This window comes from Dendropsophus ebraccatus, chromosome 4 (assembly GCF_027789765.1).
Source record: "Dendropsophus ebraccatus isolate aDenEbr1 chromosome 4, aDenEbr1.pat, whole genome shotgun sequence".
Taxonomy (NCBI): Eukaryota; Metazoa; Chordata; class Amphibia; order Anura; family Hylidae; genus Dendropsophus; species Dendropsophus ebraccatus.
Window position 1 is genome coordinate 159,489,181 of NC_091457.1, and position 141,557 is coordinate 159,630,737.

Here is a 141,557-nt window from a genome sequence, read left to right on the forward strand (position 1 = left end):
GAGGAGTCATTCGGTGGCGTGGCAGGAGTGGCTGAGTTTCTGTGGGCAGTGGGGGGTGGATGGTGTGCGTGGTGAGCTCGTTCCCTTGTTATTGTGTTTTATTGGTGATTTGTTTGGGGACGGGGTGTCGGGTGCGGGGATGGTGCGAAAATTGTCAGGGTTGGCATATTGGTTTAAGTTGCTTGGGGTGCGTGATTGGACTAAGGAGTTTGTAGTCCGGCAGGCGGTGAGGGGGTATCGACGGTCGCGGGTGGCTAGGGACGGGAGACGGCCGGTGTCCTTCGAGGTTTTGGGACGATTGGTGGGGGATCTGGTGGTGTTTGTTTTGATGTTTACGAACGCCTTTTATTTAGGGTGGCCTTTTCGCTTGCGTTCTTTGGGGCGTTCAGGATCGGGGAGTTGGTCAGCTCGTCTTGTGTGGCCCTGGGTGGGATGCAGCTGGCGGATGTGGTGCTGGGGCAGGGATATGTGTCCTGTTGGTTGCGGCGCTCCAAGACGGACCAGGCGGGCAGGGGGAGGAGGGTGCTGTTGTACGCGGTTCCCGGTTCGGTGGTGTGCCCGGTGGAGAGCGTTCGGTTGTTCAGTGCGGTTCGACCTAGGGGTGCGGGGGGTTCCTTCTTGATTCATAGGGATGGGAGAGCGCTCTCGCGCTTTCAGTTTGTGGCTGTGTTCCGGAAGTGCTTGGCGAGACTGGGCCTTCCGGCACGGGAGTTCGCTTCCCACTCCTTTCGGATTGGGGCGGCGACAGAGGCGGTTCGCTGGGGGTTGGGAGAATCTGTTGTGCGCCAGATTGGTCGGTGGGAGTCCGCTAGGTTTCGGTCCTATGTCAGGTTAGATTTGCTTTGAACGTGTTGTTTTCCTGGGATGTTGTTTTTCATGCTGTTGTTGTTTTGTGTTTTGTTTTAGGCCCGGCATGCTTGGTGTGGATTCTCGGCCATTCGTTTGTTCGGAGGGGGGCGTGCCGTGCTGACATCCGGGCGGAGGGAAGGCAACTGGGTTTCCCGCGGGCAGAGGTTCAGGTTCACTGGATGGGAATAGGTGGCATGCTGTGGAGTGGAGTTCTGCCAGAAGTCCACTACTATTCCAGGTTGGATAGGCCCCCTGATATTCTGGCCCTTCACGTCGGGGGCAACGACCTCGGCGTCAGATCTTCTAGGGATCTGATAAGAGATATTGAGTGCGATCTGTTGCGTCTTTGGTCGTTGTTCCCCGGCGTGATTGTGGTATGGTCCGAGATAGTGGCAAGATTTGTGTGGAAGCATGCGCGCTCTATTGACAAGCTGAATCGGGCACGTGGGCGGGTTAACCGCGAGGTGTCTCGCTTTGTGGCTCGCAATGGGGGCATTGTGGTCCGTCACCGGGAGTTGGAAATCCCTACTAGAGGTTTTAGGGACAGTGATGGGGTGCACCTTAATGGGGTGGGGATGGATCTGTGGTCTTGTGACATTCAGGATGGGTTGGAGAAGGCCGTTGAGGTGTGGCGGGACTCGCGAGTTCAAGGGGTCGAGCTCGCTCGTGGTGGCGGAGGGGTGGTCGTGGATGGCACTGTGTGAGGAGGTGTTGGAGGTGAGATCTTGAAGGTGGCAATCCCCTCTCCTTTAGGTTGCAGGGAGATGGGGCATGGTTGGTGGTGCTTACCGCTTAGGCGGAGGAATATTTGTCTCTGGGAAGCAGTATTGGGGCATATTTGCCAGCCCTGAGTCGGCGTGGTGCGACAGGGGGACCAATATTTCAAATACTGCTGCTGGGCCATCCATGACCTCCCTGATGGGTATGTTATTAGGTTGGGTGGGAGTTATCGGGGTTTAAGTAGTTGGTATTATGTTTGACATGTTATTTATTGTTCAATAAAAGGCTGCTGTGGCCATTATTCCAACGTTAGCAGGTGTCATGTCTTCTTTCAAGGTAAAAGGGAGGTGTTATGGGGGGAGGGGGTAAGTTAAGATAATGGTGGGGATGTGTATTGAGGCTATCATTTTATGTAACCCCCGTAATTTGCCCTGCCCCTAGTCAAGGGAGGGTGTAAGCGGGCGCAGTATAGCTGCAGCCCGGACATGAAGGGGTGGGCAATAGGGGGTTAACAGGGCTTAGGTGAGGTGAGCATGAGGGCAACGCGTGGTCAGGCTGTGGGGAAAGGGGATGGAGCAGGGGGAGTGGGGATGCGGGCAGAGGCCAATAGGGGGGCAGGGGATAGCGTCGGGGAGGGGAGCACAAATGAGGTATAAAGGCAGGGGGAGGGGTTTTCTTACTTACCAGCTCCTCTGTCCCGGACCTGAAGCGCCCGCCCGCCCGCCCTGTTGCTTGGTAGGTGGGTGGTTGGCTGATATTGTTGCATTATTGTCGCGGCAGCTGCGGAGGGGTGGTCGTGGATGGCACTGTGTGAGGAGGTGTTGGAGGTGAGATCTTGAAGGTGGCAATCCCCTCTCCTTTAGGTTGCAGGGAGATGGGGCATGGTTGGTGGTGCTTACCGCTTAGGCGGAGGAATATTTGTCTCTGGGAAGCAGTATTGGGGCGACAGGGGGACCAATATTTCAAATACTGCTGCTGGGCCATCCATGACCTCCCTGATGGGTATGTTATTAGGTTGGGTGGGAGTTATCGGGGTTTAAGTAGTTGGTATTATGTTTGACATGTTATTTATTGTTCAATAAAAGGCTGCTGTGGCCATTATTCCAACGTTAGCAGGTGTCATGTCTTCTTTCAAGGTAAAAGGGAGGTGTTATGGGGGGGAGGGGGTAAGTTAAGATAATGGTGGGGATGTGTATTGAGGCTATCATTTTATGTAACCCCCGTAATTTGCCCTGCCCCTAGTCAAGTCCTCTCTATCTCCTCCCTGCACTCATCTCTATGATCATAGGGAGACCTGTGTGGTCATACAGATACAGCTGCACAGTCCCCTTTATGCCCTCCCATCATCCATGTCTATAATCATAGAACTGTGTGGCCATATAGTTTATCTCTTTGTTCAGTGGGTGAAGTAAATAAGCAGTTACAGCCTGGGCACCAGTAGAGCCTTGAGACGCACATGAACCCCGGGGTAACCCCAGACCTCCTGGTATGAACTGTGTTCTGCACTGTCGCTCTTTCCCTTCACCAGACAGAAGACGCTGCAGCCGAGAGGGAGCAAGAATTGTATTAACTTCATACTAATGGAGCTATATTATTTTGCGTTTACACGCAGCGATAATTCGCCCAATCGAACTATTGACGATTTCGAAGTAACGATGTGTTTTTTATAACGATCAGCGTTTAGACGGAACGATATATTGTTTGGAAAAGTTATATGAAAAATCCTTGTATTGTTTAAATGTAAGTGCTACTCTTTCTGTGTGTATGTAGGCAACAAACGACCAATGAAAATTTGTTCGTATGTTGTTGATCATCGTTAATTGTAAATCTTTCGGTGTATGTACACATTGTTCGTTATTACGATCATTAGTATACTAAAAAGAATGAACAATCGTAATGACGATCGTAACGAACGACTTATCGTTCTGTACATGGTGGTCAATGATTTCAGGTCGTTCCCAAAAACGCTTGTTTGCAAATGTTTATCGGAGAAAACGAAAAATCGTCTAATAGACTTGGTTGGATATTGCCATACACCTTTATTTTGGGGGATTTCCATTATTCTTCCAATATTCCAGGTAAGTCATCTGGAATGGGAATATGGAAAACAAACATTTGCATCTTTGGAGTCTGTGCACATTGTTAAGCTATGTTCACACCCAGTATTTTGCAACCAAATTTCAACAGTGTGGGAACATAGCCTTTCTGTGTTTTTAATCCACTCCTGGTTTTGGTTGCAAAATACTGAGCAAAAATGCTGAGTGTGAACATAGCCTTAGGGTGGTATTACACGGGCCGATGGGGGCCCGATAATACCTGTAAACGAGCAGTGATCTGCTAGATCGTCGCTCGTTTACTGGACCTATTACACGGCCTGATAATCGTTAAACAAGGGCTGCAGGGACATTGTTACCGATGTCCTTGCAGCCCTTGCTTAACTATATACAATACCTAGCCACGTTCCAGGGCTGCTGCTGCGGTTTTCTTCTCCACAGGTCCCGTGCGCTCTAACTTCAAAATGGCCTGTCAGCTGACAGGCCGCTCAGCCAATCACAGGCCGGGACCGCCGCAGCCTGTGATTGGTCGGTCGGCCTGTCAGCCGACAGGCCACTCTGAAGCTATAGCGCGCAGGACCCGAGGAGAAGAAGACCGCAGCAGCAGCCCCGGAACGTTGCTAGGTAATGTATATCGTCGGTCACCGGCCGCGCACCGCTATTACACGTATCGATGCGCGGTCGGCGCCGGACAAAAATAGGTCCAAACCTATATCAGCCGAATCGCATCATCGTTCCGCGTAATAGTACCCTTAGGGTAGCTTCACACAAACCGTATTGCGATGGAGCGGTAATCAGCCGAATCGCATTATTGTTCCGCGTAATAGTACCCTTAGGGTAGCTTCACACGTACCGTATTGCGATGGTGCAGATTTGATACTGTGTTCATTCATTTACTCAAATCTGTTGCAGATCCGCAGCAGAAAATCCACTGCGATACAGTGTGTGTGAACCTACCCTTAGGCTATGTTCATACAATGTAAGAGACCGGCCGTTCCGTGACCCGGCCGTGTCACGGAACCGCCGGTCTCATAAAAGATCATCCTGGCCGGTACTGCAGTTTGGCCGGATGATCTTTAGCGCCGCTTAGTTCTGATGCGGGCGCATCCGTGCACACCAGAATCAGAACTCCCCACAGCACACTATGGAGTGAGCGGCCGGAGCCTCTTGCTGCATAGTGTGCACTGACATGGTTTTCTGCAGCCGCTATTCACTGAATAGCGGCCGCAGAAAACTGACGTGCCAGTTTCTCGCGGTGCCTTGAGAGATCCCGGCCGGGGTGTATACCCTGTGTATACACTCCGGCCGGGATTCCATAAGTAACAATGTTACGTATATTTTCCTATTAATCACGGCCGTTGTTGAAGTCGGCAACAACGGTCATAGTTTTAAGAAAATATACATAGTGTGAACATAGCCTTAATGCGTGTGTGCACATATATGAATGTCTCCGATGTACACAGCCATCCAAAGATCTAAGGGTCCCATTAGATGAAGTAATTTTTAACGATTAATGTCTAACGGTAAACGCTAAATCGCTCACTATATTACACAGAACAATAGTCGTTAGCAGAAGAAAGAATGATGTGGAATTACACTGAACGATTAACAACGATTTTAGAGCCGCATCTAAATTAACGATCAACGGCACGTGAATAGTTTTTCAATCGTTGCCCGAAATTACACGGGGCGATTATCGTTTAAATTTGAAGAATGTGACAATTTTTTGGCACAATAATTGTCCCGTGTAATAGGGCCCTAAGTCTATGGGGTCTCATGGACACGGGGAGGGAGATTTATCAAACATGGTGGAAAGTGACACTGGCTCAGTTGCCCCTAGCAACCAATCAGATTCCACCTTTTATTTCTCACAGACTCTGGAAAATGAAAGGTGGAATCTGATTGGTTGCTAGGGGTAACTGGGCCAAGTTCCATTTTACACCATGTTTGATAAATCTCCCCCCTGAGGGTATAGGTTATTGGAATAGCAGAGGAGACTGTGCCATCCATAGTAGGTATAGTAATATATAGCAGCAGCCGGACGGAGCGCTGCTCTTGTGTCTTCTGCTCTTGAGTCTTGTGCTGTAGGAATCCGATCCGGCCTCCTCCTCCTCCTGTCGCTCCCAGCTCTGGCTGAGTCCATAAGCTGTGCGCAGGTCACTCCTCTAGTTAAGTCTGTCATCAGGTGCTAATTTATGCGCTGGCTGATCCGTTCTCCCCTTATCTGAACATTTGGAACAGGTGTCACCTGGACCCCAGCCACCTCCTCTCCTCGTGATGTGACCTCCATTCATACACTCCGCAGTTCGCTCGGTTCATACCTGAAAAAAGAAGTTTAACTCTTTGCAGGGCGACATCTGCTCCGCCGCAGGTTGTGATCCGCGTACGAGGAACATCTCTGACTGTGAAGATATTGGACGCCGCGGTGTGAACGGCTGATACGCTCTGACAACCAAATGTTCACAACCTGTCCGCACCATTTCCTTATAATTATTCTCAACTAAATTAAACCAAATGTATGTGTGTAGGTATCCCCGAGGAGCGTGGAGGGTCCGGAGCTCCCAAGCAGGGGTACAGCTAGAGGAGGACAGAAGGCAATATGCCATAGGTGCTAGAGGAGGACAGTTCCTGACATGGACAGAGGTGGCAGCAGAGAGCACTGTGTCAGACTGGAAAGAATACACCACTTCCTGCAGGACATTCAGCAGCTGATAAGTACTGGGAGACTGGAAATTTTTAAATAGATGTAAATTGCAAATCTGTATAACTTTCTGCCATCAGTTTAATTAAGAACTAGCTGGGTTAGCTGTCTATTGACTTGGTAACCCGACCCCTAGGAGACATCATCTGCATCATCTCCATGCACCTGTGCTGCTTCCATAGACTTACATGTGTCCCTGAGCCTAGGCTTCTGTAATATGAAAAGTTATAGTTCTCTCTCAGCTTGCTGTCAGCGAATTCAACATATGTATCTGTCTTTGTGTCATAGCTCTATATATTGTTAGTGTTATAGATGTTCTTCTGGATGGAACTATAATGGTTTCATTCACAGTCGGCAAGCAGAAATCTAAGTCTACACTACACCCCCACCCTCAGTAAACAGATGCCCATTATGCAGCACATAGCTACACCATGCGTGCGTCAGCTCTGCTACATCATCAGTCAATATTGAAGACAAATTAGGGTGATGTGATGCAAAATCAGTGAAAAAAACAGTTCTGTGGTTACTGTGCAATATAATGACAGCAGTGGGCAGGAAAGAAAGCTAAGGGGGCGAGTACACAAACGGACCAATCAGGGAAATGCATGATGGGAAATATATTTTCCTGGCTGGTGCCATCTTGGATGTAGATCGGCTTTTAGAAAAACTTGTAGCTACGGAATGGCAGCAGCTAGTAAGACAGGAGATTGCTCAAAATACTCAGGGGACTTGATGAGTAAGACCAGCTAGCATTTCATTTTTTAACTCTTAGGTGGATAATCTCTTTAAGAGGCCACTTAATATGGTGAATATGGTCCCTCTTCTAGGTCCTTCCCTGGAGGGATATCCAGCTAGTCCTGTGTTTTGAGCCTTGTAACATAGGCTCCGCTGAACTTTTTGCATATTGATGTTTCCCAGGGGGCAACGCACCTAGGATTTCACTGTATTGAGCATTTTAACCAGCAGCCGACAGTGTCTTCCTTGGCTGATCTCCCTGAGATCAGTGATCCGTTTGCCATATTGGTTACCTATCCCTACGGCTTCTCTATCAAATGAATGCAGCAGCTATGTGCCTATGCGTCCCATTGATCCATCTCGTTCCCCTTTCTTAAGACTGTGGGGTTCTCTGAGAAGTTGGAGATCAGATAGTAATCATGGGGCAACCTCTATAATGGCCAGAATACCTCTAATGTGTATGGCCAGCTTTAGGGTTTTCCCGTCAACGTCCATGGTGTGACCACAACGACCAACTTTTTGAAGCTTCGACATAAATGAATCGGAAGACAGTAAACCACACGGCTCATCTTCCTTCATCTATTCCAGTAATAACAATAAAACATAACACAACTAATGGACAAAAACAAAGTCACAGACGTCTTCCCGGCCGACGATAAAGAGAGAAACAAAATAGTCTAAACCTGACATAAGTTAATGCACTCGAGTGCGATATTAAATAGTTCCCAATGGCGATATTGCTGAGCCTTACAATCAGGCTCATGGATAATACAACTAATACATCGAATTTATCGTCAGTCAAGATCCTTCAAGAGAACGGCAGAATGTGCTTGAGTGTCCACGTTCCTGACGCACTATGTGCTTCTTCATAGGAGAGAGGAGTCAATAGGTAAAACCGGACGTTATCCTGGTGTATGTGGAGTCATTCATCATCCATCATCTTCTTGAAGGACCTCTCCCTCTTTCTGAAGGTCCTTCCATTGGGATCCATACTAGGGTTTCATTTAGTTCTACCTCAGCAGCAGAAAGTTCTCAATATTGTCCATGAGGTTCTGGTGACCAATATGACCAATGACCAAGTGGTTTTACTCTAAGTCTAAGAACCACAGTATTGTTATAGATCATAGAAGATGAGCCAGTCGACATTGTTTCTAAGAAATAATCCATGACCAGAATTTCAGTAGCATCACCAACAGCCAAAATATCTAGGTTGGTCATGTTGATAACCGGCATCATTTCCAGTTCTGCATTGCATCTTCATTGCTGCCGGTTACGTTGCCTTCAGGAAGTGAAGTAGGAACTTTGCATAGAGTAAAGACGATCAATGGGGTTCCCCACTCGAGTCTGCAGTGACCCTACTTCAGGCGCTGCTAGAAGACATTCGCCCAAGTTCAGGGAAGCATCGTCGCTGTCCATGTCGTGGAACATGGTCTCTCCACCTGGAAGACACAAGTCAAATAATGTCTCATATTTACTCCGATGATCCAGAATATCAAAATCCAGCATGGCTGACGTCTCTACCCCATCTGCCATCTTAAATATGAAATCTCCCACACACACATTGGCTGGCCAATCCCATTGAAATCAGGGAATTTCAATGGGATTATATGTACTTTCAGCTTAAAGTGACTCTTTTATTCACATTCCAAACTGTTGTCCCTGTTAGGGTCCTATTAGAGAAAATGATTTTTAACGATTAACAGTAACCAATCGCAAATAAGATTGTTTATCGTTAACCTGAAATCGTTTACCATATTACACAGAACGATAGTCGTAAGCTGTGATTGTTACAATGATCATTACTATGGTCGTTTACTCCATCTGATCCCAGCAAAAGAAGGAACGATTTGGAATTATAGCGCACGATTAGTGAACAAATGCGGAATTACAGTGAACAATTAGCGAACGATTAACAATGATTAAAGGGCCCTATAATGCTGCGTTTACACGTAACGATTATCGTGCGAATTTGCGCAATAACGGTCGAATTCGAACGATAATCGTACGTGTAAACGCAGCGAACGATCGAACGACGCACGATAAATCGTACATTTTGATCTTTCATCAGGTCATCAAATCGTCGTTCATCGTACGCAAAAAAATCGCAAATCGTTCCGTGTGAACAGTCGTTCGCCGATTTAACCAATGTGTGAGATAGGCTTAAACGATCGCAGTGTGAATATTCGTACGATATATCGTACCATCTAAACGCTGATCGTTATAAAAAAAAAAAACGTAAATCCGACATCACTAATCGTGCGATCGGGCCAATAATCGCTACGTGTAAACGCAGCATTACACTGGACAATTAGCGTGCGGAAAACCGTTATATCGCTTGAATTTGAACGATAATCGTCCTGTGTAATTGCAGGCAACGATCGAAAAAATCGTTCATGAGTCGTTGATTGTTGATTCGTCCGCTAATCGTTCGCTGTAATTCCGCATTTGTTCACTAATCGTTCAGTGTAATTCCAAATCCTTCCTTCTTTTGCTGGGATCAGGTGGAGTAAACGTTTATTGTAACGATCATTGTAACGATTGTAACTAACGATTTGTTCTGTCTAATATGGGGAACGATTTCAGGTTAACGATAAACAATCTTGTTTGCAATTATTTATCGTTAATTGGTAAAAATTGTTTCATCTAATAAGATTCTTAGGTCATACAGACACATGGTACTTTTCATATATCCATCTGAGCTTCCATAATGTAAAAAAAGGCTTTTATTTTCCTGTGCCAAGTATCTAAGAGACATTCCCAAGTTCCTAAAGTGCTGAGAGCTGTAACATCTCCTCGCTCCCCCTCTTATCCCTGCTCGATTAATGGTCAGCTGGAAGCCGAGCCCTGTTTCTATGTCTTACATCTGTGCACAGCATAGGAACAAGATTTGGAAGCAGGGATCAGCAGCCATCTTACTGTCTTTCAAGCAAGGAAAGGGATAGAAGTGAAAAGTTATTGTTTTGTTTTGTTTTTGCTTTTTTTACTGCATTGTAGTCAGTACTTTGGTATAAAAAAAAAAATCCATATAGGTCTTTATTTAAAATTTTGCTCATTTTCTCTTCCACAGCCTACATGTTCTCGCATATACTGCAGGAGGCTGTGTCTCAAGGCCCTATTACACCAAAAAATGTCTGACAGATTATCTTACTGATTTTTTTAGCCAAAGCCAAGAATGGATTTGAAAAAGAGGAGAAATCTCAGTCTTATCTTTACGACCTGTTCTCTGTTTATAGTCCGTTCCTGATTAAGGGTATATTCACACAAACGGTCTCGCAGCCAGATTCTCGCTGCGAGACCGGCAGGTCCTGGCAGTTCCCACAAACTAAATACTCGCTGCGGTCTGAACGACCGCAGCGAGTATGTAATTCTGCCGCCCTTAACCCCTTCTGCTCCCGCCCGGCTCCCCCGCTGTAAGCATACATTACCTGTCCTCGCTGCACGGGCCCGGCGTCCTGATTGGCTCCGGCCAATCAGTGGCTGCGGCTGGGCAACACACTTATTGGCCGGGCGGAAGAGCAGCAATGAAGTCACTGTGCTGCGGACCCGCTAATTATATGTGCGCTGAGCCAATCAGCCAATCAGCTGAGCGCACATATAATTCTAAATGTTTCTTCTAATAATGCTTTTGTGATAACATAATTAGAAGAAACATTTGATGTTTTCATTAAAGTAAAGTGATGATTAGTACAGAAAGCTCTATTGCCGGGAATATGAATTAACGGCTTATGGAGCTTCCTGTACTAATTAATATTTAATTAATAAAACACATTTTCGATTAAATAAATTCAGTTTCGTTGTTCAATAATTTAATTCTAACGAATCCATCATTGTGCAATTAAATATACTGTCAAAAAATAAATATATATATAAATATACATTTATTTATATATCTATTTATTTTAACAGTATATTTAATTGCAAAATGATGGATTTGTTTAAATTTAATTATTGAACAACGAAAGGGACTTTATTACAACGAAAATGTGTTTTATTATTTTAATAGATTAACCATGAGAGACATCGGCATTAGTGCAGAGGATCGCAAACCCCGGTAATAGCGATTCATGTAAACTGTGTTCCCTGCTTTCCCAGATGCATCCAGAGGTGTTTCCATCACTTTCTTAAGATTTTATTTGTTATTTTTAGTTGAACCAGATTTCAAAGTAAATGACCGTATGTTTTGAGCCGCATGTCTATTTTTTCCCACGGCCGTAGTTTCATCCGCACATTTACAGCCGCATAAAAAATACAGCCGCACAGTTACATAGTGTGAACCTAGCCTCAGGGTGCATTCACAACTACCGTATGGCAGCAGAAAATCCGCTGCGGATCCGCAGCAGATTTAACTAAATGAATGAACACAGCATTAAATACGCACTGTCAAATCAGCTGCGGATCCGCAGCGGATTTTCTGCTGCCATACGGTAGGTGTGAAGGCACCCTAAAGCTGAAAAAATCTGTCAGATAATCTGTCAGACATCTTTTGGTGTAATAGGGTCCTAAATCAGAGTAAAATCCATAAGAGAAGTTACTTTCCATCCCAGTCTCCAACCCTTATCTCTGCTTTCCTGAATGATCTTAGAAGATCAGCTCAAAAGCTCAAAAGTAACTTCTCTGTTGGATTTCACTCTGAATGAGACTCAGTATATGCGAGATTGTGCAGGCTGCAAAAGAGAAACTGAACACAATAATATTTATAAGAAAATAACTCCAATAGTGTTATAAAAAAAAAAAATAATAATAATATTTATTTAAGGTTATTCCAAGTACAATGCAATATTAAAAATATCTATTCAAAGGTGTCCATAGTTTTGTATAAAGAGCGTCTAATGTCATCTACAGATACAGTATGTTCACACGCTGTATAAGACCAACTGTTCCGTGACCCGGCCGGGTCATGGAAAGGCCGGTCTCAGTAAACTGCAGTACCGGCCGGGATGATTTTTCCTGAGACCGGCCGTTCTGGATAATCTTTAACGCCGCTGAGCCGCACACTCCATTGTGTGAACTGACAGAGTTCTAACTAACATGTCAGCTTCTTGCGGCGCCGCTAGGGATCTCAACCAGAGTGTATACCATGTGTATATTCTCTGGCCGGGATTCCCTCAGCCTGCATCACTACGTAAATACCGCAGAAATCATGGCCGTTGTAGCAATGGCCGTGATTTTTGCACAACTTACGTAGTGTGAACATAGCCTGTGTGTCTATTGTATGTTACTAGTTCTAAGGGACTGAGATTCATGAGATAAAGTGGTTATCACGCTGAGACGTTTTCCTGGATTTCCGGATCTTAATCCCATTGCAGATTGTATAGATGACACCTAATCTCCCAGCTAATCTTTAGATAAAACATAGAGGTTATCTATGATATAAGAGACAGCTAAAGACACAGAATATTACCGTAAGGATGCATGTGGTCTCCCGGCATCTGCGGGGGGGTGAGCCCTTGCTGGAAGGGGTCTGAACTGTACATGTTTTGCTCTATGGAGAGTAGATGTTGCTGGGGGAGCGATGTGAAGACGTTCATGATTCCTTCAATGCTGGAGTTACTGGAGCTGTGCGTCTGGGCTGCGGAACAGTCAGTAAAAACAAGGATTTAGTAACAAAACAAACACTATCATACACTAGCACGGATCAGAATGACTGCATTGTGGAGAGTATATATGTATACTGATAGGACTTTATTTTCAGAAATCAAGATCTTATGTTTTAAAGGGTTAGTTCACAGAAAAATTCTTTTAAATTAACTTACAGTGCCAGAGAATTGTAATTTACTTCTATTTAAAAATCAAAAGTCTTTCAGTACTTATCAGCTGCTGTATGTCCTGCAGGAAGTGGTGTATTCTTTCCAGTCTGACACAGTGCTCTCTGCTGCCACCTCTGTCCATGTCAGGAACTGTCCAGAGCAGGAGAGGTTTTCTATAGGGATTTGCTGCTGCTCTGGACAGTTCCTGACATGGACAGGGGTGGCAGCAGAGAGCACTGTGTCACACTGGAAAGAATACACCACTTCTTGCAGGACATACAGCAGCTGATAAGTACTGGAAGACTGGAGATTTGTTCATTAGAAGTAAATTACAAGTCTCTGGTACTTTTTGGCAGCCAGAGAAATCCCCACAACTGCGCTGCTGGAGGGACTAAGGGCCCTATTACACAGGACGATTATTGTGCAAATTATCTTTATAAAGGTCGAATTTATACGCTAATCGTTTAGTGTAAATGCAGCAACGATCAAGCGACCAATGAGAAATCCTTCATTGCACGTTTCTCGCTGTAATTCCGCATTCGTTCACTAATCGTTCTGTGTAATTCCATGTCGTTCATTTGCTGGGATCAGATGGAGTAAACGATCGTAGCAACGATCATAACTAACAACTTGTGTTCCATGTAATATGGGGAACGATTTCAGGTCAACGTAAACAATCTCGGTTGCGATCGTTTATAGTTAATCATTTAAAATCACTTCATCTAATTGGACAATCAGCATCAAACAAACGATGTACAATTCCTTGTTGGTCGTTTGATCGTTGCCTGCATTTACATAAAAGGATTATCGCTTAAATTGAAACGATAACGATAATTCACACGAAATCATCCCATGTTATATACAGATTTACCTCCCAAATCGTACACTTCATATTGCTTTGTCTATAGAATCTTACGGCTCTTGGAATGCGGTAACACGAATCAAAAGTTACTTTTAAAACAAGTAAACGGTAAAAATATTAGAATTTTTAAATTAGAAGTAACCTAAAAAGGTGCCATCAAAACATACAACTTGTCCCGCAAAAAACAATCTCCCAAAAGTCATGATTCTTAGGATGCAACAATGGAAATCAGGACTGAGATACCAATTGTGTATAGGAAAGGAAGGAGACTCCGACCAGTAATGGAAGGAATAATGATGAGGCCGGCAGCCCCTTCCTGTAAGAGCTCGCACTCCCCGGGCACGGTCCTACCTGCTGGTACACGGGACGGGTTCTGCTGATCTTGCTGCTGTTGCTGTTGTTGTTGTCTTCTTGCCAACTTCTTCATCTGTTTAAAGCAAAGTACAGGAATAAGACAGGAGAGCGTAGGTGAGTGGTCTGTGTAGGATTCTGGTAATTCTATTAGCGCACTCTCTTTATAAATCAGCTCCGGGAATGGCATGAGGAGCCCTTACATAGCTTCCTGCGAGGAGCCAGGTTACTGAATGGCATCTGGCATTAGGCCTATTATAGTCTATGGCGGTAACTGCTGATCATAGGGGGGTCCAGCAGTCAGATCTCCACTGATCCAGCATTTACCTACTGTCCAGTGGAAAGGTGATACATGGCAACGTGCAATCATTTATACAATAACTGGAGTTGAGCGGATCTGTCAAATTGTTCAGATTCAGCAACGTTCTCCAGACCTGAATGTTCGGCATTTGATTCCCAGCAGCTGCAGAAGTTGGATGCAACCCAAGGGAATCCTGGAAAACATAGATACAGCCATAGGCAATGTTCACGCGCCGTATCTTTTCGTAAAAGTATGGCCGTTGTTGCAATCAGTAACAATGGCCGTAATTTTTACAAAAAGATAAGTGTCCTGTTTCTTTATGGGATCCCGGCCGGAGTGTATACACATAGCATACGCTCCGGCCGGGATCCCTTGCGGCGCCGCAAACAACTGACATGTCAGTTTTCTGCGGCCGCTATTCAGTGAATAGCGGCCGCAGAAACCCTGTCAGTGCACATTGTGGAGCGAGCAGCACCAGCCACACACTCCATAGTGTGCAGGGGGGAGTTCTGATGCGGGCGTGCACGGATGCACCCACATCAGAACTGCGGCGTGAAAGATCTTTTCAGAGACCGGCCGCTCCTTGACCCGGCCAGGTCACGGAATGGCCAGTCTCTTATGCCATGTGAACATGGCCATAGGCCGTATTCATGTTTTCCTGGCAGCCCTAGGACAGCATGCAATGATTGAGTTCGGAGAACGTTGCTGAACCTGAACCCTTTGAATGAGAGGTGAGTCCAGATTTCTTACCTTTGCTCTTTGATTCTGGAACCAGACTTGCACCACACGGACACTGAGGCCGGTTTCTGCAGCAAGGGTCTCCCTCACCTACACAATGGAAACATTCATGAGTCAGCATAGAGACTATTATATACTAATGCAGACATTGTACGGAGAGTTTTCTCATCTTATAAGGTATTGGCATATTGGTGACATGCGCCATCACTTTCTGATCATTGGGGGAGGGTCTGACTTCTCGAGTCGACCAAGATCCATGTCAGGTCACTTGTTTCTCACTTTGGGGCTCCCAGCCACCTTATATTTAATTTTTATTCCTTAACTGTTGTTAGGAACATTGCTACACTACAACATCTCCCTATCAATGAGATCTATCGGGCACATTTGGTTTTCCTACAAATTGTATCTTAGGGGAGCTCTGATTCTTATTGATGAGACTTATTTTCAGGAAATGCTTAATGGGGGGGGGCAAAAAAAAGTATACAAATTAACTGTCCTCTAAAAAATATTAAATATCTCTTACCAGCCAAATCAGTCTCTTTCAAAAGCATCAATTGTGAAATTCTTTTAAAATGTTTCAGACTATTTGCCCAACTTTTCCCCTTTGCACAGTGTCAGTAAGTATTGGAGTAATAATATGACTGTACGGTATATTATACAAGTCACATCTGATAGATCCAGTAAGGCCAGCACCATCGTACCTTTCGGCATGGTTTGGAGGAGACCTCAAATGAAGCCTTGAAAGCTCTTCTCTGCTGGGTGGTCAGAATGGTCCTTGGTCTTTTCGGCCGCTTCTGATCTTTTCCATCCTCATTTCCTTTCCCATCATCAAATTTGCTCCCATCTTCATCATCATCGCTCTTACCTATAAGGCAAGAAATGAGAAATAGTAAGACCAGCTGTGTCTTACCTCACAATAGTAATATGTTCCGTCATCGATGGGAGGAGATATTGGTGCACTGCGACCGCTTCCAGTGCACCGGACCTGCTAATTGGCAAATGCAGAAAAACTGAGATATGTGGAGAACTGGGCGGCGGAACAATAAAAGACTGCTGGAATCAGCGCGGCAGTGCTTATCAGTAAGCATTAGTGTTAACACAGCACTTAAAGGGGAACTCTTAGCAGGTTAGACGAATCTAACCTGCTGATCTGTCCCTATTGCACAGGAAACACTAAGGAGGAAGGTATGTCTCTTACCTTCATCTTCTGCACCGTTCCGGTGCAGTTAGTAGTTGGCTCCATGGTCCATTAAGACCTTTAGGAGCGGGGGGGGGGGGGGGGGGGGCCAGGGGACTCACTATAAGGTAGATAGCACATAAGAAGCGATGGAAGTTCGGGGACGGCCGGGATGTAAGCGGCTGATGCAATATCTGTTTGATGCTCTAAAGGGTTAGCTAAGTCTAAGCCTCATGAGTAGATGTTTGTATGTAAAACCCGCCTGTCTGGAGGCTCTTAGCTGTCCATGAAAATGGGCAGAGGGGGGGTACCTGGATAGAGTGGGGTTGGAGACCAGAGGCTATGTTAACACTAGGTCTTGGACTTCAATGTGTGAGTGGGTAGGCTCGCCGATAGCCCGGGGTGCCCAAAACTGGGTGCGTCCGGTTATAAGGTGAGCAAGGTTGAAGGTGTAAAGAGGCTAATTAGGGTTGAAATAATGAGATGTTATAAGGTGAAATGGGGTCTGACTCGTCCCCCGGTGCCCCGCCCGGGTCTGTGGGGTGGTATGGATGGGGCTGCGTCGCTGCCTAAATGTGTGTTGGATAGTTAATTAGGATATACTAGAGGAGGTGGAGGAGGGCAGAGGTAAAAGAATTAAATCATAAGATAGGATTGGGTGGGCGCCCTGCGGGTTTAACTACACAGGATAGTAACATTATTAATTGTGAATGTAGTTAAGGGGTTGTGGGTTTCTAGAATAGTAGGCAATATTTGGTAGAGAAGGGAACTTTTCATCTGTTACCGTGTTTTTTTGTATATGATGTAGATTTGATTTAGTATATGGAATTATGTATGAAATAATAAAATCTTTAAAGTAAGAAGGGGAAAAAAAAAAAGACCTTTAGGAGCACTGACTGCCCCATCCGCTCATGGAAGGTCCATAGTCAATGGATCGGCACTATGGGGGCAGGCAGTGCTCCTAATGGATGCCCCAGTGCTCCTAACATTTCACCGTACCGTGGAGCAAAATACTCACTAGACCAGAACAGTGCAGAGGAGGAAGGTAAGAGACGTATCTTTCTCCTCTACGTCTCCTGTGCAATAGGGACATATCAGCAGGTTAGATTCGTCTAACCTGCTGATGGTTCCCCTTTAAATGCTGGAGTGCTGGTTACTTGAATTGAGCATTTTTCTATGCTGGAGTGCTCAACTCAGGTAACAAGCTCCAATGCGAGACTTCAGAATTTAACCACATGCCCCCTGCTGGCCAGAATGAAGGGTGCCCGGTTAACCTATAACATTTTTGCCATTCAAATTTTTGTATATATTGTCCCTTGAAGGGATAATTCAACAAAATATACCAAAAAAAATTGAACAAAAACGTAATAGGTTTCTACAAGACACATTAGAACTCCAGCGGTATGCCGGCAACTGCCGGCGAGTTTTCAGTTTCCCTGCAGCACCGCCACAGGATAAAGGAGGCATTACACAGTAACCATTCAGATCTGTAATGCAGGACATCGGTCCTCCAGAGCATCCACAGATGAGGATCCTGAACTAAGGACCCCCTTCTATTAGCTCACAGCCCCTTGGTAGGGTATGGGGGGGGGGTTCCGAAGATAGTCCAGTGAGTGATTGTACATAATCTTTACATTGTAGCTGTCTCTCTCTCCTCCACGTCATAGCGCCGCCTCCACTTTTGTTGTGTAATTTAATACGATTGTAAAACTTATCAGGAAAACTAATGAATATTTCACGTCCTAAACTCCCTTTAATGGAGCATCAATTATTAAGAGCGCTTTTTTTCTCTAGTTCCATTACGGCCAATTTGGAACGGAAATGAACGCTGAATTAAAAGAGGGAATTTATACGTCGGCGGGCCTGATATAGAGGGCGGCGGGAAGACGTAGGGATCCTGGTAATTAATAACACAGTAGCGGATGATAAATGTAAAGATCTAACCCCTCCCCCCCCCCCCCGCCGCCTCTGACTGATGACATCACTACTGTCATTCAGACATAGTGTACCACTCATATAAGCGCCAAGGACACGGGAAGTAAAGTTATTTACTTGTTTAGGCTGGGTTCACACCGCGTTTTTTGCAATATATTTTTTTTCATCTGTTTTATGCAAAAAAAAAAAAAAAATGAAAAACTGAAAAAAAATGATGCATTTGTGTACATCCGTTTTGGATGTCGTCATTGTTTTAAGTGTTAAACATTGGCAAAAAAGGTAGTGTGAACATGTATTAGCGCTCTGGAATCAAGGGCGCTTTATAAATAAATAATAATAATAATATTCCACTACAGCAGGGTTGAGGAACCTTCGGCCCTCCAGCTGTTGCAAAAGTACAACTCCCATCATGCCTGGGCTGCCAAAGAGCCAAAGCTTTAGCTAAAGTCCCTAAAGGTTCAGTACTCGAATGCTGTATCCAAGTATCCAAAGAAAATCAGGAGAGGTAACTGTTATTGAGGAGTTCACCAGGATTACAGGGCCGGGGATTCCCCTCATAATAAGGGTAATTCTCACTCCAAATGGGTGTTCCCTGAAGCAGAGACATAGAGAGAGGCAGGAGCAGCGGCTGTTTGAACTTGCTGCGCCCCACCCTTGCTTCTCTCCGCTGCAGGGAGAAGCTCCTCTAGTCTGCCCCAGCCCTGTGGACCCTTCTCCAGGCCACCAGCCGCTTCTCCTCACTCTCTGCCTCTGCTGCGGGGAAAACACTGTAAATAAGAGGGGAATCCCTTCTCCTTTACAGTAAGTAGTGCTGCAATATATGCACAGCTACTTACTGCTAGTCCAAAAGGCCCTATTCCACGGAGCGTTAATCAGCCGAATTGGCCCAATTCGGCCGATTATCACTCCGTGGAATAGAGACAACGATCAGCCGATGATCGTGTCATTGGCTGATCGTTTTTTTAGGTTTACACCTAAAATCATCAGGCACCCACCACGCATCGCTGCATGGAATAGCAATGTGCAGCAGGCGACTGACAATTTCACAAGCACCATGCTTTACCTAAGCATGTTGCAGGTCTTCTCCTGCGCTCCTTCTTCCTCCCGATTCCGTGTGCAGCAGCAGCTTCGATGCGGCCTGTCCTAGATGACAGACCGTTCAGCCAATCACTGGCCAGGACTGCCGCGGTCTGTCAGCTCAGACAGGCCACACCGAAGCTGTTGCTGCGTGCAGGACTGGGAGGAAGAAGGAGCGCAGGAGAAGACCTGCAACATGCTTAGGTAATGTATGGTGTTTAAACAAGAGCTGGAAGGACATCGGTAACGATGTCCCTGCAGCCCTCGCTAAATGATTATCGGGCCGTGGAATAGGCCCAGTAAACGAGCACCAATCTAGCAGATCGGCGCTCGTTTACATTATTGATCGGGCCCCCATTGGCCCATGGAATAGGACCCTTACACTCTGTAAAAAACAATTAAAGACATTTACATTGTCCCCTATGGGAGCAAACAGCTCAGTTCACAATCTGCTCGGTTCTGGAATAGCCTTCCAGAACTGATTAAGTTTGAGAACAGAGGTGTCACGGTTTATCACGACTATGAGGATAATGCTGACAGGCATACTATAAGGTCCAGTTGGAGGGCCTGAGTTTGACCCCCTTCCTGTTCCTAGAAGTTCAATGCATTTTAAAGAACTTTGAGTTGAGAAAAAGCGTGGAAGTAAATAATGCCGTTCCCATCCGAGGTGCCACAGATTGAGACAAAGCAGCTCCACTTTGCTATGGCGACAGACCGTCCATTATAACCAATAACAGTGTATTTATATCTATATATTAGTCCATATTACAAGGGCCAAGCCGAGCAGATAGGCTGAAAAAGAGCAAACATAAAGGACACAGGGGATCGGCCCCTAATATCGGCCGGCTTGTCACCACCTGCTACAAAAGATCCCGCTTGTGTGAAATAAAGAACGATGCAAATTCGAGAGTCTTCATTTTAATGAGTGAGATCTCCTCAATCCTAAATGTCCCAGGCGCTCGGAGGGCTCCTTAATGAAGCCTTAACCCTCTTCTCTTAGAGGGAGGAAACATATTGTGTTGGGTGACCTTTGCGTGAGTCGGTCTTGGAGGACTCCAGACAATGGGAAGGTCCATATTGTAGCGGAGGTGCTCCTCATTGTACCAGATGACGGCTAAAAGGGACGGGGCGGATAATAAAGCCGCACTCCTCGCTCTCGCTTTCTCGCCTATTGAATCACTCTTTCTTTTGGTGTGAGGGAATTAGATGGAGAGGCAGAGTTAGGGCACTTAATTGGAAATGTGGATGATGGGTTTTGAGTCGGTTCTGTTTACATAGGATTGAGTGGCTGAGTTGACAGAGGCTGTAATTGAAGTACGAGCTTTGGAGATTAGCTCCGGCATATGGGATCTGCAGCTCAGCTCTGCCCCTTTCTACATTTTCCAATAAAATTGGGTTTAACTTATGCTTTCCCTCTCTCACCCTCTTGTCTATTGAGAAAAAAAAAAGAAAACCCTTTGAAAGATAGACATTAGAAAGAAAAAGCAAAGCGGGGGGATATCCAACAAGAGGGACCAATCCTGGAGAATGAAGATGGCAACGGAGAGACGAGTCTGGGGCAACAATTCCCTCAGATCGGCGATGGGGAAATAATACTGCGTGAGCATAGATGGAACTGATATAAGTATCCGTGCACTGGTTCTATTCTATCCTTTGCAGGATGTATCCTATAACATGTGATCTGATGGACATGAGCTCCATCAGATCAAGCGGAGTAATTAAAGTGAACATATCCTATAGGTACATTCTAATAGAAAAACCTGGACTGGGGGACACCGTGCCACACCAGTCATGTGATCCCCTCATTCTCATGATCAATGAGGGTCCTAGAGGATGGACACTCACGGATCATACAGTGATGCCAAATCCGAGTAATAGACGATCACTGGGAATAGCCCTTTTGTGTTAGAAGATCCCCCCCCCCAATATTATATTACGTAAACCAAAGCCGTAAAGTAGTAAAATTATTTATTTATTTATAACATTTCTTTAGTAAAGTTATACAACTTTATTTTTTTTTTAAATTGGCTGTGTTGGGAACTGCAGGGCTGCTAAGTCATGGTTCTAGCACAGTTATCTATCACTAGTGGCAATGAGCCTCCCCTGATGTCTATATAATACATGTTACCATTAGGATAGACATTACACAGGGGAAGCTGTCTGTGTCACTAGTGCTGCAGCCTCCACAGTGAAAGGTGTGAAATATTGCAGTAATGGAGAGCAGGTTACAATGATTTCCCTCTTTTTGTTTGCCATGTGATACCTGAGTCCGAGGCGGCCGGGCTGACAAGGCTGAGCAGATCCCGCTCTCTCTCGTAGTCGCTCTTACAGAGGAGTTGTCCGTCTTTCAGCACAAACTCGTCCCCTTTCTGCAGTTGTCTCTCACATACGCAGCAGCAGAAGCAGCCCAGGTGGTAGACGCTCTTCTGCGCCCTCATGACAAACTCGCTGGGGGTGATGGTGTCCAGGCAGGAGCCACATTTTACTGCAAATAGTCTGGACGGGAAAAAGAGACAGGTTCACGTTGTTATTATTATTATTATTGAAGGAGAAAAAAAATTCCACAACATCATCAGGTGAGGTTAGATGGCTCCTATGCCATTATCCAGTGTGTTTTAGGGCATTTAGATTACAGGTTTATGTTGGGCCTTAGGGGACTGGGCCTTGGTGCAGCAGTAAAACAGCAGAAACTACTGACACCAAATGTAAAAGCAAGGCACCCTCTGTAATCGCACAAGGTCTGCCACAGCTTCCAACCCCTGCATTGCAAAAGGTGTATGCATACAGTAGTTAGGCTGCCTCTGTGTCCCTATAATTTATTAGGGCCCGCCTGTGCCACCATATAGTAGTTAGGTTCCTCTGTGCCACACACATAGCAGTTTGGTCCATCTGTGCCCCCATATCATAGTATGATCTCCCCTGTGGTCCCATATAATAGTTTGGTCCGTTTTTGTCTTCATATAGTATTATGCCCATCTGAGCCCCCAAATAGTAGTTAGGTCCCTCTGTGTCACACATATAGCAGTTTGGTCCATCTGTACCCCCCATGTCATAATAGGATTCCCCTTGTGTCCCCATATAGGAGTTTAGTCCCTCTGTCTCTTCATAAAGTATTATGCCCCATTGAGTCTCTATATATTAATTATCCCCCCCATGTCCACATTGTTGTTAGGTCGCTTTGTGCCACCATATAGTAGTTAGGTCGCTCTGTGCCACCATATAGTAGTTAGGTCGCTCTGTGCCACACATATAGTAGTTAGGTCCATCTGCGCCCCCATATCATAGTATGATTCCCCTGTGTTCCCATAAAGTAGTTTAGTCCCCCTTATGTCTTCATATAGTATTAGGCCTCTCTGTGTCCCCATACAGTAATTAGCCCCCATATGTCCACATAGTAGTTAGGCCTCCCTGTGCAGAGGTAGTATCTCACACAATCCACTGCTGTTTCCTCTTCCTTCTCCCTCTGCAACTGCTTGAGCGATGTCATTCGAGCATCAGAACTCAGGAAAAAAGAGTGCCCTCTTGTGAGGTAATGCTGCCTGTGGCCACAAAGGTGTTTTGGCAGGGCAGGGAGCCAATTGCTCTTTTCTCTCTGTCAACCAGAGGGCTGCAGTGATATGTATGCATTAGGCACTCACAGTTAAGAAGGCTTTGTGCAGTGCCAGGTGGCCAGGTAGGCACCTCCAAGACCCGGCAGCCCATGCACTGCACCAGTGGAAACATAACCCTGAATCCGTGCGCGCCCGCATCCAAATTCCCCGCTGCACATAATGGAACACGCCGCACACTCCATTGCGTGACAGGGTTTTCTGCGGCGGCTATTCACTGAATAGCGGGTGCAGAAAACTGACATGTCGGTCTCTTGCGGCCCCGCTAGGGATATCGGCCGGAGTATATATACAGTGTGTATACACTCCGAATGGGATTCCTTAGAAGGCAGCACTACGTAAGTTCCGTAGTAATGACGGCCGTTGTTACAACGGCTGTGATTATTACGAAACATACGCAGTGGGAACATGGCCTTATTGTGGATTTTTAATTCCCAGGTAAGGCTGGAATTTAGATGGTGACCCCCAATAAGGACAGAGATCTAAATCTGTGTACTCGTATGTTTGCCAATATCAATGGGGAAAATCTGCAAAAAAAGGCAGGCTGTTTTTGAAACTGAAATTTACATTCTGTAATGCCTGACCCTCATGCTTTAGCAAAACCACAACTGCCATCATGCTCAGGAACTGTAGTTTTGCAGCAGATGGAGAGTCGCAGGTTGAGAAACGCTGCTAAAATCTCTTCATACTAAAAACGTGTGTAGCGTCCTCTTTGCTGTTAGTGGACCCACAGAATTTCTTATACTGTACCCTGGTCTTAGCTACTGGAGATATATATATATATATATATATATATATATATATATATATATATATATATATATATATTGTATACTATATATATAAGTGACACTTGACACTCTGTGCTCCACATATATCCTACTCTAAACGATCATACAACTCTATACACTCAAAATGTGAATTTCAATTTTCTTTTTGTGAATTTGCACAAAAAGAAAAAAAAAACTAACAAATTGTCAAATTCTTGACTTCTAGTAAGAGAAGGTCTTGTTTCGCCTCCTATTCTCCATGGCGGCTGGGGGGGGTGTTGTTACTGACTGTGTACAGAGTTCATTAATAGCTCAGGACTGAGTTAATCTTCTTAAATCCAGCAATAACATCATGGCCGCAGATAACAAGGCCCGCCACGTCAAGCTGCACAACCACACACGTCCCACCAGTGACCCTCTACAGAGGCTGATCCTGTCCAGCTGTTTAACCAGCAGAAGGACAGCGAATTCTACATTAATTCTATCTTCAAACACTTCATCCCAAGGCCACATCATGCAACATGTACAACTACCCCCCCCGGACTGTGTGATGTGGTGATGGAGAAGGAACTGGGGGCCACTGGTGCAGGTCTTGCTGATAATATTCAGGAAAGTGACGAGAGCCGGAACCTCCTCGCTATGGGATGACCCCACCAGTGGATAAGCTGGGTACTCTCTGTACCATGTGCTGACGGTTAGGATACTTTATGGTTATATTAGCCTTATTATGTATAGAGATAAGGGGTACATCATTCCCTATGGGTCACATTTGGATTATTTTTATTGAATTGTCTGTATTGTTCCCTAAACCAATGTTTTTGTACATAGGGGGAGATTTATCCAACATGGTGTAAAGTGACACTGGCTCAGTTGCCCCTAGCAACCAATCAGATTCCCCCTCTCATTCCTCACAGACTCTTTGTAAAATGAAAGGAGGAATCTGATTGGTTGCTAGGGGCGACTGAGCCAGTGTCACTTTACACCATGTTGGATAAATCTCCCCCATAGTTTTCATTAAAAAAATTTCACCATTTGGCTCCTGCAGCTTCCATCTATTACAATACATAGAAAGCTGCTCAATGCCTTCAGTATCATTTCATACAGAGACCTTCTGTCTTGTCCTAAATGTTCCTCTAAGCTAATTTACACACACACACACACACACACACATATATATATATAATCAGAGGTCAGCTTAGATGTGTGTTCGGGGAAGACAGGATGGACACTTGATAGTAAGATGCTTGCCACCTACATGTACAGTATGTTGATAAATATCAGCTGCAGAATCCAAATGGTGCTAAATGATTAAAGGGGTGGTGCGGCGGTAAAAAATTATTCACAGAATAACACACATTACAAAGTTATACAACTTTGTAATGTATGTTATGTCTGTGAATGGCCCCCTTCCCCGTGTCCCACCACCCCCACCCGTGTACCCGGAAGTGTAGTGCATTATACATACCTGATCCGTGCCGACACGCATCCGCCATCTTGTGCCAAACGTCATCAGCTGCTCAGCCGCGATTGGCTGAACATAACTGTGCTCGGCCAATCGCTGCTCAGTGACTACACTTCCGGGTACACGGGTGGGGGTGGTGGGACACAGGGAAGGGGGCCATTCACAGACATAACATACATTACAAAGTTGTATAACTTTGTAATGTGTGTTATTCTGTGAATAATTTTTTACCGCCGCACTACCCCTTTAATAAAGAACAGTTAAAGGTTTTTTTCATCCCATAATGCCTGCAATTTAGTTAATTGAACAAAAAAAATTATCCAAAGGTGTCCATATCGCAAACGAGATAGTTTATTGTCAGCCTGAAATCGTTCAACATATTACACAGAGCGATAGTCGTTACTATGATCGTTAATGGTGCGTTTACACAAAATGATTATAATCCGAATTTTCACAATAACGATGGCAGTTGAGCGATAATCGGCTTGTGTAAACACAGCAAACGATCAAGCGACGAGCAAAAATTATTCCTGTTGATCTATTAACATGTTCTCAAATCGTCGTTAGACGTTCGCTAAAAATTCGCAGATCGCTTTGTGTAAACAGTCCTTCAAAGATTCTTCCTATTTGTGATTTAGGCTTAAGCGATGTTAAAAACAATTGCAATAACGATTTTTCTAACGATTTATCTCTTCATCTAAACGCTGATCATTATAAAAAACAAATCGTTGCTTCAAAATTGTTAAACGATCGATTGGGCGAATTATCCAATTGTCCAAATGTCACACTTTAAAAAACCCACGACATTTTTTGTGGATGTGTTTTGCATTGCGTTTGGATTTTTTTCCCCAGCTCTAAATATGCCTTTTTGTTGCTATAGGTTGTTCATTTTAGCTGAATTTTTTTTTACTTTTTTCAAGAGCTGCAAAATAAGAAAACACATTTATAACCTTTTTGGCTTTGGCTCCTAAAAATGTAAACATTAAAAACTCTGTGTTTTTTTTTTTTTTTCAAACTAATTTTTAACTTTCTTGACAAATACATTTGAAAACAATAAGAACATAATTTAAAAAATTCTCCACTGTACAGTAAATGATATCAGTATTTGTTATCTAGTCATAAGAAAGTTCTTTTATTTTCGTTTGGAGAATCACATCCCAACCGGACGTCACACGTAAATGAAGTCGTGACTAAAAATAATTAAATGTAAAAAAAAAATATTGAAAACCCAGTAAAACCACGTCCCAGTCCATTCATTGCAGTAAACACAAGGCTTCTACCTATAAACATAAGGTAAAATACAGAACATTATGTGTATACCTGACTAACCCATCACTCCTATAATGATACCTTCTCTCTGCTCAATACCATCTAGGCCACATAGACGCCATACTATCACCATAGTTATTATCACAGAAGATGATCAGGTTCTACTCATTAACCATAAAGACATAAAAAACCTGCAATTCAAACTCTTGAAACAGAGAATCCAGAGGATTTTACCAAACCTCCCAAGTGTCCCTCTTTTGCAGGGACAGTCCCTACTTTTGACCCATGTCCCTCTGTCCCTCTTTGCCCCTTACATGTCCCTCTTTTTGACCTAGGTATTAAATTTGCATTAGTAAACTTTTTATGACATGGAGAGAAAGGAGCGCTGCACCTCACACCTATGGCTGACACTAATGCCTCTTGGCTGCATTGGATAACCAACGCCAGGATGTTGGTATATAATTTGATCAAACCATATTGCCTCATGTACCACGTGCAGGTCCGCTGGTTCACATGAGTCCCTACACTAACTCAACACTGTTGGTCAGCGATCGCAAACCCCGCAAAGCAAGCGCAAGCAGGGAAGGGAGGCCATAGAATGGCCCTGCCACCCCAATGTCACAGGACCAAACCCCAAAGGGCCCCCCCAAACCCAGCAGGCACCACCGGCGGAGAAAGCTTCCACCAAGCAACACAAGTGTGAACATGGTCTTACTACTCACCACTGCACCGGAGGTAGAATGGGAGAAATAGGAGGTACTTCCCATGTGTGCACAGGTGCTTCCTGCTAATTGGGGCCATGTGGGTCTTACAAGAGGAGTGCTAACTGCTCAGAAAAGGGAGAAAAGTGAAATACAACATGGAGAGGAAGGAGCTGCTGCACCTTACATCTATGACTGACACTAATGCCTCTTGGTTACATCTAAAAACCAACGCCAGGATGTTAGTATATAATTTGATCAAACCATATTGCCTCATGTACCACATGCTAGCACTCCTCCTTTTAAGACCCATATGAACCCAATCAGCAGAAAGTACCTGTGCACACATGGCAAGTACCATCTATTCTTCCCATTCTACTTGCAGGAGTTATGGTGAGTAGTAAAACCATATTCACACTTGTGTTGCTTGGTGGGAGCTTTCCCCGCCAGCAGCGCCTGCTGGGTTGGGGGGGGGCTCTTGGGGTTTGGTTCTGTGACATTGGGGTTGCACGGCCATTCTATGGCCTCCCTTCCCTGCTTGCGCTCGCTCTGCGGGGATGGCGGTCGCTGACCGACACAGTGTTGAGTTAGTGCAAGGACTCATGTGATCCAGGGAACCTGCACGTGGTACATGAGGTAATATGGTTATATCAAATTATATACCAACATCCTATACTGTGACATCACTGTGTGTATTATCCCTGTACTGTGACATCACTGTGTGTATAATTCCTGTATTATGACATCACTGTGTGTATTATCCCTGTACTGTGACATCACTGTGTCTATTATCCCTGTACTGTGACATAACTGTGTAGTATCCCTGTACTGTGACATCACTGTGTATTATCCCTGTACTGTGACATCACTGTGTGTATTATCCGTGTACTGTGACATAACTGTGTAGTATCCCTGTACTGTGACATCACTGTGTGTATTATCCCTGTACTGTGACATCACTGTGTATTATCCCTGTACTGTGACATCACTGTCTGTATTATCCCTGTACTGTGACATAACTGTGTAGTATCCCTGTACTGTGACATCACTGTGTGTATTATCCCTGTACTGTGACATCACTGTGTGTATTATCCCTGTACTGTGACATCACTGTGTCTATTATACCTGTACTGTGACATCACTGTGTATTATCCCAGTACTGTGACATCACTGTGTATTATCATTGTACTGTGACATCACTGTGTGTATTATCCCTGTACTGTGACATCACTGTGTGTATTATCCCTGTACTGTGACATCACTGTGTATTATCCCCCCTGTACTGTGGCATCACTGTGTATTATCCCTGTACTGTGACATCACTGTGTGTATTATCCCTGTACTGTGACATCACTGTGTCTATTATACCTGTACTGTGACATCACTGTGTATTATCCCTGTACTGTGACATCACTGTGTATTATCCCTGTACTGTGACATCACTGTGTATTATCCCCCTGTTCTGTGACATCACTGTGTATTATCCTTGTACTGTGACATCACTGTGTGTATTATCCCTGTACTGTGACATCACTGTGTGTATTATCCCTGTACTGTGACATCACTGTGTATTATCCCCCCTGTACTGTGACATCACTGTGTATTATCCCTGTACTGTGACATCACTGTGTGTATTATCCCTGTACTGTGACATCACTGTGTATTATCCCTGTACTGTGACATCACTGTGTATTATCCCTGTACTGTGACATCACTGTGTGTATTATCCCTGTACTGTGACATCACTGTGTATTATCCCTGTACTGTGACATCACTGTGTGTATTATCCCTGTACTGTGACATCACTGTGTGTATTATCCCTGTACTGTGACATCACTGTGTATTATCCCCCCTGTACTGTGACATCACTGTGTATTATCCCTGTACTGTGACATCACTGTGTGTATTATCCCTGTACTGTGACATCACTGTGTGTATTATCCCTGTACTGTGACATCACTGTGTATTATCCCCCCTGTACTGTGACATCACTGTGTATTATCCCTGTACTGTGGCACAGTAGTAGTAATTCAGCACTCTATGTTGCCCCCTCTGAATCTTTGATAACTATTGATCTGGAATAATCACATACAATGATCTGTATCGGGCAGATTCGTGATGTCACATTGCTTTGTAGTTCCATGGTGACCTCCTAACCCCTCCCATGGCCTCCATGTAGAGTCTTCCCTGCACAATGACTGATGTGCAATATACGGATTATAATGAGGTGTTTAGTTGGACGTCTCACACATATCCATCGCTTCCTTTGTGCTCATGTACATTGTGTTTGTATATTCCCGGGAACTCCCTGATACAAGTCCAGCGGAGTCCTCCCTTACTGACAGATATACTGTACAGCTCCCCGCAGACTCCAAACTACTGCCCAAGGCCAGAAAGTAGAATTATCTTCTGACAGCTTCCAAACATGCTCTGGGCTGATCCCAATATTCCTGGATCTGGTATATATATATATATATATATATATATATATATATATATATATATAAAATCACAATCATAATAATTATAGATCTGTAAATTACTTCTATTTAAAAAATCTCCAGTCTTCCAGTACTTATCAGCTGCTGTATGTCCTGCAGGAAGTGGTGTATTCTTTCCAGTCTGACACAGTGCTCTCTGCTGCCACCTCTGTCCATGTCAGGAACTCTCCAGAGCATGCAGGAGCAAATCCCCATAGAAAATCTCTCCTGCTCTGGGCAGTTCCTGACATGGACAGAGGTGGCAGCAGAGAGCACTGTGTCAGACTGAAAAGAATACACCACGTCTTGCAGCACATACAGCAGCTGATAAGTACTGGAAGACTGAATATTTTGAAATGGAACTTTCTGACACCAATTCATAAAAAGATTTTTTTTTTCCCCCAGAGTACCCCTTTAATCAAAAATAATGCTACATTCTACGGACAGTTTATCCCCCAAAACTATATATACATCATATTGAGCTAAGAAAAATAGTTTAAAAAAATTGATTTTTTTACATGACATGTACACGACTGATGCCAGCAGAGGGAAGTCATCCACTGGCCGAATAACAATTAACCCCTTCCCCACCCCAGCCCTCTATTTATTCAGGTGTTAACCACTGTACACATACAGTGTAATGTTACCATTAGAATAGACATTACACTGGGAGGAGCTGTCTGTGTCACTAGTGCTGCTGCCTCCCCTGATGTCTATATAATACATGCTGCTACTGCAGCACTAGTGACACAGACAGCTTCCCCAATGTAATGCCTATTCTAATGGTGACATGTATTATATAGACATCAGGGGAGGCAGCAGCACTAGTGACACAGACAGCTCCCCCAGTGTAATGTGTATTCTAATGGTAACATGTATTATATAGACATCAAGGGAGGCTGCAGCACTAGTGACACATACGGCTTCCCCCAGTGTAATGTCTATTCTAATGGTAACATGCATTATATAGACATCAGTGTTGCTTCTTACTGCTTTCAGTCAATGTATAAATGTTAAAATAATAATAATAATAATAATTTTCTTTGATAAAGTTATATACTTATTTAAATAAAAATGCATAAAAAAACACTTATATTTGCCAGAATACTCCTTTATGAGCGCCCACTCTGTTGCAAGAACTTTATACCTTTTGGGGGAGATTTATCAAACATGGTGTAAAGTGAGACTGGCTCAGTTGCCCCTAGCAACCAATCAGATTCCACCTTTCATTTTCCAAAGAGTCTGTGAGGAATGAAAGATGGAATCTGATTGGTTGCTAGGGACAACTGAGCCAGTTTCACTTTACACCATGTTTGAAAAATCTCCCCCTTTATTCCTATACTATTTGCAGTATTAATGTATTGTACTTTTCCCATCATTTTGCTGTATATATATATATATCCCTCTATCCTCCGTCCCCTCCGCTCAGCAGCTGATCATTCCCCTCTGCACATTTTCTATGATTTCCGGAACATTCCTCCACCTCTCGGCCATTATCTGTCGGGCCGTTCTTTAGGCAGTTTCCAGCATGTCCCGGGGCCTCCGGGCTCAGCAGGGCAGGGAAGGAGGTGGGATTGGGATAAGAGGATTTAACACATGGACATTATGACTCCTCTATGGCTTTAGCCATCTCCTATTGAGAAGTTACCGGCTGACATTCTGTTCCAGGCGGCCAACAATAGCCGGACTCACGTACTCACTGGTTTTATTTTCCTTTAATTAAACTAAAGGATTAACCATTCTCCAAAACACCCGGCGGGGACGTAACGTGTCTGTTCTGAGACACGCTATTCCAAAAACCGCGCCACCCCTGTCATCAGGTTGTGTACGGTATTATAAATTAGCTCCATTCACTTACAGGGATACTCCTGCCAAAAAGTCAGTAAGTTATATAGATTTGTAATTTACTTCTATTTAAAAATCTCCAGTCTTCCAGTACTTATCAGCTGCTGTATGTCCTTCAGGAAGTGGTGTATTCTCTCCTGTCTGACACAGTGCTCTCTGCTGCCACCTCTGTCCCCCTTAATGACACCAGTTGCTTTGAAAGAATTTTTATTTTTTTTTAATCATAGTAGCCACTTAAAATGTAGCTGAGCTGCAATACCTTATACAGACTGAGAACAAAGTGGTGCTGTTTGTGAACGAATGCAGCTGCCTTTTTCTATTGCCTGATAACCTCTTTAAAACTTTGTTTGCTGCTGTCCCTATGGGGATTTGCTGCTGCTCTGGACAGTTCCTGACATGGACAGAGGTGGCAGCAGAGAGCACTGTGTCAGACTGGAGAGGATACACCACTTCCTGCAGGACATACAGCAGCTGATAAGTACTGGAAGACTGTAGATTTTTTTAAAACAAGTAAATTACTTTCTTTCTGGTACCAGTCAATACGAAAAAAATTTTTTTATGAAGTCCCCCTTTAAAGAGGTTATCCAGGATTAGAAAAAATAGCCTCTTTCTTCCAGAAACAGCACCTCTCTTCTCCTCAGTTTGAGTGAGTGTTTTGCTGCTCTGTTCCATTGAAGTGAATGGAGCTGAATTGTGATACCACACACAACCTGAGGACAGGGGTAGCGCTGTTTTTTTAAGACAGTAGCTGTGTTGTTTATATTCCTGGATAGGCCTTTTAATTCTGATATAAAACAAGTGATAGTAACTTTATTAAGAAACACTAGAAGACAATCTTAGCGGCCGTTCTGTCATGTAGTGGATGAGTTGGGTAAGGCTTTGGGCACAGACCTGGGGATTGTAACACGGAGGATATTTCATTTTTAATAAGCAGGGAACCCTCCCTTTGGCGCGGCGGAGATGAGCGCTGGACACGTTCCCGGCTCTGGCCGCGGCTGCTGAGCGGTTGCGATTACTTACTGTGTGGTTTTTGGAATTAGGATTGTATTACAGTTGTTAGAGGATTGGACGCGGAGCGGAGGCCGCCGGGTAACAAAATCGGCTGAAATGAGTTTTACATTTTTATTTTATAATTAAAGGAGAAGTCCGTCCATTTTCAAAATCCGGCAGCCGACAGGGACAGGGAGGAATTTGATGAGGAGTCGGAACTTACCTCACCCCGTGCCTGCAGTGTGCGGCGGGACCATCCCTGGGACCCCCACTTGTCACGACCCGGCTGATGGACTGGCTGCTCAGTGATTGGGACAGGACGTGGCTCTAGTCACTGATTGGCTGAGCGGCCAGTCCATCAGCCAGGACAGGCCTTTCAGGGGGGGTCCCTTGGCCGGTCCCACCGCTCACTGCAGGCACAGGTAGAGGTAAGTTTCTACTCCAGATCAAATTCCCCCCTGCTGTCTGCCAGATTGTAAAAATGGACATACTTCCCCTTTAATTAGATTCCAGAGCGACAATTTGTTGCAATTTCAAAAACGTTCAAAATGTAAAATCCAGACAGAACACCGTACGTCCAATCTAAGATGGAGAAATGGAAACCATAGAGTTCTTAAAGGGGTTATCCAGCGCTACAAAAACATGGCCACTTTTCACCCTACTGTTGTCTCCAGTTTAGGTGTGGTTTGCAATTAAGCTCCATTTACTTCAATGGAACTGAGTTTAAAAACCCCACCCAAACTGGAGATAACAGTAGGGGGAAATTGGCCATGTTTTTGTAGCGCTGGATAACGCCTTTAACAAGCCACCTATTCCACATGTTTCCTCACTTGTGGCTCAGACACATCCAAGGAGCCCTGATGAAGTAGTCCCTGTATTATGACGCATGTTTCATCCCCCTTATATAACTAAACCGTCTAAACTGATTATATAAACAACCACGCAGCCATTATAGTGTTCCACCACTAAGGGGCTTATTCCCATCCAGACGGGTTGCAATTACTGGTGTTCTAAAGGGGTACTCCAGCAAAAAAAAAATCAGCTGGTGTCATAAAGTTCTAAAAAATTTTAATTTACTTCTATTTCAAAATTCTACGTCTTCCAATACTTATCAACTGCTGTATGTCCTGCAGGAAGTGGTGTATTCTTTCCAGTCTGACACAGTGCTCTCTGCTGCCCCTTCTGTCCATGTCAGGAACTGTCCACAGCAGGAGAGGTTTTCTATGGGGATTTGCTGCTTCTCTGCACAGTTCCTGACATGGACAGAGGTGGCAGCAGACTGGAGAGAATACACCACTTCCTGTAGGACATACAGCAGCTGATAAGTACTGGAAGACTTGAGTAAATTACAAATCTATATAACTTAAATTTGTCAGAGTGCCTCTTTAAATAGTCAACACTGAAAACGTTCTTAGAGATGACATCACGATTGGTACAGGATCCATGTATGTAGTCCTCAACCTGTGCGCCATGCTGGGAGTTATAGTTGTGTTCCGTTATTAGTTACTGTGTGGACGTTCTTTTACTTGTATTTTTCTCCATTCCTTCAGGAGTTAAATCGGCGTCCAGAATTCGTTTTCAGGAGCGGAAATATTGGAAAGTAATCTGATGAAGCAGCCGGGCCCCTGTCCCCCGGTGTGAGCGGTGTAACGTCACTCATCCCTCCGGAGGGCCACTACCGTATGTCTCTCTCGGCCCCCCGAGCCGTCTCCATAGCTAGAAGCCCCCCTCACGTGAGCGGCTGGGCCACAGTTTGTTTTTTGCCTTAGTAGTTAACATGACCCCTCATTCTCTCGCCCTGACCCTCTCCTCCTGTGACAGACAAGTTTTCGTTTAATACCTGGCAACCAAGGGAGACTTAAGCTTCCTCAAATATGAGCGGTTTTTGGCTGGAACGGCGCAGGGCCGCAGCCCAACCGAGAGAGAAAAATTAAACACCGCAGGCCGTGGCTCCAGTGAAGAGGAGATAAAGTGTTCCCATGGAGGAGGCCGGCCACTGCCTTTCTCTAGTTAATACTTAACAAGGCCCCTCAACAAAGACGGCCAATGTAGCCTGCGCTCCGCCAGCCCATTCCCAGCATATTGCTGTGTAATGGAGAATTCTTTCCACCGTAACCCCTTCACTCCCACAAATCTGTCAAGTTTAACTTCATTTCACAGTCAATCAAGTGACCCGAGTCTCCTGCGGCCATAGGTCCCATACCGGGACACTGCGAAGGCCGGGTGGGACGCTGGGCGGCCATCCATTTACTATTGTCTTCCATTACATTCTATTAGCGCCTCTGCCTGGCTGACGATCTCCGACTCCCGGGGCCTCCAGCCCGAGACGACCCGACATGGCCAGGGATAGAGATGTTTGGATTTCGGGACAATCCTCCCAGTATATTGCTCGAAAAAGAAGAGACAAAGAAAAAGAAGAAGAGGCGAAGAAGAAGAGGTGAAGAAGAAGAGGCGAAGACGAAGAAGAGGCGAAGAAGAGGCGAAAAAGAAGAAGAAGGGCGAAGAAGAAGACGATCGAAAAAAATAAAAATAAATAAAAGAGACCCTCCCGGAGCTGTAATATTCCCGGGAGAGGTGACACCCTGACTCCATCAGGAACGCACGCTCTCCCTAATCTGCTGTTATTGTCGCCATCGGCTTGGAACATGTATAGCGAATGACATTTTACCAGATTGCTCGGCATACGTCTCCCCGCATCAGCAGCTGCAGGGGGGATTTTATGGACGCGTTTCGGCTTTATTTGTTCCGTTTTGTCATCTTTCCATTTGTACATAATGGTGGCGACGGCTGAACGGCGGTATATAACTCACAGCTAACAGGACGACGGCCAATTGTTTCCATATGGTTAATAGTCAGTTTATCTATTAGTGTTCATCTAAATTAAAGGGGTACTCCAGTAAAAATCTTTTCCTTTTAAATCAACTGGTGTCAGAAAGTTATAAAGATTTGTAATTTACTTCTATTTAAAAAAAATCTCCAGTCTTCCAGTACTTATCAGCTGCTGTATATCCTGCAGTGGTGTATTCTCTCCAGTCTGCGGCCACCTCTGTCCATGTCAGGAACTGTCCAGAGCAGCAGCAAATATCCATAGAAAACCTCTCCTGCTCTGGGCAGTTCCTGACATGGACAGAGGTGGCAGCAGAGAGCACTGTGTCAGACTGGAGAGAATACACCACTTCCTGCAGGACATACAGCAACTGATAAGTACTGTAAGACTGGAGATCTTTAAATAGAAGTAAATTACAAATCTATATAACTTTCTAGCACCAGTTGATTTGAAAGAAAAAGATTTTCGTCGGAGTACCCCTTTAAAGTGAACCCCCACTTTAAAGCTGAGAGTGTGAGTCCTTAAGGGTATAAACCCACACACCGTATATGCAGCGTATTTACTGCTGCGATACGCAGCAAACTCGCAGCAAAATCGCAGCAAAATCGCAGCAGATTAGATCTAAATAACTGAACACAGCATCAAATCTGTACCAACAAATCTGCTGCGTATTTGTTGCATATCTGCTGCATATACAGTGTGTGGGTTTATACCCTAAAGGTATCTACTTAATGGGGTCTGATCGGTGCGGGATCAGCTGATCAAGATAATGGGGGTCACTGGTTCCAGCATGTGTATAGGGAGGCAGTAGAGCAGCGTTCCTCACCATCTGGCTCTTCAGCAGTTGCAACTACGATTCCCTTCTCGAAAGCCGTCAGGGCATGATGGGAGTTGTAGTCGCAACCGCTGGAGAGCTACTAGCACTACCATGCCAGTCTTCCTGCAAACCACCAGAAAACTCTATGGGGGTTGATTTTAATCGGGCTGTTCACACCTGTAGTTTATGGATCTGTAATCCGCAAAGATTGGATTCTTCCATGAAAATCAATGGGAGCATCCATTGTTTTGTCGTTTTTTTTTTCCGAATCCGTAAATTTTTACAGAAGAAACGTCTGTAATGTCTGCAATGTTTACCATTCCCACTTATTTAATTATCACTGCAAAAGATATCTGCAAAAATACGGAGGCATTAGGGATGCATGGAAAACTACTGGAAAACTACTGAAGGTGTGAATGCGGCCTTAGTTAGGGCATTGTTTGTAGCTTTTTTAATATTTCACTAAATGTTACAAAAAAAAGTTGTTGTTTTTTTTTTTTTTTTTTTTTTTTTTTTAAAGGGCAAATCTATAAGTAATCTGCAGGGAAATCCGCACCAAACTCTGCAAATTAAGCAAGAAAGAAAAAATAATAATAATCATTTCCATATCTATCTGCAATAGCCACAGATTGGCAGGTAACCCACCGCACCGATGCATTACCTGTGGATTTTATAGCAAATTTTCACTATCCTATTACAATCAATAGCAAAAATCCACAACGAAGCCGCATAAAATCCTCAAATAATGAGCATGGGACGGCACGTTCATATATGTTATATACCTGTCAGTAAAAGTTACAGCCATATATTTTATATACCTATCAGTAAGAGTCACAGCCATATATGTTATATACCTGTCAGTAAGTCACAGCCATATATGTTATATACCTGTCATATAAGTTATATACCTGTCAGTAAAAGTCACATTTATATATGTTATATCCCTTTCAGTAAAGGTAACGGCCATATATGTTATATACCTGTCAGTAAAAGTTACAGCCATATATGTTATATATCTGTCAGTAAAAGTTACAGCCATATATGTTATATACCTGTCAGTAAAGGTAACGGCCATATATGTTATATACCTGTCAGTAAAAGTTACAGCCATATATGTTATATACCTGTCAGTAAAGGTAACGGCCATATATGTTATATACCTGTCAGTAAAAGTTACAGCCATATATGTTATATACCTGTCAGTAAAGGTAACGGCCATATATGTTATATACCTGTCAGTAAAAGTTACAGCCATATATGTTATATACCTGTCAGTAAAGGTAACGGCCATATATGTTATATACCTGTCAGTAAAAGTTACAGCCATATATGTTATATACCTGTCAGTAAAGGTAACGGCCATATATGTTATATACCTGTCAGTAAAGGTAACGGCCATATATGTTATATACCTGTCAGTGAAAGTTACAGCCATATATGTTATATACCTGTCAGTAAAGGTAACGGCCATATATGTTATATACCAGTCAGTAAAAGTTACAGGGGCAGATTTCTCAAACTAACCAATCAGATTCCATCTTTCAATCCTCGCAGACTCTTTGGAAAATGAAAGGTGGAATCTGATTGGTTGCCGGGGGCAACTGAGCCAGTCTCACTTTACACCATGTTTGATAAATCTCCCCTACAGCGACTATTTGTAACAATTGTAGCGAATTAACAACAGAAACAATAAATAAATATTGTGTGAATTGCTGGCTAATAAGTTCCCTGTCCTCGGTATATCGGGCAGCGTGGACCCCCGGGGAGCCCCTGTCCGTGGTTTGGTTTGGATCCAGTGGGCTCAGCAGCTATTCCAGACAGATGCGGCTGCGCTCTCCATGTGGCTGCAGTATAATTACAGCTCCGGCAGCTGCTGCCAGTGACTGTCAGGCTGCTGTAACCGTGTCCCGGAGGAGGCCATTATTATCATCCCATATTCACAGCTCGCTACACCCAGCAATCTGATCCCCCCTAATACAGTGACCACCATCAAGTGCAATGAGGATTTAATGTTTGTGCAAATAAAGATACAGATTCTGGATCAATGCAGCAATATCTCTGCTTGCTGTCATTGAATCATTCTCATGGTTTACTCCTATGGCAGGGGTAGGGAAGCTAAAGCTTTGGCTGTCCAGGCATGATGGGAGTTGTAGTTTTGCAAGGTTCCATACCCCTGTCCTATGGGATTAGACCCTGTGCTGGTCACGTGATGGACACAGGTTCCCACAGCTCAGAGATAATGCAGACATTTCTGCACCACTTCTATTCATTTGAATTGGAGGTGTCAGCAGCAGCAGCACAGACACTTCTGCAGGATCCATTCAGATGAACAGGACAGAGGAAGAAACGTTTGCAACATTATCTGGCAAGTGTTATCCACCTGTATGTGTATGTGTATATATATATATATATATATATATATATATATATATATTCTGCTCCTAGGAGTATGGGAGCCTGGAGAGGACTGGGATCTCACTAGTAATATAATGGTAGCATTGCCCCCATGTATATACTACACCTCACACTCCTCACTCAGTGCAGGCCAAAGCCTGGCGGACAATGACTATAATAATATTATTACAATAGCCGCAACAGTTTAATTAAAAATAAATTGGTTTAATAGAAAACCCGGAGGAGAAAAGGAGATTGTGGAGAATCAGGTTTTAATAAGTTATGAATATTAGATCAGATATATTACATATAGTATTAGATTATTTACACTATCTCTATCTATCTATCTATCTATCTATCTATCTATCTATCTATCTATCTCCTATCTATCTCCTATCTATCTATCTATCTATCTATCTATCTATCTATCTCCTATCTATCTATCTCCTATCTATCTATCTCCTATCTATCTCCTATCTATCTATCTATCTATCTCCTATCTATCTATCTATCTATCTATCTATCTATCTATCTATCTATCTATCTCCTATCTATCTATCTATCTATCTATCTCCTATCTATCTCCTATCTATCTATCTATCTATCTATCTATCTATCTATCTCCTATCTATCTCCTATCTATCTATCTATCTATCTCCTATCTATCTCCTATCTATCTATCTATCTATCTCCTATCTATCTCCTATCTATCTATCTATCTATCTATCTATCTATCTATCTATCTATCTCCTATCTATCTATCTATCTATCTATCTATCTATCTATCTCCTATCTATCTATCTATCTATCTCCTATCTATCTATCTATCTATCTATCTATCTATCTATCTATCTATCTATCTATCTATCTATCTATCTCCTATCTATCTATCTATCTATCTCCTATCTATCTATCTATCTATCTCCTATCTATCTATCTATCTATCTATCTATCTATCTATCTATCTCCTATCTATCTATCTATCTATCTATCTATCTATCTATCTATCTCCTATCTATCTATCTCCTATCTATCTATCTCCTATCTATCTATCTATCTCCTATCTATCTATCTATCTATCTATGTATCTATCTATCTATCTATCTATCTCCTATCTATCTCCTATCTATCTATCTATCTATCTATCTATCTATCTATCTATCTATCTATCTATCTATCTATTATCTATCTCCTATCTATCTATCTATCTTCTATCTTTCTATCTATCTATCTATCTATCTATCTATCTCCTATCTATCTATCTATCTATCTATCTCCTATCTATCTATCTCCTATCTATCTATCTATCTATCTATCTATCTATCTATCTATCTCCTATCTATCTATCTATCTATCTATCTATCTATCAAAAAGGATCGCCCACAGCACTCCAGGTAAGTTAGAAAAATCAAGTGTTTTTTATTCCATAGTGGTGCAGCACAGCATACAAGTCAAAGTGCGACGTTTCAACGACCTTCCGTCGTCTTTTTCAAGCGTCGTTGAAACGTCGCACTTTGACTTGTATGCTGTGCTGCACCACTATGGAATAAAAAACACTTGATTTTTCTAACTTACCTGGAGTGCTGTGGGCGATCCTTTTTGACATATTGTGGAGGTCTTGGTCAAGACTACCTACGGGCACCCTCCTACAATAAGTTGTGCTGCTCTTACAGACTACATATTATATCTATCTATCTATCTATCTATCTATCTATCTATCTATCTATCTTCTATCTATCATCTATCTATCTATCTATCTATCTATCTATCTATCTATCTATCTATCTATCTATCTATCTATCTTTGTATAATGTATACTATAGTGGCTCCATTCTTTTTTAGTAGAGACAACTATAACCCAGAGACAGGGATGATGGAATCCTGAGTGGGAATACCGCGTCTCCTGAGAGACATTATTACACCCCGAGGGATAAATATCTACAATTAAAAAGTTAATATGTAGGAAGTAGCGGGGGAGGGGCAGTCCTATGAGAGCGGAGCGCCCCCAGCAGGGGATCTGGATAAAAAAAATGTAAAGAAATGATAACTGTAATTAACGATATTAAATATTTTTTTTTTTTTATTTCAGAATCTTTGGGATGGACGTTCTTCTATTATCTTGTAAATGAGACTGGTATGTGCGGTATTAGGCTCCGGCTACACGGCCACTCGCGGTTATGTGCCAGGAACCAGTGAGAGCATCATCCGTAATGGACCCATGGCAACAACTATGCTATCCTAGTGCATTTTAAATGTTTTCCCATTGAGCCTTAAAGTGTCACTGTCATTTATTTTTATTTTTATTTTTAGTACAGGCGATTTTAAGAAACTTTGTAATTGGGTTAATTAGCCGAAAAATGCTTTTTTATCATGAAAAAACAGTTTGAAGCTCTCCCCCCTGTCTTCATTGTTTTTTATGGAGAGGGGAGGGGTGGAGGGAGATGAGGCACCAAAACAGGACAACAAAGAGTTAATTTACAGCTACATCACCAGGCTATCTCCTCTGAAGTCAGCACTGACCCCTCTGACCTCTGAATAGCGGCTTTTACACAAGTCCCGCTGTGTAATCCTTTGCTGTCTGCTGGTGACCAATCTCCCTCCTTCCCCCTCCCCTCTCCATAGGTTACACAGGGTCCGACTGATGTAAAAGAGTGGAGATTTCCTGATAATGAGCAGTGAATGAGAGAGAGGAGGAAGGGGGGGGCTGGGGAAAGTCTTTCTGAATGCAGATAATGGCAGATTTGCCTAATAAACCCAATTACAAAGTTTCTTAAAATTGCCTAGACTATTGATTTCTGAAAAAAAAAAAAAAAAAATGACAGTGACACTTTAACCCTTAGACGACCCAGGGCGTATAGTTACGCCATGGAAGTCTGTCCCCAGACGACCTAGGGCGTAACTGTACGCCCTGGGTGTTTCTCACGCTATGAAGCGCGCTCCGGAGCGGAGCGCGCTTCATAGCAGGTGGGGGCCGGCTGCAATCAGCAGCCGGGACCTCACCGATAATGACACGCTGCAGCGATCGCGCTGCTGCGTGTCATTAACTCCTTAAACGCCGCGACCGCGGCGTTTAAGTGTAAGTGACAGGGGGAGTCCCCTGTCACCTACCGATCGGGACCCCCGCAGTGTGACTGCGGGGGTCCCGATCGGTGAAACGGGCCGCCGGAGCTCTCTCACCTGCCTCCGTGCGGTCCGATCGGTGCTCTGGTCACTGAGCCTGCACAGGCAGGCTCAATGAGCAGAGCGCCGATAACACTGATGAATGCTATGCCTATGGCATAGCATTCATCAGTGTAAAAATCCAAGTAGTGAATGTAAAAGTCCCCCAAAGGGACTTCAAATGTGTAAAAAAAAAAAAGTTAAAAACACTAACACACTACCCCAAAACCCCTCCCCAATAAAAGTTGAAATCACCCCCCTTTCCCATTATATAAATAAAACATATAAAAATAAATAAATAGATAAACATATAATATACCGTAGCGTGCGTAATTGTCCGATCTATTAAAATATAACAAGCGTCATTGCGAACGGTAAACGGCGTACACGAAAAGAGGGAAAAAAGTGCGCGGATTACCGATTTTATGTTACATTATATATATAAAAAAATTAATAAAAAGTGATCAAAACGTCCGATCTTCACAAATATGGTATTAATAAAAACTAGAGATCATGGCGGAAAAAATGACACCCCATACAGCCCCGTAGGTGAAAAAATAAAACCGTTATAAGCGTCACAATAGTCCCATTTTATTTATAATTAATTGCCAAAAAAAAGGATTTCATTTAAAAAAAATATATAACATTAGAGAATCTGCGTAAACCTGCATATGGTTGTGTTCGGACTGACCTATAGAATAATAGTGTCATGTCGCTTTTACCATATAGTGCATTACGTAGACACAGGAACCCCCCAAACGTTACCATATTGCATTCTTTTTTGCGATTTCACCAATTTATATCTTCATAAATAATATATTTGGGATTCCGTCATACATGTTATGGTAAAATGAATGACGCCATTACACAGTACAACTATTCCTGTAAAAAACAAGCCCTTACATGGCCTGTAGATAAAAAACTGAAAGTGCTGGAGCTCTTAGAAGGGGAGGAGGGAAAAACGGAAACACTAAGATCAAAATTTGCGCGGTCCACTGGGTCATTTTGGGCCTGGTCCTCAAAGGGTTAAAGGGATTTTCCTATTGGGCCCTAAAGCTTTTTTTCTCTTTTATCACAAGTAGAAAAAAGTTTCTTGAACCAATAATACTTACGTTTATCCAACGCTATATAGTCCATTCTAGTAAATCTCTCCGTTGGTATGAGGACAGGCCAGCCATGGATTCTGCGGCTTCCATAGACCAGTGAGGAGGCGGCCATTGGCTTCATGCACAGTATATATCACATTATGAAAACACTTGAAGGAGGGGGAGAGTGCACGCTGATGTTAGGCGAGAGATAATATATCCTCTAAGATATCAGACATGGCGACGGCACATGGGAGGCCCAGCAGGACATACAGGATTGTATATGAGCCCGGCCCGCTGACAATATACGGAGCACAAAGAGGAAGATTGACGTTTATTACACAGAAAGTATGAAAGATCTGTATTATTATAGAAAATGGAGATGTTGTACAGAAAGCGGAGGGATCAGTACCCGCTCAATGGGGGGAAGTATCAGGCGGGATCTCATGGGGTCTCTTATCATGATGGATGGTCACTAAGTGAGAAGAGAACAAACATAGAACACACAGTGGGAGAGATAGAGAGATAGGTAGATAGATAGATAGATAGATAGATAGATAGATAGATAGGAGATAGATAGATAGATATATAGATAGATAGGAAATAAATATATAGATAGATAGATAGATAGATAGATAGGAGATAGATAGGAGATAGATAGTAGATAGATAGATAGATAGATAGATAGATAGATAGATAGGAGATAGATAGATAGATAGATAGATAGATAGATAGATAGATAGATAGGAAATAAATATATAGATAGATAGATAGATAGATAGATAGATAGGAGATAGATAGATAGATAGATAGATAGATAGATAGATAGATATATAGATAGATAGGAGATAGATAGATAGATAGATAGATAGATAGATAGATAGAAGATAGATAGATATATAGATAGGAGATAGATAGATAGATAGATAGATAGATAGATAGATAGATAGATAGGAAATAAATATATAGATAGATAGATTGATAGATAGATAGATAGATAGATAGATAGATAGGAGATAGATAGATAGATAGATAGATAGATAGATAGATAGGAGATAGATATATAGATAGGAGATAGATAGATAGATAGATAGATAGATAGATAGATAGGAGATAGATAGATAGATAGGAGATAGATAGATAGATAGATAGGAGATAGATAGATAGATAGATAGATAGATAGATAGATAGATAGATAGATAGGAGATAGATATATAGATAGGAGATAGATAGATATATAGATAGATAGGAGATAGATAGGTAGATAGATAGATAGGAGATAGATAGATAGATAGATAGATAGATAGATAGATAGATAGATAGGAGATAGATAGACATAAGATAGATAGATAGATAGATAGATAGATAGATAGAAGATAGATAGATAGATAGATAGATAGATAGATAGATAATAGATAGATAGATAGATAGATAGATAGATAGACATAAGATAGATAGATAGATAGATAGATAGATAGATAGATAGAAGATAGATAGATAGATAGATAGATAGATAATAGATAGATAGATAGATAGATAGATAGATAGATAGATAGATAGGAGATAGATAATAGATAGATAGATAGATAGATAGATAGATAGATAGATAGGAGATAGATAGACATAAGATAGATAGATAGATAGATAGATAGATAGATAGATAGATAGATAGATAGAAGATAGATAGATAGATAGATAGATAGATAGATAGATAGGAGATAGATAGACATAAGATAGATAGATAGATAGATAGATAGATAGATAGATAGATAGAAGATAGATAGATAGATAGATAGATAGATAGATAGATAGATAATAGATAGATAGATAGATAGATAGATAGATAGATAGATAGATAGATAGGAGATAGATAATAGATAGATAGGAGATAGATAGACATGAGATAGATAGATAGATAGATAGATAGATAGATAGATAGATAGATAGATAGATAGATAGATAGGAGATAGATAGACATGAGATAGATAGATAGATAGATAGATAGGAGATAGATAGATAGATAGATAGATAGATAGATAGATAGATAGATAGATAGATAGATAGATAGATAGGAGATAGATAGACATGAGATAGATAGATAGATAGATAGATAGATAGATAGATAGATAGGAGATAGATAGATAGATAGATAGATAGATAGATAGATAGGAGATAGATAGATAATAGATAGATAGATAGATAGGAGATAGATAGATAGATAGATAGATAGATAGATAGATAGATAGGAGATAGATAGATAGATAATAGATAGATAGATAGATAGATAGGAGATAGATAGATAGATAGATAGATAGATAGATAGATAGATAGATAGATAGATAGATAGGAGATAGATAGATAATAGATAGATAGATAGATAGATAGGAGATAGATAGATAGATAGATAGATAGATAGATAGATAGATAGATAGATAGATAGGAGATAGATAGATAGATAATAGATAGATAGATAGATAGATAGATAGATAGATAGATAGGAGATAGATAGATAGATAGATAGATAGATAGATAGATAGATAGGAGATAGATAGATAGATAGATAGATAGATAGTAGATAGATAGATAGGAGATACTCTGTTTCTAGTATCAGTCAGTAACTCTGTGAAGCCCCTCTCCCCATGTCTATAGAAGCTGATGCTGCAGGGCGGTGAGGGGTTAACCCCCGTCTGTGTTAAGTGGTCCTAAATTCTGAGCTGGTAGATGACTGAGGGGACTCGGCCTTTGTTGCCATTATTAAGTCTGCATAGCCGTCAGTCATGTTCCCGCTGGGAGCCAGCAGGGGCTCCATTGTGGCCCCGGCCCCCGGCCTCTATCCCTCTTTTATCCCGTCTTCTGGTGATATTGCCGTCCAAGTGTAACTTTTGTGTTGTAGTTGTAACTACTCTGTTCTGGGTGGACGGTATTGTCCGAGCCCCCACTATGGCGTTGTACCTGGGGCGGGGACATTGTGCTGCTTTACTGCACTGAGGTGATATATGGGGGGCTGTAACTGAATACTGAGGGGTTGTCACTATATTTAATCTGGGGGACAATGCACCGTCTTTGGTGGCGGTATTATTACCGCCAGGGCCAGGCTCCCAGCATGCACACTGCCGACTTGATTTAGAGAGTTTTTGTTTGTTTTTTGCCTATTAAGATACAAAGTAATGGATGGGATCTTTCACAATTCACAGCATGACGTAGAGGAACCAGTCTGATTGACACTGCCCCGGGCCATTACCAGTGCATGGATAATCCCTTCTCGGTGACCTCACTGGTCTCCCTGCTGGTTCTGCCCCAGGACGTCTATTAATAGCCCCCCCCCCCCCCTCAGATTTCTGCAAAAGGTTAACGCATCCAGTATCAGGGAAAAGAGACTACGGAGGCCCACCCTGAACCCCGACACACCTGGGGTGTCTCATCTTTTTGAAAGAGTATAAAAGTATAAGAAAGTTCTCCTTCTTCTGGAAGAGAGTTAATATGTATTTTTCCCATGGTGCAATGCCTGAAAATAAGTCTCTATACACCAAATAATTCCTGTCATTGCAAAAGCCTTAAAAATACAGTTCTAAACACCTGGCCACTAGGTGTCTCACTTCTCTGTAATCAGCTGTCCGCTGCCTGTTGTCTGGAGAAATCTGTCTCTAGTAACAGAGAGATCAGGACAAATTGCAGGAAGTGGGGGCGGGGTTTAGCAGGAGGGAGCCTGAATCCAGTCCAGCAGCACATTATCTTAGAAATATTATGAATGCCTTCGAATTATTTTTAAATAATGCTGCAGAAGCGTATAGCATTACATACCTGTCAGTCCTGGTTCTGAAACCTCCAAAAATCCATTTGTTTTGTGTCTTTGTAATCGCCTCCCCTACTATGTCTTAACACTACTTCCTGGTTAAGCAGTTGCCCAGTACTACAATTCCCAGAATGCATTGCTTTCCCTCACAGTCCTCCCACCCTGTCTACTCCTTTTCTACATGAATTCAGTACATAGCAGACTATTGCTCTGTAGATATTAAATCTGCAGCACCTGCTGCATTCATTCCCTGTCTGCTCCTCTGGCCGAGGCATCATTCATCACAAGACAGGAAGAGATAAACGCGCCCTGCTCTTCTTTAGACCCACTTCCGTGACACTGTCCGCCCGAAATCAATAACGTTTTTACAGACGCCTGATCACACAGCATCATTGAAGGTATGTATGCGATGTTTATGTGATAGGTAGTGATGAGCAAACTTACTGTCCGAACCCGAACGCCCGGCATTGGACTCCCAATGGCTGGAGAAGTCGGAGGATGCCATCCTAGGGAGTCCTGGAAAACATAGATAGAGCCAAAGGCCATAGTCTGCCCCCAGATCTGCATCCTACTACCGCAGCCACCGGGAGTCAAAGGCCAAGAATTTTGGCTCAGACAAACCTGATCATTCGGCACGTTTGCTGATTACTAGTGATAGGCGTATCCATATCCATGCTGTCATACAGAAGCCAGCACTATTAGTGATAACACTATATCAGTAAGTTATATGTCTTGGGGTGATAGTTATACTTAAAGTGTCACTGTCGTTTAAAAATTTTTTGCAGAAATGAATAGTACAGGCGATTTTAAGAAACTTTGTCATTGGGTTTATTAGCCGAAAATGTATTTTTTTATCATGAAAAAACAGTTTGAAGCTCTCCCCCCTGTCTACATTGTTCTCTATGGAGAGGGGAGAGGTGGAGGGAGATGAGGCACCACAACAGGACAACAAGGAGTTAATTTACAGCTACATCACCAGGTTATCTCCTCTGAAGTCAGCACTGACCTCTCTGACCTCTGAATACCGGCTTTCACACAGGTCCTGCTGTGTAATCCTTTGTTTTCTGCTCTTTGCTGCCTACTAATCTTCCTCCTCCCCCCTCCCCTCTCCATAGGTTACACAGGGCCCGACTGATGTAAAAGAGTCGAGATTTCCTGATAATGAGCAGTGAATAAGAGAGAGGGGGGCTGGGGAAAGTCTTTTTGAATACAGATAATGGCAGATTTGCCTAATAAACCCAATTACAAAGTTTCTTAAAATCGCCTGGACTATTGATTTCGGCAAAAAAAAAAAATTAAATGACAGTGACACTTTAAATACAATTTTAGTTATCGGAGTACCCCTGTAACACTTGTGGCCCACGCTATTAACAGGTTGATCAATTGCTCATTTAAAGGGAACTTGTTATCACTTTTATGCTGTCAGGAGTCATGAGGGCGGTCCCTTTTGACTTCTCCCCACCCCACCAGCCTTGATTGATAGATCTCTTCCTATATCTAAACAGAAAGAGATCTATCAATTAAAGGAGAAGTCCGGGGGGAATTAGTCACCTGACCTGGTTGACCCAGCCCTCGCGCAGCGCCGCGTGATCCGGCTAATGGATACCCCGCTCAGCCAGTCAGTAACTGGGGAAGGACACCGCTGCAGTCACTGATTGGCTGAGCTGGCTAAATCCCACCCATCTGTGATGTCAAACTCGGTTTGTGATGTACCAAAACCTGGGAGAAGATGACAGCCGGCAGGGTATGGGAGCTCCGTGATGCGGCACAGCACCAATACTGGCAGAGTAGGGCGAGGACCGCCCTCATGACTCCTGGCTTGGACAACATGAAAATGGTGACAGGTTCCCTTTAAGACAATATAATATCACAAGTTGTTTTACAAGGCAATGGCTACAATCACACTACAAGGGGGTCATACAATGCACCGTCCTAACCTTCGGTTTTCTTACACCCACGAGGATGTCGGTGGCGGCAGCGGCGGCGGCGGTGGCCTGCACGTTATATAAGCAGCGTGGACGCGTGCGCTCGGACTTATTAACATTTTAGCCTTTCCTTTTATTACCTCTCAAATATTTGCTTCATAATTAAAAGCTGATGGTCGGGCCGTTTTTATGGCCGTGTTAATTTCCTGCTTTGTAAATAAACCCTTCTCCCCCAATTACTTTTTATAGCTGCTGTTTATTGTGGCAATTACAGATCCTGGCTGGAAAGTTAAATACAATCTCGGCTCCTCATTGTTAAAGGGCGATCCCGACCCTGCCGCCGCGGTTAATAGTCATCGCTATCACCAGGAGATGCGGCTCGTTCTCCATTGTGATAGATCCGCCGCCGGTCACCGGCTTCTGTGTAATCTCTAACAACAACAAAAAACCTATTGATTCAAGCGCAATAAATTTCCTCCTCATCTGCTGCAATATCCAGTCATCTGGGTGTATACATATATACTGTATGACACAACACACACAATCACAGTATAATAAACTGAAACTTAAACCGGATGCACAATAAACAACATAAAGGTCCACAATAAAATGTAAATATAAATCCTATGATGTGACAGTGCTCTCTGCTGCCCCCTCTGTCCATGTCAGGAACTGTCCAGAGCAGGAGAGGTTTTTCCATAGGGATTTGCTGCTGCTCTGGGCAGTTCCTGACATGGACAGAGGTTGCAGCAGAGAGCATTGTGCCAGACTGGAAAGAATACACTACTTTCGCAAGACATGAAGCAGCTGATAAGTACTGGAAGACTGGAAATTTCTAAATAGAAGTAAATTACAAATCTATATAACTATTGTTTATTGTTTATATGTTATACGCTTTATGTGCTATTTGTTATATATGTTATATGCTATATATGTTATATATGTTATATGCTTTATAAGCTATATGTTATGTATGTTATATATGTTATATGCTTTATATGATATTTGTTATATATGTTATATGCTATATATGGAATATGCTATGTATGTTATATATGATACATGCTTTATATTCTATATATGTTATATATGTTAGATGCTATATGTGTTGATTATGTTATATGCTATATATGTTATATATGTTAAATGCTATATATTTTATATATGTTATATGCTTTATATGTTATATGCTGTTTGTTTATATGTTATATGCTTTATATTCTATATATGTTATATATTTTATATGTTATATGTGTTGATTATGTCATATGCTATGTATGTTATATATGTTATATTCTTTATATTCTATATATGTTATATGCTATATGTTATTTATGTTATATGCTATGTATGTTATATATGTTATATGCTATATATGTTATGTATGTTATATGCTATGTATGTTATACTGTATGCGTTACATTCTATATGTTATTTATGTTATATGCTTTATATGCTGTATGTTATATGCTTTATATGTTATATATGTTATACGTTTTATATGCTATATATGTTATATGTTTTATATGCTATATGTTATATGCTTTATATGCTTTATATACTATATATGTTATATGCTTTATTTGCTATATATGTTATATGCTTTATATACTATATGACTCCTTACTACAATTCCTTTATATTAAGTGCTGCGGAATCTGTTGGCGCTATATAAATAAAAAATATTATTATTATTATTATTATTATTATTATTATTATTATTATAACACAACCTCTTTTCTGCATCTGCACAGTCCGCCCTCTCACCTCACTTTCTCTTACACCGAGTTTACTGAGTCGTCGGTCCATTTAACTTGATTCACGTCAACTGCGGCGAAACTTTGCGATTAGCTGCCCCCGGGCGGTGAATAATTAATGCCTATATTAATGTAAACCTTTTCCTGCAAGGAATCGGGGAATTACAGATTACGGAACTACTCATATGTCTGGCTCTGGGAGAGATCTTAAAGGTCCCCTGTGTACGAGGCTGAAGACTGTTAAAGAGCTCAGGTCATCCGACGTGCCGGTAACATTCACATTAACTTGCAATAAACACGTCCACAAGGACGGACGGACGTACAGTGCAGCTCAGCCAGACTTGTTCATTAAAGTGGCTAAAAATACGAGACGTTCTATATGTTATTTCTGTTATACTCTGTAAGGATACAGCAGAGAACTAAGCACAGTCTCTGAATCCCCTGGTAAAGCAGTGGTCAGAGTTGCGTCAGGCGAAAAAAATAAATCAGCAGGGGCTGTGATCGCAAACAGTTTTGCAATATAATCACTTTATTTTCTCTGTTTAAATCAACGCTATACATATGGCCACTAGGTGTCTCCCTTCCTGTTATACTCTGGTCCATGCTCCTTCCGTGCTAATATTTGGTCTTTTCTCTGCTCCAAAAAAGGGACCAAACACAGGAAGTCCCCATCCTCTGTACGATCACATGGCTTAGTATTGATTGACAGCCATTCCTGAGCGCACACAGAGCGGGACAAGTCTTCACTGCACATGAGTAAAGTTTCTGCACGTCCACATTCAGTAGCAGAGAATCCTGGAGGTGCTCGCATTGTATGGTCAGCTCTCCTGTTACACAGCACCAAAACCTCTGTATTATACATAACAAAAAGCATTGTCTCCTGGTTAGTTGCAGAGCTGATAATAGAATTAGTAAAAGTTAATAATATAGTCTAAGGGCCCTATCACATGGGACGATTATCGTGGGAAAAATCGTTAAATCGTTTGAATTTAAACGATAATGTATTTGCAGGCAACGATCGAAAAATCGTTCGTATGTCATTGATCGTTTATTTAGATCTGAACCTAAAATTATTGTTAATCGTTCGCTGTAATTCCACATTCGTTCGCTCAAGTTCCGCGTTTTTTCACTAATCGTTCAGTGTAATTGCACATTGCTCATTGTTTTTCTGGGATCAGAAGGAATAAACGATCATAGTAAAAATCTCAAAAAACGATCATAGTAACGATCGTAACTAACGATTATCGTTTTGTGTAATATGGTGAACGATTTCAGGTTAACGATAAACGATCTCGTTTGCGATCGTTTATCATTAGTCGTTAATCGTTAAAAATCGCTCAGTGTAATAGGACCCTAAGGTTCCTATTCAACGGAGCGATAATCGGCCAAATCGGCTCAATTTGGCCGATTATCGCTCCGTGAAATAGAGACAATGATCAGCCGACGATCATGTTATTGGCTGATCGTTGATTTAGGTGCAAACCTAAAATCATCGGGCACCGTCCGTGCATCCCTACGTGAAATAGTGATGCGCGTTGCATCACGTCCAGGGAGATGGATTGATTCTCGGACACGTCTGAACTCTCGGGCTTTGGCTCCAATGTTGATTTTGTATCTCTGCTCTTTGTGCTGAATTTCTCTTCAGCAAAATCTAGAAGAGCTTCGCTAAATGTGTTTCTGTGGTGTTAAAACTCACAGTCGTCTTCCAAGAAGGATCGGGGCAGAATATTCTCCGCTGGTGGAGCTGTCTACAGGTGTAAGGAGGAAGCAAAGCCTGTCTCTGCATGCGAGGTATGAAGCAGCTGGGCTGCGGCTGCCAGGTGACAGCACGGGGTCTCCATACTCCTGTCAGGGTCTGGGGTTGTCACTCACATTAATATGAAGAGTCTGCAGTGGTGGCCATTACTAGGTGATTTCTTTAGCTTTATAGATATGTATACACACTCTGGCGGTGGCTTATCTCCACAAGAACAATCAGCCATATCACTGTGCTGCTAAGCCATTAAAGGGGTATTCCCATCAGGCTTAGTTATGTCCTGTCCACAGTATCCTCAGGACGGGGGATACCTAAGAGATATAGAGAGCAGGGACCCTAAAATCCCAGCTGAATGGAGCTGTTTGCCCAGCGTGTGTTGTCTATGGAGATGCCAGGGGCAACCATTAGCTAAGATTTAAGGGTCCCCATTCTTGAAATTCCAGATGGCCCCAGTAGTTGGACCCCCTGGGATCTTTTAGTTATGCTCTACTACTACTACTACTTTTAAAGAATAACTCCAGTTAAAAAAAAAATCAAATCAACTGGTTTCAGAAATTATATAGATTTTACTTCTATTTAAAAATCTCCAGTCTTCCAGTACTTATCAGCTGCTGTATGTCCTGCAGGAAGTGGTGCATTCTTTTCAGTCTGCCACCTCTGCCCATGTCAGGAATTGTCCAGAGCAGGAGAGGTTTTCGATAGGGATTTGTTACTACTCTGGACAGTTCCTGACATGGACAGAGGTGGCAGCAGAGAGCCCTGTGTCAGACTGGTGAGAATACACCACTTCCTGCAGGACATACAGCAGCTGATAAGTACTGGAAGAATTGAGATTTTTTAAATAGATGTAAATTACAAATCTATATAACTTTCTGACACCAGGTGATTTGAAAGGGAAAAAAAACATATAGTTGGAGTACCTCTTTAAGACTCGATTCTAATCGCTATTCATGCTGACGGATAATATTATAATATTAGCGATCAATTCATGAATCTTCCATTATTTTTCCTGCCAGTTTCCCACATTTACCTCCTGTAGTCGCCCCCAATCTGCTGATTCACCAAACCCCAATAGAGCGAACTCTCCGCTGCGACCAAGTCAAACAAATGTTTAGCCGGGGTGTTGATGCAGCCGAGCGCTCGGACCCGGATCCAATAATGTCAGGCGTTTGCCAGGCCGAGGCTGCTCAGTGGGCCCCTACGGCCGGCTTAGATCTGGGACAACATGATCTCATGTTCTCACTTCGTATGAGAGCGATTCCTCTGGATGTTTAGGCTGCGGGATGTTTGTTCTGTGTAATATATGAATCCATCTCAGTAGTTGGTCCTTCTCTCTATATAAAGTGCTCGGCTCCCTGTCCAACAATACAACCTAGGAATTCAGGCCTATAGATTTATAGCCCAGTGTGGCCCGGCCATCGAGGTTACCCATAGATCCAGCAATGAGGCTGGAGAGGGGAATCGAGAAGAATGTGGGGTTAGATACAAGGAACACGTGAAATTACTTATCACTGTATAATAATAAGGAGCCAGAAGTGTAAATCCACTGTGCCACCTACCTGTTGGGCTTTGGGCCAATTCCTATGCCAGGGATGGGGAACCTTCCGCCCTGGGGCTGATGCAAAACTACAATTCCCATCATACCTGGACAGCCAAAGCTAAAGACTCTCGTTGGGTAAAACCAGAAGATGTATGGTGTCTTATAGGCAATGTTTTATGGGGAAAGATATGCAAATCAGCTCCCCTCCAGAAGGAACATAGGGACTATTCCACGGAGCGATAATCGGCCCGATTCGGCCGATTATCGCTCCGTGGAATAGAGACAACGATCAGCCGATGATCGTGTCATCGGCTGATCGTTTATTTAGGTGCAAACCTAAAATCATGTGGCACCGCCCGTGCATCGCTACATGGAATAGTGGTGCGCGGCGGGCGACTGACGATTCCACAAACAGCATACTCTACCTAACCAGGCTGCAGGGCTTCTCCTGCGCTCCTTCTCCCGGCGCAGCAGCAGCTTCAGAGCGGCCTGTCTGAGCTGACAGACCGCTAAGCCGGGACCGCCGTGGCCAGTGATTGGCTGAGCTGTCTGTCAGCTCAGACAGGCCGCACCGAAGCTGCTGCTGCGCGCGGGATCGGGAGGAAGAAGGAGCGCAGGAGAAGACCTGTAACATGGTTAGGTAGAGTATGCTGTTGTGTGTGCAGGTGTATGGGGGATCAGGTGCGTTATCTGTCAGCCAAGCATGCATGTGTATGGGGGGATGAGGAGAGATAGCTGATGGCCAAACCAATCGTGTGTGGGTAACGGGATCAGGAAAGACAGCTGTCATCCAAGCTGAGCGTGCTTGGTTATAGGGGATGGAGGGGGGGGTAGCTGTTGGGTTGAGTTGAGCGTGCACGTGTATGGGGGATCACCAAACCGAGCATGCGTATAAGGGGATCAGGAAAGACAGCTGTTGGCTTAGCCAAGTGTTCTTGTGTATGGAAGGATCAGGACCAGTAGTACTGAGCGGATCTGTCAAAATGTCCGGGTATGGCAACGAACGTTCAGCGTTTGATTCCCCGTGGCTGCAGAAGTTGGATGCGGCCTAGGACTGTCAGGAACACATGGCCTATGGCTGTATCCATGAGTTCCCGAGGGCAGCATCCATCTTCAGCAGCCGCGGGAATTTAAGCGCCGAGCAGTTGGGTTCGGATAACGTTGCCAAATCCGGACATTTTGACAGATGCGCTAAACACTAATCAGGAGAGACAGCTGTCGGCCGAGCTGAGCGTACATGTGTATAGGGGGAAGGGGAAACATAGATGTAAGACAAGCCGAGTGTGTATGGAGGGATCGGTAGAGACAGCTGTCGGCTGAGCGTGTATGGAGGGATCGGTAGAGACAGCTGTCAGCCGAGCGTGTATGGAGGGATCGGTAGAGACAGCTGTCAGCCGAGCGTGTATGGAGGGATCGGTAGAGACAGCTGTCGGCTGAGCGTGTATGGAGGGATCGGTAGAGACAGCTGTCAGCCATGTATGGAGGGATCGGTAGAGACAGCTGTCAGCTGAGAGTGTATGGAGAGATCGGTAGAGACAGCTGTCAGCCGAGCGTGTATGAAGGGATCGGTAGAGACAGCTGTCGGCTGAGCGTGTATGGAGGGATCGGTAGAGACAGCTGTCAGCCATGTATGGAGGGATCGGTAGAGACAGCTGTCAGCCATGTATGGAGGGATCGGTAGAGACAGCTGTCAGCCGAGCGTGTATGGAGGGATCGGTAGAGACAGCTGTCAGCCATGTATGGAGGGATCGGTAGAGACAGCTGTCAGCCGAGCGTGTATGGAGGGATCGGTAGAGACAGCTGTCAGCCAAGCGTGTATGAAGGGATCGGTAGAGACAGCTGTCGGCTGAGCGTGTATGGCGTGATCGGTAGAGACAGCTGTCAGCCATGTATGGCGGGATCGGTAGAGACAGCTGTCAGCCAAGCGTGTATGAAGGGATCGGTAGAGACAGCTGTCGGCTGAGCGTGTATGGAGGGATCGGTAGAGACAGCTGTCGGCTGAGCATGTATGGAGGGATCGGTAGAGACAGCTGTCAGCTGAGAGTGTATGGAGGGATCGGTAGAGACAGCTGTCAGCTGAGCGTGTATGGAGGGATCGGTAGAGACAGCTGTCAGCCATGTATGGAGGGATCGGTAGAGACAGCTGTCGGCCGAGCTGAGCGTGCATGTACATGGGGTATCAAGCATAGAAAGCTGTCAACCAAACAAGCCCTACTCAGACAGCTGTCTTATAAGTACGGCCATCTTTACATCTCACATATCCTAGCCCGTATTATTCGTCCATATTCCTCTCTTAATATATATGTCTATGGATTGGAGTGCGGAGTGGAAACTCATCTCCCCCTTTGACCCCTGACCCCTTATAAAAGGATGAATTACGGTGCGGACATGTGGAATCCCACAGCTGAGATTCCGGAGAGGAACATGCCCCCAGGGGACGGAGTCACGTCAGGTGCTGAGAAGCCATCGCTCCAGTCCTCCAGGATCCTCCAGGCCGTATTGTTATAGAGAGTCAGGAGTCTTTGAGGCTTATTCAGTCATGTAAGAGTTAATGCGGAGTGACTAAACTCCTGGAACTCCTTCCAGTTGCGAGAGGTTTCTGCACAGCTGGACGCGGAGGATTGTTGTGAAACATCTGGACGATCCCCGAAGCCTTCTGGTGACTTGTCGAAAACCGTGTTCTGACTCGAGAGCGAAGAAAAACCGGAGGCTTTAACCCTTTCTTACTGAGCCGCCATGGAAAGTAATGCACAGATGGCATGGCTCCATCTAAACTAAGGATGAGGCCATGGCTCAGGAATCTGCTCCGTCGTCCTCCTCTACCTGGGATTGTGGGGAGCCCAGGTGTGGGAGATGGTGCGCCGCTGTCACGTTGGGCTTGTAACAATGTCCTGTTTGTTTGATCTCGCTTGGCCCAAGGTTGTGCTAAGTCCTAAGATGCTTTCCACAGAGCTCCCTCTATTTCTTCACCATGAAAAGTTCTATTGTTCCTGAAGACATCTGGACTGTCGATGAGAAACCTGCCCCGACTCAACATTTAAAGGCCATGTCGAGAAGTGTTAGCGGCTACAGCCTGATAAACCGTGTGTGTTCAACATGAGGATCGGCGGCCCCTGCGGTCTCCAAAGTGACAGTGACCTAGTCATGGGCCGTGTCTGTACCCGGTGACACATGCTGAACCGTGCATTCCCTCGGCCTCCCAAACATAAACTCTGACACCGGGGGCTGTGACCTCCCTGACCGGCTCCTCATACTGCTGTAGGGGGCTGATCTGCCCCACCACACAAGGTCCTTATATAGTACAGTCATAGGGGGACATTTATCATCCCAAAAAGGTGTATTTTCGGCGGAAAATGGCTAGATGTGAATACATTTATTTGCAAATAGCCATTTTGCAAATAAATTTTCGCATCTGGCCCTTTTCCGCAAGCTTGAGTTGGTGTGGAGAGGGTGGAACAGGGGGAGCGGACTCTGGGTCCGCTTAACCTTAACGCACACACTGGTGCGCACAGGATTTATGTAGAGGCAGTGCACCTTTACATACATCAGCGTACTGTCGGAGTTGCGGGGACATTTTTAAGCCCGGCGCAGTATTATCCCTGTACTGTGAAATCACTGTGTGTATTATCCCCCCTGTACTGTGACATCACTGTGTGTATTATCCCTGTACTGTGACATCACTGTGTATATTATCCCTGTACTGTGACATCACTGTGTATATTATCCCTGTACTGTGACATCACTGTGTATTATCCCTGTACTGTGACATCACTGTGTGTATTATCTCTGTACTGTGACATCACTGTGTATTATCCCTGTACTGTGACATCACTGTGTGTATTATCTCTGTACTGTGACATCACTGTGTATTATCTCTGTACTGTGACATCACTGTGTATTATCCCTGTACTGTGACATCACTGTGTGTATTATCCCTGTACTGTGACATCACTGTGTATTATCCCTGTACTGTGACATCACTGTGTGTATTATCCCTGTACTGTGACATCACTGTGTATTATCCCTGTACTGTGACATCACTGTTAGTAATATCCCTGTACTGTGACATCACTGTGTAAAATCCCTGTACTGTGACATCACTGTTAGTATTATCCCTGTACTGTGACATCACTGTTAGTATTATCCCTGTACTGTGACATCACTGTGTATTATCCCTGTACTGTGACATCACTGTGTAATATCCCTGTACTGTGACATCACTGTGTGTATTATCCCTGTACTGTGACATCACTGTGTATTATCCCTGTACTGTGACATCACTGTGTGTATTATCCCTGTACTGTGACATCACTGTGTATTATCCCTGTACTGTGACATCACTGTGTGTATTATCCCCCCTGTACTGTGACATCACTGTGTGTATTATCCCTGTACTGTGACATCACTGTGTGTATTATCCCTGTACTGTGACATCACTGTTAGTATTATCCCTGTACTGTGACATCACTGTGTATTATCCCTGTACTGTGACATCACTGTTAGTATTATCCCTGTACTGTGACATCACTGTGTATTATCCCTGTACTGTGACGTCACTGTGTGTATTATCCCTGTACTGTGACATCACTGTTAGTATTATCCCTGTACTGTGACATCACTGTGTATTATCCCTGTACTGTGACATCACTGTTAGTATTATCCCTGTACTGTGACATCACTGTGTATTATCCCTGTACTGTGACGTCACTGTGTGTATTATCCCTGTACTGTGACATCACTGTTAGTATTATCCCTGTACTGTGACATCACTGTGTATTATCCCTGTACTGTGACATCACTGTTAGTATTATCCCTGTACTGTGACATCACTGTGTGTATTATCCCTGTACTGTGACATCACTGTGTATTATCCCTGTACTGTGACATCACTGTTAGTATTATCCCAGTACTGTGATGTCACTGTGTGTATTATCCCTGTACTGTGACATCACTGTGTATTATCTCTGTACTGTGACATCACTGTGTGTATTATCCCTGTACTGTGACATCACTGTGTGTATTATCCCTGTACTGTGACATCACTGTGTGTAGTATCCCTGTACTGTGACATCACTGTGTGTATTATCCCTGTACTGTGACATCACTGTGTATTATCCCTGTACTGTGACATCACTGTGTATTATCTCTGTACTGTGACATCACTGTGTGTATTATCCCTGTACTGTGACATCACTGTGTATTATCTCTGTACTGTGACATCACTGTGTGTATTATCCCTGTACTGTGACATCACTGTGAGTATTATCCCTGTACTGTGACATCACTGTGTATTATCCCTGTACTGTGACATCACTGTTAGTATTATCCCTGTACTGTGACATCACTGTGTATTATCCCTGTACTGTGACATCACTGTGTAAAATCCCTGTACTGTGACATCACTGTTAGTATTGTCCCTGTACTGTGACATCACTGTGTGTATTATCCCTGTATTGTGACATCACTGTGTGTATTATCCCTGTACTGTGACATCACTGTGTATTATCTCTGTACTGTGACATCACTGTGTGTATTATCCCTGTACCGTGACATCACTGTGTGTATTATCCCTGTACCGTGACATCACTGTGTGTATTATCCCTGTACTGTGACATCACTGTGTGTATTATACCTGTACTGTGACATCACTGTGTATTATCCCTGTACTGTGACATCACTGTGTGTATTATCCCTGTACCGTGACATCACTGTGTGTATTATCCCTGTACTGTGACATCACTATGTGTATTATCCCTGTACCGTGACATCACTGTGTGTATTATCCCTGTACTGTGACATCACTGTGTGTATTATCCCTGTACTGTGACATCACTGTTTGTATTACCCCTGTACTGTGACATCACTGTGTATTATCCCTGTATTGTGACATCACTGTGTATTATCCCTGTATTGTGACATCACTGTGTGCATTTCTCTTGTGCATTAAAATGCACATGTGGATGAAATAGCAACAAATCTCTACCACATGCAGTGGAAAATGTTTAAGCCTCATGGTCCCCAGTATAATCTGTTTACTCGTGGTGCCCCAGTATCACTTTCTTGGGCTCCCATAGACATCTATAGGCTTAGCCTCCAGCAATGAAGTGTCGGATAACAGGGGACCATGGAGGTTCTGTCACAGGTCCTCCTGGTGTTTTTTTTGTTTTTAAATGCCTGACTATTTTCTGCAGAGAAATCTCTAAGAGAGTACGCACCTAAAATTGCACAATTTGTTGCAGATATTGGTGAGTATTATTACAATTTGTTGCAGATATTGGTGAGTATTATTACATAACACTTCCTGCAGCAGGTGTGACCTCTATGTCCCCCCAGGTAGCCGCGGTCAGGAGACGACCCCAGCTCTGCTTGTCTCGGGGTCTCTCTATCTCTCCATGTGGCTGCGCTGTACAATCATCACAGCCCTGCAAGGTCTTACAGCAAACTGCTGGGAGCTGCAGCTACACGGGAGGAGAGATGTAGGGAAGACAGACAAACACTTCCACACGCCCGCAGCTAATTGTGAACTGACTCAATGATCACATCACCCCAGAAGAGTCCATGTGAGAGATGTCACACCGCAGCGCCAAAGTCCACCAGCCCAGGTACGAAACCCTCCATCTGCTATAGAAGACTGCTAAGGTGTCTGAGTCCGCCGTCCCACTGATTAACCCTAGATGTACTGGATGCAGAAGAATCCGCCGTCTCAGCGGTTAACCCTTAGGGTCCTATTACACGGAGTGATTTTTAACGATTAACGACTAACGATAAACAATCGCAAACTAGATGTTTATTGTTAACCTGAAATCGGTCACCATATTACACAGAAAGATGGACGTTATGCTGCGTTTACACGTAACGATTATTGGCCCGATCGTACGATTAGCGATGTTGGATTTACGATTTTTTTTTATAACGATCAGCGTTTAGACGGTACAATATATCGTACAAAAATTCGCACTGCGATCGTTTTGCGATCGTTTAAGCCTATCTCACACATTGGTTAAATCGGCGAACGACTGTTCACACGGAACGATTTGCGAATTTTTTGCGTACGATGAACGACGATTTGCTGACCTGATGAAAGATCACGATGTAAGATTCATCGTGCGTCGTTCAATCGTTCGCTGCATTTACACGCACGATTATCGTTCCAATTCGACCGTTATCACGCAAATTTGCACAATAATCGTTACATGTAAACGCAGCATTAGTTATGATCGTTACTATGATCGTTTACTCCATCTGATCCCAGCAAAACAATTACACTGCAATTACCCTGAACCATTATGCTGCGTTTGCACGTAACGATTATCGTGCGAATTTGCGCGATAACGGTCGAATTGGAACGATAATCGTACGTGTAAACGCAGCGAACGATCGAACGATGCACGATAAATCTTACATCGTGATCTTTCATCAGGTCAGCAAATCGTCGTTCATCGTACGCAAAAAATTCGCAAATCGTTCCGTGTGAACAGTCGTTCGCCGATTTAACCAATGTGTGAGATAGGCTTAAACGATCGCAAAACGATCGCAGTGCGAATTTTCGTACGATATATCGTACCGTCTAAACGCTGATCGTTATAAAAAAAGTTAGTGAACAAATGTGGAACTTGAGCGAACGAATGTGGAATTACAGCAAACGATTAACGATATATTTAGGTTCAGATCTAAATCAACGATCAACGACATACGAACAATTTTTCGATCGTTGCCTGCAACTACACAGAACGATTATCGTTTAAATTCAAACGGTATAACGATTTTTCGCACGATAATCGTCCCGTGTAATAGGGCCCTAAGTCCTTATTCACACGTCCTGTAATCTACGGATCCATATTTAATGCACATTGATGTCTATTGGGCTACTCACACGATCAGTAGATTACAAGGGTGCAAACCAATGCTAAAAAAAAGAAAGGACATATCCTACTGCGGACCCAGATTTTTAGAAATAGAATGGGATCCGCTATTTTTTTACAGATTGTAACCTGTTCAGCATCCGTATTTCCATAAAAAGAAAATATACAGATAAGTTATAATTGACATGTTGAAAAAAAAAAAACTACAGATCTCATGTCGCTACTGCAGATGTTTTTTTTCTGCATTGCCGTCCCATGTGGATGTAGTCTAGGTGTAGGTTCACACTACGTTTTTGCATCCATTTAACTGTAACCCTTTTTGAAGTTGTTTTTTGTTTGTTTTTAAATGGATCCGTTTTGATACGACTGCATCCGTTCCCCCCCCCCCCCCCCCCCATAAAATGGATACGTTAATGCAATTTATTTGAGCCTAGCCCAACACTGAAGAAGTGTCCAGAAGATGACGTCACCTTTGGTAATGGCTTCTATAAGATGCGTGCAGAATAGTCTATCAGTCCTTATATTAATCTTTAGTAAGAATGATAAGAATGACCCCCATATCCTATATGGCCATACGGTTACCTCCTCTTGGAATAAGAAGTCTTGTGTCTATACATCTCGGAGTGGCGCTGACATATTACATGCTGCTGAAGTGGATGGAAGGAGGAGCGGAGAGCAGATAGACATCAGGAACAAGCTGTGCGGACGGCTACATGTGCCCGGCCGGGAGCTGCACACTGACGCTTGGTTATGAAACATTATCCGGCATCAGTCTCCGCTGCCATGTGATGCCGGGGAGGCTCTGTCCTTGTTGCCTTGGAAGAACAAACTATAAGGCTGGAAGCGAAGATGTGGCCAAGGCCAGAGGTGGATTCATAGGGAATGTATAATATAATGGAAGGACCAGTACTTATACAGGATCTACTTCTGGCTTTGACTCAAAAACCGGTTCAGAGTACGCATGACATTCGGACACCGAATTGTTATCGAAAAAATTATACACCAGGCAATTCAATGATTTCCCTTTAAAAAAGAGGCTGTGGCCTCCTCGTACCAAATTTTCCTGAAATGAGTTTGACCCCCCCGCCGGTAAGCAGTGAAGACTAATGCATCTTCTATGTGGGAAGGTCCGTCATGTCCGTAGATGTTCATCATTTTGCTCAATAGGATTTGTGGTACCGTCCCACAGAGAAGCATCTCCAGAGTCACATTAGTCACCGGACTTAGAGGGGAAAAAAAAGGTGGGGGGTGACGGATATTGTGAGCGGCACCGTAGGGACTGAGAGGTCACAGTAGGGAGACCCTGATGGCCCCGGGGCGATGGAAGACACAGACTGAAAGACGTAGGGAAGGAAAACGCTGTCACTTTCTAGGATCGGCTCTTCTGTGTGAAATGGACTAAGAATACTTTTAGGGTAGCTTCACACGTACCGTATCGCTGCGTTTTTATCGCTGCGTTTTTATCGCGTTTTTTACATGCGAGTTTTGATTTTCACATGAAAATCATGTGAAAATCAAAACACGCATGTAAAAAACACAGCAAAAACACCGATAAAAACGCAGCGTTAAAAACGCAGCGATAAGGTACGTGTAAGGGCACCCTTAAGTATACTTTAATATAGAAACACATCGGAGTAGATTTATGGTGCTATTTTATAATAAGATTCTCTCTGTTGCCCATAGCAACCAATCACAGCTCAGCTTTCATTTTACCTTTCTATAATACAATTCTCTCTGTTGCCCATAGCAACCAATCACAGCTCAGCTTTCATTTTACCAGAGCAATATGAGAAATGAAAGCTGAGCTGTGATTGGTTGCTGTGGACAACAGAGAGAATCATATTATAAGATGGTTAAATGAATGCTGAGCTGTGATTGGTTGCTTTGGGCAGCAGATAGAATCTCACTAAAAAAGCGTGATGTAACCATCGGATACAATGAGGCTACTGGGCGGATTAAACAGAACCATAGCAAAGTAAAGTTGTATCCTATGTTTATATCAGGTTATGGCTTTTGCTTTGCAAAGCTGGCATTTAAATAGTTAATAGGAGTCAATCCTATTCACCTATTAAACCCCGAAGGCGTTCATTTCATCATAGTCGCCTACATGTTCCTGTTTACATGTCGGCCGCCTTGCAAGGATCTTATGTGCTGCACAATAGACGCGATCAGCCCATGATTATCATCATTGAGCGTCCATGCCTGCCAATAATCAGTGTAATTCAGGGGTACTCTGATGATTCTCTCCTTAACCAAAATCCCCCAAGCCCTACTGGGCTAACTTAACGTCCCCCCATGATCATACCGACACCTCTGCAGGGTTTCGATGCCACTCTGATCGTCTGTTGGAAACTTTTGTAAATGCCGTTCCATTTCCAAGATGGCGCCGCCCAAACTACATCTCCTGTCATGCCGCGTGCCTCATTTATTAGTCTTTACATCTGTGTTACATCTCTCTGAACCTGACTCTAAGGGTGTTATTACACGGGCCAATGGGGGCCCGATAATACCTGTAAACGAGCGCCGATCTGCTAGATCGGTGCTTGTTTACTGGGCCTATTACACGGCCCGATAATCGTTTAACAAGGGCTGCAAGGACATCGTTACTGATGTCCTTGCAGTCCTTGCTTAAACTGTATACATTACCTGTCCAGGTTGCAGGGCTCCTCTTCCTCTGTGCTTCTCCCCGGGTCCAGCGCGCTCCAGCTTCAGTGCGGCCTGTCTCAGCTGACAGGCCGCTCAGCCAATCACTGGCCGCGGCGGTCCCTGCCTGTGATTGGCTTATGGGCCTGTCAGCTATGACAGGCCGCTCTGAAGCTGGAGTGCGCGGGACCCGAGGAGAAGCACAGAGGAAGAGGAGCCTTGCAGCCTGGATAGGTATGTATTCCTCTTTGCATATCGTCAGCGTCGGCCACGCACCGCTATAACACGTAGCGGTGCGTGGTTGGTGCCCGACGATTATAGACCAGAACCTATATCAACGATTAGCCAATGACAAAGATCATCGGCTGATCGTTGTCTTTATTACACGGAACGATAATTGGCCGGATAGGGCCGATTCGGACGATTATCGTTCCGTGTAATAGTACCCTTAGGCTTCATCCACACATTCAGTGATTTTTCACGTCCGCATAAAGGTCCGCTATCTTTACTCCGTCATCCGAGAAATATGGTTAATAATTGCGTTCGTCTCAGCAAAAGAGTTGAACTGTTAAAAAAAAAAAAAAAAAACTAGTTTGCTTAGATTCCATCCATGTTGTTCAGGGACGTCACAGATGTGACATTTATGATGTCCTCAAAAAACACAGATCCCATAGAATTGTATTGGTAATCCGTACCGTAATCACACTCGGCACTAGGCCATGTCCTATTTTTTTCTGTTATGGATTGCGGATGCGCATTAGAACGGACTGTTCGAATAGCCCAATAGAAATCAATGAGCAATAAGGTGATCCGTGATTCCGGTCCACAATTTTGTGGGACGTGTGAATAAGACCTCAGGCTACCTTCACAAAATATCAAAATGACTGACTTTTTTTTCTGGACAGCCGTCACTTAACGCCGAAAGACGGTGTTCTTTTGATATTCACGGACGCAAATAACGTTCATGATCATTATCTGCGGCTGTCATTATCGAAAGACGGACGTCACTTTGACATTGTATAAACATAGCCTAAGGGAACGTTCTACAAACTTTCTACAATAATTTTCCATAAAAAAAAAAAAAACTGCAGCATTTACATTCACAAAGAAATAAGCAGCAAATCTGCAAGAGATCAGCGGAAAATTCTTACATCTTCTGATCATTGATATATAGTAAGAACCCTATTACACGGGGCAATTATTGTGCGAAATATCGTTATATCGTTCAAATGTAACCGATAATCGTTTCAGCTAAATGCAGGCAACAATCAAACAACCAATGATAAATCGAGAATCGTTTGTTTGGTGCCAACACCCAAATCATCGATAATCGTTCAGTATAATCCTTCATTTGCTGTGATCAGATAGAGTAATGGTGCCGCGTTTACACGGACGATTATCTTTCCAATTTTTAAAATAACGATCGCATTCGAGCGATAATCGGCTTGTGTAAAAACAGTGAATGATCAAGCGACGAGCGAAAAATCGTTGTTGGTTCTCAAATCGTCCTTGGTTGTTCGCTAAAAATTCGCAGGTCGCTTCGTGTCAACAATCTTTCAAAGATTCACCCCATGTGTGAGATGGGCTTAAGCGATCTTAAAAAAAGATTTTTCAAACAAATTTTCTAACGATTTTTCTAGCGATTTATTCGTCTAAACGCTGATCGTTATAAAAACCAAATAGTTGCTTCAAAATTGTTAAACGATCAATTGGGCAAATTATTGCTTTGTGTGAATGGACCATTATGATTGTAGTAACGACTATCGTTAATCGTTAAAAATCGTTAATCGTTAGAAATCGTATAAGACCCTACGGGGTTGGCGTTGACCCCTCTCGCGTTATCTGGCAGCTGGTTCATACTTAAAAAAAGTGAGAAAACTTGAAAGCACTTTTAACCTTTTCACTCAAGGAGGCGAGCAAAGTGTCCGGAGACAGAGTCTGTGCCAGGGATTGTGAGGATGACAAAGGTTGTAGCCACAGGGCTGACACCCAGCGGGGGCTCCTTATCCCGGCCAGCTCGGACATTCCAGGAATAGCTCTGAGATCCCTCGGAGAGCAGAAAGCTGCAGGTTCAAAGAGCAAATTAACCCCTTAAGCAAAACTCTCAGCGGCCAGGAAGGGGAGTCCTTCCAGAAATGCTCCTCATCGCCTCCGAGTCCTCTGAACCAACAAATACAGAACTTCGTCAATGGATATTTGGGCAAAAAGGAAAATAAATTCCATGTGTCTTCAAACAAAAGAAAACTGAGAAAAGTCAGATGTATTACTGGGGGCACGGATCCTCCCCTATGGGGGCTTGTGTTTGTTTAGTCTTATACTCATGGCACCCCAGGGTCCGGTCACAGGAGACATTATTACTTTTGGGGTACATTGGGGATTCAGAGCTGAATGCAGGAATCTGGAGGCATTGCACTGGGTGTTCATACCAGCAATTGGATCAAATGGGTGCGGTGCCATATCTATAGGCGTGACACGAGAGCGGTCAACTAGTAACCACCATATGCTGGACACAAGAGTGCACTGTTATATGTAGTTATAAGTACAATGTATTACCACGTACAGCGGGACTTTACACTACAACATGACTATAATGTAGGAGTAAAATCATTGGGCCAGTGGGTGGGGATAAAGGGGTCACCCCATGATTAGAACGTATCTCCTATCTACAGGATGGGCAATACGTATCTGATCATGCGGACCACCACCAATCACAAGAATTAGGGTACTTTTACACAGAACGATAATTGGCTGAATCGGCACTATCCGGACGATTATCGCTCTGTGTAATAAACACAACGATCGGCCGATGACAACAATCATGATATAGGTTTGGACCTATAATTGTCGGGTGCCGACCACGCATCACTACGTGTAATAGCAGTGCGCGGCTGGCGGCTGACGATTTGCAAAGTGCATACATTACCCATCCATGGTCCAGGGCTTCTCCTGCGATCTGCTTCTCCCGCACGCTGCAGATTCAGAGCGGTCTGTCTTAGCTGCCAGGCTGCTCAGCCAATCACTGTCCGGGACCGCCGCGGGCAGTGATTGGCTGAGGGGCCTGTTAGCTAAGACAGGCTGCTCTGAAGCTGTAGCGTGCGGGACCCGGGGAGAAGCAGACTGCAGGAGGAGCCCTGGACCATGGATAGGTAATGTATGCACTTTGTTAATCGTCAAGAGGAGCCCTGCAGCATGGATAAGCAAGGGATACAGTATAAGCAAGGGATGCAAGGATATCGGTAACGATGTCCATGCAGCCCTTTGTAAATGATTATCTGGCCGTGTAATAGGCCCAGTAAACGAGCGCCCATCTAGCAGATCGGTGCTCGTTTACAGTTATTATCGGGCCCCCATCAGGCCATGTAATAGTACCCTAAGGGTGGTATTACACGGGCCGAGCAGGACCCGATAATACCTGTAAACGAGCAGTGATCTGCTAGATGGGCGCTCGTTTACTGGGCCTATTACACGGCCCGATAATCGTTTGACAAGAGCTGCAAGGACATCGTTAACGATGTCCTTGCAGCCCTTGCTAAACTGGCATACATTACCCATCCACATTCCAGGGCTGCTCCTGCCGTCCGCTTCTCCTGCCGTCCGCTTCTCCCGGGGACCCGTGCGCGCTCTAGCTTCACAGCGGCCTGTCAGCTGGTAGGCCGCTCAGCCAATCACAGGCCGGGACCGCCGCGGCCTGTGATTGGCTGAGCGGCCTATCAGCTGACAGGCCTCTGTGAAGCTAGAGCGCGCGCAGGACCCCGGGAGAAGCGGACGGCAAGAACAGCCCTGGAGCGTGGATGGGTAATGTATATCGTTAGTCGCCATCCACGCACCGCTATTACACGCAGCCATGCGCGGTCGACGCCCAACGAAAATAGGGTCTAACCTATATCAACGATCAGCCGATGATCGTTGTCATCGGCTGATCTTTGCATTTATTACACGGAGCGATAATCGGCCGAATCGGGCCTATTCGGCCGATTATCGTTCCGTGTATAATAGTACCCTAAGGCTGCATTCACACGCCCCGTAAAAATTTTCTGTGGTCACTGATCCACGACCATGGACAATTTTAGGGACCATTCAAGTGAATGCAGCCATTGGTGCGGACCAATGAGGCCTAAGAGTCCCTAGTCCATCTGTATACATAGAGTGATGGTCAAGCTCCATTTGCTTTCCGTGGGATTGATGGAGATTGCCCAATACTGTACGCTATAGCAAGTGAATAAAGCTTTAGGCCTATGTTCACACTACGTGAACACCCGGCCGTTCCGTGCGGAGCTCTGATGCGGGCACATCAGCACACGCCCGCATCAGAGCTTCCCATAGCACACAGTGAAGCAAGCGGCCGGAGCGCATACAATGTGTGTACGCTCCGGCCGGGATCCCATTAAAAATAAGGCTATGTTCCACCCCTCAAAACTACGGCCGTAGTTTTACGTAGTGTGAACATAGCCTTAGGGTGCATGCTTAACCATGGGACATGGGATGGACATGGTCAGGATTGGTGGTAGTTCCAGCTTTCGGAAACTTACGACTAGATAACAGTAATTTTAGAATAACCCCTTTAAATAGTTCTTATTCAATACAGCAGGGATGCAGAACCTGCAGCCCTCCAGCTGTTGCAAAACTACAATTCCCATCATGCCTGGACAGGCTGTCCAGGCATGATGGGAATTATAGTTTTGCAACAGCTGGAGGTCGAAAGAATCCTTATTCTTGCTTTAGAATTATGGCCACACATACTGTACACGGTTCCTTTCCACCAGCTTTTCCACTACTCTCTGCGTCTTTGGGCTGGGTCTATAAGCTTTGATCAGTATTCATGGGTATAAGAGTAGGGGTAGACATGGGGACCCCCCCAATGCAATATTATTATAACAGGCTCTTCATTCCCTAGTCATAGAGCACACCCTTTTACCTCTCCAACAATTCATTAGTAATTGTGAGCTATAACCTCCATTAGATGACTCCATTACATTCAATGGGATGCTATTTATTGCTTTTAGGACAGCAGAGAGCCCCCTTACCCGCTGGGCCCCTATGCAGCTGCACACATGCTATGTCCCCCTCCGGCTCAGAGCTTCACAGAGATCAATGTAACTGCACTTCATTACAGCTCCGATAAACTCTTGTCAGGAACGAGAGAAAACACATTGGAGCAGATTTACTAATCCCGTATAATCCTTAGCGCAAACTTAGACCCGGCAGTCCGGCAGCTCTGGGCGCGGTAGATGTTTGGCTCATGTTTAGATGCACTTTATACCCATATTGGATGGCATACTTTCCACCATGATCAGTGTTGCATTTGAAGCCACATTCCTTTCACCCAAGCCACGCCCTGTCCCTTTAAGCCACACCCCATTGGCGAACAAGGTGCTAAAAAAAAGGGCCAAAAATCCATCCAAATTTCTTTATGAAAACTGAGCGAGAATTCCAGCACATATGGAATGGTAACTCTGTGATATCCCTCAATATATGTCACAGCCTTGGATCCATTTAATTTATTTTTTACTATGATAGAGTCAACCGGTGGCATAGCTGGGTGATGTACCCTTGGCACAATGTGATGGGGAGGCATTGATGCTTCTTTCTGCCCTACCTAGGGTATTTAGATATAGGACAAGGGTATAACACAGAGACTGTGCCCTGGGCAAAGCATAGCGACAGCTCTCTGATCAATATCTTGAATATTGGTTGAAGAAATAGACGACCTCTAGGTTTAGCCAACAGAATGTGGCTTAAATTTAACATTTTAATTTTAATCTTTAAATCAGCTGGTGGTAGAAAATTATATAGATTTGTAATTTACTTCTATTTAAAAATCTCCAATCTTCCAGTACTTATCAGCTGCTGTATGTCGTGCAGGAAGTGATGTATTCTCTCCAGTCTGACACAGTGCTCTCTGCTGCCACCTCTGTCCATGTCAGGAACTGTCCAGAGCAGCAGCAAATCCCCATAGAAACCCTTTCCTGCTCTGGACAGTTCCTGACATGGACAGAGGTGGCAGCAGATAGCACTGTGTCAGACAGGAAAGAATACACCCCTTCCTGCAGGACATACCGCAGTTGATAAGTACTGGAAGACTTAGGATTTTTAAATAAAAGTAAATTAAAAATCTATATAACTTTATGAGGATTTGCTGCTGATCTGGACAGTTCCTGACATGGACAGAGGTGGCAGCAGAGAGCACTGTGTCAGACTGGAGAGAATACACCACTTCCTGCAGGACATACAGCAGCTGATAAGTATTGTAAGAGTACTGGAGATTTTTAAATAGAAATATATTAAAGATCTGTATAACTTTCTGACATGAGTTGAGTTGAAAGAAAAAAAAACTCTAACACATACATACATACATACATACATACATACATATACTTAAAGTAACAAAGCAAGTAAGTCATAAAAAAGTTTTATACTTTTAAGAATCCAAAAGTTTCCAAACCAACAATTCCGATAAATTCCTTAAATTCCTTACAATTCACCAGCCATGAATCTATATTATCCTGATGGATATAACTACATAGACATTCATAGTCATCTCTGTGTTGGGTTACTGGTGGCTATAAACCAAGAACATGAGAACAAGTCTGCATTTAGTTCCCACCACTTCTTCTTTGTGTCCTATGAGGAGCAGCAGTGATCAGTCCAGCATCAGTCCATAGTCTCATCAATCTATTCAGTACCTTGGACAGATCAGGTCATGGAGGACAGATAGGTACAGTAATGCTGGGAGAATTATACTGCACATATATAGGGGAGGCTGCTCAGCACCAGGTACAAGGTTACTAGAGGAATATTAGTATTATGTATCATCTTGTATATAACAAACATAGAGGAAGTATAAACTTCACAATAGAAAAAAAAAAACATAGCAGAAGCCAAGGTTACATCTGCCATATCTGCAACATTTCAGGATTCAGTGGTCATGCCCTTGTATATAGCTTCAGATCCTCGTACATAGATGATATGAATACATACGGGGCGGAATTTATCAAGGGTTTTGTGCCCATTTTTAGGTGAATAATTGGATTTTTCACCCATTTTTGGTCTATTTAGGAATCAGAATTCGACAGGCGAATATTTTTTAGATGCAACTTTTTTTTTTATCCTGCCTGTTTTGAGTATTCACCCAAAAGTTTGTATAATCCGGGATTAGCGCCCAATTTATCATTTGCAACTTTTTAAAAAGTCACACAAACAGGTGCAGGCCTACGTCTGGTCAGTACCAGGTGAATATAAATGTGCAATTTTTGCATTTTTGCGACTTATTACTTAGATGCATTTACTATGGCGGTGCTACATTTTAATGAATCAGTCACAAGATATTGGAAGAAATACACACCAATCCCCATTAGGATAGTTACACACATTAGACTCCTTAGTAAATGTCGCTTTTTTTTCTGCAGTCAGAAAGCAGTCTGCAAGTTTTGCAGCCAATACTCTGACTTGTACAAGATGGAAGGATGAAAAATAATATTTTACCCATCTGTTCTGTATGTGATGCTGTACTGCAGAATCTATTTCCTATTGACTTACATGATAAAGAAAAATTCATTGCAACTTTTTTTTTTTTTTTACTGTATATAACGGTATTGTCCTCTACACTTGTATACAGCAAAACTGAATCTAAGGAATTGCCATCAGTAAAATACAGCATGTATACAGATATACCTTAGTTTATTAAAGGTCTACATCTTTTTACATCTTTTTGACAAAAATGAACATACAGGATGAAGAAATAACCCCACAGTAGTAGTCAGGGAAACTTAGATTGGACATTTGGTTTTTGCAAAAAATAATACAAATTATGGTGTACACTGTATATGGGCAAAACTGACAGGTGACTACTGAGTGGGCTGCAAGGCGAGGGATGGGAGGGGGAGCAAGGAGGGGACACATTGCACCAGAAAATAATAGCATTTTGTACATTATAAAAGCACAGATGAATATATGAAATCTTATAAACCTTATAGACCACAAAAAGCTAAAAAAAAACTACCCAAAGCCTCTGAATATAACAGTCTCAGCTCCAGTTCACACATGTTGCATGCATGGATTCCCTGTCATCTGTACAGTATAGAGGTCTCCCCCTATAGGACTTACTTCTCGTAGTCGTTTCTGCAGTACAGCTTCTTGTCTCTGTAGAAACAGCTGCTCTCCAAGGGTTCTTTACAGGCACAGCACTGAGCACACTGCTCGTGCCAGAGGCTGTCACTGATCCGCAGGAGGAAGCGATCGCAGATCACACGCTCGCAGCCCTCACACACCCACTTCTGATCCAGAGCTCGCCCTGCAATGGAGACAACATTATCAATATATATATATATATATATATATATATATATATATATATATATATATATGTCTGAGTAGTATTGTTTTCCATTAAAGAGACCCAGTTAATGCATGAAAACTACTTTCCCTTCTGGAGGGATAGATAACATTATAGATAGATAGATTATAGATATAAGGTAGATAGATTAGACTAGATACGTTCTCTTCCCTATGGAGGAGAGCTGATGGACATTCTATCTAGTCTTATTCCTCTAAAACACAACTAATATGCAGATTTATCTTCCATGGTGCATTCCCTGCTCTAACTGGGTCTCTTCAATAGAAAACAATACTGCCCATAGATATAGATGGGGGCATAACAACCATTGCGTATATATATATATATATATATATATATATATATATATATATATATATATATACAGTATATATGAGCTCTCGGTAGCTGGTGTCATACATTACATTGCCTATTATTAATCCATTGCTTTAGGTTTTCTGATATACATTATGTCCTGCATTTGTTGTACCAGATACTTCATACATGAGCAGATCAGCTACTGATATAGTCACCACTACAGGTATACAGCAATGGGGGTTATCTGTATGCTAACCTGTAGGAAACTACATATAGTAACGCTCGTACAAATAAGGAAATTATTATTTTTTATCATATTAAGTCATGCATACCTATATGATAGATAGATAGATAGATAGATAGGAGATAGATAGATAGATAGATAGATAGATAGATAGATAGATAGAAGATAGATAGATAGATAGATAGATAGATAGATAGATAGATAGATAGGAGATATATAGGAGATAGATAGATAGGAGATAGATAGATAATAGATAGATAGATAGATAGAAGATAGATAGATAGATAGATAGATAGATAGATAGATAGATAGGAGATAGATAGATAGATAGATAGATAGATAGATAGATAGATAGATAGGAGATAGATAGATAGATAGATAGATAGATAGATAGATAGATAGATAGATAGGAGATATATAGGAGATAGATAGATAGGAGATAGATAGATAGATAGGAGATAGATAGATAGATAGATAGATAGATAGATAGATAGATAGATAGATAGATAGATAGATAGGAGATATATAGATAGATAGAAGATAGATAGATAGAGATGAGTAGTAGTATATACTGCCCCCTTCCTCATCCAGCAGACTATACTGGGGGTCTGTCCCCTCCGGGGTGGGAAGGGTTAATGTTCTTTATTACATCCCCCCGCCTGAGGTGTGATCCCTTCCTGCTCCCAGCTGCTCCTGGGATATTACTACTACCCCCACCATCTCAGGAGGAGAGAGAGGAGGAGGGTCTGTATATATTATACTAATAGCCTAATAGAGAATGATGAGTAATATCCAGTGCAGAGATGTCTACTGTATATACTGTCCCTCCATAGATCTGTATATACTGTCCCTCTATTATTATTGTTATGATACTGTATATATATATATATATATATGATTATAGTGAGGATGAGGCGCAGAGGACTCTCCCGTTATGTCGCGATCAGCCAGTAATATCACGACCACCCCCCCCCCCCCCCCCCCCGGGACCGGACACTCACCGAACACCGACAGGGACAGGGCCGCCGACTTGTCTATCACATTCTGGAGATTTTCCTCCATTTTTAGTCCATCGAGCATCGTGATACTGAGGGGAAGAAACAGCATATACAGCCGTCATATATACAGAGATATATCGTGATACTGAGGGGAAGAAACAGCATATACAGCCGTCATATATACAGAGATATATCGTGATACTGAGGGGAAGAAACAGCATATACAGCCGTCATATATACAGAGATATATCGTGATACTGAGGGGAAGAAACAGCATATACAGCCGTCATATATACAGAGATATATCGTGATACTGAGGGGAAGAAACAGCATATACAGCCGTCATATATACAGAGATATATCGTGATACTGAGGGGAAGAGACAGCATATACAGCCGTCATATATACAGAGATATATCGTGATACTGAGGGGAAGAAACAGCATATACAGCCGTCATATATACAGAGATATATCGTGATACTGAGGGGAAGAAACAGCATATACAGCCGTCATATATACAGAGATATATCGTGATACTGAGGGGAAGAAAAAGCATATACAGCCGTCATATATAGAGAGATATATCGTGATACAGCTCCGGCCATACCGCCAGTATGATACATCGAGGTTTATTAAACTGTTTTTATTATATTATACACCATCCTGGTATTATATATATGGGGGGGGGGGTAGAGAAAAAGTTACTTTACTTTCCATTATAACTTTTCATCACATAATAAACACAGAGCAGGAGAGAGAGAGAGAGAGAGAGAGAGAGAGAGAGAGAATAGATAGGAGATAGATAGATAGATAGATAGATAGATAGATAGATAGGAGATAGATAGATAGATAGATAGATAGATAGATAGATAGGAGATAGATAGATAGGAGATAGATAGATAGATAGATAGATAGATAGATAGATAGATAGATAGATAGATAGATAGGAGATAGATAATAGATAGATAGGAGATAGATAGATAGGAGATAGATAATAGATGATAGATAGATAGGAGATAGATAGATAGGAGATAGATAGATAGGAGATAGATAGATAGATAGATAGATAGATAGATAGGAGATAGATAGGAGACAGATAGATAGGAGATAGATAGATAGATAGATAGATAGATAGATAGATAGATAGATAGATAGATAGGAGATAGATAGATAGATAGATAGATAGATAGATAGATAGATAGGAGATAGATAGGAGATAGATAGATAGATAGGAGATAGATAGATAGATAGGAGATATATAGATAGGAGATAGATAGATAGATAGATAGATAGATAGATAGATAGATAGATAGATAGATAGGAGATAGATAGATAGATAGGAGATATATAGATAGGAGATAGATAGATAGATAATAGATAGATAGATAGATAGATAGATAGATAGATAGGAGATAGATAGATAGATAGATAGATAGATAGATAGGAGATAGATAGATAGATAGGAGATAGATAGATAGATAGATAGATAGATAGATAGATAGATAGATAGGAGATAGATAGATAGATAATAGATAGATAGGAGATATATAGATAGATAGATAGATAGATAGATAGATAGATAGATAGATAGATAGATAGATAGATAGGAGATATATAGATAGATAGATGATAGATAGGAAGGAGATAATAAATATAATGTGAAAGGAAATAGATTGTAAATAAACAAAATATAGATAAACAGAGATAGCGCTATAGAAAGAGATAAATGAATAAATAAATAAATAAATAAATAAGGTGACTAGTAATTGTTATAGATAATAATAGTAATAGAAGTAATTGTTATAGATAATAACAGTAATAGAAGTAATTGTTATAGATAATAATACTAATAGAAGTAATTGTTATAGATAATAGGCGGTGACATAATGAGAGATTATCCAGGATTTTGTCTCTATAATAATGACACCAATAATATCTATACCATTAGTTATACATGATATCCTTCTCTTCCCTGTTCCCAGACACTTCTCACCCATCCCACCTAATATACACAGCAATATACAGGGGGCTGTCACCTTCTCCAATATTATATTATATTACTGAGGAGAGTTATATATAACACATTATTATTATTTATCCTGCACTGTGTGTGTGTGTGTGTGGTGGGGGGGTGGGGGGGCACTGATATATTTCTGTACATTTCGGAACATGCAGATATTAGGTGGATACAACAAATACATAGGATAGCCGGTCATCTGTATCTCTGTATACCCATATACATAGGATAGCCGGTCATCTGTATCTCTGTATACCCATATACATAGGATAGCCGGTCATCTGTATCTCTGTATACCCATATACATAGGATAGCCGGTCATCTGTATCTCTGTATACCCATATACATAGGATAGCTGCTCATCTCTATCTCTGTATACCCATATACATAGGATAGCCGGTCATCTGTATCTCTGTATACCCTTATACATAGGATAGCCGCTCATCTCTATCTCTGTATACCCATATACATAGGATAGCCGGTCATCTGTATCTCTGTATACCCATATACATAGGATAGCCGGCCATCTGTATCTCTGTATACCCATATACATAACACAACTGAATACAGAACATGTCACAACATATACAACATTATATAAAGAAGCAAAATGGACAACAGGAGATACAATGTATACTAATAGAGATGCTACAATGTATACTAATAGAGAAGATACAATGTATACTAATAGAGATGCTACAATGTATACTAATAGAGAAGATACAATTTATACTAATAGAGAATATACAATGTATACTAATAGAGAAGATACAATGTATACTAATAGAGAAGATACAATGTATACTAATAGAGATGCTACAATGTATAATAATAGAGAAGAGATACAATGTATACTAATAGAGAAGATACAATGTATACTAATAGAGAGATACAATGTATACTAATAGAGAAGATACAATGTATACTAATAGAGAAGATACAATGTATACTAATAGAGAAGAGATACAATGTATACTAATAGAGAAGATACAATTTATACTAATAGAGAAGAGATACAATGTATACTAATAGAGATGCTACAATGTATACTAATAGAGAAGATACAATGTATACTAATAGAGAAGATACAATGTATACTAATAGAGAAGATACAATGTATACTAATAGAGAAGAGATACAATGTATACTAATAGAGAAGAGATACAATGTATACTAATAGAGAAGAGATACAATGTATACTAATAGAGATGCTACAATGTATACTAATAGAGAAGATACAATGTATACTAATAGAGATGCTACAATGTATACTAATAGAGATGCTACAATGTATACTAATAGAGAAGATACAATGTATACTAATAGAGATGCTACAATGTATAATAATAGAGAAGAGATACAATGTATACTAATAGAGAAGATACAATGTATACTAATAGAGAGATACAATGTATACTAATAGAGAAGATACAATGTATACTAATAGAGAAGATACAATGTATACTAATAGAGAAGAGATACAATGTATACTAATAGAGAAGATACAATTTATACTAATAGAGAAGAGATACAATGTATACTAATAGAGATGCTACAATGTATACTAATAGAGAAGATACAATGTATACTAATAGAGAAGATACAATGTATACTAATAGAGAAGATACAATGTATACTAATAGAGAAGAGATACAATGTATACTAATAGAGAAGAGATACAATGTATACTAATAGAGAAGAGATACAATGTATACTAATAGAGATGCTACAATGTATACTAATAGAGAAGATACAATGTATACTAATAGAGATGCTACAATGTATACTAATAGAGATGCTACAATGTATACTAATAGAGAAGATACAATGTATACTAATAGAGATGCTACAATGTATACTAATAGAGAAGATACAATGTATACTAATAGAGATGCTACAATGTATACTAATAGAGAAGATACAATGTATACTAATAGAGAAGATACAATGTATACTAATAGAGATGCTTCAATGTATATTAATAGAGAAGAGATACAATGTATACTAATAGAGAAGAGATACAATGTATACTAATATAGAAGAGATACAATGTATACTAATAGAGAAGAGATACAATGTATACTAATAGAGAAGAGATACAATGTATACTAATAGAGATGCTACAATGTATACTAATAGAGAAGATACAATGTATACTAATAGAGATGCTACAATGTATACTAATAGAGATGCTACAATGTATACTAATAGAGAAGATACAATGTATACTAATAGAGATGCTACAATGTATACTAATAGAGAAGATACAATGTATACTAATAGAGATGCTTCAATGTATATTAATAGAGAAGAGATACAATGTATACTAATAGAGAAGAGATACAATGTATACTAATATAGAAGAGATACAATGTATACTAATAGAGAAGAGATACAATGTATACTAATAGAGAAGAGATACAATGTATACTAATAGAGAAGAGATACAATGTATACTAATAGAGAAGATACAATGTATACTAATAGAGATGCTACAATGTATACTAATAGAGAAGATACAATGTATACTAATCGAGAAGATACAATGTATACTAATAGAGAAGCTACAATGTATACTAATAGAGAAGATACAGTGTATACTAATAGAGAAGATACAATGTATACTAATAGAGATGCTACAATGTATACTAATAGAGAAGAGATACAATGTATACTAATAGAGATGCTACAATGTATAATAATAGAGATGCTACAATGTATACTAATAGAGAAGATACAATGTATACTAATAGAGAAGATACAATGTATACTAATAGAGAAGAGATACAGTGTTTACTAATAGAGAAGATACAGTGTAAACTAATCGAGAAGCTAGAATGTAATAACACAGACCACCCTGCTGGCACTCTCTAGCTGGCAGAGTAAAGGCAGTCACCCAGCAGGACAGACAGACAGTGATGCTGGTCCCATCTCCAGCATTGATGGTCGCAGACCCCTGGGGCAGGGGGGCACTCACCCAGCTGTATGGACAGGGCAGCTCCTGCAGACACTGACAGCCAGTAGTGTGTATAGTGATATAAGAGGGAGCAGAGCAGCTCCTGTCCTGAGACTTGTCTCCTCCTCCTCCAGGCTACAGGTTCCCCAGGAGCCCTGCCCAGCTGTGTGGCTACTGGTCCCTGGGCTCAGACACCTGTCACTCCTCACTGCTCTCCCTGCTGCTGGGACCCTGGAGCCCTGGGATCCCTCCTGTGCCTCATCCTGTGCAGCAGCTCCTGTCCTCCTCCTTCTCCTCTTCCTCCTGCTTCTTCTCCTCCTCACATGCACTGCTGTATCCTCCACTTCATCTCCCACTCCCTGAGAGGAAAACTTCCTGATCTTCCTTCCAGTTCTCCTTCTGTCTTTCCTCTCCCATATCCCTCCTCCTCCTTCTCTCTGCTGACAATCTTAGATCCAAGTCTCCTTCTTTCCTCCCTCTCAGAATCTCACACTGCAATGTATATATGTGTAGCAGTAACTCAGCCTCTTGTACTTCTTTTACCTCTATGAGAACTCTTACAGGACTGTATATTGGTGGGGGGGTCATTCTGTGACTTGTATCTGACCAATGGTATTAGGGGTAGGAGGGGGGTGTTATTACATATGCAACATTTAGATCCTATGGACATTTGCTTTGTGATTTTTTTTGTGACCTTTATTCCAGGTTGGTACTTGTATTAAAAAAAAAAAGTTAAAGTGTCACTATTGTTTACATTTTTTTTGCAGAAATCAATAGTCCAGGCGAATTTAAGAAACTTTGTAATTGGGTTTATTAGGAGAAAAATGCATTTTTATCACGAAAAAGCAGTTTGGCGCTCTCCACCCAGTCTTCATTGTTCTCTATGGAGAGGGGAGGGGTGGAAGGAGATGAGGCAGCAAAACAGGACAACAAAGAGTTAATTTACAGCTACATCACAGGGCTATCTTCTCTGAAGTCAGCACTGATCTCTCTGACCTCTGAATACCGGCTTTCACACAGCTCCCGCTGTGTTATCCTTTGTTCTCTGCTTTGCTGACGACTAATCTCCCCCCCCCTCCCCTCTCCATAGGTTACACAGGGCACGACTGATGTAAAAGAGTGGAGATTTCCTGATAATGAGCAGTGAATGAGAGAGAGGGGGGGGGGGGACCTGGGGAAAGTCTTTCTGAATGCAGATAATGGGATATTTGCCTAATAAACCCAATTACAAAGTTTCTTAAAATCGCCCGGACTATTGATTACTTGATTGAAAAAAATAAAAATAAAAATCCGACAGTGACACTTTAATTGTCATTTTATTTTTATTTATTTAATTTAAAAACAAAATTTGGAGGAGGGGGGGGGGAGGGGGGGTGGCACTGACAAGGCTGCCAATTCTATCAACTTAAAGAAGTACTACGGGATTTTATATTTTACTTCTTTAGTCTTCTATATTGCAGCTGTAGCCTTGTTGTGATGTGGCAGGCATGGAGTTATACAGTAGAAATGTATCTGACTGGAGTCACAGACACTGGTCCCAGAGCGTCCCACAGTCCCAGGCCCAGATATATAGTCCATGGGAGGAGAAAGCAGGGCGGGTTTTTATGCAGTTTTGTGGCTTCTGTCAAAAATATGCGGAGCAGGAAACAGAATGCAAATAATGCAACCAAACCAAACATGAAGAAAGGGCATCATTTCCAGCGCATTTTGTACACTGCTCAAAAAAATAAAGGAATGCTTAAACAACACAATGGGGGGATTGAAACTGGCTCAGTCGCCCCTAGCAACCAATCAGATTCCACCTTTCATTCCTCTCAGACTCGTTGGAAAATGAAAGGTGGAATCTGATTGGTTGCTAGGGGCGACTGAGCCAGTTTCACTTTACACCATGTTTGAGAAATCTCCCCCAATAAGGCTATGTTCACACTACGTGAAGAGACCGGCCGTTCCTTGACCCGGCCAGTACCGGCCAGATGATCTTTTGGCCGCAGGGTTCTGATGCGGGCGCGCATCAGAACCTCCCACAGCTCACAATGAAGCAAGCGTCCGGAGCCGCTCGCTTCATCGTGTGAACTGAAAGGTCTTTCTGCGGCCGCAATTCACTGAATTGCGGCGGCAGAAAACACAGGTGTCAGTTATTTGCGGCCCCGTACGGGATCCCGGCCGGAGCGTATACGATGTGTATACACTCCGTCTGGGATCCCATACAAGAAAAGGCAGTTCCACACTGTACAAAGTACGGCCGTTGTTGCCAGAGAACACCAAGATTTTAAAATTCGCCACTGGCGCCCCCTGTGCATCTCACAGATGAGAGCAGGTTCACACTGAGCACGTGTGACAGACGTGACAGAGTCCGGAGACGCCATGAAGAGCAATCTGCTGCCTGCAACGTCCTGCAGCATGACCGGTTTGGCAGTGGGTCAGTAATGGGGGGGGTGGTATCTCTTTGCAGGGCCGCACAGCCCTCCATGTGCTGCCAGAGGTCGCCTGACTGCCACTAGGTGCTGAGACCCTCAGAGCCCTTGTGAGACCATATGCTGGTGCGGTTGGGGTTCCTCCTAATGCAGGACAATGCTAGACCTCATGTGGCTGGAGAGTGGCAGCAGTTCCTGCAAGATGGAGTCAGTGAAGCTATGGACTGGCCGCCCGTTCCCCAGACCTGAATCCCATTGAGGACATCGGGGACATCATGTCTCCTCCATCCACCGTCACGTTGCACCACAGACTGTCTAGGAGTTGGCGGCTGCTTTAATCCAGGTCTGGGAGGAGATCCCTCAGGAGATCATCGGCCGCCTCATCAGGAGCATGCCCGGGCCTTGTAGGGAGGTCATACAGACACCTCATCAGGAGCATGCCCGGGCCTTGTAGGGAGGTCATACAGACACCTCATCAGGAGCATGCCCGGGCCTTGTAGGGAGGTCATACAGCCACCTCATCAGGAGCATGCCCGGGCCTTGTAGTGAGGTCATACACCTCATCAGGAGCATGCCCAGGCCTTGTAGGGGGGTCATACAGCCACCTCATCAAATCTATGGGATTCTAGAAATTCCCTATACTGGAGGTGAGAGAGGATTAAAGGGGTTGTCCAGCAAAAATATTTTTTTTTCAAATCAACTGATATCAGAAAGTTATATAGATTTGTAATTTACTTCTATTAAAAAATTTCAAGTCTTCCCATACTTATTAGCTGCTGTATGTCCTGCAGGAAATGTTGTTTTATTTTCAGTCTGACACAGTACTCTCTGCTGACATCTCTGGCCGAGACAGGAACTCTGTCTCAGTTTTCTATGAATCCCCATAGAAAACCTCTCCTGCTCAGGGTAGTTCCTGTCTCGACCAGAGATGTCAGCAGAGAGCACTGTGTCAGACTGAAAATAAAACACTTCCTACAGGACATACAGCAGCTGATAAGTGTGGGAAGACTTGAGATTTTTTAATAGAAGTAAATTAAAAATCTATATCACTTTCTGACATTAGTCAATTGGACGACCCCTTTAAGGCCAAGAAGACGTCATTCAGAGGCATCATCTCTCGTCTTTTATTGTAACAATGGTGACGGCTTAATGTAGAGGGGACAGATTAGCTTTAAAGGGGATTTAAAACAAAAAAAAACATGGGCGCTCCCTTCCAGCACCCCCCTTGTCTACAGGTAGGATGCGGTATTGTAGCTCGGTTCCATTGAAGTGAATGGAGCCAAATTATAATACCACGCACAACCTGAGGATAAGGGTGGCGCTGTTTTTTAAAGAAAGAAGCCGTCGCTTTCTAATCCTGCATAACCCCTTTAATTGTAGACTAGACAGGGCTTTATGATTGATTTGGCCCAGTTCGTTGTACATGATGAACACTCTCTTCTATACGCCGTTCCTTATTGTACTTTACATTAGTTCGGGGGGATTTGGGGCCTCCTGACACATGCGGGGAGGTTTATCAAACATGGTGTAAAGTGAAACTGGCTCAGTTGCCCCTAGCAACCAATCAGATTCCTCCTTTCATTCCTCACAGACAGAAAGGTGGAATCTGATTGGTTGCTAGGGGCAACTGAGCCAGTCTCACTTTACACCATGTTTGATAAATCTCCCCCATAGATCCCAGCCCATCTTCCTGTCTTCTCTCTTGGACGGCAGATGTAGTGAAAGAAATCTGGGCGTCCGTCGCCTCGGGGGAAATATTAGATCATGTATAGAATATGGAGAGCAGATGACAAAGCTTCATATACAGGAGAGAGAAAACCTCGGATCCCTCTCCTGGGGGGCCGCAGTGCTTCCTCCAGGTCTTCTTCCTCATAGATAAGGAACCCTCGGCACTCAGCTGTGGCAGAACTACAATTCCCATCATGCCTGGACAGCCAAAGCTAAAGCAATGATGGGAGTTGTAGTTCTGCAACAGCTGGAAGGCCACAGGTTCCCCATCCCTGCTCAGTTGATGAGATTACTAAATGCACCTCATCTCTTGGGCTCCCCCTAGCTGTGAGGCTTTCAACATATTTTTAATCCTGTTTTGAAGGAGTACCAGGGCATTTTTTTTTTTTCAAATCAACTAGTTATATATATTTGTTATTTACTTCTACTTAAAAATCCCCAGTCTTCCAGTACTTATCAGCTGCTGTATGTGCTGCAGGAAGTGATGAATTCTTTCCAGTCTGACACAGTGCTCTCTGCTGCCACCTCTGTCCATGTTAGGAACTGTCCAGAGCAGTAACAAATCCCCATAGAAAACCTCTCCTGCTCTGGACAGTTCCTGACGTGTATTGCAGAGAAAATAAAGTCCTCTAGAGGACTAAAAGGAGAATAGAAAATAATTTTTAATTCTATAACTGGAAAACACAAGGCCTATTTCAGCCTATCCATCTAACAGAGAAAGAAAAGTTATGAGAGGGGAGGGCAAAGAGATAATCAAACTTTTATTCTGGCCTTTAAGAAGTTAAAAGGAAATGTCAGGAGAGGAAACACTGCTCTCTGGTGGTCACACAGGGTATGAGCCTCCACTATCTCCAAAGCGCAGTATATGGGAAACACTGCCCTCTGGTGATCCCACAGGGTATGAGCCGCCACTATCTCCAGAGATCACTATATAGGAAACATTGCCCTTTGGTGGCCACATGGGGTATGAGCCGCCACTATCTCCAGAGATCACTATATGGGAAACACTGCCCTCTGGTGGCCACACGGGGTATGAGCAGCACTATCTTCAGAGCGCAGTATATGGGAAACACTGACCTCTTGTGGTCACACAGGGTATGAGCCGCCACTATCTCCAGAAAGCAGTATATGGGAAACACTGCCCTCTGGTGGCCACACAGGGTATGAGCCACCACTATATTCAGAGATCACTATATGGGAAACACTGCCCTCTGGTGGTCACACAGGGTATGAGCATCCACTATCTCCCGAGCACAGTATATGGGAAACACTGACCTTTTGTGGTCACACAGTTTATGAGCTGCCACTATCTCCAGCAGGCAGTATATGGGAAACACTGCCCCCTTGTGGTCACACAGGGTATGAGCCTCCACTATCTCCAGAGCGCAGTATATGGGAAACACTGACCTCATGTGGTCACACAGGATATGAGCATCCACTATCTTCGGAGATCACTACATGGGAAACACTGACCTCTTAAGGTCACACAGGGAATGAGCATCCACTATCTCCAGAGCGCAGTATATGGGAAACACTGCCCTCTGGTGGCCACACAGGGTATGAGCATCCACTATATTCAGAGATCACTATATGGGAAACACTGCCCTCTGGTGGCCACACAGGGTATGAGCATCCACTATATTCAGAGATCACTATATGGGAAACACTGCCCTCTGGTGGCCACACAGGGTATGAGCCACCACTATATTCAGAGATCACTATATGGGAAACACTGCCCTCTGGTGGCCACACAGGGTATGAGCATCCACTATATTCAGAGATCACTATATGGGAAACACTGCCCTCTGGTGGCCACACAGGGTATGAGCATCCACTATATTCAGAGATCACTATATGGGAAACACTGACCTCTTGTGGTCACACAGGGTATGAGCCTCTTTTACAAGTCACTAAGAAGTTTTACAGTATGGCAGTATAAAAGCACAAGCCCCTTTAATTGTGTTCATTATAATAACATTAATATGTATAATACATATCTCAGCTGCTGCAGAACTTCTTTGGACAGGCTGTTCATTTCAATACATTTTTTCATGCAGGATTTTTTCCACACTTTATTTTGATGGGCTTTTATAATCAGCAGCAAACATTAAGCGTCTGACATTTCTGTGCCTTCATAGTGAACAGGCAACCCAACGTGTACCTGTGCAGGAATTACACCTGGGACTATTTTTTTTCTTCTTCCTTTGGCCTCAAGGGTGGAAATAGCTGAAAATGTTCAAGGGATCCCTGAAATGATGGCCACTGACTTCAGGTTTCTGTATGAAACCTATAGTGTGTGCTGCTGACCCCTAGTGGTAAAGATATGAAAACACAGTCTATGAAGGGCTGCAAAGAGAGAAAGACTAGACTGAATGACAGTAGGATGGCGCCCTCTAGTGTCAGCATAACTGTGTCACTATACAGTTATATATGTGTGTGTGTGTGTTTGTGTGTTATATATGCATAATCTGTGAGTTTTATAGATGTGCCTTATATATGTGCTTTATATGTGAGTGTTTTATGGTTGTGTTAGGTGAGTGAACATACAGTATCTTTGTTCAGAATTTTTAGCCCTAATCAGGCTGTGCTCACAGACAGCAAAATAAATACAACCTTAAAGGGGTAGTTCACCATTTTTTTTTCTTTTAAATCAATTGGTCCCAGGGCCAGTGGAAGTGCCAGAGATTTGTAAATAACTTCTATTAAAAAATCTCAATTCTTCCAGTACTTATCAGCTGCTGTATGTCCTGCAGGAAGTGGTGTTTTGTCTCCAGCCTGACACAGTGCTCTCTGCTGCCACTTTTGTCCATGTCAGGAACTGTCCAGAGCAGGAGCAAATCCCCATAGAAAACCTCTCCTTCTCTCCAGATGGGAAAGAGTATACCACTTCCTGCAGGACGTACAGCAGCTGATAAATACTGGAAGAATGGAGTTTTTTTTTTAATAGAAGCAAATTACAAATCAGCCAATATTGGCAATTTAAATAATGTCCATTCTTGTATAAAAAGAATGCCTTGTGTGTAATTCTATGGGGAACACAGCACAACATTCGCTTTTCCCCTACAGCTGTGGAAATAATTGACTTGTCAATTATTTCCATCTGCAGACAGGGAACAACAGCCGCGGTTCACAGTCTGTTCACACAATGTACGGCCGTTCTCACAAGCAATTTGGATTGCAGGTGCATCCAAATGTTCCTGCAATCCACATAAAAGAAAATGTTATTCATGTGGCTGATACTGTAGTACATGTCAAACAGCGGCCGTTGTTTATATGGTGTCTGAACATAACTTTACAGTGGTGCCTTGGATTACGAGCATAATTCATTCCGGGACGGCGCTTGTAATCCAAATCCCTCTTAAACCAAAGAAAATTTTCCCATAAGAAATCATAGCAGTGCAGACAATTGGTTCCACACCCCACAATAATGTTTTTTTTTATTTTGAATAACATGTAAAACAGATGAAACAAACACTTAGAAACAGCAGAATATGTGATATAATAAGTTACTGTAGAGCAGTGGTGGGGAACCTCCAGGGCCGCATCCGACCCCTGAGACCTACCGATGCGGCCCCTGTGATGTGAAAGCCGCTCTGGTGAGGCAGGAGCCGGCATTCACAGCATCTTCCTGTGTCTGTGACTGCTGCCAGACACAGGAGGATGCTGTAAGTGCCGTCCCCTTCCCCACCAGAGCGGCGCACATCTTCCTTGTCCTGCAGGCCGCGCGTTGATGTAATTTCATCATGCACCGCCTGCAGGAGAAGACCGGCACAGGCTAGAGGGGAGAGAAGGGGAGGGTTAACTAGGCTATCGTGGACATGACTGGGGGGGGGTTAACTAGGCTACCAGGGACATGACTGGGGGGTTAACTAGGCTACCAGGGACATGACTGGGGGGGGGGGGGTTAACTAGGCTACTAGGGACATGACTGGGGGGGGGGTTAACTAGGCTACTAGGGACATGACTGGGGGGTTAACTAGGCTACCAGGGACATTACTGGGGGGGGGGTTAAATACTTTGCCTTCCCCCGGGTTCTGCAAATCCACACTACTAACTACTATTTTATTAATGCCCGACTGGTCCTCGACATGGAAAAGGTTCCCGACCCCTACTGTACAGTATAGCAATCAGCATGTGGAGTATAATGTATAGTAACTGTATAACCCTGATAACACAGCAGCTGGATATGTGATATATAAGTTACTGTACAGTATAGCAAGCAGCATGTGGTGTATAATGTATAGTAACTGTATAACCCTGATAACACAGCAGCTGGATATGTGATATATAAGTTACTGTACAGTATAGCAAGCAGCATGTGGAGTATAATGTATAGTAACTGTATAACCCTGATAACACAGCAGCTGGATATGTGATATATAAGTTACTGTACAGTATAGCAGCATGTGGTGTATAATGTATAGTAACTGTATAACCCTGATAACACAGCAGCTGGATATGTGATATATAAGTTACTGTACAGTATAGCAATCAGCATGTGGAGTATAATGTATAGTAACTGTATAACCCTGATAACACAGCAGCAGCTGGATATGTGATATATAAGTTACTGTACAGTATAGCAGCATGTGGTGTATAATGTATAGTAACTGTATAACCCTGATAACACAGCAGCTGGATATGTGATATATAAGTTACTGTACAGTATAGCAATCAGCATGTGGAGTATAATGTATAGTAACTGTATAACCCTGATAACACAGCAGCAGCTGGATATGTGATATATAAGTTACTGTACAGTATAGCAGCATGTGGTATATAATGTATAGTAACTGTATAACCCTGATAACACTGCAGCTGGATATGTGATATATAAGTTACTGTACAGTATAGCAATCAGCATGTGGAGTATAATGTATAGTAACTGTATAACCCTGATAACACAGCAGCTGGATATGTGATATATAAGTTACTGTACAGTATAGCAGTATGTGGTGTATAATGTATAGTAACTGTATAACCCTGATAACACTGCAGCAGCTGGATATGTGATATATACGTAACTGTACAGTATAGCAGCATGTGGTGTATAATGTATAGTAACAGTATAACCCTGATAACACAGCAGCAGTTGGTAGATACAGGATGGAACTGCAGATCCCCATAATGCAGAAGCGTAGTACAACAGGCTAGAATAGAGAAGCAGGGCTGCTGTCAGAGGTCTGTGTGGTCACATGACAGCGATGGGGAAGAGGCATGTGTAGAATCCTGTTTCTGCTACCTCTCCTAGCCTATGATCTCTTGCCAATAAGGTGCCAAGGCTTTAAAAGGAATAAGGGTTTAATACAATAAAGGTAAAATACAAAATAACAAACAGAGTGAGTAGCCAATAGCAAAACCTTCCTCCAATGTCCTGTACTAAGAAAATACACGCATTAATACCAGACATACAACATCTATATTCCCCCAAGCTACATCCCTAAGTGCTATATCTCTACCATACACAAAGGTCCTATATTTATATGGAAAGAACCCACATCCACACCAACACACACCCACAGTTCCACCCCCGACTCCTGTAATGTCCGTCCTTCTTCAGTTCCTCCAATCAGTGGGCAGAAATGGAATATCCGTGACCTCCCACATTCCAGAGAGCTGCTTGTCATCTTCCTGCAGGTGGCGCTCTCGCTCTTTAAACAAGTCCTTGTCCTTCTGTTGACCCTCTAGGACTGAGCTGCATTGTTCCTCAAGGGTGATAACAGCTGCCTTGATCCATTGTGCAAGGCTCCGCAGGGCTGTTTATCTGCCTTACGCAGGGGCTGTACATGGTCCCAGTAACAATAGAGCTCCAGGATGACTCTCAGGTTATCACCAGGGTGTGATGTTTATAACAACAGTCCATTCAATAGCATCTTGATAGCATCTGTTTATCCACACCAGCTCCATACACACCCAGGGGCTATTCCAGGTTTATGACAGGAGCCCCCTGTAGAATGCTAGCTTCCCCCCAGAATCTCAGCTGCTCCCATCAATCTCAGTCCATGATACACATATCCTCATATGGGGCATCTTCCATGTTGGCTCCAACAGCATGTGTTCAGCATGGACCAATCAGGTAGTGAGAATCACAGAGCTGTGCAGGAGGACAGTGACAGAAACTTCTACACAGCAGTGTGAATGGCTGAGTGTAAGTGCAGGCAGATTATAGCAGCAGTGTGAATGGCTGAGTGTGAATACAGGCACATTATAGCAGCAGTGTGTATAGCTGAGTGTAAGTGCAGGCACATTATAGCAGCAGTGTGTATAGCTGAGTGTAAGTGCAGGCACATTATAGCAGGAATGGACAGGATGGGAAACACAAGGGCTGACAGAGACTGCAGGGAGCATGAAGGAATGATCAGGGCAGATGTGGGCACATACATGCAGCGCTCTCTGTCCGGGGAAAGAGGGGTTACAGCTATGAAGAGATTACCTCCACAGTCCTGTCCCCTGATATAAGCCCCAGCCTGAAGTGGATCTGCTACGATTTGGAAGGTGAGGGAGACTTCCTGGGTCAGAGTACAGGGCTGTAGACCTCGCTATGCAGACCATGCCCCTCCCCCACTCCCGCTCCCACCCAGTACAGGGAGCTCTTACACCAAAGCAATGCTCTTAAAACAAGTTCCAATTTTAAAAACTGTGAGCTCTTAAACGAAAGCGCTCTTAAACCAAGTTACTCTTAAACCAAGGTACCACTGTATATTCAAAGTACGGACATATTTTGGTATTGTTTTACTGTGTGTGACACATAGCCTGAATCTAAGGGTGCGTTTACACAGACAGATTTATCTTAGACAGATTTTGGAAGCCAAAGCCAGGAATGGATTTGAAAAGAGGATAGATCCCAGTCTTTCCTTTATGACCTGATCCCTGTTTATAGTCTGTTCCTGGTTTTGGCTTCAAAGATCTGTTAGATAAATCTGTCTGTGTAAACGCACCATAACACAAGAAAGGGGCAGGTCTTTTCCACTCTTGGTTTTAGTTAAAATACTCAGTACTATGCCTCCTGCTAACGTTATGTAAAGACCTTTTCAGGCTTCCCTGGTGTCCTCTCCCTGTTTCCCCGGTGACCTCTCCAGGCTTCCCCGGTGACCTTTTCTTGCTTCTCCAGTGTCCTCTCCAGGCTTTCCCGGTGACCTCTTCTTGCTTCCCCAGTGTCCTCTCCAGGCTTCCCCAGTGTCCTCTCCAGGCTTCCCCAGTGTCCTCTCCAGGCTTTCCCGGTGACCTTTTCTTGCTTCCCCAGTGTCCTCTCCAGGCTTTCCCGGTGACCTCTTCTTGCTTCCCCGGTGACCTCTCCAGGCTTCCCCGGTGACCTCTCCTTGCTTCCCCAGTGTCCTCTCCAGGCTTCCCCAGTGTCCTCTCTAGGCTTTCCCGGTGACCTCTTCTTGCTTCCCCGGTGTCCTCTCCCTGCTTCCACGGTGACCTTTTCTTGGTTCCCCAGTGTCCTCTCCAGGCTTTCCCGGTGACCTCTTCTTGCTTCCTCGGTGACCTCTCCAGGCTTCCCCGGTGACCTCTTCTTGCTTCCCCAGTGTCCTCTCCAGGCTTCCCCAGTGTCCTCTCCAGGCTTCCCCAGTGTCCTCTCCAGGCTTTCCCGGTGACCTCTTCTTGCTTCCCCGGTGTCCTCTCGATTCTTCCCCGGTGACCTCTTCTTGCTTCCCCAGTGTCTTCTCCCTGCTTCCCCGGTGACCTCTTCTTGCTTTCCCAGTGTCCTCTCCAGGCTTCCCCGGTGACCTCTTCTTGCTTCCCCAGTGTCCTCTCCAGGCTTTCCCGGTGACCTCTTCTTGCTTCTCCAGTGTCCTCTCCAGGCTTCTCCGGTGACCTCTTCTTGCTTCCCCGTTGATATCTCCAGGCCCAAGCGACCTCTTTAGCTTCTCCGGTGACCTTTCTAGGGTTACCCCGGTGTCTTCCCCAGTCTTGCCCGGAGACCATTCCACGCTTCCCTGATCTTTTTACACTTCCCCTGTGTCCTCTCAACGCTTCCACAGTGTCTTCTCCAGTCTTTCCCGGTGACCACTACAGGCTTCCCCGGTGTCCTCTCCACGGTTCCCTGGTGACCTCCGGTGGCTTTCTCGGTGTTCTCTCCATGCTTCCATAATGTCCTCTACAGGCTTCCCCAGTTACCTCCGGTGTCCTCCTGGCTTGTTTCTGGGATTCCTCCCTTACAGCCACCACTGATGCTTCTGAACTTGTCTCTACAGTGACAGGCCACTCAGCCAATCACGGGCTGTGGCGTTGTCCCACCTCAGTAAGTGATTGGCTAAGTGGCCTGTCACTGCAGAGACGGGTTCTTAGCAGCAGCTGTGGTGAGTGGGGAATCCCAGAAACAAGCAAGGAGGACACAGAGGGAGAGGCAGGTAAGTACAAGAAGTATATACACTCCTGGCACTTGCCTGTACAACATTGTCTCTATAACAGCAGCGTGTATTGGACTTTGGGTCAATTTTTGGTTTGTTTTATGTCTCTGCGTCCCGTCAAAAGTATTTTCTAAAGACAGAAACACTTCAAAGCTGAGAATAGGCCGGCCAGTACGTGGCTAATGACCGAGCTGCTTTGTTTTTAACTATAGGCTGGTCACTAAGGGGTTAATCACAGCGTCTGTATACAGAGAACAGTCCCAGGTCTACTATGGATAAAAAGGGATAAATGCAATACCGGGAAGGGAAGGGGGGGGCTATAAACCATAAGTACTACAAACCCTATAGTAGTATCTATCTATATAACTGAGCACATAGAAAGAGCTGCTGCAGATTACACGGCTCCTGTATCTGGCTGTAAACAGACTGACAACATATTCACAGAAACCACCACTAGGTGGCGCCGGCTGTAGCTCCTTACACTCCGCACGAGAAGAACAAAATAGTATGTCACCTATACATCTGTGCTGTTAGAGTACAAGAGTGCACCGAGCCCTGATTTAAAGTGTCACTTTTTTTTTTTTTTGCAGAAATCAATAGTCCAGGCGATTTTAAGAAACTTTGTAATTGGGTTTATTAGGCAAATATCCCATTATCTGCATTCAAAAAGCCTTTCCCCAGGTCCCCCCCCCCTCTCTCATCCACTGCTCATTATCAGGAAACCTCCACTCTATTACATCAGTCGAGCCCTGTGTAACCTATGGAGAGGGTAAGGGGGGAGGAGGGAGATTAGTCGCCGGCAGAAAACAAAGGATTACACAGTGGGAGCTGTGTGAAAGCCGGTATGCAGAGGTCAGAGAAGTCAGTGCTCACTTCAGAGGAGATAGCCCGGTGATGTAGCTGTAAATTAACTCTTTGTTTTCCTGTTTTGGTGCTTCATCTCCCTCCACTGCTCCCCTCTCCATAGAGAACAATGAAGACAGGGGGGAGAGCTTCAAACTGCTTTTTCATTATGAAAATGCATTTTTCGGCTAAAAAGAAACCAATTACAAAGTTTCTTTAAATCATCTGTACCATTGATTTCTGCAAAAAACGACAGTGACACTTTAAACCCTCATATCGTGGATCTTCTGATATTGTATATACCATGGGTACATTATCATACATGGGGATCGGAGGAGGAAACCTTGTGACTTACTGGAAGATTTTCAGTGTTTTTATTTAGTTTTTCATTCAAATAGGAAATTAAATGACTGTTGTCATAGTAACGTCACATTCCGAGATCCAGACGCAACGGGTGAGGCCAGATATTATAGTCACTCGCATCACGACCTCTGGTTCCTTATTTCTCTTACTGACTCACGGGGATGAAGTCGTCTGATGACATCACAGTTTTGCACAGTATATTATATGTATGTGCCGGGCGGAGCTGAGCTGTAATAATGGGGGGTCATGAGATTACCGGAGTCCTATGTGACATTTCATGCCAAGAGCAGCTACTGCAGGGACAGGGAAGCCATGAACTTCTGTTGGCACTCCCACTGGTGAGTGTGTGGTTAGGCATCCTGGGTGTGGTGTCACTTCCCTCCTCGCGGTGATTCATAGATGTCGGCGTCCAGGCTTTAGGTCAGAGAGATTTTATATTTTTTGCGCTTGCCATCATATCAGTTATTGAGGTTTGTTGGTGATGAATGGCAATGTATGACGCCCATTGGCATTCTAGGTGGAACCACATGGAGTAGTCGGCAGTAGAGAGGAGCGAATAGTGAAATATTCGAAAATTCGATTCCAATAGCCCCCGATATTCGTATATTTGATCGAATATCGAATCCCATTATAGTCTATGCAAGAAAACTACTCGGGACTTTAAAATCAATATTCTACCAGTCCGAGGTCACCAAGTGCCCAATGACACCTCAGGAAATGATGCCAACACCTCTGCAATGCATATGGGACAGCAGGGGAAGCATGTCTGGTACATCTAACATTTGGGGGTCCCTTCCTACCCAAGGGCCCTATTACACTGGACTATTATCGTTTGCTAACTATAGTTCGCTAACCGTTCGCTGTAATTTCACATTCGTTCGCTCAAGTTCGGCATTTGTTCACTAATCCTTCAGTGTAATTGCACATTGTTTTGCTGGGATCAGATGGAGTAAACAATCGTAGTAACGTTCGCAATAACGATCGGAACTAACGACCATCGTTCTGTGTAATATGGTGAACGATTTAGGTTAACGTTTATCGGTAAACGTTAAAAATTGCTTTCTCTAATAGGACCCTGAACACACCGGGGGAGATTTATGAAAGGGTGTAAATATACACCTGGTGTAAACTGCCCACAGCAACCAATCACAGCTCAGCTTTCAGCTCTGGCAAAATATAAGAGGAGCTGTGATTGGTTGCTCTGGGCAGTTTACACCAGGTGTATATTTACACCCTTTCACTAATCTCCCCCAGTGTTTTAAAACACATTTAAAATATATGGAGGGAGATTTATCAAACATGGTGTAAAGTGACACTGGCTCAGTTGCCCCTAGCAACCAATCAGATTCCAGTTTTCATTTTCCAAAGAGTCTGTGAGGAATGAAAGGTGGAATCTGATTGGTTGCTAGGGGCAACTGAGCCGTTTCCAGGCTTTTTGCCGCCCAAGGCAAACCAGGGCTTCAGCCCGGGGGCAGGGTTGTTGGGGGCCAGTAGCTGCCAGCGCGTATACCTGGGCGGCTATGGGGGGCAGTCACTGTTGGTGCAAATTGCAGGGGAAGGAGGGAGATAGCTGCCTGCGCCTTGTGCTAGTAACTGCGCTGTCTCTTTCCTTTCCCCAGCAGTGTCTCTTGTCCCCAGCACAGAACGCTGCTGGGAAGGAAGGAGAGAGCAGCGGCGGTGATAGGTGCCGGGACATTGCTGTGTGACAACAGTGTCCCGGCACCCTCCCCGCAACCAACCCCCCCCCGGTAACTTACCAGAGTGATGGGCAGCAAGCATGCCGGGAGCGCGGGCGGCAAGGTGTGTGGTGGGGCAGCGACTGCTGCTGTCATTTTAGCTAAGTTTCAAACTTAGGCTGCATTCACACGTTCAGTGATTTTCCTGGTCCGTGATTGTGGTCCTGCAGCAACCTCCGTGATCCGTGCAAAACAGTCCGTTTTGCATCCGTGTTGTATCCGTGTCCGTTTTTTTCATGGATCTGTCTTACAGCATTTTAAATGACATTGATTACATCACATCTGTGTACATCCGTGAAAAACACCGATCTCATTGATTTCTATGGGGAATCCTTTCCGTGCATCCGTTCCGAGTAATGATATGTCCTATTTTTTAACGGAACGGATCACGGATCCGTGAAATCACGGAACATCTGAATAGCCCCATAGAAAGCAATGGGCTGTAAAATTGTCCGTGCGCACGGACAACTTCCCGGAACATGTGAATGCAGCCTAAAAGGGGTTATCCAGCGCCACAAAAACATGGCCACTTTTCCCCCTACTGTTGTCTCCAGTTCAGGTGCGGTTTGCAATTAAGCTCCATTTATTAATAATAATAATAATAATAATAATATTTTTTATTTATATAGCGCCAACAGATTCCGCAGCACTTTACAATTCTGGGGGTACATACATAGACAAAAAATAGACATTACAGAGATATACATATAATTATCCATACATGAGGAGTGAGGTCCCTGCTCGCATGCATGAGCTTACACACTATCAGGAGGGGGTGCGAGACAAAATGGCAGAGGGGCAAAGTGCTTCATCGTTCTTATGGTCCGGCCATCATTATAAATAAGGCAGTGCAGGTAAGGGGGGGTGAGCCTGTCACCAGCCAATGCATGCATGCACAGGTCTAAGTGCTTAAATGCTTGGTGTGTGTGTGTGTATGTATGTACTGTATGTACTGTATGTATGTGTGCGTGGTGGAGATAGGTAGGTAGGTGTGTGTGTGTGTGGGGGGGGGGGGGGGTTGCAGTCAAAATTAGGGAAGCTGGTAAGCCTGCTTGAACAGATGTGTTTTGAGGGCACGTTTGAAACTTTGTGTATTGGAGGCGAGTCTGACAGTCTTGGGTAATGTATTCCATAGAACTGGTGCAGCTCGGGTGAAGTCCTGGAGACGGGAGTGAGAGGTGCGGATCAAGGTGGATGTTAGTCATAAGTCATTAGAGGAGCGTAAGGCACGGGTAGGGCAGTAGATAGAGATGAGGGAGGAGATATAGGGAGGTGCAGCACTGTGGAGAGCATTGTGGGTGACCAGGAGGACTTAGTATTGTATCCTGTGTTTAATAGGGAGCCAGTGTAGTGACTGGCACAGGGGGGAGGCTTCGGTATAGTCCTTAAGGCCAATAGAGCGGAGCCTGGAGAGGAGGAGCTGGTAGTCTACAGTGTCAAAAGCTGCAGATAGATCCAGGAGAATGAGCAGAGAGTGGTCACCTTTAGATTTGGCGGTGAGATCATTAGAGACTTTAGTAAGGGCAGTTTCTGTAGAGTGGTGAGGACGGAAACCGGACTGAAGGGGGTCAAGGAGAGAGTTGTCAGAGAGGTAACTGGTTAGGCGGGAATAGACCAAACGTTCCAAGAGTTTAGAGATAAAAGGGAGATTAGAGACAGGTCGATAGTTGGCGGCACAGGAGGGGTCTAGAGACGTTTTTTTCAGTAATGGAGTGATGGTGGAGTGTTTGAAAGTCGAGGGCAAGATGCCAGAGGAGAGGGAGAGGTTGAAGATTTTAGTAAGGTAAGTAGTGACAACAGGAGAGAGAGACTGGACAAGGTGTGAGGGAATAGGGTCACTAGGGCAGGTGGTGGGGCGAGAGGAGGCTAGGAGTCTGAAGACATCCTCCTCTGTCATTTACTTCAATGGAACGGAGTTTCAAAACCCCGCCCAAACTGGAGACAAGAGAGGGGGAAAAGTGGCCATGTTTCTGGAGCGCTGGATAACGCCTTTAACTAAAATGACAGGGGTGAAGATCTTGCCGCCACCCTGCAGGGATGCAGAATCTGCCACCTGAGGCGGAATACTCATTCCGCCTCATGGCAGAAGTGGCCCTGTCTGATATATAGGCAATCCTAATGGATATCAGCTTAGTTTTGTCCACATGCGGCTGGTCACTTCATGTGGCTTCACCTAAAGCATGAAGAATTCAGGTTTAGGGTTCAAACCCAGTTGCCGGATCTGCAGCGAGTCTCCTCGCTGCGTTTTTGCAGCGAGACTCGCTGCAGATCCCGGCCCTATACTTTCAATAGCAGAGAAACTCGCAGCAGGGATGTACATCCCTGCTGCGATTTTGTCTGCAGCCCACCCCATTAACCCCCTAGCCGCCGGAGATTATACATTACCGGGTCCCCGCTCCTGCTTGCTTCGGGGCAGGAGCGGGGACCCAGTAATGTATAACCTGGCGGCCCCCCTGCTGCCCCGATCGTATCCTCAGCAGCACTGAGCACTGAGCAGCACTGCGAGTTTCTCTGCTATTGAAAGTATAGTATGCAGATCCAGCAAGTGGGTTTGAACCCTTAAAGGGGTTATGCAGTCTGAGCGAAACATGTCCACTTTCCTCCAGAAACAGTATCTCTCCTGTCCTCAGTTATGTAACCCTGTTCCATTGAAGTAAATAAAGCCGAATTGTAATACCACACACAAACTGAGGACAGGGGTGGCCCATGAAAATAGCTGTAGTTTTTCTAATCCTGGATAACCAATTTAAATGCACTTAAAGGAGTAGTTCAGCAAAAATGTTTACTTTCAAGTCAACTGGTGCCAGAAAGTTATAGATTTGTAATTTCCAGTCTTCCAGTACTTATCAGCTGCTGTATGTCCTGCAGGAAGTGGTGTATTCTCTCGAGTCTGACACAGTGCTTTCTGCTGACCCCTCTATCCATGTCAGGAACTGTCCAGAGCAGGAATGATTTTCTATGGGGATTTGCTGCTGCTCTGGACAGAGGTGGCAGCAGAGAGCACTGTGCCAGACTGGAGAAAATACACCACTTCCTGCAGGACAGGCCCATGCCCCTTAAAATACACATGTATAAAATGTGTCCACCTTCAGAACATTATGTATAGATCATTTCCAGCTGAGGGTTACAGTGATGACTGTGGACCGACATATGCAAACAGTCCCTGATGGGTAAAACTTTCCTTTAAGTCACTGCCTGTAACTTAGAGGATATGTAGAATTAAAGGGAATATGCTAACAATTCCTGTCCTCCTCCTCGGCCCCATAAGTAACAACCTCTGCCCTACTTTTCAGTGATAACACATGGTTCTCATTATGATGTATGCTGTAGAGCATAGACAGGATTTTTATAGAGTGTAAAAGTCCTCTGCTGGATCATGGGAAACCAGGGGGGGTTTGAAGAGCCATTACCAGTCTATTAGTAATTTAACTGTTAAAGCAAATGTACCATCACAGGTACTGATGACATTTTATTTTATTTTTCAAAAACAAAAAACAAAAAAACACCTGGTTCCCACCCTCAGTACTGTTTTCTGCTTGAGCACTAGGGGCAGGCCTGGTGACCATAACCCCTCCCCCTCAGTAATGCATCCCTGCTTGGTGATACATCACAGAGGTGAGGGGTGAGGGGTTTCCATCACAATGAGGAGCATCAGGCCTACCCCCAGTACTTAAGCAGATGTACCACCAGATACTGCTAAAACCAAACAAACAAAACAAACAACTAAAACTTCAGTACTTGTGGTGATACATTCGCTTAAAAGTGTCACTGTCTATATCTATATATATATATATATATATATATATATATATATATATTTATTTTATTTATTTATTTTTTTGCAGAAATTAATAGTACAGGCCATTTTAAGAAACTTTGTAATTGGGTTTATTAGGCAAATCTGCCATTCTTTGCATTCAGAAAGACTTTCCCCAGGTCCCCCCCTCCTCCTCTCTCTCATTCACTGCTCATTATCAGGAAATCTCAACTATTTTACATCAGTCAGGCCCTGTGTAACCTATGGAGAAGGGAGGGGGGAGATTAGTCACCAGCAGAGAACAAAGGATTACACTGTGGGACCTGTGTGAAAGCCAGTAATCAGAGGTCAGTGCTGACTTCAGAGGAGATAGCCCGGTGATTTAGCTGTAAATTAACTCTTTGTTGTCCTGTTTTGGTGCCTCATCTCCCTCCACCCCTCCCCTCCCCTCTCCATAGACAATCATGAAGACATGGGGGAGAGCTTCAAACTGCTTTTTCATGATAAAAATGTTTTCGGCTAATAAACCCAATTACAAAGTTTCTTAAAATTGCCCGTACTATTGATTTCTGCAAAAAAAAATTAAACAACAGTGACACTTTAAGCCTTTTTACATAGTGCATGCCTACAGAATCATTCTAGATTATACACCAATACAACTGTAATTTATATCAGACAGTAGAAGATGATGCTGCAAAGAACTATAAAGAGTAAAGATCCGAGTACTGTGACAAGGGCTGATAGTGATGGGTATTTGCCGGGGGTCAGAGCATCTCCACAGTCCCCGGTATGTAGTGATCAGTACCGACCAGGAGTGTCCAAAAACAGACAACTGGGCACCAGAGACCCAAGGCTCATTGATGCAATAGAGGGCTGAAGGCTACCTGGTCTGGTCCACTCACACAGCCGTAAAGCAAGCTGATGAAAAAGCCCCTGCTGATATAAAAGGGCACAGATCACACAGGACATTGCTTCTTTGCAGACCTGTGCGCCCCCCCATCCATCACCAGAAGTGTCTACAATGGGAAGGAGAAGCCTTGGAGTATTCCACTCAAACACAACTTAATATGTTGCTGCCCACAGTGAGATTAACACTTCCTGACTTATTATCCATCCAGTCTCCTTCCCCCTATTCTCAGCTGCTGCTTTCTGCTGAAGACACAGAAAATTTGTATAAGATTTTCTCTGTCTCCCCCACCTCCCCCCTCCCTTCTGGGACAGCTGATGTAGACAAGTCCCTGGAAGGCTGTATCTGCAACATTATAGCTTCTTTGTAATGCTGGAAGGGTTAAACACAGTGGGGGAGATTTATCAAACTGGTGTAAGGGTTCAAACACACACACACACACACACACACACAGTATACGCAGCAGATTTGATGGTGTGTTCAGTTATTTAGATCTAATCTGCTGCGTATCGCAGCAGAAAATACGCTGCGTATACGGTGTGTGTGTTTGTACCCTAAAGTAGAATTGTCTTAGTTGCACATAGCAACCAATCAGATTCCACTTTTCATTCCTCATAGACTCTTTGGAAAATGAAAGGAGGAATCTGATTGGTTGCGAGGGCGACTGAGCCAGTTTCACTTTACACCATGTATGATAAATCTCCCCCACTGTGTTTAACCCTTCCAGCATTACAAAGAATCTATAATGTTGCAGATCAAGCCTGCCAGGGACTTGTTTACATCAGCTGTCCCAGAAGAGAGAGGATGAGGAGGGGGGAGACAGAGATGGCAGAAAAGCCCTGCCATGATTAAGGAATTGTTATTCCGAAACTCGTCGGCGCTATTTTAATCACTGTATGGATTTTTAAAGATTATGGAATAGTTTTCTACTATTTCACTGCATGGAGCTGTGGACTCTTTTGCATTCATTATCCCAGTGAAAAGCCTGGACTATTTCTCCACCTGCTCTGCACTTTCTGGGACCCTGCTAATCCTACAGACACACAGTGAGAGCTGGTGCAATCTGTTATTTTAGAGAAAAGCTCACACAGAATTTGTGTCTTCAGCAGAAAGCAGCAGCTCAGAACAGGGGGAAGGAGACTGAATAGATAACAAGTATGAAAGAAATTGTTGTTAGTCTCACCATGAGCAGCAACATATCAAAAGTTATGTTTGGAAGGAATACCCATTTGAAGAATGGATGGCAGTAGGAATACAATACATACAATACATTCCTACAAGGAATGAGCGAATGTATAGTAGCAGCGAAGCTTCCCCTTCTCATCTATAAATACAGCTACAGGAATACAAATCAAGCATTTAGATGCTGTCACCACTCAGGAAACCATAGTCTCACCAGTGCCATGACATGCACAGTAAACAGGCGTTAGAGAGGTACTCCGGGACTCGGACACTAAATGGCTGAGCTGCCTTAACAGGTCACATCTCAAGTCGCCGCTCAGACCAGGAAGCGGCCGTGGGACAGAAGAATGAAGCAGCGGGATCTGGGACCCGGCGCTGGTACCAGAGAGGTAAGTGACTGGCAGCCTCTATATCCACCCCCTTCCCGACCATGCACTAAAAAGAACCCCAGCCCGGAGCACCCCTTTAACTCTGAACAGGAAATCAAAGGCTGCATGACCCAGCTATTGCATACTCATCATACTGACCCCAGGTTGAAACAGAGACCCTTCTGATTAGCAGCCCAATACAATGGAACTACAATCGCTTTCTGCCATGGATCATGGGAGGGGGAGCGAGATGTTACAGCTTTGCGGCACTTTAGGAGAGCTGCGTTTTTGTTGATATTCTGGAAGCACAGCTGAAAGATTCCCTTTAAGGAAGAGTAGATGGCACCATACTGCCCATCAGTGTCTGAGCATGCTGAGAGTTGTAGTTTTGTTAGAGATCCTAAACTAAAAAAACTACACGTTACCAGGCAACCATTATAGGAAGAGACAGTAAACGGGACGGGTTACACCAGTGCTGCGGTCCCTTCATTATCAGGTCCAAGAGGTCTGATCCCTACAGATCATACAGTGATGGTAGAATGCCAGATTACTGGGATCAATTAAAGGGGGTTAACAAAAACATGGCCACTTTCTTCAGGACAGTCCTGCTCTTGTCTAGTTTGGGTGCAGGTTTTTCTCAGTTCCATTGAAGTGAATGGAGCTTAATTGCAAACTGCACCTGACCTGGAGACAAAAGTCGTGATCTCTGAAAGTGGCCATGTTTGTAGCACCGGATAAACCCTTTAACTACTCATTGTTAACCAGATACCCTATGGAGATTCCATACAGAACCATATCAAATGTATTCTATTCCAAAGCATTGCTTAAATTAAAGGGGTTGTCCAGGTTCAGACAAACATGGCCCCAGTACAGGAGTTTTGCAGCTCAGTTCCATTGAAGTGACAGGGGTGGCACAGTTTTTGCAAGATGCACAGAACCAAATTTTATGTTAAAAATATAAAAATAATGAAGTCGTAAAGATTGGAGCCAAATCCCATATAGACCCCGTTATTTATTTCATCCCCTTCAAAAGAAATAGAACCCATCCAAAATTAAATACACACAAAAAAAGCAAAACAGTAAAAGGACATAATAATAAAATTCTGAATGTACAATAGCTTAGTATGTACAGATTTAAAAAAATATTTTTTTCCCTTCATATGGAGCCGGCTATAAATATTTATTACGTAGTTTTGGCATTTAAAAAAATCTAGGCTAAAAATGGTCTGAAGTCCAGTATTGGCAGAGGCGGAGCAGGAAGACCCATGTGGATTCGTGTGTTCAAGTACCGTGTGATCACCGGAGTCCCCTCCCCCGTCATAAATAATATTCCTATAATGGGTTAAGCCTGCGGACGCTCCTAAGGGTGCACTCCATTCCTCACCGCCTGATGGACACCGCTCTCATCGATGGTCAGCGGAGCGTGGAACTCCTGACCCTGGACGTATGGCTCCAGACCCTGGAGAGGAGAAAAGATGGAAGCGTTCAGATGCAGCAGAGTCGGATGGGATGTGGAGTGAATAGTGCCCAACGCCATGACAAGTATCTATAATTAGAATAGAAGCTACAATAGCTGCTGTCTTAAAGGGTTTTTCAGGATTAGAAAAGCACAGCTACTTATGAAGGGAAAAAAAAAAAATCCACTTCAATAGGACAGAGCTGCAAAGCAAAGGACGGGAGAGGCACTGTTTTGGGAAATAAGCAGCCATGTTTCTAATCCTGGACAACCCCTTTAATGACTATACAGCAGCTTAGTGTCAGCCCACACTAACACTACAGACTGTTATAGTAACTGCTGGAACTGGAATCTAGAAACTTACCTCTCCAGCGTAGGAGACGAGGGGAGAGATTTCACATTGAATTGGCAGATCACCAGCGTCCTTCATACTAAAGGAAGAAACACACAGCAATATAAGTAGCACAAACATGACAAGGCCGGGTACAAGAAGGATAGGTAATGGAGAGAAGATCTGTCCTTGGCCAACCCATACACAGCTAAAAAAAGAGAAGGAACATGCACTGAGGGATTAGTAGTAGACGCTCTGGGATGTGGTCAGACATGATGGCGTCTGCATGGCAGATTCTACTCCGCAGTATAATATATGTGGATGGGGCTTGCAGAAGTATGGCGGATGGAGCCGGGAGTGAATCTGCAGCAAACATATGCAGCATCCGCCATGTCTGAAGACATCCAAGCTGTAGATTCTTACAAACCATCTAAACTGACATTAAGCAGCTGCGGCCAGGACGGTGCAGCGGCTCCATCGGTTCTTATGTAAAAGAATCTCCAACACTGTAAGAAGTTCTAAAGTTTTCAAATACCTCATATGGTAGTCCTGCACAGCTCCCTATATCTCTGCTAGCAGCCAGTGAATGGAGACACTTTAAGGTCACATTAGATACACAATCATCAGCAGTTCTGTCCATTTTGATCAGGGCTCATGCATAGGGGAACTGGCTTTGTGGCAGGTATCCTTGAAGGAAGGAACAAGGGAATCCCTTCTGTCTCCCTCACTTCTTGCACTAGAGACCAGGGATGGGGAACCTTTGGCCCTCCAGCTGTTGCAGAACTACAATTCCCATCATGCCGTGACAACTAAAGTGAAGCTTTGACTGTCCAGACATGATGGGAGTTGTAGTTTTGCAACAGCTGGAGGGCCGAAGGTCCCCCATTCCTGCACTAGACAGGATTAAGTGTATCTGAGCCTTAAACCCCTTATAAATGTGTTTCCATTCACCCTACACCAAGGATGGGGAACATTTAGCCCCCAGCTGTTGCAAGACTACAATTCCCATCATGCCTGAACAGCCAAAGCTTCTCTTTAGCTGCCCAGGCATAATGGAATTGTAGTTTTGCAACAGCTGGAGGGACGAGGTTCCCTGTCCTACACAATCAGATCATGAAATTATGAAAAATTAGAAAACTGTAGAACTTCTCCAGTGATCAGAGGGTAACCATGATGTTGCAGTGGCAGAAAACAAGTTAAAACTCCAAGTAACTCCATGAAATTTGCGGGGCTTTCACCAATTCTTATATGGCTCGCTATAGCAATTTGCTACGGAGCTGCTATGAGTTTTGCATTGTATCCTCCTGCTGGAACATAATGCTAGTTACCCTTTAAAAGGAGGATTCCACTCACACATGATATGTTGCTGCCCATGGTGAGACGAACAACTCCTTCCATACTTGTTTTTATCCATTCAGTCTACTCAGAATAGCTCACACTGATTTTTGTGTTTTCAGCAAAAAACAGTAGCCCAGAACTGGGGGAAGGAGACTGAATAGATAACAAGTATGGAAGGAATTTGTAGTCTCACCATGGGCAGCTATACATCAAAAGTTATGTTTGAGTGGAATACCCCTTTAAGACAACATGACAATATAATTTCGTCTCCCACATGAACCCAATGTCTGGGAACTCAGATGGGAGCAGAAACATTGAGTGTTGCTCCACCATGTTGGAATCTGTTCTCAACATTCCTCCAGATCTTTGGCATTTGTTCCCTCCACCAAGCACAGAAGCCCTTGTTAGTCGCCCTTGTAGAAGACCCTGCACCATGCAGCCATAGTTACTTGTTCTGGGGGTGGCCTGGCGCGCTCCCGTTCTCCTGTATGGGATGGCTGTATTGAAGAAAATGTAATAAAACATGGAATTGAATGAATCCTGTATGCAGGAAGTTTCCTATGAACTCCATTATATTCTAAGTTTAACCCTGTCCCCCCTGTAGACTCCTTTACAGGGGATTAATAAATAGAATTAAAGGGGTTATCCAGAAAAAAATTGCTGCTTTCTTCATCCATCACCATTCTTATCCTCAGTTTAAGTGTGGGGGTATTGCAGCTCAGTGCCATTGAAGTGAATACAACTGAATTGTAATACCACACAACCTGAGAAGAGGGGTGGCACCATTTTTTTGCAACAAAGTAGCTGTGTCTTTCCTAATCCTGGATCACCCCTTTAAATGGCTATAAAAGCCTAAACACAAATAGAAAGTTACTCAGACACCGTACACTTTACATTGAAGTATTTTATACACTTAAGGGAAGATTTATCCAACATGGTGTAAAGTAGCACTGGCTCAGTTGCCCCTAGCAACCAATCAGATTCCACCTTTCATTCCTCAGATTCTCTGAAAAATGAAAGGTGGAATCTGATCGGTGCAACTGAGCCAGTTTCACTTTACACCATGTTTGATAAATCTCCCCCTTAGAATATACACAAGTGCCAGACAAAGTTGGAGGAAAAAAAAATAAAATAATAATTTCCTAACTTTGGCACAGATGCAGTATCCAGTGTATCCCAGTTGGCAAGGCTTCCATATCGAGAACCAGCCAATACTTACAGGGGAATAGCTGGAATCCGGGTACCGTTCTCATCTACAAAGTGTCCGCCAGCGTTGAGGACCCAGCAGTGATGCAGAGACATTAGAGCATGGCGCGCCGTACTAGGATTGTCCTTCCCGTTTTGGCTGTCAGCATTTTTTAGTGGTGAGAACTCTTCCTCCCGAAGAACCTCGAACACCACAAACTTCCTGGGAGCAGGCAGAAAGGGAATATGAGAGTCAGCCAGTGTAATACCAGGGTTTCTCCATACACACAAACTGCATGCAGTTAAAATTACTACTTATGATGTTTATGGCTCAGATGAGCTACAGTTACAAGCCCCATTTAAGGGGCACTCTAGTTAAAAATTAAAAAAAAAAAAAAAAAAAAAAGTGCTTTGCTGCCACCTCTGTCCATGTCAGAAAACCTCTCCTGCTCTGGACAGTTCCTATGGGGATTTTCTGCTGCTCTGGACAGTTCCTGACATGGACAGAGATGGCAGCAGAGAGCACTGTCAGACTGGAAACAATACACCACTTCCTGCAGGACATACAGCAGCTGATAAGTACAGGAAGACTGAAGATTTAACAGAAGTAATTTACAGATCTCTGGCCTCTGTTGATTTGGGGAAAGAAAAAAAAAAAAAAAAAATGTTTGTGAGCTACCCCTATAAGTCCTGAGCCTACCCCATACACCTGGATCAGACATGTGACAGGTACAGCAGGGCTCAGGAAGACAATATACTTTTACCTTCTACTTACTTTGCAAACTGGAAGATATCAAACACAAACTTCTCCATTTTGATGCCATTCGGTTTCTCCGGATGGACAAGCGAGCCCTGGGTGTCCACATGCGGGATTTTCTTCACAGCGACGTGGTGCTGCAGCTGAGGTTCATGGACCCTGGAAGATACAGAACACACTGTGGGTAAGAGGAGAACGTGGATGCCGCTTACTCAGGACTTCTGCTGCCGCACTACTCACTCCACCACTTGCTGCAGGAACTTCCTGGTGAAGTAGTGGTTGGCGATGTTTCCGGCATTATACATCAGTCTTCCATCCGGGCTCCGCTTCTGAGCCGTGGCCAGGGTGATCTCACTATACTCCACCACCTGGTAGACGCCATCTACACGGCACACAACCCCCACAGGCTCAGTGGGGTTCATCTTCTCCACAACCTGGATTTACAGAGTAGAATGAGATTGACAGTAAGACTTGTACCATGAGATCACATTATTGAGCACTCAGGGTGACCTTGCTTTATGGCCATTTATGACAACAGTAAAGCTTTATGGTCTGTATGCAGCGCGGATTACATTACATGTGCAGTCCTCATAGTCCAGCAAAACATCTAAGTATCTGATGCTACAGAACACCGGTAACAAAACTACAATTCCCATCATGCCTGGATAAAGCTTTGGTTGTCCAGGCGTGATAAGAATTGTAGTTTTACAACAGCTGGAGGGCCACGAGTGACACCACTGATCTAGAAGACTTCCTACATACCACGTTTCCCCGGAAATGAGCGTCTTACATGAATTTTGCTCCCAAAGACGCGCCTGTACAGCACTGCAGGGACAGTGTTTGGTATGGCGGATTCTGGCCACCAGGGGGAGCTAAACACAGCACAATCATACAGCACAGCAGGGACAGCTTACGGTATGGTTGCTTTCAGCCACCAGGGGAGCTCACCACAGCATGGACAGTATGGCAGCAGGTGATGGGATATCGTCAGACTGAGTGCAGCTCTACATCTGGCGGTAGGTGGATAGTGGGCATGGTGGCAGGAGACTGCCGCTTGATACCTTGCCTGCACGTTTACAAGTGACGGCTGCAGAAGGGAACATCAGGGTTGCTGGTAGGTGACTTCATGTCCTTCATACAGCTGCTCTGCAACAGACAGTGAAGGTAGGAAACTATGGCGGCGGGCTAAAAAATTCCTGGTGTTCTGTTCGGCGGCCATGCTTCCAAACAAACTTTGCTAGGTCTTACTTTCGGAGGAGGCCTTGTATTATTTAGCAATTCAGCAAAGCTGCCACTAGGTCTTATTTTCAGGAAAACAGGGTATGTACAAAACTGACTGATCTCCAGGTGTAACCAGTCTTTACCTTGGCTCCGCAGTCTGCTTCCTTAGCCACACAGAAGCCGATGAAGACGGGATCTGCCACCTTCACCAAGATGTTGTCCACACAATAGACGTGGATGTACTCAATGCCGCGTCTTTCCATATCTTTCAGTATTCCATGGGCACCCAGGGCTCTGTACAGTCCTCCATTACCATCTGCAAGAGGAAGCTTTATGAGATCCAGTATGTAAGGGGAAGGGGGTAACTTTATGTTTTAAGTATTGATTCACAAAAAAGAAAAAAAAAAAAACAACACAGGGGGGGGGGGTGGCGCGCGCTACACCAAAACTGCATTGTGTAAATAAGGCCTCTGATGTCTCCAGAGGACCCTGCATGTCAGTAAATAGATGGCTCATAGGTGCCTCAGTCCCCTTGAATAGGAGCAGTATATATCACTTAAATTAAAGGGGCTATCTGAGATTGGGGGTGGGAAGCACAGCTACTTTCTTAAAAGGTCCCCAGGTTGTCTGTGGTATTACAATGCAACTCTGTTCACTTCAATAGAGATGAACTGCAAAACCCCCACACCCAAACTGACGACAAGAGTGGTGCTGTTTCTAAAAGAAAGTAGTTCTGTTTTCCCAAGCCTGGGCACTCCCTTTGAAAAAAAACTCAATAGGTAACTAAGGTGTATGACCACTTGTCCAGCTGTCACCTATTCTCAAAACCCTCATGCATGCTCAGTTCTGTCAAGAGTGCATGTGTTCTCTATGGCAAGAAGAGCAACAGCTGCGTTGAACTACAACAGTGTGACCCTTGTCTCCCTCCAGATAGAGGAAAGTTATCTGGACTCCATATACATTACATGGTTACATTGGCTAGTTAAGCCGTAAAGCCCATAAACATTATATGAACTCTGGGGGTCCCCGCAGCAGTATAACAGGTAAATCAGCATAGTCCAAAGTGATCTCCAGCTGTTGCCGAACTACAATGCCCAGCATGTAGCTGTTGGCTGTCTGGGCATTGTAGTTTGGCAACAGCTTAAGGTCTTTTATCCTTAGCCATGACGTCACCTGGAGCCATGGAAAGCTTGCCCTTTTCCTCCATAAGGATCTTCCCATCAAAACTCATTGCCGGCAACATTCCTTGTTGAAAAAGTATAATGTTTTCTTCACTTAGACCAAAGTTACGATGTTTCTGGAAGAACTCCCGAGTAGACTCCATAGTACGACCGCTTGTCATGATGTACCTGGAAAATACAGGTGGAATATTTTATGGGGGGCAGAGTATAGGCCATACAACACTATACATTATGTGGGAGCTTCTTCCCATTATATCTTATGGTTCCTGGTCAGGTGTACAGTGACAGGACTCAGCGTTGCATCTGTGCGACCACTCACCTGTGTAAGGCCGTGTTCACACATTGCTGTGCACCGATTTCTATGATTTGTGCGTCTCCTTAGCACCTGCTCAGCCCACGTACATGGGCCCTTGGAGCAGGGCCATGCACAGGATTATAGCTTAAAGGGGTTGTCCAGGATTAGAAAAAGTACATCTTTCTTGCAAGAACAGCACCACCCCTGTCCTCAGGTTGTGTGTAGTATTACACTTCAGCTCCATTCACTTTAATGAAACAGAGCTGCAATACTGTTTACTGTAAGAAAGCGACCATGGTTTTCTAATCCTGGATAACCCCCTTTAAAGCAGATGTATTGCACACTACTCACCATGGGATGATACAGTCCTTCCCGTGCTTCTCTTTGGCCAGTCTTTGTAACTTTAAGATGCGTTCAGCCTGGATCTGGAAGAGGCTTTTGTGAGAAGGAAGGCCCACGTCGTACATACCCTTCGGGTAGGTCACCCCCAGTCTGGTCCCCTGCCCACCAGCAAGGAGCAGAACGGCCACTTTACCATGTGCAATGTGGGTAAAACCTGGGAGTGAACAACGAGAGAGAGACAGTTTAGGCCCTGTTCACATTCCAAGATCAGCACACTTTACCGGTATATGTCAGCAACTAATTAAAACAAGATTCTAAGAAACTTTGTAATTGGGTTTATTAGGTAAATATGCCATTATCTGCATTTAAATACCCTTTCCCCAGGTATCCCCCCCCCCCTCTCATTCACTGCTCATTAGGAAATCTCAACTAGTTTTCATCATCCAAGCCCTGTGTAACCTATGGAGAGGAGAGGGGGGGGGGGGGGGGGGGGGGGGGGGGGGGAGGAGGGAGATTAGTCGCCAGCAGAGAACAAAGAATTACACAGTGGGAGCTGTATGAAAGCCGGTATTCAGAGGTCAGTGCTGACTTCAGAGGAGATAGCCCGGTGATGTAGCTGTAAATTAACTCTTGTCGTCCTGTTTTGGTGCCTCATCTTCCTCGACCCTTCCCCTCTCCATAGAAAACCATGAAGACAGGGGGGAGAGCTTCATACTGCTTTTTCATGATAAAATTTACTAACTATTGATTTCTGCAAAAAAATTTAGACAGTGACACTTAAACATAACAGTCATCAGTTTGGAACATTAGGTACAGCTGACAGATTCCCTTTAAGGACGACTGGTCCTATGAAGTCAGTGCACATCTGTGTCAGAGTTTGATTCATTGTAAGTGGCACAATATAGTTTGTGAGTAAGAATGAAAGAACATTGAGACTGGAAATAATTCTCGAAATATCAATCCACTCAGCTCCTTCTGCTCTATAACATTATGCCCATAGGTTGGCCAGCATTTTCATGGTGAAGGGTTCCCTTTAAGAAATACCAGAATCCCAACAGCAGTGTGAATAGAGACCAAGTTTCCACTGCATGCATAATATTTAAAGTGGAATATTGTCAACTAAAATATACAGTCATCGGAAGTTCTATGACCAGAACCATTGGCCAATACATAAAAGTCAGAGTCACAGCAGGAGTCTAATGGTCCAATTCCCTTAAAGGGATTTATTTGCCCATTTATAAGCAGAAACACTTCTATTTCAAGCCATTTGTAAATGAAGATAGATACGGTGTCATCTTGCATAGTTGGGAGCTTGATTGTAACGCGTCCAAGACATGGAGGCCAGGAAATTAGGGCAGATGCAGTATGTTGTGGCTAATGTTACAGACAGACACATTTTGTCACTTGACGCGCCATCATCAGGTAATTTGTCAGAAGACTTTCCCAATAGCAAAAAGGATGCAGAACCTATAATAACTGTATATTAGTAGGCCAAAACTATACCCATCTCCAGTGTATATAATATGCACAATCCCTTTAAGGTTACAGTTGGATTCCATTGTCCTCACCTTCAGCTTCCCAGTCCTTCAGATGTTCCCGATCCCGCGTGAAGCTGCCCAGGACGTCTCTGGGCACGGCCTCCATCCTGGCGTCCACCTTCTCCTGGGTGGAAGATGCAGAAAATCCGTCCATAGCTCTGTGGAAGAAACCATTGAGTTCCTGCAGGTGGAGGCCCTGCAACTCCTCCAGGAGGTGGGAGCGCTGGGTGTCAGACAGCTCCCCCCAGAACTGCAGCAGGTGGGACTGCCCGGCCTCATCCAGGGATCGCTGCAGGGTTTTCACGTCCATTCTCATCAGAGCTCTATGGAAAAAGGAAGGAAAGAGTTAAAGGGATATTCCTGCAATAGCATCACAGACACGAGGCAAACACAAGGAGTAAATTCAGGCACTGCTTCAGAGTCTGCATCCGGGAGGCGTCACAGGGTCCATCCACTACTCACTAGATCAGTGGCGCCCCATCAACCGCAGTGGTCTCTCCCACAGGAACATCACCAGCAAAGTTTTATCATTAAACCTGTAATAAGAGTCCACTCCAAGTGGAAAAGCAAAGTGCTGCTGGGGACTGTAGTTTCTCCCACAGTCACGTGACCAGTTATGAGGAATCGTTCATCATTTTGCACCAAGGAGGAAGTGAAAGGACAGCCCCCATTGAACAAGTCAATAAAAGGTGGTGCTTTATCACTGATAGATGGAGGAAACTAAATGTACTGTATGGGAGAAAGGGGTTTTCTGGTTTTACTAAATAAGAGGATTAGAGTGATTAAAACTATTAAACACTTCAATTCATACACAAACTCAATTATAAAATTTCAAAAGATTTTTTTTTTTTTTTAATATGATAGTCTGACTGCTTCCAAAACTAGCTCCAGCTGACTCCACAGCCCTGAGGAACACCCCAATTTATATATAAACTGCTCTGCTGCCTACTAGGGCTGTAATACAAACTACATGGTACTCATCTCACCCCAGAGAGCGCCAACATTACAGTACCAGGAACACGTCATGCTCAAAGTCACTTTACAGGGATCCGTCCAGTATCATCCACCCAGTTATTAGGGATCCGATCATCACTGGATCATAGTAACTGCAAAGAGCGTCTCCCACCCTGGAGGACCCGCACTGTCCTGAATTACATGGACAGGGCATTGGTGTGATAGGACAGAGTGTAATACTTTATCTATCCTGTGGTGGCGCTGCAGAGAAGTTTATTATTAGCTAATTAGTAGTGATTGTCCTTAGAGAGCCCCTTTAAAATGTGAGCCCCTAGCCCACAGCCATCAATACTACCACTGATTACCTCCCCCATACAGACACATCACCTCCACACAGCCACACTCCAGCTACTCACCTCCCTAACCGGATTCTTATGCACACATACACACCCCCACGCCCTGTGACCTCTTTATATACAATGCCGCATAGGCCCCGCCCACAAACATCTCGCTACGCCCGTTTCCATAGCAGCGCCCAATGACGTGACGCCGCCATCTTGAGATTGGCACAATCTAGTGCGCTTATGTCTCTGGTCTCAGCGCTGCATCGGGAGGGCTGTGTCCGCGAAACGTTTCCTAATTGGCTTACGTGAAACGACGTCATGAAGCAAGCGCCAATGGGAACGGTGGCGCTCGATAAACTCCTCCTACTGTGCTTCGTGGCACGTTGTGATGCATAGAATGGGAACGTAGCATAGGAGGCGTGGTTATGGCGTCACTAGGGAGGGGTCAGCGCGTCACGGAGCCTAGTCATCGTACGTCGCTCAGTGTGAGGGGAGCGCTGATTCCTGTCACACCGGCCGCGTAACCCGACGCCAGACAGCCTGTTGTTTCACAACCGGTTTCTGTGGTGTAATCTATGAGGAGAACATAACATTTAGATAAACTATGAGGCTTCTCTCATACACGACTTTTTACTCTGCGTTTTTTGGGCTAAAAAACGCCCCAAACGTGTTTTTTGCCGTTTCCTCATATTCATGTAGTTTATTATAGGCGTTTCTTTACCTCTGGCGTTGAAAAAACTCCAGCGTTTTACTGACGTTTTTACCTCCCCATAGGAGTCTATGTGGGACAACAGAGACGGCTGTGATTTAAAAAAAAAAACGCCCTCGAAAATGCCGTAGGAAATAACGTCTTGCTGGTTTAGTGTGTAGTTTTTCCCTATTGAATCTCAGCCAACATTTTTTACCCCCAAATATGTTATGCACCAAGTTTGGTAGTTTTTTTCCCTGAAAAACGTTTACTCAGTTTAGGTGTTTAATGGTCCTTTTACACGGAACGATTATTGTTCGAATTTGCACGATAACGATCGAATTCGAACCACAATCGTTCCGTGTAAACACACCGAACGATCAAACAACAAGCGAGAAATTGTTCATTTTGATCTTTCAACATGTTCTCAAATCGTTGGTCGTTCGCAAAAAATTTGCAGATCACTCTGTGTAAACAGTCTTTCACCGATTTAACCGATCGCAAAATGATTTTTCCGTACGATATATCGTTCCGTCTAAACACTGATCGTTAAAAAAAAAATGGTTACTTCAAAATCGTTAATTGTGCGAATGGACAAATTATCGCTCCGTGTAAAAGTACCATAACCCCTTAAGGACCGGGCCAATTGTCACTTTAGCATTTTTGTTTTTTCCTCCTCACCTAAGACCCATAACTCTTTCATTTTTTCACCTACAGGGCCATATGAGGGCCAGTAGCAGATTATAATAGGTCCGTTTCGGGCGGTAGCCCAGGGCCATGAGCTTCTGGGGGTCCCATGGCCACCCAAAAAGACTTAAACTGTATTGTCTCCTGGCTACAGTTCTGTCGTGATTTTAAAAAAATACCTGCTTTTTTTTACCGCAATTTTGCACAAATCAGGGCATTATAACATTATCTATCCTGTAATAGGAGCACCACACTAGTTCGGCCATAGTTACAGTGGGGTTGGGGGGCCCAGGCTTGGTAAACAGCCCGGGGCCTATGGTAAAGTTAATCTGTCCCTGATGAGGGCTTGTTCTTATCAGGAACAGGTGTACTTTGTAATGACTTCTTTCATTCTGCCTGTCAGCAACTTACCTGACCGCCCTCCAGCGTCGTCTGGCCCGGCTGGAGCGCAGCGCCGCCCTCCTCGGCCGGGCCGGGTGACGTCACGGAGACCCGACGGCGTCCCTAGTAACCAAGGGAGCCGCGGGTCTCGCGTTAGTAAGCGTCGACCGGCCGAGCAGCTGAGTGCTGTTGTACTCAGGCTGAGTGACGGATCTCTCTGCCACTTAGCCTGCAGTGCACCAGCTGCTATGTGGCTGGATTCAGGAGGCCGGACCAATCTGTCTCTGGTCCGGGCTCCTGATCCAGTATAAAGTGTTGTAAATGCCAGTTGCAAGTCGCTGGCTATTAGTTTACCTGATCCCAGCTCCCCCTGTCCTTTTCCCGCGTATCCCATCCTAATTCCTTCTGCCTGACTACTCGTGTTCTGATCTCCGCCTGACCTCCGACGATCCCTTGTGTTACCGACTTTGTACTGCGTTGCCTGTGTGGTTTGACCCGGCTTGTTTTACGATTCTTTATTGTGTTTTGTCTGTCCGTGCTGTTCTGTGTTTCACTTACGCAGTGTAGGGAATGCCTTTGTGGTTGTCCGCGACCGTTTAGGGTCGACCGAGGCAATTAGGCAGGGTCAGTGGTGGGTTCAGATTCAGGGCCCACTGTCTCTGTCCTGTCCTAGCCTGCCCTGACAGAATAGCCAGCCCTTTAAATAGGTTAGTTACGTGTGCCAAGGATTGTTTATTATGGATCCTATGAAAGCATTAGTGGAACAAATGCAGAACCTGAACACCTTGGTACAGAGTCTCGCTGAACGGGTTCAGGAGCAGGAGGCTGCTCCCCGACAAGTAACCATGACCACCCCCTCTCCCCCTGAACCACCTGTACAACTCCCAGAAAAATTCAAGGGGGATAGAAAGAATTTTCGAACCTTCAGAGAAGGGTGCCGATTGTTATTTCGACTACATCCTCGCTCCTCAGGGGATGAGTCCCAAAGAGTGGGAATTATCATGTCCCTGTTGCAGGGGCCACCACAGGAGTGGGCATTCTCTCTCCCTCCCAACGCCATAGAATTAACCTCCGTTGATTATTTCTTTTCAGCCTTGGGACTATTGTATGACGACCCTGACAGGACTGCAGTAGCCGAGCGACAATTGACGTCCTTAAAACAAGGAAAAAGGCCAGTTGAAGACTATTGCGCAGAGTTTCGCCAGTGGTGTATCCCATCTGGTTGGCTCTGCGCTATCAGTTCAGGTGGGTCTCTCTGATCAGTTAAAGGACTTGTTGGTAGCTTATCCTCCCCCTGAAACGTTAGAAGAAACCATGACGTTAGCCATTAGGGTGGATCGTCGTATGCGGGACAGACGTAGGGAGAAAGGAACCTCTGAACTCTGTAAAACCCCTACCTCTCTTCTGTCTCCTTCTAAACCTCCTCCTTCCCTGTTACCACCACCGGAGGAACCCATGCAGATCGGTGCCACCGATGCGAGAACTAGACGAGCCCATCGTATGCAACATAATCTTTGTCTGTACTGTGGCAAAGCTGGACACCGTGTTCGGGAATGTACCTCCAGGCCTGGAACATCGCCGGAAAACTCCAGCGCCTGAGTGACTATCGAGGGGGTCACTCAGGCACACAGGTACCACTCGATAAGAATAAGTTAATGGTCCCCATCTCTCTATGTTTGGGTGAGAGATGTATTTCGGGGTTTGCCCATGTTGATTCAGGGGCATCGGCTAATTTTATTAATTCCGGGTTTTGGTCCAGTCTGGGGGTATGTCCGCTTCAGCTTAAATGCCCGCTGAGTATTACGGGGGCAGACTTTACCCCATTGGCTCAAGGTAGAGTAAAATATATTACTCCTCCTCTTGAAGTAAAAGTGGGGTCGATTCATTCGGAGTGTCTTGATTTTTTGGTTATGGACAATTTGTCTTCTGATGTTATTTTAGGTTTGCCCTGGTTGACCCAGCATAATCCTGTATTTGATTGGGCAAACAGAGAACTTGTTCAATGGGGGCCAGGGTGTGCTGCTCATTGTATTTCCTTGAATTTAACAGAATGTTCTTCATTAGAAGGGGAGATCCCCGAGTTTCTGTCTGATTTTCTTGATGTTTTTGACGAAAAATCGGTGGACGAGTTACCCCCTCATCGTCCATACGATTGTGCTATTGATTTGATTCCCGATTCTAAATACCCGAAAGGACGAATCTTTAATTTGTCTAGACCAGAGAGAGGCTATGCGGGATTATGTTAAAGAAAGCTTACATAACGGTCACATCCGTCCCTCCTGTTCTCCCCTTGGGGCAGGATTTTTCTTTGTAGGTAAAAAGGATGGTGGATTACGCCCTTGTATTGATTATCGGGAACTAAATAAAATCACCATTAAAAATCAACACCCGCTCCCATTGATTCCTGATTTGTTTGATCAGATTGTAGGGGCCCGGTGGTTTTCCAAGATTGACCTCCGAGGGGCCTATAATTTGATTCAAATAAAGGAGGGTGATGAGTGGAAGACTGCATTCAATACCCCCGAAGGACACTTTGAATACCTGGTCATGCCCTTCGGGTTGTGTAATGCGCCTGCAGTTTTCCAACGCTTTGTTAACGATGTGTTTCGCGAGTACCTGGGTCGTTTTTTAGTGGTATACTTGGACGATATCTTGATTTTCTCTCCAGATTGGTCTTCACATGTTGATCATGTCCGCAGGGTTATGGAACTCCTTAGACAAAATCAGTTATTTGCCAAGTTGTCGAAGTGCCAGTTTGGTGTTCAGGAGGTCTCCTTTCTGGGATATAAGATCACCCCTAGTTCTTTTGGTATGGATCCCCTTAAAGTGGCAGCCATTGAAAAGTGGGAGCGCCCAAGGAATCTTAAGGCTCTTCAAAGATTCCTGGGATTCGCTAATTACTACAGAAAATTTATTAAGGGGTTCTCAGTGATTGCTAAGCCCTTAACTGATCTTACCAGAAAGGGAGCTGATATGGATAACTGGACTCCTGATGCCATTCTGGTCTTCGACAAACTTAAAACATGTTTTTCGGTAGCCCCGGTGTTGATTCAACCTGACTTTGAACAGCCTTTTATTGTCGAGGTGGATGCCTCAGAGGTGGGAGTAGGGGCTGTCCTTTCACAAGGCCCAGAGACACTCACTAATCTCAGACCCATAGCCTACTTCTCTAGAAAATTCTCCAAAACCGAATGCAATTATGATATAGGCAATAGAGAACTCCTGGCCATTAAGTGGGCATTTGACGAATGGAGACATTTTTTAGAGGGGGCTAAACACAAAATTAAGGTTTTAACCGATCATAAAAACCTTGTTTATTTAGATAAAGCCAAGCGTCTTACTCCACGGCAGGCCAGATGGGCATTGTTTTTCACACGGTTTAATTTTGAAATCACCTTCAGGCCAGGTTCCAAAAATGTAAGGGCAGATGCTTTGTTTCGTAGTTTCAACATTAACGAGGTCCCCGTAAAGGAATCTGAAACTATTTTATCTCCTGGGTGGTGGTGGCTATACTGCAGCCCGATCTGGCCGCTCAAGTGGCTCAGTCTCAGTCTATGGCGCCTAGGAACACCCCGGAGAACAAATTATTCGTTCCCCCAAATCTTCGTTTGAAAGTGCTGGAAGAAACTCATTCTTCAGTACTGGCAGGTCATCCAGGTATTGCTGGTACCAAATATTTACTGTCTCGCCATTATTGGTGGCCATCTTGGGCTAGAGATACTAAACTGTTTGTAGAGGCTTGTGAGATTTGCGCCAGGTCCAAGGTTCCTCGCAGGTTACCAGAGGGACTTCTTCAACCCCTGCCTCTACCTGCTAGACCTTGGACCCACATCTCCATGGATTTCATAACTGACTTACCACCCTCTAAGGGTAAAACGGTGATTTGGGTGGTGGTTGATAGGTTCTCTAAGATGTGCCATTTAATTCCTCTCAGCAAGCCTCCTAATGCTCGTACCTTAGCCTCTCTTTTTATCAGTCATATCTTACGTTTGCATGGGGTACCAGAGAATATTGTTTCTGACAGAGGAGTACAGTTCGTATCTAAATTCTGGAGAGAGTTTTGTGGTCGCCTGGGTATATCCTTGTCATTTTCTTCAGCGTTTCATCCGCAGTCCAATGGACAGACGGAGAGGGTTAATCAGTCACTGGAGCAGTCTTAAGATGTTTTGTTGCAGGTTCACAGGAGAAATGGAGAGAATACTTACCATTGGCTGAGTTTGCCCTAAATAATCGTGAAAGTCAGTCTCTCAAAATGTCGCCGTTCTTTTGTAATTTTGGGTTTAATCCTCGATGTTCTTCTGTACATGCGTCCGAGTCCATTAATCCATCCGCCGAAAGAATCTACAGAAAACTGTGCACAGTTTGGGCCCAGGCTCTTCAGAACCTGGTTAAAGCCCAAGAAAATTGTAAAAAACAATCAAATAAAAGACGCATATCTGGCCCTGAGTACAGGGTAGGTGACAAGGTATGGCTCTCTACTAGAAACTTGAGATTAAGGACACCATCTGGTAAACTTTCTCCAAAATACATTGGTCCTTATGCTATAGTAGAGATCATAAATCCGGTATCATTTAAATTACTTTTGCCTAAGAGTCTCAGAATTCACGATGTTTTCCAAAAATATGTTAATCCCGTGTTACCATCTTCTCCTCCCGCTCCGTTGTTTATTCAGGGTGAACTAGAGTATGAGGTGGAGAGAATTCTGGATTCTCGTCGAGTTCAAAATTCCTTGCAATATTTAGTTCATTGGAGAGGATTTGGTCCAGAAGAGCGCACTTGGGTAGCAAGTAGGGATATGCATGCGCCACGTCTGGTTAGACAGTTTCATTTGCACAATCCATCGAAGCCTGGTCCCTTAGGTAGAGGTTCGGAGGCCCCTCCTGAAGGGGGGGGGTAATGTCAGCAACTTACCTGACCGCGCTCCAGCGTCGTCTGGCCCGGCTGGAGCGCAGCGCCGCCCTCCTCGGCCGGGCCGGGTGACGTCACGGAGACCCGACGGCGTCCCTAGTAATCAAGGGAGCCGCGGGTCTCGCGTTAGTAAGCGTCGCCCGGCCGAGCAGCTGAGTGCTGTTGTACTCAGGCTGAGTGACGGATCTCTCTGCCACTCAGCCTGCAGTGCACCAGCTGCTATGTGGCTGGATTCAGGAGGCCGGACCAATCAGTCTCTGGTCCGGGCTCCTGATCCAGTATAAAGTGTTGTAAATGCCAGTTGCAAGTCGCTGGCTATTAGTTTACCTGATCCCAGCTCCCCCTGTCCTTTTCCCGCGTATCCCATCCTAATTCCTTCTGCCTGACTACTCGTGTTCTGATCTCCGCCTGACCTCCGACGATCCCTTGTGTTACCGACTTTGTACTGCGTTGCCTGTGTGGTTTGACCCGGCTTGTTTTACGATTCATTATTGTGTTTTGTCTGTCCGTGCTGTTCTGTGTTTCACTTACGCAGTGTAGGGAATGCCTTTGTGGTTGTCCGCGACCGTTTAGGGTCGACCGAGGCAATTAGGCAGGGTCAGTGGTGGGTTCAGATTCAGGGCCCACTGTCTCTGTCCTGTCTGTTCTAGCCTGCCCTGACACTGCCATAGGCAATGTTCACACTATGTAAAAGTGTGGCTGTTGCCATCGGCAACAATGGCCGTACTTTTCACGTTGTGGAACAATGCCTCTGCTTCTATGGGATCCCGGCCGGAGCGTATACACATCGTATACGCTCCGGCTGGGATCCCGTGCGGACCCGCCAATAACTGACATGTCAGTTTTCTGCGGCCGCAATTCAATGAATTGCGGACGTAGGAAACCCTGTCAGTTCACACAATTAAAGGACAAGTGCCATGAAAAACTTTTTCCCAGTAATTGAAGCACATTACAAAGTTATATAACTCTGTAATGTGCTTCAATCACCTATCTGCCTCCCTTCCCTGTCCTGACTCACACAGACCTGATAACTGTCGTCACCGTCACCAAGCTCTTCTCTTAGCTCCTTCTCCTGTTACACCAGCCTCCCCCTCCCCTGCCTTGTCAGGTGACAGGTTTGCTCAGCTCCCATTGGCTGAATAACTGCAAGCCATCACTTGTCACATCTCACTTGCTTATCTTCCCTCAGACTGACTCCGGCACATAGGCAGCTCCCCCCTCCTCTCATACTCTCTCTCCTGCTGCCGTGGACTCAGTGAAGGAGTCATGTCACTAGAGAAGATAAGCTGAGCAAGCAGAGTCACCTGACAAGGAGGGGGAGGGGGAGGCTGGTGTAACAGGACCTAGAGCAGCCCTCCTGCTGATGACTCATCCTCACAAGAAGGAGCTGCCTGCGACAGTAATCAGGTCTGTGTGAGTCAGGACACTTCCTGGTGGGGGGTGGAGGGGGGAAAAGACAGGGAAGGGAGGCAGATAGGTGATTGAAGCACATTACAGAGTTATATAACTTTGTAATGTGCTTCAATTACTGGGAAAAAGTTTTTCATGGCACTTGTCCTTTAAGCGAGCGACTCTGGCCGCTTGCTTCATTGTGTGCTGTGGGAGGTTCTGATGCGGGCGCACGCTGGTGCGCCCACATCAGAACACTGCAGCCGGAAAGATCATCCAGCCGGTACTTAAGTACCGGCCGGGATGATCTGGGCAGAGACCGGCCGTTCCGTTACCCGGCCAGTCTATCACAGCGTGTAAACATAGCTATAAAATGAATGTCGGAAGCCCCCAAAATATCATTTATGGGGTGAATCTTGGTCAAAAAATGACATTTCGCAAATTTTGAGGGCCTTCCATGTTTATGTAATGAACTTTACAGTAAAACTGACATTTTTTCCTTATTAAATAGGTCGGTCTGAACACGGTGATGTGCAAGTTTACTAGGTTTTCTAATGTTTTACTATTTTTATTAGCAGTAAAATTTTAAATGGCCCTATTGTAATTCCTATAGCGCTTTTATTTTTTCAGCTACGGGGTGATTTGGGGCATCATTTTTCGCACCATGATCTCTAGTTTTTATTAGTAACATTTTTTTTCTAGATCAGATCGCCTTTTATTAATTTTTTATATTTTATACATAAAATGTAAGTAAAAAAAAAAAAAAGCAATCTCCCCATTTTTTACCACTTTTTGTTCACGCCATTTACCATGCAGAAACAGTATTGCTTTATTTTAATAGATCGGGCGATTACGCACGCTACGGTATATTATATGTTAATTAACTTTCTTATTTTTATGTATAAAATGGGAAGGGGGGGGTGATTTTCACTTTTATTGGGGGAGGGGCGGCTTTGGGACATTTCTTAAAACTTTTATTGATTTTTTTTACACTTAGGGACTTTTACATTCATACATTAGATTGCTAACATTGATCACTGCTATGCCATAGCAAAGCAGGGATTAGTGTTATCTGTGATCTTCTGATAGAGCCTGCCTGTGGCAGACTCTACCTGCAGACTTAAGACCTGACTGCATGGAAGAAGGTAAGGGACCTCCAGGAGTCAGGCCATGCGATCGGGTCCCCCGCAGACTCGTTTCTGGGTCCTGATCGGTAAGTGACAGGAGATGCCCCTGTCACTTACACTTAAATGACAGTCGCTGTGTTTAAGGGGTTAATGGCGGGCAGGCGCGCAATCGCGGCGGCTGGCAATTGAGGGTGAGGGCCTGGCTGCAGATAGCAGCCGGTCTTCACTGGCTATAGAGTGAGCTCAGCTCCTGAGCCCCCCACAGCCCGGGACCTCAGCAGGGTGTACGCTCTCCTGCGTTTAGGCCCAGGCAGCAGGGGGGGGGGGGGGGGGGGGGCGTAAATGTATGCCCACGCTTGTTAAGGGGTTAAGAAAAAATTTAATAAAACCACGCTAGAAAAAAAAGTTAAAGAAAATCTGTCCAGCAGCAGGAGACAATGTGGATTGGCACAGGGGCCATTTTTTCACTTCCTGGATTTCGGCAGAACTGTACAGATACAGTAATACATTGTATAGACACATCTATATAACTTTAATGTACTTTTAATAGAAAACAAGTTTTTCTTATCCGCAGTTCCCCTTTAAGAGTTTCGAAACATAGGACTAGCCAGATATCCCTCCGTGAAGGGCCCAGCCAAGGAGCAGCACCTGTAGGGAATCCACCAAACCATCACATTAAGTGGCCCTATAAGTCAATGTAATGACAAGGGAAAACCAAGGCCAGGTATCTATCCACATACAGCTGTTTCAGGGTGTTGCCCTTCATCAGTGTGGAGCAGGATTCTGTGGGAGAAATGCCTAGTAGAGCCATAAGAGAAACAGATCGCTGATCTCAGGGAGACCAAACAAAGATAACGCTGCCGGCTGCTGGTTATCGCGTTCTTTTTTTTGGCATGCCCTTGGGCTGGATCTTCATTATGCTGAAGATGAAGATCCAACCCAGGCACATGCCAAAAAAAGAAAAAAGGCGGGGGAGAGCTCCTGCAGGCCAATGCTTGCTCCCATTGGCAGTGCGCTGCCGGAATAAAAGTAGTTTTTAGCCCAAATACCTGCCCCAGGAGACTATCAGACCACGGGACCAGACTTGATGAAGACGACTAAATGGTACTGGAGGTTTTGGGGGAAGTCTGGCAATATAGATTAGCTTTAAGGGGGGATTGTATCATCTGCTGTTTTTTTTACACAGGTAATACTTTTTAGGGCCTGTGCAAAATTTTACAGTTACAGATTATTTTTACAGAAAGATTATCTGACAGATTATCTGCTAAAGATTTAAAGCCAAAACCAGAAACAGACTATAAACAGAGATCGGGTCATAAAGGAAAGCCTGAGATTTCTCCTCTTTTCAAATCGATTCCTGGCTTTGGCTTCAAATCTTTGGCAGATAATCTGTCCGATAATCTTTCTGTGTAAATAGACCCTTAGGCAGAACCAAAAGACATGATCAGCCAATGATCGTTTCTTCCACTGATCGCTGTCTTTGTTAAACAGAGCAACAGGCCAAAACTATTTTTTAATATGTTATTACTTATGGAAAGTTAGACAAATTTCTAATGTACATTAATTATGGGAAATGCACATATAGGACTATTTCCCTTAATTTAGTAGATCAGGGAGACTTCAGATTCTCTAAAAAAACGTTAAGTCACAAACCAGGGGTGTAATTACAATGGAGTGTCCAGCAGGGGCGCATTATATAGAAGTCAATGAGTACCATTGACTTCTATATATAGTGCGCCCCTGCTGGATACTCCTTTGGAATTACACCCCCGGTTCGTGACGTCACTTTTTTTTTAGAGAATCTGAAGTCTCCCTGATCTATGTGCATTTCCCGTAATTAAAGGAGAAGTCCGGCCAAAATGTATTTTTTTATATGTTATTATTATGGAAAGTTATACAATTTTCTAATGTACATTAATTATGGGAAATGCTCATATACTGCTATTTCCCTTAATTTAGTGTATCAGGACATGTTAGAATTCTCTCAGAAGCAGCGACGTCACGACCAACGGTGTAATTCCTATGGAGTGACCAGCAGGGGGCGCTCTCTATATAGAAGTCAATGAGTACCATTGACTTCTATATATAGTGCGCCCCTGCTGGACACTCCATTGGAATTACAATGGATGTGTTTATGTAATGTAATGTACTGTACTTTGCGATTGAATACATTTATGGAATACTTTGGGGAGCAAGTGTCCTTGCTCCCTAAAGTATCCCATAAATGTAATCAATAAATACATTTGCTGGGCACCGAGCAGGGAGGGAGAGAGGTGCCATCTACCTCCCCCCTCCCTCCCTGCTCGGTGCTGGGCACATATAAAGTACTACTCCCCCATTATCTGCTGTTATTTCAAAACTTAAATAACGGCCTTTATTTGCCATTAAATAACAGCCATCTACTAAATTTCAGCAGTGTGCTAAGATAGTCTTTCAGAGTTTTCAATCCACTCTTGGTTTTGGTTGCAAAAATACTGTGTGTAAATTCACATAAGATCTGGTGCAGTCTAGTCAGGAACAATCGCCGTTGGTCGTTCACTGAGAATGCGCAAATCGCTTTGTGTAAACAGTCTTTCACCTATTCACCCTATGTGTGAGATGGGCTTAAGCGATCTTAAAACAATCGCAATAATGAATTTTCCAAACCATATATCACTCCGTCTAAACGCTGATCGTATTAAAAAACACATTGTTATTTCAAAATCGTTAATCGTTCGATTGGGTGAATTATCGCTCCGTGTAAACACAGTATTAGTAACAACCCCAATTAGCTTCAATGTGCAGGACAAGAATAAGGCAATGCTCAGTGGTGGCATCTGGTGGCCAAAAGTTAATACAGCAGATCTGAAAATACAATAGAGGATCACAATACAAAAATACCTTCAGGGGCTGACAGGGCTAGGAAAGGAACCCATCAGTGGAACATGGGTTCCCAGAAAGTACACAATGACATGTCAAAAGCAATTTTTTTTTATAAGGTACTCTTTATATAGTTTTGCAAATACATTAATTTAGCAAACTTTCCTCCTTCCTCTGATATGCTGCCCTTTCCCTACCATTAACAGCATCGTTGTTCTAGGCTTCCGACCACCACCAGTCTTGCTGCTATATATAATAAAATATATATATATATATATATAGTGGTGCCATGGATTGCGAGCATAATTTGTTCTGGGATCGTGCTTGTAATCCAAATCAATTTTAAACCAAAGTAAATTTTCCTATAAGAAATCACTGAAATGCAGACAATTGGTTCCAAACCCCAAAAATTATGATATTTTATTCTATATAACATGTAGAACAGATGAAACAAACAATGAAAAGCAGCTGAATATGTCATAAGTTACTGTACAGTATAACAATCAGCATGTGGTGTATAATGTATAGTAACTGTATAATCCTGATAACACAGCAGCTGGACATGTGATATATAAGTTACTGTACAGTATAGCAGCATGTGGTGTACAATGTATAGTAACTGTATAACCCTGATAACACAGCAGCTGTATATGTGATATATAAGTAACTGTACAGTATAGCAGCATGTGGTGTATAATGTATAGTAACTGTATAACCCTGATAACACAGCAGCTGGATATGTGATATATAAGTTACTGTACAGTATAGCAGCATGTGGTGTATAATGTATAGTAACTGTATAACCCTGATAACACAGCAGCTGGATATGTGATATATAAGTTACTGTACAGTATAGCAATCAGCATGTGGTGTATAATGTATAGTAACTGTATAACCCTGATAACACAGCAGCTGGATATGTGATATATAAGTTACTGTACAGTATAGCAATCAGCATGTGGTGTATAATGTATAGTAACTGCATAACCCTGATAACACAGCAGCAGTTTGTAGATACAGGATGGTGACATACAGTAAAAGTGGGAACACGGCCTGAGACTGATCAGAAACTAAAAAATCATGATGCTAATTGGTGAGTGAAGATGGGGGTCTGCAGGTGCAGTACCTAGGGCAGCAGCAGCTGGTAATACGGCCCTGAGTGCAGGCACATTATAGCAGAAGTGTGTATAGCTGACTGTGAGTGCAGGCACATTATAGCAGCAGTGTGTATAGCTGAGTGTGAGTGCAGGCACATTATAGCAGCAGTGCGTATAGCTGAGTGTAAGTGCAGGCACATTATAGCAAGAATGGAGAGAATGGGAAACACAAGGCTGACAAAGACTGCAGGGAGCATGAAGGAATGAGCAGGACAGATGTGGGCACATACATGCAGCGCTCTCTGTCCGGGGAGAGAGGGGTTACAGCTATGGAGAGATTTCCTCCACAGTCCTGTCCCCTGATGCAAGCCCCTCTGAAGCGGATCTGCTATGATTTGGAAGGTGAGGGAGACTTCCTGAGTCAGAGTACAGGGCTGTAGACCCCGCTTTGCAGACTATGTCCCTCCTCACTCCCCCTCCCACCCAGTACAGGGAGCTCTTACACCAAAGTAATGCTCTTAATCCAAGTTACAATTTTGAAAAACGGTGAGCTTTTATACCAAAATGCTCTAACAAAGTTACTCTTAAACCAAGGTACCACTGTATATAAATTTTTATATATGTTATACCGTATATACACACTATGGAGGACATTTATGAAGACCGGCATACTCGTACGCCAGTCTTACATTAGGTCCTGCCACCAATTTCCCCGCCTAATTTACTTAGAGGCACACACCTCTTTGGCCTGACCTGAGCAGGTGTAGATTTCTGCCATGAATCATGGTAAATCAGACATGGAGGAGGCCACTTCTCCTTGCTGTGCCCCCCCCCCCCTTGCTCGCCGCAGTTAATGTATGCACCGTCCAGCGGAGGCTTAAGGGGGCTGTCACTTGCATACTTGCAGGATTTAGCTGCGAATTTGCAGCGTAAAAGCCGCTGCCGATCCGTTATGCGTGTTTCTACCCTCAATGTATTTGCGTAATAATATAACTTGACAAGTCCTACAAGTAACTATATTAGCTGAGATGAGAGCACTACTTTAACGTGTCAGACATGCATATCGGTCAGGGAATGGCTGCTGAGAACCTCGCCGATCGCTAGAACAAAGGGGCAGGCGTGTGGGCGGTGAATTCAGTAGACTGCTCAAATTAGCAGTCTATGCAGTTCATCTCCCTGTAGCGGAGAGGAATGGGCAGAGCGTGCACCTGCTCCTTCGTTCTAATGATCGGTGGGGTTCTCAGCCAGACCCGCACCAATACGCACTTCCGACATGTTGCTGTGACATGTCGGAGGTTTTTAAAAATGGTAGTTACATTTTAGGTGTAAAAGGGAACCTGTCATACTGGCTGCCGCGGCAGAGCCCGCCCGACCCCCCGGCGGAGCTTTGCGTACCTTATCCTTCCAGGAATTCCCGCTCCTGGACCCGGTCCCGAGCCGGAGAAATTGACGCCCGAAGCTGTGCACACGCTATATGCAAATCAGCAGAGATTAGTCCGACGTCCATAGAAAATGACTGCTCCAGGGGGGACAGGCAGACTCTGCCCCAGCAGCTGGCGTGAAAGGTCCTCTTAAAGCCTGTTTGGGTAAAAAGGGCTAAGAAATCTTATAGTATACGGGTATATGCACACTGAGTCATTCTCACGGATAACTTCACGCAGATTTCACTGCTCGTCCCCACACGCTTCTGCTTGACTCTTTCCCATTCTATCTGTGATAGCTATGGTGAGTGCAATACCTTATCCAGACTTGTGCTGTTTGGGGGCAGCTTCCTCCGCCGGTGGTGCTGGCTGGGTTTTGGTGTGGCATTTTTGGGTCTGGTCCTGTGGCATGGGGGCTGCAGGGCCATTCCATGGCCTCCATTCCCTGACTGTGCACGCCTGCGGGGGTGGTGGTCGCTGACTGGCACAGTGTGGACTTAGTGTAGGGACCCATGTGTATCAGATACCTGCACGCGGTACATGGGGCAGTGTGGCTTGATCAATTCACATACAGAATTCTGATGTTTTTTATGCAGCCGAGAGGTACTAGTATCAGCCATAGGTGTGAGGTGCAGTACTCTTTTTCTTCCCTGAACCGTAGTCTGCTTGACTCTTTGCCCGTCCCATAGACTCCATTCTATGCTCAGGCGGATTCCGCCGTCTGCCCAAAGAATTGACATGTCAATGAGATTCAAGCGGGAGTGCGCGGGGAAAAGCATTAAGAAACCACGTGATGTTATCTGCGCAGATTATATAGAGTGTATATACCATCGGTCTCCAAACTGCGGTCCTCCAGCTGTTGCAAAACCACAACTCCCATCATGCCTGGACAGCTAAAGCTTTGGATTTGGTTGTCCAGGCATGATGGGAAATGTAGTTTTGCAACAGCTGGAGAGCCGCAGTTTGGAGACCCATGGTATATACCCTAAGAGCATGTTTGATGACCTTATAACAGTTTATATTATATACAGTAGAAATCTTCTACATAAAAAGTTTTTTTACAGCATGCTCGCCCATCTTTAACATCATCAAAGTGTTGCAGGCCTCTAAGCTAATATCTTCCTGTAAATCTGCTGGTACTTTCTACATACAGAGCATTCTCTCTGTATAACATACTAACAAAACTGGACAAAATTCCTAATAAAGTCAGAGGTTATAAAAACCATCTCAATAAGACCATGCACCAGTGATTTGGACATAGTTATTGACGTCACTAGAGGGCGACATAACTGCACCAGAAGCTTTGTTATACACAGTATCTCACCAAAAACTAGCCCGTCTCTGGTGACAGTAGGACAATGACTTATGCAGCTGGGCGGGCTGTGGCTGCTGGAGAGGATGATGGCAGAGGGATGCTCAGTGTCCCTCCAGTGCCCTGTGTAAGAGGTTACAGCAGATGCTGTGAGTGGTCCCTCTTCACTTCCCCCTCGGCACAGCGGAGCATGTTGGCCGCTACTGTTTGCAGATCTTCACCAGTGATGCTTTTGGTAGGTGTTGTTGGTGATGTTTTCCTTGAGTTAATTTAGGGTATGTGCATTGTTGGACAAGTCTGGGGAACATGGTGGCCATAACCCGTGGCTCATGAAAAGTCCTCCAGAAATCATGGTTAGCGGCTATGTTCAGTAATTTACACTTTTAGCTTTGTCAGGCTCTTTTGCTTTTTGCACACGTTATTCGGTACAGTTTAAGGTTTAGAGATTTCAACACTTGCAGACACTTTTGTTTGTTCCTGGGTACTTGTTGGCGAAGGCCTCTTGTGTTTCCACAATCACTATTCACTGTTCTAGGGAGAACACCATCCTTCTAGGGTATGTGCACAGAAAGACTTAAGGGAGAAGTCCGGCGAAATTTTTTATTAAAGTATTGTATTGCCCCCCAAAAGTTATACAAATCACCGATATACACTTATTACGGGAAATGCTTATAAGGTGCTTTTTTTCCCTGCACTTACTACTGCATCAAGGCTTCACTTCCTGGATAAGATGGTGATGTCACTTCCTGGATAAGATGGTGATGTCACTTCCTGGATAACATGGGGATGTCCCTTCCTGGATAACATGGTGATGTCACTTCCTGGATGATATGGTGATGTTACTTCCTGGGTAATATAGTAATGTTACTTCCTGGATAACATTGTGATGTCACTTCCTGGATAAAATGGTAATGTCACTTCCTGGATAAAATGGTGATGTCACTTCCTTGATAAAATGGTGATGTCACGACCCGGGCTGTGGCTGCTGGAGAGGATGATGGCAGGGGGGCACTGGAGGGACACTGAGCATCCCTCTGCCATCATCCTCTCCAGCAGCTACAGCCCGCACAGCTCTGGAGTCGGGTCGTGACATCACTATGTTATCCAGGAAGTGACATCACCATGTTATCCAGGAAGTGACAGCACCATGTTATCCAGGAAGTGACATCACCATGTTATCTAGGAAGCGACATCACCTTGTTATCCAGGAAGTGACATCACCATGTTATCCAGGAAGTGACATCACCATGTTATCTAGGAAGCGACATCCCCTTGTTATCCAGGAAGTGACATCACCATGTTATCCAGGAAGTGACATCACCATCTTATCCAGAAAATGAAGCCTTGATGCAGTAATAAGTGCAGGGAAAAAATCACTTTATAAGCATTTCCCATAATAAGTGTATATTGGTGATTTGTATAACTTTTGGGGGGCAATACAATACTTAAATAAAAATTTTCAACGGACTTCTCCTTTAATACGAAGACAAAATAAGGACCTATTCACTCCGCCACGGAATCCCGCCTGCCGAAGTGTCATACGGCATGTCTATGGGAGGGCATGTCAAACGGCGTGTCATTCAGCCGAATTTGGTCAGTGTGAACTGGTCCTAAAGGCAATAAACACTGCACACAGGGCAACACCATGTCACTAGACAGACAGACAGTCAGCAGACAGCACAGTCTCAAGAAGGCATGGCACTAGTATTGGAGGCTACTGTTTGTGAGCCACCCTGTATTTAGGGATTTTAGACTATGGTTGCAGCCCCAGGATCATGCTGAAGATTATGGATATAGTAGTTATATAGATTTGTCCGATCACCAGGTGTCAGTCTTGCTTTAAGCCTTAAGGATATGTCTTCTGACAGTACTGAATAAATCGAGTACCAGCCAAATGTAAATGGCACCTTTCCATCTGTCATATTAGAACATAGAAATCATAGAGGAGGATCCCGCGTTGAAGCATCATCTCTGTGTCAGAAGGAAAAAAAAATGCCTCCTGTTCACATACGGGTAGATTTGAGAAGTCCTCGTACTATAAGATTGGTATTGTAATACTACAACATTACATTTCTTTTGTAGTAACCATTATCAGCTGCTGTATGTCCTGCAGGAAGTGGTGTATTCTCTCCAGTCTGACACAGTGCTCTTTTCTGACACCTCTGTCCATGTCAGGAGCTGTCCAGAGCAGGAGAGGTTTTCTATGGGGATTTGTTGCTGGGGGCAGCCATGCTAGTATTTTATAATCGAGGGCGCTTTATAAATAATAATAATTAATAAGTCCCAAGATGGAATGACGTTGAAGCTGCATATTTTCCCTTTTAGAACATTCCGTGTCCTGGGACAACCTTTTTTAATGCTATCTGCTCACTGAGCACAATGTGGATCGGGGAGAGGCTGCCATCTGCTATTCATGAGACAGTCGCACATCCCAGCAGAAGCCTTTTCTTCTCATTCTGTCTGTGCAGCTCCCATCTACCTAGAACAGGGGTCTCAAGCTTGGGGCCCTCGGGACAATATCAAAGTTTTAATGTTAGTATGGCCCGTGTTTGATACGAATGGCACTTTTCAGTGTTGTGTGCGGAGCTGAATGAACCTACCAATCATGGTAGGATTAGGGCTGGACAATATACGTGAAAATACAGATACCATCTCTGGCATCGGTTAACCGACCTCAACTTTGCCAGGACGGTATTTGCGGTATTTACGTCTCCCTGCCTGAGGTCTGAGCTGTGAGTGCTGCACAGGTTGGTGCAGGGCCGTATTTGCGCTTCCCCTGCACCCATCCCGTCAGTGCGCTTCACCCCTACCTGTCCCGTCCGTCAGTGCACCCCCCCTCATCCGGCCCGGCCTGTCAGGGCGCTGTGATTGGTGAAGGGCACAGGGAGGTATTGCTGCACCTTGGTCAGGTAGAGCGCTCTGCGGGGTCTCCTCCTGTGCTGGGGCTTCACAGGGGTCACAGACTCCAGACCGAAGGTGAAGATCTCCGGATGGCTCTTCCTGGGTGGCAGGGCGACAGCTGGGGTGGCTCACTGTCACTGTCAGAGCCACTGTCCTGTAGGCAAAGGATTCTCTCTCTTCTGGAGCATTCTAGAGCTGGACTCCAGGTACATCACTGCGTTACCGCTGGTACTGCCTGGAGAATGAGGGTAACTGGCCTGCCAGTGTCCCCCCCCCCCCCCCCCAGCACGGGCCTTGTATTGTTACTGAGGGGACTACAGGTCCCAGCATGCAGTGTGTCTGCACCTGTATATGTCCCCCCCCCGTATAGTCATACACCTCTATCCCTATGTGCCCCTATCCCTATGTACCCCCTGTATAGTCATACACCCCTATCCCTATGTGCCCCCTGTATAGTAATCCACCCCTATCCCTATGTGCCCCCTGTATAGTCATGCACCCCTATCCCTATGTACCCCCTGTATAGTCATACACCCCTATCCCTATGTGCCCCCCATATAGTCATAAACCCCTATCCCTATTTGCCTGGGTCTGTGCCCCATGTATAGTCATACAGCCCTATCCCTATGTGCCCCCTGTATAGTAATACACCCCTATCCCTATGTGCCCCCTGTATAGTCATACAGCCCTATCCCTATGTGCCCCCTGTATAGTAATACACCCCTATCCCTACGTGCCCCCTGTATAGTCATACACCCCTATCTCTATGTACCCCCTGTATAGTCATACACCCCTATGCCTATGTACCCCCTGTATAGTCATACACCCCTATCCCTATGTACCCCCTGTATAGTCATACAGCCCTATCCCTATGTGCCCCCTGTATAGTCATACAGCCCTATCCCTATGTGCCCCCTGTATAGTAATACACCCCTATCCCTACGTGCCCCCTGTATAGTCATACACCCTTATCTCTATGTACCCCCTGTATAGTCATACACCCCTATGCCTATGTACCCCCTGTATAGTCATACACCCCTATCCCTATGTACCCCCTGTATAGTCATACAGCCCTATCCCTATGTGCCCCCTGTATAGTCATACACCCCTATCCCTATGTACCCCCTGTATAGTCATACAGCCCTATCCCTATGTGCCCCCTGTATAGTAATACACCCCTATCCCTATGTGCCCCCTGTATAGTCATACACCCCTATCTCTATGTACCCCCTGTATAGTCATACAACCCTATCCCTGTGTGCCCCCTGTATAGTCATACAACCCTATCTCTATGTACCCCCTGTATAGTCATACACCCCTATCCCTATGTGCCCCCCATATAGTTACATAGTTAATACGGTCATAAACCCCTATCCCTATTTGCCTGGGTCTGTGCCCCATGTATAGTCATACACCCCTATCCCTATGTGCCCCCTGTATAGTCATACACCCCTATCCCTATGTGTCCCCTGTATAGTCATACACCCCTATCCCTATGTGTCCCCTGTATAGTCATACACCCCTATCCCTATGTGCCCCTGTATAATCATACACCCCTATCCCTATGTACCCCCTGTATAGTCATACACCCCTATCCCTATGTGCCCCCTGTATAGTCATACACCCCTATCCCTATGTGCGTGTGTGTAAGAGCTTTTCTTGTGGAAAACCTGATGCGGCCCAGCCTCACCCAGACTCTACCTCCAGCGGCCCTTGCTAAATTGAGTTTGAGACCCCTGACCTAGAAGGTGTAGTCTGGATTGTCTAATGGAGTGTGTCTGAGATCTATGCTGGCTGACATTGTACTGAACACCTTCTTTACAAGGTTATGTGTGATGGGATCAGTGACAACTCTCATCATGTCAGTTTAGCTGCACTTGTGTGTTCAGTCTTCATCCATGAGTGTATATGATTAAAGGGATTATCCAGGATTAGTAAAAACACGGCTACTTGTGGTACCCCAGGGGTGCTAGGTGGTATAACCTAGTTTTGGTACTACTGCAGAACTTGTCACAGGGTCGGAGTGGTATATTCCCGCTCTGGGTCCCGACACACGCCCTTTAAGGCTGAACTATTAGCAGGTTAGACCAATCTAACCTGTTGACAGCTCCCTAGTGGGCACGGAGTGATGAGGATGAAGGTTTGTCTCTTACCTTCATCCTCAGTTCCCTTTCTGAGCTGTTAATTGTGCCCTGTAAGCCGTTAGGAGCCCTGGGGGGCGTCGATATCGCCCCTCCGGCCAATCCCCTCCATTGATAAACATAAGAGGCTGGGACGGGGCCCCGGCCAGCTGCCCCCTCTAATAAGTAACAATGGAGGAGGTCGCCCGGATCTTGCCCACAGGGGCAGTAGCCACTCCCCAAGTGCTTCTAACGGCTTACCGGGCACAATTAACAGCTCGGAAAGGGAGCTGAGGATGAAGGTAAGAGACATATGTTCATCCTCAGCACCCTGTGCCCATTAGGGAGCTGTCAGCAGGTTAGATTAGTCTAACCTGCTGATAGTTCCCCTTTAAAGGTATAGGCAGTCCCTGTGGTGGTGGAGATTAAGGAAGTCACAGACTTTATAAGAAATTTAAAGGGAACCTGTCATCCGGCATTCCGAAGCAGAGCCCGCCCGACCCCCCGGTGGAGTCCCGGATACTTACCCTTTGCTTCAAGTCCCCCTCCTGGACCCGGTTCCCAGACGGAGATATCGGCGCCGGAAGGTGAGAGCGTGTTGTATGCTAATTACATGAGATAAGTCCGATGCCCATAGAGAATGGCGACGGTGATAGCTCCGTCCTGGGACCGGGTCCAGGAGTGGGACTTGCAGCAAAGGGTAAGTATCCGGGGCTCCACCGGGGGGTCGGGCGGGCTCTGCGTCGGAATGCCAGGTGACAGGTTCCCTTTAAACAGGTTAACACTTTACTTGTACATAAGGTGCAACAGATTATAGTTTGAGAGTTGGCCTGACAGAGTCCATGATAATACTTTGGAATCACTTAGAAATACTTGGATTACTGCATCTATGTACAAACACTGAATAAGACTGAAGTAGCTTGTGAGAGTCCAGTTACTGTAAAAGGGGTACTCCAGCGAAAATCTTCCAGTACATATAAGATGCTGTATGTTCTGTAGAAAGTTAAGTATATTTTCCAGTCTGACACCTCTGTCCATGTCAGGAACTGTCCAGAGCAGGAGAGGTTTTCTATGGGGATTTGCTGCTGCTTTGGACAGTTCCTGACATGGACAGAGGTGCCAGAACTGTGTCAGACTGGAAACAATACACCACTTCCTGCAGAACATACAGCAGCTAAGTACTGGAAAACTTGAGATTTTTAAATAGAAGTAAATTACAAATCTATTTAACTCTCTGACACCAGTTGTTTTAAAAGAAAAACATTTTTACAGGAGTACCCCTTTAATAGACTTGAGAATAGATGGACTACCTTAAGGAGGACCTATCCAAGTGGTACTGTGTTCTGCTGAAAACGGCCTCTAACCACCTTGGAGTCAGTAGTTCTATACTTGAATACCTGTACTCACAGCTATGAATATCTGCCTACTGCTCATTTTGGTCACAAAGTGACATGTCCAGTAGTACAGGCCCCACTCAAAGGAGAAGCACAGCAAAAAATTTTGTTAAAATATTGCATTGCCCCCCAAATGTTATACAAATCCACACTTATTATGGGAAATGCTTATAAAGTGCTTTTTCCCCTGCACTTACTACTGCATCAAGGCTTCACTTCCTGGATAACATGGTAATGTCACTTCCTGGATAACATGGTAATGTCACTTCCTGGATAACATGGTGATGTCACTTCCTGGATAACATGGTAATGTCACTTCCTGGATAACATGGTGATGTCACGGCCCGACTCCCAGAGCTGTGCGGACTGTGGTTGATGGAGAGGATGATTGCAGAGGGATGGTCAGTGCCCTGTGTCCCTCAGTGTCCCTCCAGGGCCCTGTGTCCCTCTGCCATCATCCTCTCCAGCAGCCACAGCCCGCACAGCTCTGGGAGTCGGGCCGTGACATCACTATGTTATCCAGGAAGTGACATTACCATGTTATCCAGGAAGTGACATCACCCTGTTATCCAGGAAGTGACACCATGTTATCCAGGAAGTGACATCCCCATGTCATCCAGGAAGTGACACCATGTTATCCAGGAAGTGACATCACCATGTTATCCAGGAGGTGACATCACCATGTTATCCAGGAAGTGACATCACCATGTTATCCAGGAGGTGACATCACAATGTTATCCAGGAAGTGACATCACCATGTTATCCAGGAAGTGATATCACCATGTTATCCAGGAAGTGACATCACCATGTTATCCCGGAAGTGAAGCCTTGATGCAGTAGTAAGTGCAGGGAAAAAAGCACTTTATAAGCATTTCCCGTAATAAGTGTATATTGCGGATTTGTATAACTTTTGGGGGGCAATATAATACTTTAATAAATATTTTCACTGGACTTCTCCTTTAAAGGTGAGCCAGCTGCTGGGATTCCCTGTTAAGTCCGTCGAGCTTCAGCAGGCTTAATCGCCTTCGGTTCAACTTTCTCAGTCTGCTGACTTAGTACTGAAGCTCTTGTGGAAGTTGTAGGGCTTGGAAGAAGAAGACAGGATAGCCCCTCAGCATGGATAGAATTTAGGATTCCCTCATCAGCGGTAGTTGCACCCGAGATGTACTATCCCGACATGGCTAGCATACAGGAACACTGGAAAAAATAACTGGATACTTTAGTGGATACTATAGGAAAGTCTCTCAGCAGGAATCCCCTTGTGCTTACACTAACTATACTGAGACTACAGAACTAAAGGACTGAGCACATGGTCAACTCCACCTCTACCTATAGACTCTGGAGGTTAGCTACTGATGGAGAGGGCTGGAGGAGACAGTGAGACTGGCCTCTAATAGGCTGAACAACATAAGTAACTTTTGTGATCTCTGCAGGGATTGGACAGCAAACCAACTCTCAGCTGATGGCAGACAGGAGAAAAACATCTGCCGAGGCACCTACATCATTAACCCTAGTACTTTAGCTTTACAATAGAAGAAAATACAAGGGGACATCTAGTGACCAAAGTACAGTACTACAGTTTACCATCCACAAAATACCCAACAATACTTGTACCTTCAGTGCCGACCTACATACACTCCATCTTCTCATTCACTTATCAGATTAGGTTCTAAAACTCAAAGTGAAAATCATTTTATCTAATACTTGTACCAGTTGTGAAGAAATTCCTAAAAACCAAAGTGAACTTCACCGGTGTGAATCAGCAGGTCAAATGCTCGACAAATCCAGAACATGATCGATGATAGTAAAAAGATAGGGCCGTTTCAGATTTTGGACAGAAGCCTGGAGGGGGCAATGAACTGAAATTTAGCAGCCTAATTCGGACATTGAACTGTGTATGAACGGTGTTTAGAGGGAACTTGCTAGAGAAGAAATTGAAAAGCATTAGCCTGAATGTGAGAGGGAAAATAGTAAACCTTAATAAAACATACTGAATAGATGACAACAGAAGTACGTGTGTGTGGTATATTGTAATAACGTAATAAAGGAAACAGATGTGTAACATGAAATGCTTAGTATGGTAAAGGGTGTGACTGCCTAAAAATCTTATGAAAACTCATCAGTTACCCAGCGTTAGGTATTGCACAACTAAAACTTCCAGCATGTCCTTATAGCCTGCGGCCGTCGGGGCTTAGTGGGAATTGTAGTTGTACAGCAGCTGGAAAGCTACAGGTAGGGGAATAAAACTGGAGGTAAATTACTATTTATAAATGGTAATTTTAAGACAAAGGTTATGGGGGGACCACTTGCCTCTATGGACTTAAAGAGGATGTACCATCAGGTACATCCTCTTTAATCTGACCCACTGATAGATCGGCGCTGTCACGGGGAAGCTGGTGCCACGGTCCGTTGTTCGAACTGCGGCCTGGTTCCAGTGTACGGCGCCGTTCTATGCACGGTGTAGACATGTCACTGGAGATGTGTTCGAGGGAGTGTACATCTCACCTAGGCTGATACATAGTGTGAGATGGTGAGTCCAGGAGGGATCTCTTGCTCAGCAGTGTTATGCTGCTGAGTTATTATTTATTTTTACCGGGCCTGGATTTACATGGAATGGCAGGTAGGTTTTGGTAGTGGGATCTGCCATTCCCTCCCCCTCGATCCAGTATGGGTTTTGGGATCAGGTGAGCTCTGATCCCAATCAGCCTGAGAAGGCAAAAGGTGTGCTCAGTGTGCAGGGGAGAGCTCTCAGCCAGGAGTGATCAGCCAGTGTGTTTGGTGGAAGCTGCGAATGCAGCCACGGCTGGAGCAAATATACACCCTGCGATATCCAGGCGAAAGACGCTGTGTTATTGTATCAGATAGGTGAGAAGACCTGTTAGTAAGCGCCCAGACGGGCAAGACCTTTTTGTTTGGTTTTTGTTCTTAAAAGCACGGTGTTGCTGTATTTCTGTTTGCTGGACTGTTTATGCTGCAAATAAACACCAAGCTCCTGTTTCATAAGTCCAAGTCTGCTGTGAACTGTGTCCAAACACACCATCCCCCTGGAAGATCCCTACAACGGGTACCGGGCCGGTGCTGAAGCATAGGAGGCGGGCCGGTCTGCCCCCAGTGGGAGGGAATTCCCTGTCTTCTATGACGCAGCTCCCTTAGAAACAATGGAGCCGCGTCATAGAGGGGAGGGAATTCCCTCCCACTGGGGGGCGGGCTGGTCCACCTCCTGTGCTTCAGCACCGGCCCGGTACCCGTGCATAGAACGGCGCTGTACACGGGAACCGGGCCGCGGTTCAAAAAACGGACCATGGCACCGGCATCTCCGTGACAGCGCTGATCTATCAGTGGGTCAGATTAAAGAAGGTGTACCTAATGGTACATCCTCTTTAAAGTGGACATGTGGCTGAGTAAAGTAAAAGCAGTGTAGAAAAGGCCTTATTACCCTGAACCAGGTGATATAACTCTTGACTCAATCCGTCACTCCAACACTGAAATAGTCGCTCCTCGTGGAGGACAGGAACGTCTGCTGCACCCTGTGACTGTGCGGACCCGCACCTGAGACTGCAGTGTCCTTCAGACCACATCAGAGACTAACTCAGCTCCTGCACTCCTGTTTTATTATGAGCCCAGGCAGCTGCTACAGGGCCCGTGCACTAAGGGGGCTGGGCGTGCCCCCTAATGGATTGGCTCCATAGCAGTTGCGTGGTCTGCTTTAATGGTGTCTACGCCACTGATCAGCATGTTATCCTCTATGCTTTGGCTAGGGGATAATGTGCTTGAACGGGAATACCACTGCTAGCTTCATTCTCTATCCCTTGTATATAAAGAGAACTTGTCAAGCTAGGGAACAGGGCATAAAGGCAAATAACCTGATGCTCTTGCTGGCGGAGAAATCTGCACTTCTTATTTTCCTGCTCAATATTTTAATGAGCAGAGATGAGTCTGACATCCATAGAGATGAGTCCCCTGTATTCATAAGGGCCCTGCAGCAATGCCGGCCATCTACGCCGCCTGGATCTTGATTGACAGTCTTCAGGTCCCATCCGATCCTTCTGCTTCGGTCTTTTCCTGCGCATGCGCAGTACACACAGAGACCCCAACAGTAAACCGCGCATGCGCTGGTGAGAAGAGGATAAAAAAGAACGTCAATCTAGCTGAAGGTGGCGGGGAGAAGGACAGACCAAGGAGTCGCCTGCGCTCATTTGCATAATAAGCACGAAAAAAAGAATCAGCGGTTTCTCCGTGACCGGACCGCCATCCAAAACGTCACTGAGACTAGGATAGAAAAGTATGTAAGACTTTATTACAGGGTAGAGGACTGTGTGCCTGGGTCCCCAGGATGACAGATTCCTTTTACATCTTAGCTGTTGTGCCCCCGCGATACTATGGCGAAGGTACGGACGGTCACTTATCAGATGGTAGAGTGTGACGCCACTCCTGTGGTGGTTGGCCCGAGATGTAGCCTGACCCTAGTGTGTTATGTTGTGACGGTTGGGCACACAGGTATGGTGGCACACCTGCTTTTATTTTGGAGGGCCGGATACACCTTGTTCCCCTGTGGTCAGTGACCTGCCTGGCTGCTAAGGGGTCCCTTGGGCTGTTATCACGGTGGGCCGGAGTGATGTAGTGACCCTTCCGGATTATTGGCACTGCCACCCACAGAAAGGGGAAATGTCCCAAGGAGTGTGTGTTTACTGTGCTGGCATGGGGCGAAGAATCACAGAGTCTCTTTATCATAAACTAGAAAATGTACCCGGCGCTGCCCGGGTATGAAGTGTCAGTGTGTTAATTAGATTTGTTCTAAGGTGCCCAGGAGGCCAAGCTAAAGGTATTGTTTCATCTGAGTTAATCAGTGGAATTAGTGTATACCTGTAGTGCATAGTTGGAGGGGTTCTGTATACCCACAATGTATAGTTTTTAGGGGTCTCGCATATCTGTAGTGCATAGTTGGGGGGGCTGTATACCTATATTGTATAGTTGAGGGAGGTCCTGTATACCTGCAGTGTACAGTTGGTGAAGGTCCTGTATACCTGTACTGTATAGTTTGGGGGTCCTGTATACCTGTAGTATATAGTTGGTGCTGTATACCTGTAATGTATAGTTGGTGGAGGTCTTGTATACCTGTAGTTTATAGTTTGAGGGTCCTGGATACCTGTAGTGTATAATTGGTGGAGGTCTTGTATACCTGTAGTATATAGTTCGGGGGTCCTGTATACCTGCAGTAAATAGTTTGAGGGTCCTGTATAACTATAGTATAGAGTTGGTGGAGGTCCTGTATACCTTTAGTGTATAGTTTGGGGTCCTATATACCTGTAGTATATAGCTGGTGGAGTTCCTGTATACCTGTAGTATATTTGGGGTCCTGTATACTTGTAGTATAGAGTTGGTGAAGGTGCTGTATACCTGTATTATAGAGTTGGTGTAGGTCCTGTATACCTGTAGTGTATGGTTTTGAGGTCCTGTATACCTGTAGTGTATAGTTTGGGGTCCTATATACCTGTAGTATATAGTTAATGGAGTTCATGTATACCTGTAGTGTATAGTTTTGGGGTCCTGTATACCTGTAGTGTATAGTTTGGGGTCCTGTATACCTGTAGTATATAGTTGGTGGAGGTCCTGTATACCTGAAGTATATAGTTGGTGGAGGTCCTGTATACCTGTAGTATATAGTTTTGGGGTACTGTATACCTGTAGTGTAAAGTTTGGGGTCCTGTATACCTGTAGTATATAGTTTTGTGGAGGTCCCGTGCACTTGTAGTGTATAGTTTCTGGGTCCTGTATACATGTAGTGTCCTGTATACCTGCAGGGTTGTATTTACCCGTATGGCAGTGTTATTCAGTCACAGTGTGTCGGTATTGGTCATGTCTGGTATGGGGGTGTTATCCAGTCACAGTATGGCGGTATTGGTCAGGTCTGGTGTGGCGGTGTTACCCAGTCACAGTTTGCCGGTATTGGTCAGGTCTGGTATGGCAGTGTTATCCAGTGACAGTATGGCGGTATTGGTCAGGTCTGGTATGACAGTGTTATCCAGCACAGTATGGCGGTATTGGTCAGGTCTGGTATGGCAGTGTTTTCCAGTCACAGTATGGCGGCATTGGACAGGTCTGGTATGACAGTGTTATCCAGCACAGTATAGCGGTATTGGTCAGGTCTGGTGTGGCGGTGTTATCCATTCACAGTATGGCAGTATTGGTCAGGTCTTATATGACAGTGTTATCCAGTCACAGTATGGCGGTATTGGTCAGGTCTGGCATGGAGGTGTTATCCAGTCACAGTATGGCGGTATTGGTCAGGTCTGGTATGGAGGTGTTATCCAGTCACAGTATGGCGGTATTGGTCAGGTCTGGCAGTGTTATCCAGTCACAGTATGGCGGTATTGGTCAGGTCTGGTGCGGCAGTGTTATCCAGTCACAGTATGGCGGTATTGGTCAGGTCTGGTATGACAGTGTTATCCAGCACAGTATGGCGGTATTGGTCAGGTCTGGTGTGGCAGTGTTACCCAGTCACAGTTTGGTATACCTGTTGTGCCCTGTATATACATGTACTGTATAGATGGAGTAGGGGGTCCTGTATATACATGTACTGTATGGATGGAGTAGGGGGTCCTGTATATACATGTACTGTATGGATGGAGTAGGGGGCCCTGTATATACATGTAATGTGTAGTTGGAGTAGGGGGTCCTGTATATACATGTACTGTATGGATGGAGTAGGGGGTCCTGTATATACATGTACTGTATAGATGGAGTAGGGGGCCCTGTATATACATGTACTGTATAGATGGAGTAGGGGGTCCTGTATACATGTACTGTATAGATGGAGTAGGGGGTCCTGTATATACATGTACTGTACAGATGGAGTAGGGGGCCCTGTATACATGTACTGTATAGATGGAGTAGGGGGTCCTGTATATACATGTACTGTATAGATGGAGTAGGGGGTCCTGTATATACATGTACTGTATAGATGGAGTAGGGGGCCCTGTATATACATGTACTGTATAGATGGAGTAGGGGGCCCTGTATATACATGTACTGTATAGATGGAGTAGGGGGTCCTGTATACCTGTACTGTATAGATGGAGTAGGGGGTCTACCAGTTATTACTGTGGATGTTGTGAGGCAGCTTCCCTAGCAACCATTGCTCCCTGTGAAAATGAAAGCAGTAATCCTATTGGTTGCTAAGGCTCCAACTGCCGTGTCTGCTGCAGCTAATTATATCACCTGTGTTTGCAGTGAGGAGATTTTCCCATTCATCTCTATGGGGCGCCTCTCTTTCCCCTCCCCCTCCCCTCCTGTACATCTGGCAGGGACGGGACCTTCCCAATAACCTTCCCGGGCACCCAATGTATCTGTGTGCCAAATTTGGGGTCAAACGGTTCAGGCGTTTGGAAGTCTATAGAGGACAGACAGACAGACAGAAGGACAGACAGACAGACAGACTTTGATTTTTATGATATAGATAATCTCTTGTTTACTCTAAAAGTACTTGTTTGAAGCAGAACATACAGCTGTGCCTTGACAGGATATGTTACACTTGATAATACAGGATCCAGATCTGTGACAGGAGTAGAGAGAAAGATGTCGTGAGAGTCCCAACCCAAGTAGTAATGTGCTCTGCCGGGATGTTGGAGGATGAGGTAGAGATATAAGAATACTTGAGAGAGAATACTTGTGCCCGTGCATCGACCTTGGTCGTAATGAATTACCTGTTGCCCTACCAGTGTAGGGGGACCTGTCCTGGGGGTGACACAAGCCCCAGACCCTGTTACCTGGGATGAGCGGAATGCTGGGGGTTCCCTGCTGACAACCGTGCTGCGAGATAGAGTTCATAGGCTTCTAGCAACTTTGCTCTATCTGGTTCAGTTCCTAGCTTTTTGCTCTTTGTG

The 141,557-nt window shown here is 44.2% G+C and overlaps 2 protein-coding genes across 5 annotated transcripts; both read right to left on the reverse strand.

Moving 5' to 3' along the window:
- Positions 1-7,624: 7,624 nt before the first annotated feature.
- Positions 7,625-78,843, reverse strand: LMX1A (LIM homeobox transcription factor 1 alpha). Its single transcript, XM_069969049.1, has 9 exons — positions 78,818-78,843; positions 73,826-73,911; positions 72,034-72,220; positions 21,511-21,743; positions 15,760-15,923; positions 15,071-15,148; positions 14,020-14,095; positions 12,461-12,628; positions 7,625-8,498 (listed from the first exon to the last, which is right to left on the reverse strand). Exons 2-9 carry the CDS (start codon positions 73,902-73,904, stop codon positions 8,341-8,343), a joined length of 1,143 nt encoding a protein of 380 aa, XP_069825150.1. The 5' UTR covers positions 73,905-73,911; positions 78,818-78,843; the 3' UTR covers positions 7,625-8,340.
- A 22,579-nt stretch (positions 78,844-101,422) lies between these two features.
- On the reverse strand, positions 101,423-111,717 carry UAP1 (UDP-N-acetylglucosamine pyrophosphorylase 1). 4 transcript variants are annotated; one of them, XM_069967587.1, is made up of 11 exons: positions 111,696-111,717; positions 110,123-110,415; positions 108,564-108,768; positions 107,910-108,085; positions 106,880-107,052; positions 105,756-105,949; positions 105,534-105,674; positions 104,793-104,981; positions 104,023-104,070; positions 102,269-102,335; positions 101,423-101,907 (listed from the first exon to the last, which is right to left on the reverse strand). In XM_069967587.1, the coding sequence occupies exons 2-11, from the start codon at positions 110,406-110,408 to the stop codon at positions 101,809-101,811; spliced, it is 1,578 nt and encodes a 525-aa protein (XP_069823688.1). In that variant the 5' UTR covers positions 110,409-110,415; positions 111,696-111,717; the 3' UTR covers positions 101,423-101,808. The 4 variants fall into 4 exon arrangements, with proteins under 4 accessions (XP_069823688.1, XP_069823686.1, XP_069823687.1 ...); XM_069967585.1 differs by lacking the exon at positions 111,696-111,717 and adding an exon at positions 111,463-111,599; XM_069967586.1 differs by lacking the exon at positions 111,696-111,717 and adding an exon at positions 110,555-110,841.
- Between the last annotated feature and the right edge of the window lie 29,840 nt (positions 111,718-141,557).

Coding starts and splice junctions, on each gene's coding strand:
- LMX1A (XM_069969049.1), bottom strand. CDS start 73,904: ATGCTCGATGGACTAAAAATGGAGGAAAATCTCCAGAATGTGATAGAC. Junction 21,744..72,033: donor TGCAGAAACGACTACGAGAA/GTAAGTCCTATA, acceptor TTTCCCGTCCAG/ACTATTTGCAGTAAAATGTG. Junction 8,499..12,460: donor AGACCACATGCATCCTTACG/GTAATATTCTGT, acceptor TGTGTCTTCCAG/GTGGAGAGACCATGTTCCAC.
- UAP1 (XM_069967587.1), bottom strand. CDS start 110,408: ATGAGAATGGACGTGAAAACCCTGCAGCGATCCCTGGATGAGGCCGGG. Junction 107,053..107,909: donor CAAGCTTTCCATGGCTCCAG/GTGACGTCATGG, acceptor TTCCTCTTGCAG/ATGGTAATGGAGGACTGTAC. Junction 104,071..104,792: donor CGGATTCCAGCTATTCCCCT/GTAAGTATTGGC, acceptor TCTTCAATACAG/CCATCCCATACAGGAGAACG.